Source organism: Vigna angularis, chromosome 11, assembly GCF_016808095.1.
Source record: "Vigna angularis cultivar LongXiaoDou No.4 chromosome 11, ASM1680809v1, whole genome shotgun sequence".
NCBI classification, from domain to species: domain Eukaryota; kingdom Viridiplantae; phylum Streptophyta; class Magnoliopsida; order Fabales; family Fabaceae; genus Vigna; species Vigna angularis.
The window spans coordinates 487,323-621,062 of NC_068980.1; the positions used below are offsets into that span (position 1 = coordinate 487,323).

A 133,740-nucleotide genomic window follows, 5' to 3' on the forward strand; every position below is an offset into this window, starting at 1 on the left:
CCTTCCCCAAATAATATTTTTCTGAACATATACACACTGTTTTTTTTCTTGGATATATAATTGAAGTATAAGGCAGTTTGATGTACTTTCATAGACTAGAAAAGCATAAATATAAAATGTAAAGAGACAGCCAATTCCAACTTTCTTCTTAAAGGGTTCCAATCTATCAAATGTTTTTTCTGTCCCAATTCACATGTGCATGATTCCACAGAGGAATATGACTTTCAAAACACCCTCCATTAAATTCTGAGTAATAGTATCATAATACATTTTTATATTTATTTGACACAGAGTATAAGATTAAAATATCATAAAAAAGTTTATGTTTTTTCAAGAAAGAAGAAAATAAAAAATAAGAAAAGATAATATCGAATGAATGTAAAAAATTTAGATGTATTAAAAAACATTTATTTAGATTTGTTGACATTGTCTTTTGAATATTAAAAATACATTAATAATGATATATTATAACTTTTTTTAATATATTTTAAAACATCAAAATTAATGTCAATAAGTATATTTTAAAAGAAGAAACAACATAAAAAAGTTCTCCCCCTTCTCTTTATAAAGTAGAATTGTTATTAGTTCATGCATAAAGAATCTTTTAGCTAGATTACGTGATAGAGTTGGATCTCTATGAAAAATATTAGGTAAGTTTTCATAATAATTAAAGGTAAAACTATTATAATTGTTTTCTTCTTTAGACAAGGCATAACTCAGACCACAGTGAGCATCTATCTCTCAAAGGGCTAATGATTTAATAATACTAAGAGCAAAATGTGAGGCCCCCATCCTCTTCTCTTTCCCTTTTCTTAGGGTTGGACCTCTTCCTCTCACAATTAGCCTCATTTTATTTATTGTCACAACAACCAAAACAAAGTTTTGGACACAAGCGACTGAATCAGTACATGTGATACATAGCAAGGAATTCTGAGTTTTGATGGATAAGTAATACCTTCTGTGAAATTACTTAACCATTCTGCTTGTGTTCATGTTGGCTTGGGATCAAATCCTTCACAATAAAAGGATAGTGACAAGAAAAGGGCTTCTTTCATGTCTTCCTCACACTAGAAAAAGTTGAGTACTAATTGTTCATTAAAAAGAAGTCTCAAGGTTTAGATTTCAGTCCTATTTAACACATAAAACATAAAGATACCTTGAGTTTTCACATGAGGTTGAAATATATGCAGAGCTTTTTATCTTCTCTAAACAGACTTAAGAGTTACATTGTAATTTTTTCTCTTCTTTTGATCAAATGCTTCACATGAAAGGATGTAAAATACTGATATTAAGGTCAAACTCTCTTACCTTGATATTTAATGAGTCAAACTTTATGAGTGTTGCTCCTGAACATAAGGACACTGACAACATCCAATTAACTTGACGAGTTGGTGGGTGAAGACTTCAGTTTTTTCAAACTTAACATTGACTCTAGGCACCTAATTTAATTTAAATCTTATATATATATATATATATATATGTGTGTGTGTGTATGTGCCAGGACAACTGATTGCAACGTATCGAACAAAAGTTCTCCCACCCAATTCCCACCGCTCATTAAGCCACAATTTTATCTTCATTCTTTAGATTCATTTCACTTTTTCTTTTAGAGAATTGAGGCGCAGTAGATCAAAACCATTCACATATTCCACCTAACATCTTAAATTTTAGACTTAGTAATTTGGTTTATATATCTAAGCTTTTTATTCGTTTTAGTGCATCCATGACCAAGTGGTTTAGAATCAATCCTGCAGGTTGCCCTGTTTATTAATGAATAGTTGAATTTCAGCACAAGATACATAGATGAAGTTTTATCCATATACTTCAGAAAGAGCATGTGCATGAGGGATTAGCATTCACTTTTTCTTGACTGAACAATTCAGAGCACCTTGTGATTCCAGTGCTGTTACTTTTAAAGCAACAAATGCTTTCTTTATCATTTTGTGCCTTGAAATTTGGGAATGAGAATTAGAATTTCTAAAACACTTTTTATCTAAATGTAGCCTTAACTCACCAGATTGTTAGTTTGCGATGAAGAAACATATCACAGTTTTTGAAGTTTGGAATTGTAATGTCTGTTACTAACGACATTTTGCCATTCTAAACTTGCACAAAATTGCGTTTCATGTACATTTGCTAAACTTTATTTGTTTTGTTTATTTCTCTTTATCTTTTATTTCTGCATAGATTTTCACTGGTGGTTTAGGAACTTTACTTTAAATTAATGACAATTGGGAAGATCTCACTAGGTTTTCAAGTATAAACTTGATCTCAAGTTGAATATAAACATAAAGAACAATACATAAAAAAGATGATCGATACATATTATCTTAAAATTTTGAGTTTGAAATAATCATTTAATTATGAAATCCTAACCAATATAGCCACCAGTTTTCCTTCCAGCTAAAACATCCATCAATGTAGTTTTTCCAGCACCACTTACACCCATCAAAGCTGTGAGTTATAACTTTTAAGTGACTTACTTGTGGCATATCAACATAGTGCAATATTTGATCAAATGTGATAGAATATGGTTCAAAAGGAAGAACCATTCCTCTATTCTTTCTGAGGCTACAACTCACAATAGAATTAGCTCTTCCAGAACTTTCTGCATGACAGTGAAAAAACTGTTCACTTAAGCACATATACTGAAATTGACAATAGTATGCATGCATTGAGTTTTCATGTTAATTCTTCTTCTCGAGTTCTGATTCTTTGGTTATTGTTGTCTGCAGCTTGTCAAATGCTGCAAAAATAATGTAGACGTGTGTTAATCAAGTTTTGCTTTGCTACAATAATCTTAAACCTTAAAATCTGCTCCCTCCAAAACACATGATATCACATCCTACTTAATTCATATAGAGAAATTAAATTAATTTAGAATACAAGAGCGTCTCTGTATGCAAAATTAACTCACATGTCATAACTCTGGGACTCCACGATTGTATGTTCCATATCAAGTTCCCCAAGAAATGAACGCTTTGAAGTGAATGTTGATAGATGCTGGGCAAGATTTATGTACCTCTGGGGAAGTTATTTAAGGAATATTATGAGCTGATGTCTTAATGAAATATCAAAATTACAACAAAAATGTCACAATAACCAAAATAAAGTTTTGGACACAAGCAACTGAAAAGGAGCGGATTCACTTTTGGTGCCACTCCAAAAGTCATCTTACCAATGGAGATATCTTATGTATATATAAACAATATGCATCTCTTATTTTATTTGATCGATATAGGACTTTGTTTGTACTCAACTTAGGCAAGGTCTGGTTAGGCAAGGGTTAGGCAGCAACAAGGGTTAGGCAAGTTCATGGCAACGTGGTTAGGCAGCAAAGCGACGAATTGTTCACTCACTGCTTTTTTTCCCTTTCTCATTCTGCAATCATGTCAACCAACCACTATATATACATGCCTTTCATCTCATCTCTTCTCACCATAAACAAATAATCATCATCTCTTGGTGAGATATGGACAATAACGAGGAAATCCTTTCAACACTAACTCCTGCTGCACCTCTTTTTGGAAGTTTCACCAATACCACCAATAGAACAAATAATGGTATCAAGAACTCCCTTCTCAATGGCAAGAAAGGTTGGTGCTGAGTTCATCCGGACTTTCATTCTTATGTTTGCTGCCACTGCCGCCGCCATTGTCAACCAGAAGACAAACGGCTCTGAGACCCTCATAGGCTGTGCTGCCACCACTGGTCTCGCCGTTATGATCGTCATCCTCGCCACTGGCCACATCTCCAGTGCTCATCTCAACCCTGCTGTCACCTTTTCCTTTGCTGCATTGAAGCACTTTTCCTGGAGGCATGTGCGTACAAACACTTATTTTAGTTATTTATTCTGTGGTAAAAAAACAGGTTCTTCTTAATTGATATATGTGTATCCATGTCTTCAGGAAGGTGCTTCAATTATCCATGTTAGACAAAAATATTACACTGTGTTTTCTGTACCACAATAACAAAAATTATTGTAATACATACATCATTCAAGCTTCACGTCCTCTTACAACTTTACTTACTTACAAACTGATATTCAAAGTAGCAGAAAACTCAGATATTGCTTAATAATCAAGCCTTTAATACCACATATATTCACGAAACATAATGTGTACAAATAAAATAGGATTTCTTCAATCAAATTAAAAAAAGAACGAATTAAAGGATGTGATATAAATAAATAGGGATTCCTTCAATTCAATTTACAAAGGAAAGAATTAAAGGGAAAACTTCTTGAAGCTGAAATCATGTTTATAACAACAACAATAATAACTCAAATTCCAAACGTTATCTTATTAAGTGAAGTTGGAAAAATGGATCAAATTGATTATCTTTGTAATACTCTTTAAATCTAAATTAGATCATTCTACCATGTGGAAAACACATTTATGCATATTAAAAGAAATGTTTCTCATTTTTCCAAAATATAAACATGTATGTATAAGCATGAATATGTCAGGATATGGGTATCAAAAAATATCTAAAAGGAGAACTGATTTGACGGAACAACCTATTCATTAATCGATTGAAAAACTTTCAAGCAAAATAGAGCAAGTGAGAAATGTAACTTACCTTGAATTCAGGGGAATTTTGTTTTTATTCTCACCTTTAATGTCAGTCCACAAAGTATACTAAAAGCTTGGTTTTAAGTTTTGACAAAGAAAGTGGATATCAAATTAAATTTTAGGCATAAATTATTGGCCTCAGATGAAAAATCTTCAAATTTTCATGGCGAACAAGAAAAAGCATAAATTATATACCCCAAACCATAACATTAAGCTTTCAAGTAGAAGAAGCTATAAAGTAATATGTTTCCAACAATAGTACTAAAGTAGCAGCTCCTACCTTAGACAATTACAACGATAGACTCTGATGTTTAAGGAATATTATAAGTTGATAGTCTCTGTGATATTTTAATGAAATATCAAAATTACAACGAAAATATCACAACAACCAAAACAAAGTTTTGGACACAAGCGAGTGAAAAGGAACAAGGGTTAGGCAAAAAGCAAGGGTTAGGCAAGGTCATGGTTAGGCAGCAAGCAAGGCAACGTGAGGTTAGGCAGAAAGCAAGGCTTTCCTTACTCATTCTGCAATAAAATCAATCAACCAGCATATATACATGATTCTCATCTCATCTCTTCTCAGCATCAAGTTCTTGTTACCATTATTGGTCTATTGGTGGCATTGGTGAAAACAAACCATTCTCATTGGTGGGGTAGGGACAACAACGAGGAAATCCCTTCAACACTTGCCACCCCAAACACTCCTGGTGCACCTCTTTATGGAGGTTTCACCAATGCACCAATAGGACTAACAATGGAAACAAGAACTCTCTTCTCAAGAGTGGTAGATGTTTCATTGAGACCTTCATTCTCATGTTGGCCACCACTGCCGCCGTCATTGTCAACCAGAAGACAAACGGCTCTAAGACTCTCATAGGCTCATGAGATTTAACAACCTTACAGTAGGATATAGTCATGCTTGAGTGTAGAATGCTATATCACCGACAAATTCAACTTCAAAGTTTTTCATTGTTATTGCACAGTGTGTTTAGAATAAACTTTTGCGATCATGGGTACATCTGTAGAATATGATGCACCTGTTTATTCATTTTAGATGTCTCAAAGGAGGAGGAGCAGGGGTGAGTTTATTTTTTCCATGTGCTGTGTTATTATTTTCTCTCATGTTTCTGAACCACTTCATATATATGCAAAGGAAGCTTAAATTCATACCAAGCAAGATAACTGCATTTGTCTTTTGTTCTGGATATGTATATGATTTTTAATGAAGTCTTCTTAACCATAAGTTTTGTATATTTTGTATTATTTAATTATTAAATCGTTTTTCTTCATTTTCTATAGAAAGGACACGTTAATTAAAAAGACATCTTCCTGGGCAAGAGGAACTTCAAGAGATTGTTCAAAGGAAGGTTTGAAGAGAATAATTTTACTACTGCTTTCAGTTTGATCATATATCTAAGGAAAATAACTTTGAAAATGCTTAGGATGGAAACTAATTGACAGGACACCAGGCCAACCGGTCAAATCAAGATGGTTTTACAAGTGCTATCTAACTTGGCATTGTTTCTTGTTTAGTTTAATTGATTGGAGTATGATATGTTAACAATTTTTTTTTTTAAAATAGGTTAAGTGTTACTAATTTATTAGTTTTGTTTAAATTTATTTTTAAAAAAATATTTGAAATAGATCAATTATGTTGTAAAAAAATTATTAAAAAAATATTTTTCTAAATTATTCGGATTAAATTGTGTGATTTTTTCACCTAAATAATACATATGACTAAAAATTTCTTAAAAATTGTTATTCCACAATATTTACACGTATGGTACTGTTTATTTTGTAGGCCAATAGTAAAACTATGCTATTTTTTTTTTCAAGAAATGTTTTCCTTTTTTTTAAATGAAAAAATAAATAAATAAAAATAGTAAAAAGCCAGCTCATAATTCAATTTTAAGGAATCAAATTCTATATCTTTAACTAGTTTCTTTTCAATCACACTTCCGAGGAACTAAATTCTAACATGAAAAAAAAATGTATTATTTATATAAATATTTGGCAGAATATGTTATTTAGGTGACTTTTGGATTCATGTGTGTCGTTTGAGTAAACAAAAATCGTATTCTGTCGGGGTCACAGTGATATAAAATATCATTATCATTTTATTTTTGTTTAGTGTTACAAATGTTCCTGGTAGTTTATTTGGATATGTTATTTTGTTTAAAGGAGTTTATATAAGACTATTAATCAAATTTAACGTTTATTTGTCTTTGGAAATTGATTTATTTTTTGTTCAATTAAACTACTCTTATATTGAATTTGATTTTTATAATTTTCACTCTGTGTAAATTTTATATAGCATCATATAATAAAATACTAAGTATTATAAATTATAATGTTAACTTTTTTAATTTCAATTAAATAAAAAATTAAAAATTAATTTAACAAATAGGTAGTGTGATAATTTACTATTTATATAAAAAGAAAATAAGTAATAGCAATAAAAAGAAAACTAAAAGTAATAAAAAATATGTATTAAAATATAAGAAATAGATGTGAAAGAAAATTAAATAATCTAGAACACAACTTAAGTTGATTGTAGCTTACATATTTGTTAAGTAATTAAATATCACACTACATATTTGTTAAATATCACACTTAAAAAATTATTTGAAAAATATTAGTTAAGTAAAAATAATTAGTCCTAAAATTTTTCAAATTATTTTACCTACATGAATTTTTTAGTCGTAAATTTTAGTGGGCCGTTTTACTGGACTTTAGTACTGCTTATTTTTCAAATAATTTACACAATGATTATTAATATCATACCTGTAAATTCTAAATAAAACAAAACAGTAAAACAACTTGATAATTTTTTTTCACCAATTAACTTTAATTATTGAGTTATTAATTTTTATTGAATATTTAAACATAAATTTATATATATTTACACAAACAATATATTAATAGGAATGTTTCCTTCTTTAATTAGTTTAATTTAAATTAAATTTTCAGAGTCAATCATTTTAAGCTCTCCTTACTCAAATTTGTCTTTTTTTATCTCATTTTTTCCTATGTTGTCCTTTTATATCAAATTTTCAAAGTGTAACCATCGCTTTGCTTGTTCTTCAAAGCTTTTATATAAAGTATTCACGAGAGAATTGTGAAGAAAAATAATAATAGGCAATAAAAGAAGGGAAGAAATAAAAGATTTTAGTGTTTTTTCTCATTTCTCTTTCCATCTCCGTAACAAGTATAAACATACATATTTCATTTTGTTTTCTCAAATTCACATTTTTTTCTCATCCATTTTAGATCAATTGATTTTTTCAAACAAAGTCTCTACAGAAGATAGTTCTGTTAACAATTAATAAAAGTTTAACTCTAAGAAATAGATATTCGTAAGGAAAATTATAACTCGTCTTTTGCAAATTGATTTTTTCATTTTTATTTAAGCTAAATATTGTTATATTTGTGAAATTGGTATCTCTAAATAGAAAAAATTTGTTGATTTTATACCTGAATTAATTTGTATATATACGAATCTAAGTTCAAATTGATATATAATTATAATTTTGGAGTGTTTTCGTCAATTTCTTTCTTCAACTTCTCACTCAAGTAAGAATATCGCTGAAGTAAAATTTTTATAAATTTTATTTTTAAATTTACTTTCATTCATCTCTCACTCAAATAAACAATAATTAATTCACTCTTAAATTCTTTTAAATTTATCTATTCACTCTCGTCCAAATCAATATTCTAAAAATGAACAAACACAAAACTTGTCCACAACAATTTATTGAGAAATTTAATTTGGTTTTTCTAAAAAGGATAAAAGAATTATATAAAATTTACCCAAAAACAAATTAATAAATATAATGTTTTTTTATCCAAATTACTTTGGTTGCATACAAATATTTAATTTCATCTAAAATTTTATTGTTTTAAATTACATTACGAATTTAAGTTTCTTTCTTTCCTCTTTTTATTTAATAACTTATTATCAAATATTTAAAATATATTCAATTAATTTTTCATATAATTTTTCATATAATTTTTCATATTATCAAATATTAAAAATATATTCACATGACACATACATAATTTATAGCAAATAAAATAAGAAACATTAACAAAAAAATTATTAAAAATTTAATAATTGTTTTTCATATGATCTAATAAAATAAAATATTAAACAGAATAACTAACATCAAATAAATTTATTAAAAGAAGATACTCCCACGCCATTGCTGGAAAATTGCCAAAATCGTCGTCACCATCAGGTTCGTTTTCCTATTTTGGATTAATCATTCTTCTTTTCTTATTATAACTGTTTAATCCAAAGAGCGAGTACAAAGGGGGCGCGTTTGGTTTGAATCATTATTCACATTTTTTAAGGAAATCAGAACAGAACACCATCCCCAAATATGAAGCATGATTATATAATAAAAATAGGTTAAAACATGGTATATTTATAAGTTGTATGAAGCTCTGTTCTTTGTCCTCTGTTGTTTAAGTGTTATGATTTTGTTGATGGACGGTTATCTCTGTGAAAATCATTGATTTATATGGATTATCTTTGATTATCTTCGTACCATCTCGTACATTTATGTTCATCTTTTGCACCTTCCTTTGTGAATCCGATCTGACAAGAATAGTCTGTGGTGTCTCAGATTATAAAAATTAGATGGATAGACCTAACCAAGAAGCCAATATGTATACTAAGGATTGGAGAAATGGACTGCCACAAGAGTTACGCCAAAGAATCATCAACCAGATGTAAGATTCAGTTTATTATTTTCTCACTGATATATATCATTTGTAATTTTTTGTTATTAAATTGCTTTTCTTCATTTTTTATAGAATGGACAAGTTAAAAAAACATATTCCTTTTCATGGTAAAAATGGATTGCATGAACTTCTTTTCATTGCTAAAAGGTTTGAAGAGAAGATTTTTACTAGTGCAACAAGTTGGGTATGTATTTGATTTTATATTTACAAATTTTTGTTTACAAACACATACAATACTAAAGCTTGATGGTTTGATTTCATATTTCCTTATTTCAGCCTGATTATCTATTGAAAATATCTTTGAAGATTCAGAGGATGGATACTAAATCCCAAGGCACCACCAGGACTAACCCACCAAATCAAGGTGGTTAACTTGAAATAGTTTCCAGTTCAGATTAAGTTAATTAGTACTCTATTGTGTGATTTTTTCACTGAAATACACATGGACGCAAAACTTCCTTAAGGAGCATAGTATTCTAAATATTTACACATGGTAGGTACAGTTGTTGGGTCATTTGTTTTTCGAGAACTCGAGTTACTTTTTAATTTTTTTTTCAAAAAAATATTCTTCCTTTTTTTAAATGAAAAAGTAAAAGGTAGAAGTTCAGTTCAGAATTGGATTTTTATTTTTTTCTATCCGCTTTTCAGAATTTAACAATATTTTATTCAAGAAATTTTTTGATTCATGTATGCTATTTAAGTTAAAAGATCTCTGTGTCATTATCATTTTATTTTTGTTTGGTGTTACATATGGATGTCAGAAGACTTTAGTGCTTACAATTAAAAAGCTTTTGCCTCCATTTGCAGTCACCAGCATTAAAGTTGAAGCTAAACAGTCAGAAATGCAACGTTTAATAGTGCCCATGCCATTGCCGAAAACATCCCTAAAGCGCCACCACCATCAGGTCCGTTTTCTAATGTTGGATTTATTGTCTCTTTCCTTTGAATCATTCTTTGAAAAAATTGGAGTTGTGTTGTTGTTGACCTTTTCAATTAATTACTATACCATCCATATTTTTATTGTTATAAAATTAATGTATTTGCATGCATAATAGGTTTAAACATGTTGGAGTGACATTATAAGTCGTATAAGCTTCTCCATTGAGGAAAAAAATATTTGATCTTATTTTCCTAATATTTTATACATTTATATTTATTTTTTGCATCTTCTTTGGGAATCCTATTTGACAATAATGCTATGGTGTTGGTGTTTCCGTTTATAAAAATTAGATGGATAACGATAATGGGAGACCTAATCAAGGTACTGAAGGCAATAGTAATTGGAGAGATGGACTGCATCCAGAGACACGCCAAATGAACATCAACACGATGTAAGATTCAGTTTTAATAATGTCTATCAGTTGTAATTTTTTACTTTTTTTTTTCTTCAATATGCAACGGCCAAGCTCCTCCGTATATATATTTTCTCCTCATAGAGCAGATGGATATTTAATGGAAAACTATAGTACTATTGAGTTCATATATGAAAGCTCTGTGAGCTGTTTTCACTGTACGTACGTTGTTGCTACCATTGCTGGTTATTGCACTGTAGTTGTTCCTGTTACCCATTATCCAAATTTTTGTATTTTCAATTTTTCATGGTTAACCACTGATACCTAGCATTAGCATGTGTACCGAACCTTGGTCTCTCTCGCTTGGTGATCCTGTCTGTCACTCACATCTCATCCCACTATTTTCTATCTTTTAATTCTATGCTTTACCTTCTCTCAGTGGTTGGATTGCTAAATAAACTTTTTAATCACCCTTTTATTTTTTAGAATTATTCTAAAATTATCTTTTTGACTTGTTATTAAATTTAATTCTATTATCAATTATTTCATTAATTTAAATGAATCATTTCTATCTTGTTACGAATTTTAATTTCTCTCTCTAGTTTTTTAAAAATCTATCACGGTGAATTTTCAATTGAAGTTTTTTAATGAGATGAGGTTGTTTTCTTTATCTGTTTGCTTTATGCATGTGTTATTTATAATAATTATTAGATCAAAACTTAGGATCTTATGATTCAAGTTACTGATTTTCTCTCTCTCTTGTTCCTAGATAGTATTTGCGACTTTAACAACGTTGGAGTAGGATATAGTCATACTTGGGTGTTGAACACTATATCACCCATAAATACAACTTCAAAGTTTTTCAATTATATTTTGTTATTGCACAACCTGTTAGAATAAACTTTTGCTATCATAGGTGTATCTGTAGAATATGAGGCACTTGTTTATTCATTTTAGATGTCTCAAAGGAGGAGCAGGGCTCAGTTTATTTTTTCCATGTTCTGTTATTATTTTTCATGTGCTATCATTATTCTCATTTGGTGTGTTTGGTTGGAGGTTTTCATCGTTTTCACAGAGGAACATGTTTGTCTTTGCATACTGATTTACGATTGTGTATTTTGCTCTTAAATGGCTTATACATATTTTCTCTTCACAGGGAATGTGTGGCAGATGGATATTTAGTGGAAAACTATAGTACTGTTAGAAGCACTTTTCTGTCATGTTTCTGATAGAGGTCATATATGCAAAGGAAGCTTAAATTCATATGAAGCAAGATAACTATTGGAGTTGAATTTATCCTTGCCTAAAAACTTGAAATCAATTCTTGAGAGGCTTGATCAATGATTCTAATCATAAGAATAAGAACAAGTGTAGGATCTAGAAGTCAGCACAAAGACAATATAAAATTCAATCTAGCCTAATAGAATAATAAGAACATAACTATGAATGAAAAAGGATTAGATTATAATTGAACCGAAAATTATAGAGCACAAAAATATGAACAGAAATTAAAAGATAAAAAGTGGAGAATACTTAGATGGTGGAAGAAGCAAGTCCCGCTATATGAATTTGAAGTTCTGCCGTCATCTTCAAGATAAGCATCAAGGAATAACAATCACTTGTGCTCCTAGAAATCAAGAAACTCATGGATGAGAATTACTCTTAGGACATGATTGAAACTTTAAATTTAGGCTCAGTTACAATCTAAACTACAATTACTATTTGAACATTGATATTACAAAGAAATTAGAGGACATGGATACTACGCTTTAGAAGTCTAGGAAGTATAAAATAAAGAAAACGAAGAACTATTTTAATGAGCAAAAGTATTTTCTCTTGTTATGTTCCTTGTAACTCTCCTTGGAACTATGTATTCTTGTTCTTTTTATTCATTTTTAATCATTCAATCATCATATTTATACGGAAAGACTATCAAAGCTATAAAACCAATCCCTGCTGCTTGAGATATCAGTTCCACTATATATGATATGTCTATGATTTCAATAAGCTTATAACATTTTAGGATTGTTTATTGACTTTGTGTTTTCTATAATTTGTATTATTTTGCTATTACATTGTTTTTCTTCATTTTCTATAGGGTTGACTCATTAGAGAAACATCTTCCTGATTCTGGTCAAGATGTATTGCCAGAACTTCATATGATTGCTCAAAGGTTTGAAAAGAAAATTTTTAATGCTGCAACAAGCTGGGTACGTATTTGATTTTAGATTTACAAATTTGTGATTATGTTTACAAACAAATACAATATGAAAGATTGATGGTTTAATGTGATATTCCCTTATTTCAGCCTGATTATCTACTGAAAATATATTTAAAGATGCATTCGATAGAGACTGGATGCCAGTGCACCAAGGCCAACGTACCAAATCAAGGTGGTTCTGGAAGTATCTAACTCGAAGTTGTTTCTAGATCAGATTATGTTATTAAGACTCTATTGTGTGATCTTTTCACCCAAATAATACACATAGATGCAAAAATTACTTAAGCAGCGTACTATTCTAAATATTTACACATATAATACAATTTTTGGCTCAGTCCGTAGTCAAGTTACTTTTTTAAAATATTTTCTTTTCCAAAATATTATTCCTCCTTTTTTTAAATGAAAAAGAAAAAAAGTAGAAGCCTAGTTCAAAATTTGATTTTTATATTTTTTCAATCACATGTCAGAATTCAGCTTTCAAGAAACTAAGAAAGAAGAAAATAAAAAAAAGTAAGGGTAACGTCAAATGAATATAAAATATCTACGTGTGTCAAAGAATCTTTACTCTTTTATTTTTGTTTGGTGTTACATATGTTACTGGATTTCAGAAGACTTGGTACTTATAATTATTTTGCCTCCATTTGCAGTCACCTACATTAAAGTTGAAGCTCAGCAGTCAGACACGCAAAGTGTAATAGTGCCCACGCCATCCCCAAAAATATCCCTAAAGCGCCATCAACATCAGGTTCCGTTTTCTAATGTTGGATTAATCATCTTTCTTTCCTTATTATAACGGTTTAATCGAAAGAGCGAGTGAAAAGAGGGTGTGTTTCCTTTGAATCATTCTTTGAAGGGAATCAGAACAAGACTCCATCGCCAAATGTGGTGAAAAACGAATTAAGATGAGGAAATACTCTATGTAATATTGGAATTTTGTTGTTATTGGCTTTTACAATTAATTACTATACCATCCATATTTGTATTCGTTATAAAATTAATGTTTTTGCATGCATTATAAGTTTAAAGATGTTGGATTGACATTATAAGTCGTATGAGCCTATCTTTTTGCATGCATTATAGGTTTAAACATGTTGGATTGATATTATAAGTCGTATAAGTCTATGTCCTTCGTCCATTGAGGAAACTTGATCTTATTTTCCTAATATTTCATACATTTATATTTTTCTTTTGCACCTTCTTTGGGAATCCGATTTGACAAGAATAGTTGGTGTTGGTGTTTAGATGGATAACGATAAGGGGAGACGTAATCAAGGTACTGAAGCCAATAGTCATTGGAGAGATGAACTGCACCCAGAGACACGACAAATATATGTCAACAAGATGTAAGATTCAGTTTTCTCTTATATTTTTTATACAGTTCATATATGGAAAGGAAGCTTAAATTTATATGAAGCAAGATAACTACGGGAGTTGAATCTATATATTCTTGCCTTAAAACTTGGAAACAATTCTTAAGAGGCTTGAATGAATGATTCTAATCATAAGAATAGGAGCAAGTGTAGGATCTAGAATTCAAGTTAGCAGAATCTAATCTTTAGGAAGAGCATAACTATGGACGGAAATCGATTAGAATATTATTGAACCGAAAATTATAGAGCATAAGAACATGAACACAAATTAAAAGATAAAAGTTGGAGAGTAGTTAGATGATGGAAGAAGCAAGGCCCGCCACTTGAATTTGAAGTTCCACTTTCATCTTCAAGATAAGCACTAAGGAATAATAACCACTTGGACTTCTAGAAATCAAGATAAAACTCATGAATGAGAATTACTCTCACAAGTGTTTGCTTCAAATTCTCTCAGTTTTTCATATATTTCAAAAGTCATTTACAAAGTAAGGGAACTACTATATTTAGCCACCCATGCTAGCCTTGGCCAAAAATACTGCAGAAAAATGAGAGAAAATTAAAAAAATTATTTTAAAACATCTAGATCTAGATCAATGGCCAAGATTATTCCCATACTTTTTATGTTTTTACACTTCCCATGCTTGTATAATTGTCTTGTTCCTTCTTCTCTTGGCCGAACTTGATGCTACTCTATACGCATGATTGAAAATTTAATTTAGACCCAGTTTCAATCTAAACTATGATTACTATTTGCACCATGATATTACAAAAAAAATAAAGGACATGGATACTAACGTTTTACAAGTCCAAGAAGTATAAAATAAAATAAAAAATGAAGAACTACTTTTATGATCGAAAGTATTATCTCTTCTTGTTATGCTCCTAGGAACTCTTTTTGGAATTATGTATTTTTGGTATTTTTCTTTATTTTTAGTCATTCAATCATCTGATTTGTACTTAGAGAGGAGAGTATCCAAATTATCAAAAACAATCCCCAGTCCATTTCTGATATCCATTATACTATATTTGTTTTTTGTTCTGCACATGTGTATGATTTCAACAAGGTCTTTTTTTACATTTTAACAAGCTTATAAACATTTCAGGATTGTCTATTGACCATAAGTTTTCTATCATTTGTATTATTTAGTTATTAAATCGCTTTTCTTCATTTTCTATAGAATGGAGATTTTAAAAAGACATCTTCCTCTTTTTGATCAAGAAAGATTCCATGAACTTCAGAAGATTGCTCAAAGGTTTGAAGAAAATATTTTTATTGCTGCAACAAGCCAGGTACGTATTTGATTATAGATTTATCAATTTGTGATTATGTTTACAATTATATTCCATTTGAAAGATTGATGGTTTAATGTGATATTCTCTTATTTCAGTCTGATTATCTAAAAAAAATATCTTTGAAGATGCTTACCAATGAGACTAAATCCCAGGGCAGCATGGCCAACGCATCATGGTTCTAGGAGTATCTAGTTTAGCTTAAGTTACTAAGACTGAATTGTGTGCTTTTTTCACTCAAATAATACACATGGACACAAATTGCTTAAACAATACTATTCCAAAATATTTACACATATGCTACTGTTTATTTTTTAAGTAGTAAAACTATGCTTATTTTTTGTAATTTTTATTTCAAGAAATGTTTTCCTCCTTTTTTTAAATGAAAACGAAAAAAAAAACAGTTCATAATTAAATTTTAAGGAACCAAATTCTGTTTTTCTTTTAGTAGTTTCTTTTTAATCACACTTAAGAATTCAATTTCAAAGGAACTAAATTTTAACATGAAAAAAGAAACTTGTATTCTTTATATAAATATTTGGCACAATATGTTTAGGTAATTTTAGATTCATATGTGTCATTAGGGAAAAAAGAAGTCGTATTCTGTCCTTACAGTGATGTAAAATATCGTTCTCATTTTATTTGTTTGGTGTTATAAATGCTGCTGGTAGATTATCTGGGTAAGTTATTTTATTTAAAGAGTTGATATAAGATTATTAATCAAATTCAATGTTTATTTGTCTTTTTGGAAATTGATTTATTTTCAAGTTAAATTACTCTTATATTGAATTTTATTTTTATGATTTTCACTTTTTTGTAATTTTTATATAGCACCATAAATTAAAATACCAATTACTTTAAATTATAATGTTAACTTTTTAGTTTCAATTAAATAATAAATTTAAAATTAATTTAACAAATATGTAAAATAGTGTGAAAATTTATTATCTCTATAAAAAGAAAATAAGTAATAGTAATAAAAAAGAGAACTAAAAGTAATAATATATATATATATATATATATATTAAAATATAAGATATAGTAGTCAAAGAAAATTAAATAATCAATAAGGCAACTCAAGTTGATTATAGCTTACAAGGTAGAAATAAACTACTTAAAGTATTCATTACAAAATATGATGGCTAAATTACTTTAGAAGCTACTACTTAGCTTATTAATTTTATCGAATGTTTTCTAAGTAGAGTTTAGTTTTGAGTAATAGTACAAGTAACTAAATTTATTTATTCAATTTATTTTTATATATTGAATTGAAATTACAATTTATTATTCAATTATTTAATTACAATTTCATAACATTAGTTGATTTAAATCTTTTCAGTTATATTATGTTTTCAATGTTCGTTTATACATTTACATTTTATCATGGATTTGTTAGTCGGTGTAAATTTTAGTGGCCTTTTCACTGGACTTTAGTACTGCATATTTCTCAAATAGTTTATACAATGATTATTTAATATCATACCCGTAAATTATAAATAAAACAAACAGGAAAACTTGATATAATTTGTTTCACCAATAAATTTTAATTATTGAATTATTAGTTTTTATCGAATATTTAAACTTTAATTTATATACATTTACACAAACAATATATTATTAGAAATATTTTCTTCTTTAATTAACTTAATTTAATTTAAATTTTCACACACGAATTCCATTTTGAACTCTCGTGAATTTATTTTTCCTTTACTTCATTCTTTAACATTCACTTTTTCTATATTGCCCTTTTATGTTAAAATTTTAAAGAGTACCTGTGATGCTGGTTTACCAATACTTTTATTTTATTTTTTATGCAAAACATTCACAAGATAATAGTAAAAGAAAAATAAAAATAAAATAATAAATATAAAAGGGGAGGAAAGATTAATGGTTTAATGTGTCTAAAATGCATGCGATGGAAACGAGATCTCAGAACAACATGCCTGATTATATATGGATAAGTTATTTTATTCAAAGTAGTTGTTATAAGATTATTAATCAAATTCAATGTTTATTTATCTTTGCAATTTTTTTATTTTTACATTTAAACTATATTGAATTTGATTTTTACAATTTTCACTTTGTGTAATTTTTATATAGCATCATATAATAAAATATTAATTAATTTAAATTATAATATATTTTTTAATATCAATTAAATACAATATTAAAATTTCACAAATATTAAAAGTAGTGTCATAATTTATTATTTCTATAAAAAGAAAATTAAAGATAATAAAATGATAAGTTAAAATATAAGAAATATGAGTGAAAAAAATTAAATAAATTACAAGTAAGCTCAAGTGGATTGTAACTTATAAGGTAAACATAAGCTTCTTTATTTATTAAATAATGATATGGTTTTTAAATTACGTTGTAAGCTGTTGTAAGCTATTAGTTTATTGATAGCATAGTCTGTTTTAGCAGTTTAATAGCATAGTCTGGAATTTTTACTTTTTCTCTAAAAAAAAGTTTATATGATTATATAATCTAAAAAATATTTCTAATTTTCAGATTACAGTTTAAAAATTTAAATCAGCAAGACATTAAAATTTTTCATATTTACAAGACACAAAAAGAAAGTACGGAGGTGATAGAGAAAATAGCCATTTTATAAAAGTCACATTTCACTAATTATAAGCTTTTATTTAACATGTTTCAATTAGTTTAGTATTTTAGTGATACAAAATTTTACACGATAGAAGAAAGAAATTAAAATATGTTGCATACGATGCTAGATCATTTGCTCCAATGAAAAAAAGCAGAGAAAAATAGCACTCGTACTATTAATTCCAGACAGTCCCCCAGAGGACTAGGTTACGATCCCCTCAATTGTCCCTCTTAGAAAACCAACACATACGCTTACATAGCTCCAATAAAACTTTCACCAAGGCAACGTTCAAAAAATAACTAGCCTAGTCCTAGAATGGATGTGACATCATCAATATAAACTCACCATCTAGCCTAGTCATAGAATGGATGTGACATCAATATAAACTCACCATCACAAACAAATATGCTCGACATGATAACCCGACAAAACTACACTCATTAATCAACCTAGCTTTTCCACAAACGGTTCAATCAAGCTTTGGCCATTGACTATTTTTGTTGTTGCAATAATCAAATCATATGTCATGCCCTCCTACAAAATAAACCACATTGAGAATTATAAGATAAGAAGCAGTCAAAAATATTTATTCATAATGCCCAGTCAATTGGATAAAGCAATCAAAAAGATTTATTCATAAGCCTATTTGTTCTTTCAACCTATTTGATATATTATTTTTTATCTTTATCTTTAATTTTTTAATTAGTTTGTTATTATTTTTTATTTGTATTTTGGACTTAGTTCATATTTCTTATATTATAAATAGAGAATCCTATGTGTGTATTTAATACAAGGGCGATTAATTTCAAATATAGTTTTTCACTATATTCAACATTGTATCTAGAGCATAAAGTTTTTTGTTCGTACCACCGTCACATCGCCGACGTTAATGTCGTTGTCTCCATTGCCGACCACCTTGATTGGACCTCTTTTGAGTTCTAGGTTTTGTAGTCTCTTGCTTGTTCATGGCTTCTAACCTGTCCATATATGCTAACTATGTCAGTGTGCATTTATCTATTGATAAGTTAAATGGTACTAATTATGCGACTTGGGCATCAGACGTTAAAGTTTGGCTTAAGAGTCAAGGTATCTTGATCATATTACTCAGAATGTGACAACTATTGATTCCACCCATTGGTTGAAAGTTGATGCTCAGTTATGCATTGTTCTCAAAGGTACCCTTCATTTCTCTTTAAAACAAATTTTTCGTTCCTATGAAACATGTTTTGAAATATGAGAACACGCTAAATTATTATACATCAATGATATTCAACGTCTTTATGGTGTTTGTTATGATCTTCTCAATGTTCTTGCTCCTCGGTGTCAGGACTCTATGACTGATTATATGGGTAAAATTCATGCTTTTTTTCATGAGTTTAATGAATTATTGTCTCCTGCTTCTACTCCTGCCAAAGAAATAGAGTAACGGTCAAAGTTCTTTATGCTGTTAGGATTGCACGGCCTTGCTGATGAGTATTCTCATGTTCGTGATCAAATTTTGGGTTCACCTGTTTTTTCCACTTTGACTTCTACTTGTTCCACTCTTTTATATGTACCTAGTAGACCCATTGTCAACACCCAATTTCGTTCGGGTGATTAAATAATATAGTTTTGATGAAATTTATTTTATTTTATGATTATTTTACTTTGTTATTTTGAGTTATTGTATTTGAGTCTATTTTATTATACTGTACTTTATTTCATTTATTTTATCTTAATCTTATTTCAAAAAGAAACAAAAAAATGGCAAAGTTCAACTTTCTCGGTCTGCTTTCTTTTTCCACGCTATCTCCCATTCTTGTGCAAATCTTCTCGTGCGCCATGCATGCTTCTATACTGCCTTTAGCTAGCACACAGCAGAGCAGAGTAGGGGCTGTTGCAGGAAGCAATCATTGAACAGGCCACGCTTTTGACTTTGGTTTCATCTGACCCGTGAATATGGTTAAGGGGGAGAGCCATTAACGCTGGGGGACTCTCACACGACTGTAGGAACGAAATTCTCCACCAAGCGGGAGGGAAAGCCCAGGAACATTTTCACAGAAACAAAAAAGGAAAAAATTGATCCCTCCCCGTTCACACAACATGACCCTCACCATCACCATCAACCAGAATCGACTCTCGTTAGCACTTTCATTGTCGTAGCTCGCAGGCACTTACGAAGCAAGGAAAAGGAGTCAGAAGAAAAGTGCTACAAGGGCTTCCAAGAAGGAAAAAACGTAGAAGCTAAGAGTAAGTCTTCACTCTTAAATTACTCATATGCTATGAATGTCTGGGTCATGGTCGTTGTCTGTCTATATTGGGTTGATATCGGTTTCCATCTGTTTTGATAATGCTTGGCATGGTTTGCTTGCTCATATTTGGACTAAATATGTAATTATAGTGGGATATATATTTCTGTTACTTCTGGCTTGCTTCTGTACCCTCCTTCATCCATTCCCAACAACCCAAACACGCCTCACGACCTTCAACAATCAAAGACCAATGCTCTCTTTGCAGAACCCAAACCTGCAAACTGATATCCTCATACACAACTCCATTATCATCGTCAACCGACTTGTAATACCGAAATCCCCAATGCCGTTTTCCTGCAAGAAAAAGAATTAATCCAAACACCCACCCTGAATCAATTACAGCAATGACAAACCCAGTCTGATAACGGAACTAGGTCCCCTTCCTCTGTTCACCTCAAGCCGCCAACGAAGGGGTTAACCCTCAAACATGGTCTTGGCACTGTATTCTCTGGTAACTAAACAATGGGACCCCTAGAGGTGGTAGGCGCAGTGGCAGTTTCAGGAGTGGCTGCGACGGTGACGGTTTTAGGGGTAGAGATGGATTTGGTCGTGGCGGTGGAGTACGTCAAGGCGGTGACCGGCAACGACCTCGGCGGCGACCTGCATCACTGGCACGACCTTGGCTCACGGCTTGCGGTGGTTGGCCTCACCGGGGGTGGCGTCGGCGTGGCGTGGAGAGGCGAGAGTTTCTCTCTCGCGCGCGAAGAAGCGGAGAAGAAAGGGAGAGCAGAAGCTTGGCGCGGCAACCGGTGGGGTCTGTGGCGGCGATCGGCCCACTGGTGGCGTCCTGGTTTAGCGGCTGGCGGCGACCGGTTTGGCGGAGGTGGTGGCGCGTGTGCACGAACAGGCGGAGGTCCACTTTTAGCTGCCTCGTTTGGAAGAGAGACTCTAGGTCTCTGTTTGGGTTCTGAGCTGCGTGTTTGAATGGGGTAAAGAGTGGGAGACCCCTAATGCTCCTCAGTGAGGGAAAGAACCCAAACCCTTGGGCCCACGTTCTTGGGCCAGATCCATTTTTTGAAACAAAAAAAAACTCTATCTTCCCTTTGCACGCACCCATCTCCCGTTCGCAATCCCACTTCCCATTCACACCCTTTTCCGTTTGGGCTTGGCCCAGTCCGTTATTCGAAATAAACCTGGTTTAGACATCCCTGTTCTCACTTCCACACCCCCTTTCAGTTTGGGTTTAGGCCCAGTTTATTTACAAAAGGAAAAATGATTTGGACACCCCATTTTTTCATTTAGGCACCTCCATAATTTTGTATTTTATTTATTTATTTACTTTTATTTAATTTGTTTTTGTTTCCTATTGTATCTTATTTAATTTGTTCTCTATTTTAAATATCTACCTTTTTAAAAAAAATATAATAATACATAAGAATAAAATATATATATATAAAATTACAAAAATATATTTTAAAGGTTAAGCACACGTGTGACCACTCGCGTCGTCGTTGTGCTTGAAACATTTTCTCTCGTCTTAAATAAAAATATATTTTGAAGGTTAAGCACGCTTGTGACCGCTCACATCGTCATTGTGCTAGAAACATTTTCTTCTTTCTTAAATAAAAATTACAAAAAATATTTTAAAGGTTAAGCACATGTGTGATCGCTCGCATGATCCTTGTGCTAGAAACCTTTTCTTCTTTCTTAAATAAAAATTACAAAAAATATTTTAAAGGTTAAGCAAATGTGTGATCGCTCGCATCGTCCTTGTGCTAGAAACCTTTTTAACTTTCTTAAATAAAAATTACAAAAAATATTTTAAAGGTTAAGCACATGATCGCTCACATCGTCCTTGTGTTAGAAACCTTTTCTTCTTTCTTAAATAAAAATTACAAAAAATTATTTTAAAGGTTAAGCACATGTGTGATCGCTCGCATCGTTCTTGTGCTAAAAACCTTTTCTCTTTTTCTTTATAAAAAATACCAAAAAATATTTTAAAGGTTAAGCGCATGTGTGATCGCTCGCATCGTCCTTATGCTAAAGACCTCTCCTCTTTCTTTTTATAAAAAAATACCAAAAATGAAAAAAAAACTTTCAAAAACTAAAAACATCCACATTTTCAAACAACAAACAATTTCTCAGCCAGAACTACGTGATCCTTGATTCTCCATCAAGAGTGGAGATACGTAAGAGCAAGGCTAGTCCTTGTCAGGTTCACTTGCCAAAAATCCAAAATCATTTCCAAACAAAATTCTAAAACAATTTCCTAAACGAAATTTTCAACACAGTTTCCAAAAGAACTACGTAATCCTGATTTCTCATTCTGAATGAGAATACGTAGGAGCAAGGTCAATCCTTGTCGGGTCCAAAAAACTAAAAAATATATTTTGTTTCTTTAGGGTTTTATTTTAGGGGATAGTTAAACATTTTCAAAACCACATCATATTCGCGTATTTAGTTAAAGGTACTGCCTTAAGGCAGACATTGTAGGGTGCTAATACGTTCCTTACACGTAACCGACTCCCGAACCTAGAATTTGGTTCTTGTAGACCATGCCTTATCATTTTATGGTTTTTTCGTAGTTTTCCAGAATAAACTATGGTGGCGACTCCAAATCTCTTTTCAAAAACCGCGTCTTTTTTTGGATTGTCGTCCCGTCGCGATTCCGATTGTGACACCCATCAATGATACATATGTTTCCTCTACGTTGGCATCTCAACGTCATGACCGCAATCACTCTCACAAACCAGGAAAATGAGAGATTTATATGGAGCAACCTCCAGGATTTGTTGCTCAGGAGGAGTCTTCTAGGTTGGTATGTCGTCTTCGCAAATTTTTATATGGCCTAAAACAATCTCTTAAGGTCTGGTTTGGAAACTTTAGTAATGTTGTTCAACAATTTGATATGACTCGGTGTGAGGCAGATGTTTAGGTAATTCTTTTCCATGACACTTCAGAATTCAATTTCCAAGGAACTAAATTCTAACATGAAAAAAGAAACTTGTATTATTTATATAATTATTTGGCACATGTTTAGGTAATTTTGGATTCATGTGTATCATTAGAGTAGAAAAAGTCGTATTTTCACGTGTCATAATAATGTAAAATATCATCATCATCATCTTCTTATTTTTGTTTGGTGTTATATATGTTGTTGGTAGATTAGTTGGGTAAGCTATTTTATTTAAAGGAGTTGATATAAGATTATCATCAAATTTAATGTTTATTTGTTTTTGGAAATTGAATTTTTTTTTCAATTTAAACTACTCTATTGAATTTTATTTTTATGATTTTCACTTTTTGTAATTTTTATAAAGCACCAGAAAATAAAATACTAATTATTTTAAATTATAACATCTCTCTTCATTCATATTGTACGCTAAAGGAAGACTATCCAAGTTATGAAAACAATTTCTACTACTTGCACTTGCACTCCTCTCGTATTCATTATACTATATTTCTTTTTTCTTCTAGATATGTGTATTTAAGGTCTTCTTAAATTTTAACATCGATTTTCTTCATTTTTCAGAGGGTGAACTCGTTAACCAGACATATTTTTGATATATCTAAATTTTTTATATTCATTTGATATTATCCTTGTTTACTTTTTTTTCTACTACTTGCACTTGCACTCCTCTCTTATTCACTATACTATATTTCTTTTTTCTTCTAGATATGTGTATTTAAGGTTTTCTTAAATTTTAACATCGATTTTCTTCATTTTTCAGAGGGTGAACTCGTTAACGAGACATATTTTTGATATATCTAAATTTTTTATATTCATTTGATATTATCCTTGTTTACTTTTTTTTTTCTTAAACAAATACAAAGGTTTACATTTTTATGACCATTTTATTCTTATGTTTTATGTTAAATGAATGTAAAAGTATGTTATGGTACCATTAGTCTTTCAAAAATTTGCTTAAAGGTTTGAAGAGAAGATTTTTAGTGCTGCAACAAATAGAGTTCATATTTGATTTTAGATTTACAAATTTGTAATTATATTTACAAACCCAAACAATATGAAAGGTTGATGGTTTAATGTGATATTCGCTCAATCTGATTATCTACTAAAAATATCTTCAAATATGTAAGTGATGGATATGGGAATCCGGACACTGAGACCAATCCGCCTGGTTATATAAATACATTATTTTATTCAAAGTAGTTGTTATTAGACTATTAATCAAATTTAATGTTTATTTATCTTTACAATTTTTTTTTCATTTAAACTATTATCTTAATCTCAATTTGATTTATCAATTTATTATTTGTTATTTGATTCAATTAAATATTAATTTCATTTTTAAAACTGAACAATTTCTGCATTCTTTAAACCAAATTTAACTTTTATACATTTTTATTAAAATTTATATTTTTATTAAATACGTTTGAGAATAATAAGTTAATTGAAATTTATATTTTATATTGTACTTCATTTAAAATTGTTTTAAAATTTTAAATTTATTTGTTTTGAATTGTTATAATTTCTTTTTTAAATTTTACATTTGAATTTATAAAATTATTATTTTTGAAATAACTCTCAAATTTGTAAAAAAAAATATTAAATTTTACATATTTTAAAAATATACAGATATTTGAAATATAAGTTGAAATAAAAAATAATAATATTAGAGTATAGTATAATAAAATATTAATATAAATAAAGTTCAATAAAAAATTTAAAATTTAAAAAATTAATATAAAAATATAAATTTAAATAAACCGTATTCTTAGAAAAAAATATTTAAGAAAATTTTCAATTTTATATAAATATGATATAATATTTCTATAAAAGTTACATTTAGTTTTAATATGAATAGAACGAAATTAATCAATTAAAAAAATAATAAATTTGAATTAAATTAAAATAATAAATATACGAATCAAATCTAAATTATGATAATAACATTTGATATATATAACGTGACAATAGCGGTGTACACAGTTAACTGAAACAACATTAGCTATGGAAATAGCTAATGTTATGGAAATAATGCTATTTTTTTGTCCTTTTCTTGTATATCACTCTGTTTTCTTGGAAAATGGTGCATCTAAGCATGTGTAATAGGATAAATGGGACAAGAGAAACGTGCAAATAATATCATAGGACTACTTACATGTTAAAGGTATATCAGTATAAATGAAACAATTGTCCAAAAGGAAAAAGAAACAAATGCAAATAATATCATCTTGTAATAGCTGATAGCAAGAGGAGATTGATTCCAATCTTCTATATATACCTCTCATGTCTTCTCAACACATACCATTAATTCTCAAACCTTGAGGTGGCAGGTGTTGAAGGAATGTTTTCGTTATTATACATATTTCACCTCACGATGAAAAGAGAATTAATGGTATGTGTTGAGAAGACATGAGAGGTATATATAGAAGATTGAAATCAATCTCCTCTTGCTATTAGCTATTACAAGATGATATTATTTGCATTTGTTTCTTTTCCCTTTTAGACAATTGTTTCATTTATACTGATATACCTTTAACATGTAAGTAATCCTATGATATTATTTGCACGTTTCTCTTGTCCCATTTCTCCTATTGCACATGCTTAGATGCACCATTTTCCAAGAAAACACGATGATATACAAGAAAATGACAAAAAAATAGCATTATTTTCATAACAAAATTTATTAAAAAATAGAAGTACAACTCATAAAATTTCTCATAGAAAAATATTAAATAAGTTCATATTTTTTATATCATTCCATTTTGTTCCTATTTTAAAATTTTTAATGCAATTAGAGCTGTGTTTTTTAGGTTGTAATATTTTTTATAAAAAAAATATCTCCTCTTAAGCTAGTGTTGTTTCCGGTAACTATGTACACCGCTATTTTTTTAATTGATTAATTTCGTTCTATTCATATTAAAAGTAAATGTAACTTTTATAGAAATATTATATCATACTTTTATAAAATTGAAAATTTTCTTAAATATTTTTTTCTAAGATTACGTTTATTTAAATTTATATTTTTAATATTAATTTTTAAAATTTTACATTTTTTATTGAACTTTATTTATATTGATATTTTATTATACTATACTCTAATATTATTATTTTTTATTTCAACTTATATTTCAAATATCTGTATATTTTTAAAATATATAAAATTTAATATTTTTTTTTACAAATTCGAGAGTTATTTCAAAAATAATAATTTTATAAATTCAAATGTAAAATTTAAAAAAGAAATTATAACAATTCAAAACAAATAAATTTAAAATTTTAAAACAATTTTAAATGAAGTACAATATAAAATATAAATTTCAATTAACTTATTATTCTCAAACGTATTTAATAAAAATATAAATTTTAATAAAAATGTATAAAAATTAAATTTGGTTTAAAGAATGGAGAAATTGTTCAGTTTTAAAAATGAAATTAATATTTAATTGAATCAAATAACAAATAATAAATTGATAAATCAAATTGAGATTAAGATAATAGTTTAAATGGAAAAAAAATTGTAAAGATAAATAAACATTAAATTTGATTAATAGTCTAATAACAACTACTTTGAATAAAATAATGTATCTATATAATCAGGCCGATTGGTCTCAGTGTCCGAATTCCCTTATCCATCACATACATATTTGAAGATATTTTTAGTATATAATTAGATTGAGGGAATATCATATTAAACCATCAACCTTTCATATTGTTTGGGTTTGTAAATATAATTACAAATTTGTAAATCTAAAATCAAATATGCACTTTGTTTGTTGCAGCACTAAAAATCTTCTCTTCAATCCTTTAAGCAAATTTTTGAAAGACTAACGCTATCATAACATACTTTTACATTCATTTAACATAAGAATAAAATAGTCATAAAAATGTAAACTTTTGTATTTTTTTAAGAAAAAAAAAGTAAATAAGGATAATATCAAATGAATATAAAAAATTTAGGTGTATCAAATAATCGTTTTTCTTTATGAAATTCTTACAATCCATCTAGATCATAATCAAAAATATGTTTCGTTAACGAGTTCACCCGGTAGAAAATGAAGGAAATCGATGTTAAAATTTAAGAAGACCTTAAATACACATATCTAGAAGAAAAAAGAAATATAGTAAGTGAATACTAGAGAAAAGGAGTGCAAGTGCAAGTAGTATAAATTGTTTGGGTGTTGCTTCCTCCACCACCACACCTTTCTCCCTCCACCCCCCTTTACTATTTTGCTCCTCAGTAAAATTTTATTTTTAGGATTATTATTTTTTAATTTTATCCACTCACAACCTATTTCGCTAATAACCTATTCTAGTCACGTACATGAGTAAAATACTTTTCTTTCATTTTAAGATTATATTTCTTCTTCTCTTTCTTTCGTTGTTGTGATATACTACAAGTTGCAAAGGTTGGTGGTGATGGAAAGAATTATCAAGCAGTCTCCCTCTCGTGGTGCAGTGTCGCTCTCGTGGTGCAGTGCGTGTCGTGCTTCCTCCAGGTACATATTCGAATAAACTTTGAAATAAAACCCTAAAATAAAAAACATAACCTTTAAATGGAGGTGACATCCTTCAACGGATGTCAACATCCGTTTAAGGAAAAACGGATGTCGACATCCATTTTACCTTAAACGGATGTTGACATCCGTTGAAGATGTCACCTCCGTTTAAAGGTTACGTTTTTTATTTTAGGGTTTGTTTTATTAGGAGACATACGTTGAAGGATGTCACCTCCTTTGATGTATACTTCCTCACGCTGGTTGATGCTCTGGACGCTCCTCGATGTTCCTCCACACCACGGCGGCAATGGAAGCTTTCAAACCAAAAAAAAAAATTGGAAAGAAAAAGGAAACGAAGTGCACGAGGTGGGGAGGTGAAACGGAAATGGGGAAAGAGAAAGAGAGTTCAGTGAGTGGGTGCGGAAAAAGTAAAATTAGGATTTCAAATTATTTAAAATAGGGTAAAAGTAAAAATCTTTTTAACTTAAGGATACAATTGTATCTACAGACAACGATAACCAAAGACAGCTTTAACACGTCTACATTATTCTTTTCCATCACACTTAAGAATTCAATTTCCAAGGAACTAAATTCTAACATGAAAAAAGAAACTTGTATTATTTATATAATTATTTGGCACATGTTTAGGTAATTTTGGATTCATATGTATCATTAGAGTAGAAAAAGTCGTATTTTCACGTGTCATAATAATGTAAAATATCATCATCATCATCTTATTTTTTTTTGGTGCTATATATGTTGTTGGTAGATTATTTGGGTAAGCTATTTTATTTAAAGGAGTTGATATAAGATTATCATCAAATTTAATGTTTATTTGTTTTTGGAAATTGATTTTTTTTTCAATTTAAACTACTCTATTGAATTTTATTTTTATGATTTTCACTTTTTGTAATTTTTATATAGCACCAGAAAATAAAATACTAATTATTTTAAATTATAACATCTCTCTTCATTCATATTGTACGCTAAAGGGAGACTATCCAAGTTATGAAAACAATTTCTACTACTTGCACCCCTTTTTTCTGGTATTCACTATACTATATTTCTTTTTTCTTCTAGATATGTGTATTTAAAGTTTTCTTAAATTTTAACATTAGTTTTCTTCATTTTCTATAGAGTGAACTCTGTTAACGAGACATATTTTTTATTATGATCGAGATGGATTGTAAGAATTTCATAAAGAAAAACAATTATTTGATACACTTAAATTTTTTATATTCATTTGATATTATCTTTATTTACTTTTTTCTTTCTTAAAAAAATATAAAAGTTTACACTTTTATGACCATTTTATTCTTATGTTTTGTGTTAAATGAATATAAAAGTATGTTATGGTATCATTACTCTTTCAAAAATTTGCTTAAAGGTTTAAAGAGAAGATTTTTAGTGCTGCAACAAACAGAGTGCATATTTGATTTTAGATTTACAAATTTGTGATTATATTTACAAATCCAAACAATATGAAAGGTTGATGGTTTAATGTGATATTCGCTCAATCTGATTATCTACTAAAAATATCTTCAAATATGTAAGTGATGGATATGGGAATCCGGACACTGAGACCAATCCGCCTGGTTATATAAATACATTATTTTATTCAAAGTAGTTGTTATTAGACTATTAATCAAATTTAATGTTTATTTATCTTTACAATTTTTTTTTTCATTTAAACTATTATCTTAATCTCAAATTGATTTATCAATTTATTATTTTTTATTTGATTCAATTAAATATTAATTTCATTTTTAAAACTGAACAATTTCTCCATTCTTTAAACCAAATTTAAGTTTTATACATTTTTATTAAAATTTATATTTTTATTAAATACGTTTGAGAATAATAAGTTAATTGAAATTTATATTTTATATTGTACTTCATTTAAAATTGTTTTAAAATTTAAATTTATTTGTTTTGAATTGTTATAATTTCTTTTTTAAATTTTACATTTGAATTTATAAAATTATTATTTTTGAAATAACTCTCGAATTTGTAAAAAAAAATATTAAATTTTACATATTTTAAAATATACAGATATTTGAAATATAAGTTGAAATAAAAAATAATAATATTAGAGTATAGTATAATAAAATATCAATACAAATAAAGTTCAATAAAAATGTAAAATTTTAAAAATTAATATAAAAAATATAAATTTAAATAAACGTAATCTTAAAAAAAATATTTAAGAAAATTTTCAATTTTATAAAAATATGATATAATATTTTTATAAAAGTTACATTTAGTTTTAATTTGAATAGAACGAAATTAATCAATTAAAAAAGTAATAAATTTGAATTAAATTAAAATAATAAATATACGAATCAAATCTAAATTATGATAATAACATTTGATATATATAACGTGACAATAGCGGTATACACAGTTACATGAAATAACACTAGCTTAAGATGAGATGTTTTTTTTTATAAAAAATATTACAAACTAAAAAATACAACTTTAATTGCATTAAAATTTTTAAAATAGGAACAAAATGGAATGATATAAAAAAGATGAACTTATTTAATATTTTTCTATGAGAAATTTTATGAGTTGTACTTCTATTTTTTAATAAATTTTGTTATGGAAATAATGCTATTTTTTTGTCCTTTTCTTGTATATCACTCTGTTTTCTTGGAAAATGGTGCATCTAAGCATGTGTAATAGGATAAATGGGACAAGAGAAACGTGCAAATAATATCATAGGACTACTTACATGTTAAAGGTATATCAGTATAAATGAAACAATTGTCCAAAAGGGAAAAGAAACAAATGCAAATAATACCATCTTGTAATAGTTGATAGCAAGAGGAGATTGATTCCAATCTTCTATATATACCTCTCATGTCTTCTCAACACATATCATTAATTCTCTTTTCATCGTGTGGAGAAATATGTATAATAACGAAAACATTCCTTCAACACCTGCCACCTCAAACACTTCTACTGCCACCTCAGGCACTTCTGGTGCACTTCTTTCTAGAAGTTTCACCAATGCCAACAATACAACAAATAATACTAATAAGAATTTCCTTCCCAAGTGTTGTAGATGCTTGACTTTGGATGATAGGACCATAGAAGATGGAGCCTTACCATCCGTCTCATGCTCTTTGTCATTGTCTCCTCTTGTGCCTTTGGCAAGAAAGGTCGGTGCTGAGTTCATCGGGACCTTCATTCTTATGTTCGCCGCCACTGTCGCCGCCATTGTCAACCAGAAGACAAACGGCTCTGAGACTCTCATAGGCTGTGCTGCCACCACTGGTCTTGTTGTTATGATCCTCATCTTTGCCACAGGCCACATCTCCGGTGCTCACTTCAATCCTGCTGTCACCCTTTCCTTTGCTGCATTGAAACACTTCCCCTAGAAACATGTGTGTACAAATTCTCATTTTAGTTAACTAATCTATGCTACCAAAAAAACAAGTTCTTCTTCATTGATATATATGATCATTAAACTGTAGGTGCCTATGTATATTGGTGCACAAATTTTGGGATCGATTTATGCCGCATTTGCTCTGAAATGGGTTTATCACCCTTTCATGAGTGGTGGAGTCACAGTTCCTTAAGGATGATACGTCTTTTGGAATTCATTTTTGCCTTTAATCTAATGTTCGTTGTCACTGCAGTAACCACCGACACCAGAGCTGTGAGTATATTTTTCTCCTCTCATTACATCCTTTACATGTGATTTATTTTATGTTCCATGTTTGATGATGTTTTATTGATGACTGAGGATCCGTTTTGTTTTAGAAGAAGAAATAAAAAGTACTTTATATATATATATATATATATATATATATATATATATATATATATATATATATATATATATATATATATATATATATATATATATATATATATATATATATATATATATATATATGGATTTCATTCATATGTGATATTTAAGTATATTTGCAGGTGGGAGAACTTGCAGGAATTGTGGTGGGAGGCATCGTGATGCTTAATATAATGATAGCAGGGTATGTCACCGTTATGTCTCTGCAAACTACCGTACCTTAAAAAAGAGCAACAAAAACTAATAAACAAAACAAATTTACTAAATTGATTGCTTGTATGTACGTGTTACTGTACAACATATATTTACAAAATTACAAAATTAAAATTAGTGCATGAACTTGTCATTCATGATATTTTTTTTCTAAGTTTTACTAATTGGACACATTAAATTGATTTTTTATAATATTAAAAACTAAATAAAAATGAGAATTTTAAGCAACTTAATAACTTGTTTTTGAACATTCCATCAACAAACTTGTGAAAACAAATAGTTCCTTTTTATATAATAAATTGAACCAATTATAAAATTCTAACAATTTAACCATCACACATAACTTTTATTAGAGAAAGATCGGGAGAGAAAAGGTAAGAGAAATTTAATACAAATTTTTTTCATTTGTTTTTGAAAAAGAGAGGGTTTTGGTCTTTTTAGAACTGTTTCAGTGCAAGATCATATTTCTTTTTAGTAAGTCTTCATGTTAAATAGGGTACAAGAACTCATTCAAGTTTTGATGAATTTCTTTTTTATTTAATAGTATAATTGAATTTAAGATTTAATTAATTGAAATTTTGTAAGTCATACAACGAATTATCTTAATGAAGTAGAATTTAAAATGTAATATATTTTTTGTTATGATTTTTATTTTACATTTCAAAAGTGATGTCTAAAAACTAATAGTTACTGGTCCATTTCTGAAATACAACTCTATCGTTAATGAGTTCCAAGCATGTTAGTAGTTTTCTAAAAACTATGTTTTTTTAATTTTTTTTAAAATTATAAAATAAATTGCAATACAAATCAGCTCACCTGTCTCTCATTTTGCTTTAATTTCGGTTATTTTTGAAGAAAGTTGAAGTAAGAATGATGCAAAATGAATTTTAGAAATATGTTTATTATTGTATTATGGCAATTTCAGCCACTTAAATCTTATGTTGAACGAGTCTCTTCTTTTTCATGTTTTAGAAACGAAAGTAATTTTTTATAATTATTTTCTGAAGAAGACATTCGGCCCTATTCTTATCTGTTAAAAACAAAGGTGTTTTCATTCCATTGCTTATTGTTAAGCACTTTTTTAATAAAAAATTCTTAACGGTCTCAAAAGCTACTTTTTACCAAATCACAAAAGGACCGCGATATTCTAACAACGTTTTCTTTAACACACTTTTTACAACGCCACGTGTCGTGCTTTCATTGGTTTGTTTTAAAAATAATATTTTATAAAAACCTTCAAAATGGAAGTCTGTAACCCTTCTTTTAACTGAAAATCCGAAAATACCCCTTTCTCTGTTTCATTGGAGACGAAGGTCCCTTCTCGTGAAGGTCCAAGGTCGCGTTTCGCAGAGAAACTTTTATGCGTGCCTTAGAGGACCAAGAATTTCTAATTGAAGAACTTAAAAGGAGGGTTGCAAGTTTGGAGGCACAATTGGCTGAAGAGAAGGCAAGAAGGCAAAACAAAGATGACGTTGGACAAAGTGTGCCTCGTACAGAACCATCCGTGAACACTGGTTTTGTATCCCCTACTGACATTGACGGAAATGAACAACCTTTGAAGACGTATGTTAGGGTTCGTTACAAGGAAAGAGGGACTCCATACACCGAAATCGTAGTGCTTAGAATAAAAAATGAGTGATATGTGTATTTAGTTGATTAATGGAAAGTAAATGATAATTGTAATCATTGTAAATAGATTAAGAAAACAAAATGTAATGTATCGGATTTAGTTCAATGATATAAAATTTGAGATTTTGTTTGAATTGGTCTCATATTTTATTTTTTCAATACCATTGTTATTATGAGTTGTGGGTTTGTGGATTTCAGAATGTGGTCAAGTTTAGTGTCTCCTAAGTTGCAGACTTGTTTGTAAGATGTTGGTGTTTGAGTGGTCATTCTGGGTAACATGGGTGACCAATGTCAAAACCAGTTCATTTGAATGACAATTTGAGTGGGGGGTGATGTGATGTGAGGCCAAGGAGTGTGGAGTGACCCCTCATCACTTGGAGGACCAAGCTGTGCAAGGGATGACTGAGGGTGTTGAATAAATGCTCTGGTAATCGTTTACAAGTTCCTGGTAAACGATTACCCGAGAGAAAATGAGATTTTGTACAGAAAGTCCAACTGAGGTAGTCAGTCAGGTTAACAGGGGTGACCATTGTCAAAAAAACTGGGTTTGAGGCACTTTTGCACTTGTCTGAGGCTGGTCTTGGTGTTTCAAGGGTAGGAGAGGGTGGTTAGTGATGTGATGATGTCCCAAGGAGGGTGGAGTAACCCCTCATCAGTTGGAGGAACAAGCTGTGCAAGGGATGACTAAGAGTGTTGAAAAAAGGCTGTGGTAATCGTTTACAACCTCCTCGTAAACAATTACCCGAGAGAAAATTGGATTTTGTACAAAAAGTCCAACAGAGGTAGTCAGTCAGGTAAACAGGGGTGACCATTGGAAAAAAAAGTGAGTTTTAGGCACTTTTGCACTTGTCTTAGGCTGGTTCTGGTGTTTCAAGGGTTGGAGAGGGTGATTGGTGATGTGATGTGAGGCCAAGGAGTGTGGAGTGACCCCTCATCAGTTGGAGGACCAAGCTGTGCAAGGGATGACTGAGAGTGTTGAAAAAAGGCTGTGGTAATCGTTTACAACCTCCTCGTAAACGATTACTCGAGAGAAAATTGGATTTTGTACAGAAAGTCCAACAGAGGTAGTCAGTCAGGTTAACATGGGTGACCATTGTCAAAAAAAGTGAGTTTTAAGCACTTTTGCACTTGTCTTAGGCTGGTCCTGGTGTTTTAGTGGTGGGAAGTGATGTTTTAGCACCCCATGATGGAGGGAAAAAACAATGTTTATGAGATGAGCAACTTGGGTGAGATAACATGCTGTCAACTTTGACCTTTACTGGCTATTTTACTGATAACTTTTCCCACCGACCTCCAAATGATGTGATTCTTTTTTTATTAGAAACTAGACTCAAAAATCTTTCCAATGACTACTAATTTGTAATTTTTGGACATCTGAGTTGGTACAGTTTATTGTTTCAAGTTAGCGTTTCATATATTTTTGCCAACTCTGACCTTTGCTTATTCTTTTGCTCATAACTTTCTCCATCGAACTCCAAATGAGTTGATTCTTGTTTAGTTGGAATCTATACTCAAAGACCTTTCAAATTATGCCTTAGAAATCAAGTTTACACCTTCTTTGACACTGTAATCGATTACAAGGACACTGTAAACGATTACCCGAGAGAAAATTGGATTTTGTACAGAAAGTCCAACAGAGGTAGTCAGTCAGGTTAACATGGGTGACCATTGTCAAAAAAAGTGAGTTTTAAGCACTTTTGAACTTTTCTTAGGCTAGTCCTGGTGTTTCAGTGGTGGGAAGTGATGTTTTGGCACCCCATGATGGAGGAAAAAAACAATGTTTATGAGGTGAGCAACTTGGGTGAGATAACATGCTATCAACTTTGACCTTTGCTGGCTATTTTACTGATAACTTTTCCCACCGACCTCCAAATGATGTGATTCTTTTTTTATTAGAAACTAGACTCAAAAATATTTCCAATGACTACTAATTTGTAATTTTTGGACATCTGAGTTGGTACAGTTTATTGTTTCAAGTTAGCGTTTCATATATTTTTGCCAACTCTGACCTTTGCTTGTTCTTTTGCTCATAACTTTCTCCACCGAACTCCAAATGAGTTGATTCTTGTTTTGTTGGAATCTATACTCAAAGACCTTTAAAATTATGCCTTAGAAATCAAGTTTACACCTTTTTTGACACTGTAATCGATTACAAGGACAATGTAAACGATTACCCGAGAGAAAATTGGATTTTGTACAGAAAGTCCAACAGAGGTAGTCAGTCAGGTTAACATGGGTGACCATTGTCAAAAAAAGTGAGTTTTAAGCACTTTTGAACTTTTCTTAGGCTGGTCCTGGTGTTTCAGTGGTGGGAAGTGATGTTTTGGCACCCCATGATGGAGGAAAAAAACAATGTTTATGAGGTGAGCAACTTGGGTGAGATAACATGCTGTCAACTTTGACCTTTGCTGGCTATTTTACTGATAACTTTTCCCACCGACCTCCAAATGATGTGATTATTTTTTTATTAGAAACTAGACTCAAAAATCTTTCCAATGACTACTAATTTTTAATTTTTGGACATCTGAGTTGGTACAGTTTATTGTTTCAAGTTAGCGTTTCATATATTTTTGCCAACTCTGACCTTTGCTTGTTCTTTTGCTCATAACTTTCTCCACCGAACTCCAAATGAGTTGATTCTTGTTTTGTTGGAATCTATACTCAAAGACCTTTCAAATTATGCCTTAGAAATCAAGTTTACACCACAGCTAACTACTTCAGTTCAACTTTCTGTACAAAACAGTGATTTCTCTCGTGTAATCGTTTACCAGGCCACTGTAAACGATTACAACAGTGTTTTAGTTTTACAGACAACTGCAATGTCATTAAGTGGTATTGGTTAGTGGTATTGGTGTTTTACTCACAACTGCAATGGTATTAAGTGTATCATAAATTGAACATTACATAATAAATGTCGAGAATTGAGGAACCAGTTTTAAAGTAAACAACTTCATTAAATTAAAGACTTGAAATTATCAAAGTAGGAACTGTGGTACATAGTTCTTTATAATGCAGAAAATAAAGCCTAAACAACCAATTTTAAGTCTGAGGATTGTTTTCAGAAGCACTTTGGAAGTGTTGCAGTTGTTGTTCAATGTTCCCAACGCGCGATTGCAACGCATCAAACCTTGTAGTGATGACCATGTCCATGTTTCCAAATCTTGTTTCAAGGGCAAGATGGAGGACAGAGCGACACACAAGATGGAAGGGTTTCCCTGTGGACGACAGACCCACACAAAAGATGGAAGGGTTCAACGCCCGTATTAGGGTAAAGATGGACCACACAGCCACAGAGAATATCGAACAGTTGAACGCACGTATTGAAGACGGAGGAGAGAACAACAGCGAAGATGGAAGCTTCGAAGATGGACGACAGAGCGAGAGAGAGACACGAGATGGAAGGGTTGAACGCACGTCTTTCCCACCCTAAACCGCCAAACCCAAAACTTAAAATTTTAGTCTGAAAATCCCAAAATACCCCTCGCCCCGTATTTCTCAGTTTTATTTTCAAATTATTTAGCCAATGCAGAACCGACACGTGGCGTTGTGAAATCGGTGTCAAAATTTCGTTGTCCAAATAACATTTTCCATCACAAAAACAAAGTAGAGTAGTTTAAAAACAGTGGAATTTGTTTAAATATACTTAACTTTGAATTGCAGACCAATATCAGGAGCCTCAATGAATGCAGTAAGAACATTAGGTCCTGCAATAGCCGCAAAGAACTACAAAGCAATATGGATTTATTTCCGTATTTGGAGCTTTAGCCGGTGCATGTACCTACACTGTAGTGAAACTGCCCAAACAAGATGATGCCAAAGAAAAAACTTCAATCAGTTTCAGAAAGTGACTTAAGAAGGCTTAATGTATTTTGGCAATTCATCTTTAAGTAAATAAAATCTTGAAGATGTGTTCAATTTTATGGTAAAAAACATAGGAGAAGAATGTTTAAAAATATATGTTTTATGTATCTAAATGGAAAAGGTTGTTTCTGGAGAGAGGTTAGAGATTTCATATGAAAAAGTTACACAGTTTGATCAATGTAACTAGGTCCACCTAATGGCAACAGAAACAAAAAAAAAAATGAGCAATTAACATAATCCTTCGCCGTTTCTTTCAGTTTCTTCGTTGTCTCCTCCTTTTCACGATGAACTACATCTTCTCGACGACCAAACTCTTCGTGATTCTTTATAGCCTCATGAGCCAACGTCTTCAATCGGTTGAATGAAACCTGAAATTCTGACTTCGTATTTTCCACGGCAATGCGCGCTTGACGCTCTTGATCGAGCTCTGCAAGAACCTCTTGAAACTTCCCGATAGAAACATAATCTAAGCTTCCCACATGCTCTGATAGGCTTTCCGGACTCTCCACTTGCTTGTCCAAGCATTCAGATTTCTCAACCGAGCTCTCTACACTATCTTCCGAGGTTTCTATGTCCCTTTTTGGGCTATCTAAGATCTCCACACTTTCTGCCAAACTCTTCAGCGAACTCTCCACCGAGCTCTCCGCTGAGCCATCCACCTCTCTACGTGGTCTTCCGAACTCTCCACCACGTTCTTTGCATGCTCCTCCGAGCTAAGCGAGCGCCATACACCTTTCTGGGCTTTCCGGTCTCATTGACTTGGTGGAGGTGTATAGTGCAGGTAGTGAAGGTGGTGGAGGTGGTGTTGGATCTGTGATGGTGCAGCTTCTGAAGGTGGTGGAGGTGCACCTGTGCGTGGAAGAGTTTATCGCTTCATGAAGAGAACAAGAATATAAATGTGTTCGATTAAAAAATAAGAAAAAACAAGTCGCAACATGTTTAATGTTTTTGTTTTACTTTTCATTAAATTTTAAATTTTGATATTTTAAATTTAAAATAATTTACCATGAGATACTTCAATAATTATATATATATATATATTTCTAAAATAATTTTGATATTTTAAATTCACATTGTCCACAAAATTGTTGAATATCCAAATTTAAGTATGTCGCAACTGTAACGCGAGACGGCGAAAATTTTAAAATAATAAATAAAACTTTGAAAATTATTTGAAATATCACTTTAGTTTATTATTTCATAAAATAAGACATGGTCTTCAAAAAAAGATTTTGAGTTCGGAAGTTGGTTTCGTAAAGGTATTAACACCCTACTGTGTCTGATCGAAAACAATACTTTAATTAAATGTATAAAATTAATGAGGTTTTCAAAATGATTATTTTATCTGAAAATAACCATGCAAGCTAATACAATAAAAAAAATATTTATTATTTTTAGGAAGCTGTAACATCCCAAAAATACAGTCTAAAACTATATAATAGAATAATCACATTAAATAATATTACAGATCAGTCTTACATTAAAGTAAAACGTAAAGTTGTGGTCGAACGGCCTTACGAAGAAGGACAAGAAATTTAAAACCGAACGACATAAGCAAATCCCGACCGAACGGTTTACAAAAGCCCAAACCGAACGATCATACAAAAACAAAGGGAAAAGGTGATCGAGCGATCACCTCACTATCAGACTATACTACTGATTCTACTTCTACTAAGTTATCTTCCTCCAGCGCCTCTTCCAGTAGCTCATCTCCTTCTGCTCACATCCACATGGATGATCATTGCAACAGAAGGACAACCGAACGTACAAAACAGACAAGACAGGAAACACAGGGTAAACTTATGTAATTTAATTCATGTATAAACATATATTTCACACAATCAACCAAACAAGATAATTCATCATTCGTTCATGCAAAGCCTAATACTAGACTGATTGTCCGGACTGTATGAAATCTGTGTAGCTACGATGTTTGTGCACCCGGGTGATGTAGTAACTGGGATACCCTCAACAGCTGTCACCCGAGGTTAGTTCTATTTGTCCAAATTAACCATAAGGACTAGGACCTCCTGTCGTTCCCACACATGACTTACCCTCCTCTACGTGAGGACGAGTAATCACGGAACATCAGGATGAACCGCCAGCTTAACATACCCACATTCATACTTTACAAATTCCAATATACATTCATGAGCTATTCCTCCCCGGAACGCTCGTCCATAATCCAAAACATTTCATTCATATCATATTATCTTCATCTTTCATTATTAATCATCTCACTTAAACTCTTTGTACCAAAGATCCCTAAGGATACCAAATACCGAACGTTCAATCCTAACTCAGAACGAGACCGAACACTTGGAGCGAGACCGAGAGGTCTCCAATTCCAGAACAGATTAAGACCGAGAGGGTTACTATCGGGTTGAGAAAGAAATCGAGTACAATCATGTATCACCAGAATGAATATAACGAATGATACTTATAAAGTGAGTCAATTAAATGAACTGACTCTTGAGAGCTCAAACCGAACACAGAAAAGACCAGGCCAAGTACTAAGCTCTAGGCCGGAACCAATGGATACAGACACTTCAAGACATTCAAAGAATAATACTTAAAAGAATTCACATGAAGAAACCGAACGCTTATAAATACTTAGCTTATTTGAGTTTAGCAATCAAGAAACCGAATGTCAGTCAATGACCGAGCATGGTAGAGAGATCTCTATTGAAGTTGGACGAACGCTATTTTCATCAAGATAGATTATAGAAAAGATAATGAGCGTTTGGTGTAAGACCGAGCACTACTCAGTACGAGCTCTTGGTGTAAGACCGAGCACTACTAAACTTATAGTAGAAGGCTTGATAAATATAATAAGATAACATTTTGAGTAGTGTTTAAGAACAAACGAAAATATACAAATACATATAGATATACTTGAGTTTATAACCGAATACCAAGAAACAATTACGCTTGGCCGAACGCTCATGCACAGTATTACCAAACGAAGATGCTCGTCCTCAACTAGAATTCTTCCCAAATGAAAGAATCCAATTCCAACCAACTTCACTAGAAAAACCGAACGGTCAAGGACCGTTCAGTGACGAACGTACACTTTCATAGGGAAATTTCATACTAGAATTATTTATCTCAACTCATTTCTCAACATTTATCTTCATAATTTCATACATTCATATTATAGTAAATTTCCATACTTCATACAATCAAAACATAGCAACCATCATATTTCATATTAATTCAGTCAATTCAACGAACGTACATGCAATACAAGCAACATACAATTAAATTATATAAGCTTCCCTTACCTCTGAGCGTGATCGAACGTTCCCAGAGGCAGAAATACGGTTCGCCCTACTACAAGTCCTTCTACCCTCAATGCTCAACAATTCTCCAAAACTAAACCAAACAAAAGACCAAAAATGACTCAGAACGAGATGAACTCATGCAACCAGAATATTGGTTTACATGTGCCAGAAAACAAACGGCTAAAGAAGAAGAAAAACTTACCAGTTCAGAACCCGAAAACGATTGATTCAAACTGAAGCTCTTGACGCCGGAAGTGCTTCTGCGGTGCTTGAGTAACTAAATATTCTAAGCACTTCCAAATTTGAAACCGTAAGAATAATTTCCGATAGCAAGAATTTTGATATAGTTTCAACAGTGTGAAAAACAAATTAAAAGCGAAAGAAAGTAAGAATGAAAATAAGGGAGATGTGGATACTTGAGTGGGATGAGGTGCATGCTAATCAATTGGTTTATTGTGAAGAGAGGCAGATCATTGCTTAGTCGAAGGAGGATCATGTTCTTTCAGCCGCCGGTGGTCTCCATTTTGTACATTAGCGTCATTTGCCACTCTCTTTCTAATATTTTGTGAAAGATGAAGTTGGGTGGAAGATGGAAGGAAGAGAGAGAGGGAGAAATGGTGAGAAACACTTGAAAAAAAAATAGTATGTCAGTCTACCGTTAGTCACGTCAGCTAAATTTTAACGATGTTAGTTTTAGAAGACTAAAACCAAAGTTTCGAAAAGAATGAGAACCAAATTGTACCTTATTTTGAAAGAAGAACTAAAACCAGAAACGACCAATAGTTTAGGAACTAAAAACATATTTAACCCTTAAATTACATTGTAAGCTATAAGTTTATTGATAGCATAGTCTGTTTTAGCATTTTAATAGCATAGTCTGAAATTTTTACTTTTTTTCTAAATAAAAAGTTTATCTGATTATATAATCTAAAAAATATTTTTAATTTTCATATTACAGTTTAAAATTTTAAATCAACACGACATTAAAAAAAATTCGTATTTATAAGACACAAAAAGAAAGTACGGAGGTGATAGAGAAAACAACCATTTTATAAAAGTCACGTGTCACTGATTATAAGCTTCTCCGTAACATGTTTCAATAGTATGTTAGTGATGCAAAATTTCACACGATATAAGAAAGAAATTAAAATTAGTATATGTTTGTTCACATATGAAAAACTATGATACTAAGAGAACAATTTACAAAATATATATTTCACATCTAAAACTAATTGTTCAATCATTATTATTGTACAAACATTTGCATATGATGCACAAACCTTCCATCGTCAAGGGGGCTCCGCTTACTTGTATAATCAAATCCAAAGTCATATTTAGAGTTATGTTTAGCAAAACACAAATCTGATACAACATTTCATACGGATTGAACCAAAATAATTATTACCCACCTTAGATCATTCTCTGCTATCACAAACAATATTTTACTATAAGCGACGAAATAAACATCATAGGACTACTTACTTGTTAACGGTATATTAGTACATATATAGTAAATGAAATAATTGTCCAAAAGATAAACAAACAAATGCAAATAATATCATCTTGTAACTAGAGTGAAGATGATGGCAAGAGGAGTTTGATCCCACTCATGTTCCGCCAGGTGAAGACAATACCCATGAAGGAGGGTGAGAACACTTCAATGATTTTACCTCTATACAATTTTAAGCTCCCATGCCAATAATACAATAGATCATAAAATCCGAATACGGCAAGGACTAATTAATAAGTATTCAAGAAAGGAAACGACCCATGAGTTAATATATTCAACTAAAATCAAGAATAACAGTGCTAATACAAGTGGGTAAATATGTTGTGCGTGCGATGCTAGATTATTTGCCCCATTGAAAAAAAGCAGAGAAAAATAGCGCTCGTACTATTAATTCCAGACAGTCCCCCAGAGGACTAGGTTACGATCCCCTCAACTGTCCCTCTTAGAAAACTAACACATACACTTACATAGTTCCAATAAAACTTTCACCAAGGCAACGTCCAAAAACGAACTAGCTTAGTCCTAGAATGGATGTGACATCATTAATATAAACTCACCATCTAGCCTAGTCATAGAATGGATGTGACATCAATATAAACTCACCATCGCAAACAAATATGCTCGACATGATAACCTGACAAAACTACACTCATTAATCAACCTAGCTTTTCCACAAACGGTTCAATCAAGCTTTGGCCATTGACTATTTTTGTTGTTGCAATAATCAAATCATATGCCATGCCCTCCTACAAAATAAACCACATTGAGAATTATAAGATAAGAAGCAGTCAAAAAGATTTATTCATAATGCCCAGTCAATTGGATAAAGCAATCAAAAAGATTTATTCATAAGCCTATTTGTTCTTTCAGCCACTATATTTATCTTTTCTCTGGTTCTGTTCATTGTATCCCAGTTCATTATATCCTTACTCTTTTCAATTAAGAACTCTGATGTTCCAAGTCCATGTAGTGTTTCAGACATGAAACTTTTTGGCATGAGTATGTATCATACAGAGCTGTGTCAATAGTTCATTAGCGAGACCATGAAGTCTGCAAATGTGTTTGGAAAACAAAGTTTAGGAATTAATTTGGTTATTCTGTGTTGGGTAAGTTATAAAATAGGAAACGAATTTCAAATTCTTAAATTGTGGTGGGTATTTACAAATCCACTCAACTTTGCTTGGATTTGATTTTTTTTTTTTAATTACTTCAGCCTCCCATTTTGATCCTTGTTTGATTACACTTTGTGTCTAGATCATGTTATCACAGGTATGGTCAAGAAGAAAGTTATCCTGATATTTCACCACCATTCCCCAGTGCTCACTGAAGATAGAAGATAAGAGAGCACCAGACACAGATTTTCATAATTAAAGGACCCCGCTGGGGCAAACCCACCCACCCACTCACCCAAAAAAAAAAAGAATATGCTCAGCCACACAAATTTATGAAGCAACGAAATCTGCCTACCCGAAATACTATGTACCATAACCATATTAAAAAAAAATTATAAGAGAAGTTATTGGTTAACCTAGCGTCTAGGCGACATTGAGAAATAGGCAACAGTTATGACACACACCTGAGTGCTGAAAAATCGGAGTGCAGAGATCTCTGCAAAGGTAACACCCCCAACAAAGACAACAAGCACCAGGGCACGCCTTCCATCTGGTACCCTGAAAGAAACGAATTTACGGAAAAGAATTACAAGATTTCTTCCATAAGCATTGAATTTCCTGGCATTTATTACATTTTTCTAATACCATATTACTCGAGATGAAGAGATGCAGAATTTTAAAAACTGACACTAAGTAAAACATACTTGGCCAAGCTGGTTGAAACCCCTGATAAAGTGTCAAATGATGGACTATTTGAAAATCCGCCCTGTACAATAAAATATAACGACTAAGAAAGGTGAAGGGGATAATATGTGACTTTGATTCAAGCAGTTATAAATAACATAGAACCATTACATGAGAAAAAACACTCAGTCAGAGTTCACAGGTACTAACCCTCTTCGTTTCCAAATGTGGTCCAGGCAGTAGCTTCAAAATTTCTTCAACAGGACGCCTAAAAGATCAATAACATTCAGTTGGTCGACTATTAAGCTTAGTTCACTACCCAAACATAGAAAAAATTAATGCAAGCAATAGATTTATTCACGCTAAAGAAAAGGTATTACATGCATAAATAACAAAAGGGAAAATGTGAAGGTTTAAGAAACTGTAATTGGGTAGTTGTTTAATACCGAACAACCTTCAATTTTATCATAGCATATGGACTGTTTAGAGAGGAGTTTCAATGTTAGATATGAAGGGACATTGGCATGCCTTATCACATGACTCGATCTTTGTTTCTAGGGGTTTCTTTTGTATTTTATTGTGAGAATGTCTTTCTCTATCATACTGTCCATCTTTCAATCTGAATTCTCTTTCTTTAAACCATGTTGGGAGAGGATTACTCACACTGGGTGAGCTCAAGTTAACAAATTTCAACATAACTAAGACACACCATAAAATATCCTGCTTTCCGCAGCATGGATTGAAATATGATTGTTGACAAAACTATACAATAAAACTAACATCTCAATTAAACATGGTGTTTAACATTTTAAACTAGACTTTATGGTCAGCACAATCTCATTTCTCACAGCACAACATTTAACAAAAGCCAACTAGGATCTAGAGATGCATGAGATGAAATTTATAGTTCAATGAGTTGAACTTCGTTATAAATTTATATACAATTGCGTTTGAAGGTAACAATGAAACGAGAAAGTTGATTTTCATACTAAACAAGAACAAGAGAGACAGTCACTATTAGAGATTCAGGTTTACCATCCAGACCGAATGGCATGCTGGACCAGTCGAATGCTGAGTGGTGCATATCCAGAGAAGACGTAAGCAATATCATTAGGGCTGTCCTAGTAGGAAATCATTTTTAAGAGTAAGCAGGGAAACAGGACTATATAGATAATTGTACAACAGTTGCTCATCAAATATCAATAATAATATTAATAGAACCCGATGAGATTTGAAATGCATACGTGAAGACAAATTAAAAGAATACAATACGCTAGAAGTGTCATTAACTGACACGGCAAAATGAATTGATTTTGAACAATAGAAGAGCTAGCATGGTTAAAAATAGCTGGGAAAAATATTGCTTCAAGACTGCAACACTAAATTAACCTTAAATTCGATTGGGTAGATATTAAAGAATTGGGATGCTTAGTTCAACATTTGTTATCACTTCACAATGGAAATATGTATGCTGTATTTTATTTCTGTCGCACACACCTATCACCATGTTTACACAGATTATCCAAAATGTGACCATGAACTTAAAATAAAATTTAAAATATATCAAATGTCTAATGGTCACATCATTTAGAAGAAATTACTTGGCCGTATCGGTGTCTTCAACCACAAGCTGCAAAGCACGTTTTATAGTGAGCCAATTGCTTTTTGACTCCTACAAGAATCACAGGCACAATTTAATTATTAAATGACCAATACATAACCCATTTAAACTTGCAAAACTAAACACCTAGAGTATTATACCTGCTTTTTAAATAAACCAGCTTTCTCTAAATTGTTTAGCATTGCTACGTGCTCAAATCCATAGCTATGAAGTAGTTCTCTCCTATGATTTGGAAGTTACAAATATACATTAAAACTAAGTACTTCAAAAAATAAAATATGCTAGTATATTGTACAAAAAGCAACAGGGAATAACATTATGGGTTAGGGATTCCCATTAATCTACAAACGTAACAAAATGAAGAAAAAAAAATAGGACAAGGTATCAATGAAGCATGCAAGCTTGCCTGAAGTAGTCAAAGTGCTTCTTTGGCAACCCAGAATTAGTAATAGAAAATAGGATTAGAAGGCGTAAGACTCTTGTCAAAGGCTCTTGCTTATGGATCAGTTCTTCAATGTAATCAAAGCATCTGCATAGGTGATGACCAAAGTTTCATATTACAAAAACATTTAGTTATGTGCATGCATCTGTGAACTGTAATGCCTCAATAGCAATCAATTTCAGGCACTGACCCAGCTAACAATATCAAACAATTAGTTTTGGCAAATCAAGTCTATTCTAAGTTTATTCTATGTAATTTAAAATTCATTTGTTAAGAAGTGGACTTTAAGCCTAACTCAACCCCACAAAACCGGATTATAAGGTGAGGTTTGCATCCACTTATATACTATAAATTGGCCTTATCTCTAGTCGATGTGGAACTTCTAACACACTCCCCTCACGTTAAGGTATATACATGCTCGAGATGTATATACCTTGAGCATGAGACTAGACATTAATGAATGATCCGATAGCGAGTGGAACAATATGTTCACACAAATCTCTTTAGGATAGGTTCTAACCTGGCTCTGGTAGCAACTTGAGATTGAAACTGTAAAATATTTCTAAAGGGCTTAATTGATCCCTCTCACTTTCATTTGTTTATAATAAAGTTTTGATACAAACGTACATGCTAGATTAAGGGTCTGCCCTAGACACCTAGGTGCAGACCTAGATACTACTTTAGATACTAGACTAGCATACTAGCCTTGAGTAGGCTTAATGATGATACATAGGGCAATTATTCTAACATCATCCTTGAACTACAACTATAAGCACTACTTCATTTATCTCAGATGCTGTAAATTAAACAAACTCAAACAAGATGACCAGCAAATAAAGCCGAATTATCTATTACAACCTAAACTATAATGCACATATAGCCAATTTTAAGTCTTTATGCGTAGTTCTATTAACACTCAGTTATTAGTCAAAGATACTTGATGCACTATATTCTTGTTTACAAGGAAAACAAAGTACCCCAAGGTCATGTCTTCGATGGTAGACGTCCCAAATTGCATCTCAGTTTTTATTCTCATGATTAATGCCAGTCCACAAAGTATATTAAAAGCTTGGTTTTAAGTTTTGACAAAGAGAGTTGATATCGAATTAAATTTTAGGCATAAATTGTTGGCCTTAGCTGAAAAGTCCTCAAATGTTCATGGCGAACAAGAAAATCATAAAATATATACCCCAAACCATAACATGAAGCTTTCAAGTAGAAGAAGCTATAAAGTAATATGTTCCAAACAATGGCACTAAAGTACCAGTTCCTACCATAGACAATTAAATATGGTTAAAAAGATATTCATTAAAAAGATCACATGAAATTTATAATTTACAAAATTCCCGTATGAAAATTTGGCACTAGCAAGTAAAAAACAAGTGGCACTGGCCAGAACAAGTTAGCCCATCCTACTTAATTCATATAGAGAGGGATATTATATTAATTTAAAATACAAGAGCATCAAGTATATAAAACTCTCTGTAAGCAAAATTAACTCACATGTCATAACTCTGGGACTCCACAATTGTATGTTCCATATCAAGTTGCCCAAGAAATGAAGGCTTTGAAGTGAATGTTGATAGATGCTGGGCAAGATTTATGTGTCTCTGGGGATGTTATTTAAGGAATTCTATGAGTTGATAGTCACTGTGATGTCTTAATGAAATATCAAAATTACAACGAAAATGTTCTTACAGTCATCTCAGGCAATGAGTTCAGCTTTTTCACGAAGTCTTTCAACTCAGAAACTGTTTGTGTCTGGACATCATGGAAAATAATATATATTAGAAAGTTTTTACAAATCCATTTTAATTTTCTAAAAGTAATAAAAGCTTAATTTAAATGCATTTGGAATAGTTTGAGTAAACACAACTTATCAAGCAATAAATATTTTTTCCATTTTTAAATATTGCATCCTACAAACAAACATCAAACTGTGGTACCTCTGAAGATAAAGTATGGCAGAAAAATTATTTGAATATTTCAATTTATTATATTTTGGAAACAACACGACTTCAATTGATTCACTGATATTACTCACATAAAAGAGGTTTTCAATTACTTTCGTAAAATTGACAGCAAAATCAATGTCCTATAAGGCCATATACTTACAGTAGTTGTCATTTCTGTGTAGTCTTGCTTCATGGAAGTAGCTTTTTGACGTAAAATCTGCAATACTGCAGACAGCAACTAAGAAAATAGAACTACACACAAGAGAGCCAAAGATTTTTTGTTTAATGTTTCTCTCCTTGCTCCTCTGTGTGTGAGAGAAAGAGAGAGCCAGAGATTATTTAGTTATAACTATGCTAGAAGTGGTAAAAATGAATCAACCTGGACAACAACTTCAAAGTTTAGATCCCGTATCTCCTTAAAAAGCTTGTCACTAACAAAATCCATACAAATAAACATCATTTCAATAAATTACTTCGAGCAAATGGAAAATGAACAATAAAATAATAATTGCAAAGAAACAGAATATGAATGTCTGAATTATGGCTTAAAGAGGATTTGGAGCAAAATGTCATCCAGAAACATATATTTCTTTTTGCTACACCACAACAACAAAAAATATTGTAATATAGGCATCATTCAAGGTTCACGTCCTCTTACAACTTTAATTACATACAAATTGATATTCAAGGTAGCAGAAAACTCAGATATTGCTTAATAAAAAACCAATCAAGCCTTTAGTACCACATATTCACTAAACATAATGAATGTGATACAAATAAAAAAGGATTTCTTCAGTCAAATTAAAAAAGGAACGAATTAAAGGATGAGATATAAACAAATAGGGATTCCTTCAATTAAATTTACAAAGCAAAGAATAAAAGGGAAAACATCTTAAAGCTGAGATCATGTTTATAACAACAATAATAATAACCCAAATTCAAAACATTATCTCATTAAGTGAAGTTGGAAAAATGGATCAATTGTTTTGCCATTGATTATCTTTGTAATACTCTTTAATCTAAATAAGATCATTCTGCCAGGAGGAAGGCACACTTATGCATATTAAGAAAAAAATTGTTTCTCATTCCTCCACACTATAAACATGTATGATCGACTTCAATTAATGGTGCAGAGCAGCATGAATCATGTCAGGATATAGGTATAAAAAAATATCTACATGGAGAATTGATTTTCCGGAGCAGCCTATTCATTAACAGATTGAAAAAGTTTCTAGCAAAATAGAGCAAGTGAAAATGTAACTTACCTTGAATTCAGGGGAACTTTGGTTTTTTTCCCTTCTTGTTGAAGACCCATAATAGATGCATCAAGCTCTACAGAGCCATTGCTAATGTGCAGAAACTACAATTATATAAATTCAGCAAAATAGCCATCGTCACTTCAAACATATTTATAGTATCAGTAATAATATTTACACAAGATATTTATAGCCATGATGTTTGTATATAATTCTAAAGCTCCTTGACAAAATCACCAAAACATGCAATGGAAAAACTTCCACATTGTAATTTGCAACATCACAAAATTTGTTTGGGGATAATCTCAAAAGAAAAGCCCAATCAAATAACACAGCTAAATCTTTTATGCAATAAATATTCATTCTTCAAAGTGTATATTGATTATGCATTAACTTGCCTCATCAAGTAGTCCCTCATATGTTAATTGGGAACACAAAGGAGTAACCATGTCCACCTGCACTCAAACCATACCCAAATTCAATGACCACCATTCATGCGGACGCTACTCTTTCAAACAACTGAAATGGTAGGACCTCAAAAAGAATGTAAGTTAATGCGAATATACAAAACTAAGCATGGACAAAGAACTGGTAATAAATTGTTTAATTTCAAAAAATTTCAATCTCTTATGTACAAAAATCTTTCATCAACATTTATTTTATTAAGTAATGAAGGATAAATGTATTGGACGTGAAATGCACTCTTTAAGAATTAACAAACAAATTCATAGACAACACAGTACAAGGGCACCAAGCATAACGTCCCCAAAGACACTACCAATCATGGACAACAGAGATGAGATGGAAAACAGGTTGTACCTCTCTATCTAGAAGGATTAGTGTATTTATCTCTGGCACAACAATCTGTGTAAACAAAGGGAAGACAAACAAAGGATTATATGGTGTATTTTAATTATTTAATTGAATACGATATAAGTATAGCTTTTGATTGTTTTTCAGCTATACTAACTTGAAGAGAAAGAGAAAGACAGCGCAGAGATAAATTACATCAGATAAGTTAACTGGTTCCTCGGCTTGCATTCGGTTTAGGATGTCTGCAACACACACAGATGCTTTTCCTTTTGCCCTCACATTTGGTATCACTCCAAAAGAAAACTACAAAAAATTAAATGAAATAGTTATAAGTACATACACAAAATGATTGAGATCATGTTAGATTTGATGTTAATGATGATGATGGTATTTCATAAAGTTACAACTGTATGGGACTACTCCCTAGTTGTTTGATGCTAATTGTTCATGTCTAAAGAAAAATTCAAGTGTGTGAGTTCAAAAGTACAACCTCAAGTTTGTGAATAGCTTTAGCAATGTGCCAAAGCGATCCTGTATCACCATCAACTTGGCATTCCTACCACCGAGAGAAGGCAAACAAGAATAAATAATTAGTCAAACCAAATACAGAAGTAAGTAAATTTGATAAATTACAACACTAAAAGAAACTCTATAAATAAGTCACAAGGAGCAGAAGTATTAATATTCAGCTTACTTTGTAAGAAAGATCAAGTTCAAATGATAACACATCTTCATCCATCGGTACAATATACAAGGGATATTCCCCAATTGAAACCACGTGATGTAATTTCTCTTCCTCAAGAACCTAAGCAAGAAAAATATTCATTTATGCCTGGCGGAGATTTTATGTTTAAAATAGAGAGACATCCTGCCCAACTACGAAAATTATTTGTTTCCAATGAAAGCTTACTTTCTCACAAACAACAGTGCGACGGGGGACAAAATAAACATGATATTCTCTTTGCAATCCTTTCGATATATCATTATGAATATTAGAACATATGAATTTCATCAACTTGGGCTGAGCATGCACTAGGTAAACTACTTTGCTGCAGTCAGTCTGAATTGGATCACCAGAAAGATGTCGCAATTCAACTCCATGCTCCTGTTTGTAATTCAGTGTGAACACTCAATATCAACAAAATATTAAAACAAGCAAACAACAGTCTATTCACAAAAAGAACTATGAATTTTTGTGCGTAAATGTTGTTAAGTAACCGTTATAGCGGCACTGTAACTCTCTAACATGGCATCTTTTGACTCCTCCACCATTGGAGGGAAGCCCCTTATGGCGGTGCCATAGGCCACGATGGCATGTTTATATGGCGGAAATTTAGCCTGGCACCATTGATAATTTCGGTGTGTATATACAGAGAAATTAATTTTTTTTGTTAACGGTCAATTAAAAACTAACTAGCATATTAAAATGTTCGAAATATATATGAATTAGTATATATGACAGATTATTCATGAATTGATGTCCCAATACATAAAACCCAGCAAGTTACTAAGGGCAAGAAAAGTGCCTTGAGAATGGATGTCTGTATAATAAGCGAGAGAGAGTCCCCGAGCTTCGGATCAATGACCAAACACTTCTTTCCTCGAACCTGCAAGAACACGAGAAAAGAAATCACACGCTTGCGAACTCAATGTTCAGTGCCGTTACAGTAAAAGCGATCAAATCAAAATAAACGAAACAGGCAATTGTCGAACATCAAATCTTAATTCCAAATCATATAACTGAACAACTTCAATTTTCTACGAAAAGAAACGGAGAAATTCAAGAGCAAGAATTACATTCTTGAGGATATTGAGGAGTTCTTTTTGGGACTGTTCCCTGAACGCAACGATAAAAATAATGGTTAAAATAAGTTAAAGTTGAAATTGTGAATATTGTGACCGTGAAAAATGAATGGGATGATGAGTAAGTGGGGATTTGACCTAATGGATGTGAGATTGATAGGAGCATTATCTAGGTTTGGAATCTGAGCCATCGAGAAAGCTCCGCTGTCCTATCCAACACCACTGCACAATTTCCGTCTTCGCAGAAAGTTCGATCAGAGACGAATCACAGTTGCAAGTTTCTTGGCTGAAGAATAAATAAATAGGATTGAAGAAAACAATAATATAAATGTGTTTGATTAAAAAAAAGTACACAACATGTTTAATGTTTCTGTTTTACTTTTCATCAAATTTTAAATTTTGATATTTTAAATTTACAGTAATTTACAGTGAGATAATATAATATATATATATATATATATAGTTGGCACATCTCAGCAGCAATGTGTTTTAGTAGACAAAAATATCTTATATATTTTGGATTCTAAATTTTAAACTCAATGATATTTGAATAATTTTCATTATCAAAACAAAACAATAAACCCATAAATTTTTATTCATCCTCTCATTCATCTCAATCTTTTCTATTTCATCTTTCTCACTCGTAGGTAGTCCCAACTAAACAAAATCAGAAACACTCTCCTTGTTAAACAATTTTTTACATAATGAGTTTTCTTTGGCTTATCTAATTTTTACAAGCATAATAACAATAACATAGGAAAGAATTGGTAATTGGCCGGGAAAAAAATTAGAAACACTTGTGATTAAACAATTCCTTACAAAAAATGATTTTGTAATGGATTTTCATTTTATAATTTTGTCTTATCTAATTTTTACAAACATAATGACATCCAAAGGAATTGGTAATTGGCCTGGAAAAAAAATTAAAAACACTCGCTTTTAAACAATTTCTTATAAAAAATGATTTTATAATGAGTTTTCATTTTATAATTTTTGTCTTATTTAATTTTATATAATTTTCACCAGCATAATGACATTCAAAGGAATTGGTAATTGGCCTTAAGAGTTTTTTTTGGAGATGATGATTCAAGCTATGCAGATATGAAATTAGAGAGGTTAGTGAAGATGATGAAATTGAAGAGATCTTGAATGAACCTTTGTCTGAAGGAAAATATGTCAATGACTCAACTCTCTACAAAAACAAATTGTTTAACGACAGAGTGTTTATGAGTTTTTCACTTGAAGCTACAGTATGGATGACAGACAAAATGTTAGAGTAAGAGAATAAAAAGAGAAAGGGTTGAGAGAAATGAGGGAGGTAAGTAAAGGTTTGAGGAGTTTCTTGTTTTTTTTAGTCTGAAAATAAAATTATTCAAATACCTATTTTTATCTATCAATATTCGGTACACATAGCTATACAAACTAAAAAAAGAACTTACATAACTTAACAAACCCCATATATATATATATATATATATATATATATATATATATATATATATATATATATATATATATATATATATATATATATATATATATATATATATATATATATATATATATATTAGCATATCTTAATATTGATGGGAAGAATTTTGATTCAAATTTTTATAACAAGGTTTATGACGGGGATTACTTGAAATTATTTTTTGTATCAAAAATAATTTTAATATAGATTTAGTTAATTAAGTGTTTATTTGAGTAAAAAGATTTAATACGAGTAAATGAATTTGAAAATTTTTGAAAATAAAGTGTGAATTGTTTTTTGGAAAAAAAAATAAATAATTAAGATAAATTTGAAAATAAAATTTGTGAGAATTTATAAAAATTTGTGATGGATTAAAAAATATTTTAATAGATAAAAAATTAAAAATTACCAAATTACCTTTAATGATAATATTAAAAATTATATTTGTGAACAATATAAAAAATGTTTATTATTATTATTGCTATTAATATTATTTTATTGTTATTATTAATTATTATAATCCTTTCAAACAAACCGATTATTATTGTTAACTAATTAAAATGTGGTATTTAACAATGAGTTTCACTTACCATGAAACCAAACACATTGCAAGTTGTACCATCACGCCAATTCCTACAAGCTTCAAAAACTTTGAAATCGGTTCCGTGCATAACATAACCGATTTCATACATAACAACCATACACAAACAATTAAAAAAGGCCTTAGTCAACTTCAAATTTATTCATGAGAAATCAATAAAATGTGATTATGACTTTAAAGTGTGAATACAATTTTTATGACTAAACACTGTAGTTAGAAGTCCAATAACTACACTTTTTATATAATTTTGTATTGTTGTATTGGTTTATGTAAATAGGTATAAATAGGAAAAATAAAATTAGAGAAATTATTTAAATGTTAAGCGTATGATTAGTTTTTTACTTAAACAACAAAAATATGTTTATGATGGTTGGTTAAAATCAAAATACGTGAAGGAAGGGGAACGTTTAGTAGGTTGATAAATATTGATATACACCAAATATAAATAACAAAATATATTTTGTATATTTTTCTCTTGAAACAAAATTGAATGTGAATTTTGTTTGAAAACGATTTAAGATATTCAAAGACATGTTTGATATTTTTGAAGGAGAATAATATTAATAAAGTTAATCCCATCAAACTTTAGCATACATAAGACGTATATATTTACGCCATGTGTATTTTTCTACCCATCAACCTTTATTAATTTATAGGTTTAATCATTCACTAAGTCTCTATTTTCGCATGAAATCTCAATTTGGTCCCTTTCTTTCTGGAAATATCAATTTGGTCCCAAATTTATGAAAATTGTAACAATTGGATCCTTTCCGTTAAATTGTCTCCAACGGCGTTAGTGTTTGTCTGATGTGGCACGCTGTTAACTGACGTGGCTTACTGAAGTCACTTAGACGTGGATAATTCAATTTTGGACGAACCCAAAAGCAGAGCAATAAACCCTAAGCCTTGCCATCTTCATTGCCAACATTAATGATAGCAGAGATAAAAGATGAAGGGAGACGATGTCGCCGACACCTACTCCATTTGCAAGCAAAGTACAGGTATGGGAAAGGCACCCTCCATGGCCTTCTTATTCCTTTTCCCATTCCTACCTAATGGCTAGAAAAACCAGGCATTTAGTGAAAGAGCAAGTGTTGCAGAAAAGTGGGTGTGTCACTGTGCACAAGTATGACCAATCTGAAAAAGCTTGGAATTTGAATGTTTATTGTTGCTGCCAAACTGTCACTGTTCACTCTGTCTTCTCCTCACTTATTGCACTTAAATTTGCCTTTTGCCATGTATGTGTTTATCAGTTTATCTTCCAAATAATAATAAAAGTTGGCAAACTTTTTCAATGGGACCCAAGACACCATTGATATGATTTCATTCAGGAAATGCCCGATCTCATCCTTTAACACCGCTTCGTCATGTCAATTACCTCTTCTATTGTACCTTTCAATTCTTGGAACAAAGCAAGGTTTTCGTTCTCTATTTTACTTTATGCATTAAGTGGATCTTACCATTTCTTTCATCTCATAACAGCAACTCTTGTTTCACAATTTGCAACTTTAAAAGTTATTAAACAAGAGTTTGTAAATAATATAACCAAATCTTCGTATTTTATTAGAATTAATTCGCTTAAGTACGCAAAAACGTATGATCCAAAGTAAATTTAAACGCCTAAACTTGCTAAAACATTTACACCTCTACTTCTCAGAGGAGTGGTCAAGCATCTCAGTCAAACTCAGGCCAATCTCTCTTACATAAATCATATTCAGGGACATACACCAGAAACAATATATGAAAATCAAATAATCTCAATCGCGTGGTCGCCACTGTGGAGCTTGCCGCCGGCGTTGCCTAGGGCCAATGGCGCTTCCTAGAGCCGGTGGTGTTGCTCCCCTCTTCTTTTTCTGTGAGATATGTCTTCCCTCCGACTTGGGGGATGCCGTTGTGCCTTCCACCTTGGAACAAGCCACCACCAGAGGTTCTGTCAACGTCTCCGTTGGTGCCTCTAGTCGCCACCCATGGCCACCACCGGGCTTGCAAATGGAGTAGGTGTCGGCGACATCGTCTCCCTTCATCTCTTATCTCTGCTATCATTAATGTTGGCAATGAAGATGGCAAGGCTTAGGGTTTATTGCTCTACTTTTGGGTTCGTCCAAAATTGAATTATCCACGTCTAAGTGACTTCAGTAAGCCACGTCAGTTAACAGCGTGCCACATCAGACAAACACTAACGTCGTTGGAGACAATTTAACGGAAAGGATCCAATTGTTACAATTTTCATAAATTTGGGACCCAATTGATATTTCCAGAAAGAAAGGGACCAAATTGAGATTCCATGCGAAAATAGGGACTTAGTGATAAACCTAATTTATAATGGTTACTTCCTTAGTAATATTTTTCATTATAGTTTTCAACGTCATTCGTTATTATTGAAACCTAACAAAGTCTCGTCAACTCGTCATAATTGATAATTTAATAAGGATGAATTGGTATTTTTAGTCATCTACCTTTATTTTTTAGTTAACTCTAATGAATTAAATCTTTTTAAAATAAAAAATATTAAAAAAATTATTTATTTTATTGCATTATATAAAAGAATACGATCCAATAAAAAAAATTCAACATGCAAAATTAATAATTATTTTAATCTGTTTAATTTAAAATACTAAATAATATATTAAAAGTTAATAAAATATTTGCATTATTAAATATATATTAAAAAGATAATTTTAAGAAATCATAAAAAAAGAAAATTTGTTGGTAACCCTCTCAGTCTGGGAAGTCAAAATTAGTCCAGGCATTTCTTCTTATACTTTCTAATTTTAGGATGCAACGATTTCTTTCAATTAAAAATGATTAAATATATTTTTAATTTTTTAATTTTTTAAAATTCGAAATTAGTCTATTTAAAGTTTTAAACTAATTTAATTTTTTATAATTAAAATAATTTAATTATTTTAATCAAATTTTGTTAAATTTATATAATATATTGAATATATTTTTAATTTAACATTAGAGTGAGAATATATCGATAAAAACTACTCATGTATTATTTTTTTAAAATTAAAATATTAAATTAAGTCAAAATTTTGAAAAATAACTATTTTAAATTTTCACTTAGTTAAAGAAAAAAGAAGACATATTCAATCTTATTTTAAATTATATATTTTAGAATATAAATTCATAATATAATAATTTGTAATAAAAAATTGTATTCTAACAGTTTATATTTTAAATTATGTAATTCAAAATACATTATTTATTTTGTATTTCAGAACGTATAATTTAAAATACAGTTTATGCGGATTTATAATTATTATAATTTTAAAATATAAAAATATTATTTAATATCTTATATTATAAGATGTGACATGTTTTTTAAATTTACCATTCAAAAGGGTTATGGATTACACATTCCAAAAATGGTTGAATTCCATAATATAACCCTGTAGTAAAAATTCTTTACAAAAAACTTAAAAATTTTAAATTTATGAAAATAGATGTTAAATATCTAAATTAGATTTGTACATATCATTTTCAATACTCAATCATTACTCCCACCTACATAAAAAAATAACCTAGAAATTCATAATTCATAACTTTGCTTATCCACATAAATCAAAAATATTATCTTTGTTCATATTTGTTTTGTTTTATTTTTATCGCGTTTAGACTTAACCGTGATTTTTTTTTCTTTGGTTATTCCTTCTTTTTATACGTGGAATCAAATTATGATCATGCTGATTACGTTAAGAGTATGAAAGGAGGTGAAGAAAAACATCTTTTTGATTATTTGTATATAAAAAGGATTCATCAAATAATTTATAAATAACATGTTAAGTCACAAATATAAGCAAATTTTTAAGTATTCACTTTCTATCAATTATTATAACAACTAATTTTAGATGCTTTATGTAAGAGATATCAATCCTAACAGAGACACAAATAAATATTTATAATATAAAATTATTTTATAATAAAAGTATACAAATTATTAAATAGACTAATAAATTTACAAGGAGTCCGTATTATATTTTATATATAATAAATATAGAAAAGTTTGAAAACTTTATAAATAATAATAATATTTTGAAATGGTTTTTCCCTAGCTCACCAGTTACAGTCGAAGCTCACCAGTTACGCAATCTGTAACACTGCTCCTACGCCCGAATCGTACGAAAATCGCCACCACCATCAGGTCGGTTTTCTAATATTGGATTTGTTTTTTCTCATCTTTGAAAGATTATTGGCACCAGTCATGGATAGCTCTTTAATGAAGAGAAAAGAGGGGCGTTTCGTTTGAATCAGTACTCGATCTTTGAGAGAGGAGAACATGACAGGCATAAATTTATAAATGGACGAGGATATTTTATGTAAAATTAGAATTTTGTTATTCGTTTTTACAATTAATTAGCAGACAATTAGAAAATTAATGTTTTTGTGTGCATCTTATAAACCTAGGTTTTTACAACTTTGTTGTTTAATCGTTTTGTTGACTATACCTTTATCGGTGGATGTTTTATTTATATGGGTTATATGTTGAATTATCTTGATAATATTTCATACATTTATATTATCTTTTGGAATTTATTTGACAAGAATAGTTCGTTTTTTCTTTTTTTAGTTAATCAAAATTTGATGGATAACAATAATTGGAGACCTAATCACAGCAATGAAGCTAATATGGATACCAGTAGTTGGAGAGGTGGGTTGCAGCAAGAATCACGCCAAAGAATTGTCAACAAAATGTAAGATTCAGTCTTATGGTCTCAATGATTTTTATTTGGTTCATAATTCCATAGATTGACAACATTTCCGCGAGTACCGTGGTGATCATAGCACCATTCAAAAAGTTATGAAACTTGTGCTCAAATGTCTGACTTTCAGGTTAATAAAACAATTAAATGGGTTCATTTTTTCTTGGAAAATGAAAATTTAATAAAATATTGCTTCTATGGTTTTTAATGTCATAATTAAAGTGTAGGGATGAGGTTTAGCATGTCTGCACATGCTCATTGATGATGAGGTTTAGCTGAATAAAGTCATTAACAAGAACATGACTATGTATAGAAATGGATTGGAACAGGGTTGAACTAACAATTATAGAGCATAAGGACATGAAAACAAATTAATGGAGAAAAGATGGAGGAGGATAATACATAGATGGTGTAAGAAACGGGTCTGCTACTTGCTACTTTAATTTGAAGTTTCATCTTCATCTTCATGATAAACAAGGAAGAGTAGTCACTTGGACTACTAGAAATCAAGAAAAAACTCATGGATGAGAACTACTCTCACATGTGCTTTAAACTCTCAATTTTTCATATATTTCAGAAGTTATCTTCGAAGGAAAGACATTGCTATACTAGCCTTGGCGGAGAATATTACAGAAAAAAGAGAATGAAATTCGAAAATTTAAATTTAAATCTGCTGCCATTCCTGATATCTATTCGACTATAATTGTTTTTTGTTTTGAACATGTGTATGATTTCAATAAGGTCTTTTTTACATTTTAACGAGCTTATAACAATTTAGGATTGTCTATTGACCATAAGTTTTCTATAATTTGTATTATTTAGTTATTAAATTGCTTTTCTTCATTTTTAATAGAATGGACACGTTAAAAAGACATATTCCTGTTTCTGGTCAAGAGGGATTGCATGAACTTCAGAAGATTGCTCAAAGGTTTGAAGAGAAGATGTTTACTGCTGCAACAAGCCAGGTACATATTTGATTATAGATTTATCAATTTGTGATTATGTTTACAATAACATTCTATTTGAAAGTTTGTGATTATGTTTACAATAACATTCTATTTGAAAGATTGATGGTTAAATGTGATATTCCCTTATTTCAGTCTGATTATCTACGAAAAATATCTTTGAAGATGCTTACCATGGAGACTAAATCCCAGGGCAGCATGGCCAATGCTCCAAATCAAGGTGGTCCACGTAACAAACCTCCCGATCCAGATCAGCTTTTAAAATTTTTCCATTGATATTAACATTTTAAAATTTATCTCTAAAAACATTGCAATGTCTGTGTCTATATTCGTTGTTGACTTGCAATTTTGGTTTCCTTTGCCATTCCCGATAGGTTTTAGTATCTAAAGAAAAATTTATTTTTAATTGTTTGGTTTGAATTTGAACACCAAATACATGTTAAAGAGGACTTAACTATTCAAATAGGACCAGTACGAGTCTTAGATGTGCAAACTAAGACGTTGCGAGGGAAGGACATTCGCACAGTGAAGGTGCTATGGGATGAAACTACTCAGAAAATGACTTGGGAACTAGAGGAGGTTATGAAGAAGGAGTATCCTTGTCTTTTTGGTAAGTAGAGCAATTTTCGATGATGAAAATTCTTTTGAGGAGGGGTGAATGTAAGACCCAGGAAATATGTGGTAATTAGGGAAATATGTGGTAATTAGGGAAATATGTGGTAATTAGGGAAATATGTGGTAATTAGGGTGAATGTTGTAGAATTGACTATCTTTTGTTTCTACTTTTATTATTATAAAGAAAACCCATAGGCTAGCCTTAACCCATAGGGCTTTTAGGGATATCTGGTCCGGTAGGTTTTTTTAATGAGAATTTTTTTGGCCCTGTGGGCTTTTTTAGCCCCAACTCACATGGGTTAGGGCCAAATCTTATAAAATGGGCCGCTTTGACAGCTCTAGCTCCAGGTGATGCTATGTTGATAGTAGTGTTATTATAATGATTATAGTTGATAGTAGTGTTATTATAATGATTATAGTAAGTAGTTAACTTAACCGTTAATGAATTGATAAACCAAGGGTCTATGTGTGAGATGTTAGTGATGATATCAAAGTTCAAGGGTCAAGAATCGAGGATTGAAGATCAATATAAAAAAATGAGTAATTCATTATGATTAAGTTATGTTAGAGGATTAAAAATCCTGTTTGTTGGGATGGGGTGGTTTATGGTTGATATATGCAATGCGTTTATATCTTATTATTATTGTGATTGTTTTATCGGTAGCTTATCTCACATGTGTTTGTGTGTTGTGAATAAAATTATGGGCGATGATCGTATAATGTGTTATATGTGAACAGATGATGTTGCAGATGGTGCTGAGGCAGGGTAGATTCGAGACGGGGGACAAACTTAAGATTTTTATTTAAAGTCATTGCATTTGAATTTTAAAACAATGTATTTGAAGTTATTTTATTTTGTTTGGTTATTTCCATTAGATAAGGGTTTTTGGAACAATCATGTTTTGAATAAATTATATTATATATTTAAGTTTTTAAATTTTCACAATGATAAAATTTTGAAAGTTATCGGTTTTTGAATAATATGAGGCATTACATGAATAACTCAATTGTTATTTTTTTAAAATTGGGAGATTAAATTAAACTAAAGTTTTAACGATTTTCAATATTTACTTAAAGAAAAAAAATTTTAACTTTATTTTAAATTATATATTTTAGAATATAAATTTATAAATTTATAATATAATAATTTGTAATAAAAATTTGTATTATAAAAATTTATTTTTTAAATTATGTAATTCAAAATACAATATAATTTTAAAAACAATTTATGCGGATTTGTAATTATTATAATTCTAGAATATAAAAATATTATTTAATATTTTATATTATAAGATTTGAAATGTTTTTTAAATTTACCATACAGAAGGCTTATGGATTACCCATTCCAAAATGGTTGAATTCTATAATATAAACCTGTACTAAAAATTCTTTAAAAAAACTTGAAAATTTTGAATTTATGAAATTAAATATTAAATATCTAAATTGGATTTGTCAATAGAGATATCATTTTCAATATTCAATCATTAGACATAGAAATAATCTAGAAATTCATAACTATTTTGCTTATGTATATAAATCAAACATATTATCTTTGTTTTACCGTTGAAAGTCATATTTGTTTTATTTTATTTTTATTGTGTTTAGACTTAACCGTGATTTTTGTCTTTGATTATTCCTTCTTTTTATATGTGAAATTAAATTATGATCATACTAATTACATTAAAGAGTAGATATAAAAGTAGGTGAAGAAAACATCTTTTTAATCACTTGTATACAAAAGGGTGGAATAAAAAAGGTAAAACATATGAGAAATAAGAATATGTCCTCCGTAATAATTTTTATGATTCAATAACTTTTCCAATGATTTAATAAAAATACACAGCTGAGAAAATTTTTATTTTTACTATTTTAAATTTTATTGAAAATAAATAAATTTCCTCGACTTCCCAATTGTAAAATGCAATATTTACAAAATTTAACAATTTATATATTTTGGTGTAATAAAATAATAACACACAGGGAAAATAAGTTAACTTTATATTAACAAAAATATAACATCTCATTTCGAAATAATACAATATCTATAATTATATATTTATATATAAAGAAGATTCGTGTTTTTTTCTAACATTTTTTTCTAATTTTATTTTTAAGTAATCATGATTTTAAATTTAAATAATTATATTTTTATTTTTATCTTTCAAAAATCGTTAATCTAAATTTAATTATTTTATAAATTATTTAAAGTTTAAAATGGTAAATATTTTACTATTCTATCATTTTAATATTTATTTTTTTAAAATTCAAATAAATATCTATAATATAAAATTATTTATAATAAAAAATATACAAATATTTTATAGACTAATAAATTTACAATAAAAATAAAGTAGTTCGTATTATATTTTATATATCATAAATATAGAAAAGTTAGAAAACTTTATAAATAATAATAATAATATTTTGAAGCTCACCAGTCATACACGCAATCTGTAACACTGCTCCTACGCCCGAATCGCACGAAAATCGCCACTACCATCAGGTCGGTTTTCTAATATTGGATTTCTTTTTTCTTTTTTTTCTCATCTTTGAAAGATTATTGGCTCCCGTCATGGATAGCTCTTTAATCCAAAGAGCGAATATAAAAGAGGGGCGTTTGGTTTGAATCAGTACTCGATCTTTGATAGACGAGAACATGATAGGCATAAATTTATAAATGGACAAAATTGAGGATATTTTATGTAAAATTGGAATTTTGTTAGTCGCTTTTACAATTAATTACCAGACAATTAGAAAATTAATGTTTTTGTGTGCATCTTATAAACCTAAGTTTTTATAACATTTTGCTTTGTTGTTTAACCGTTTTGTTGACTATACCATTTATTGGTGGATGTTTTATTTATATGGGTTATGTTGAATTATCTTCATAATATTTCATACATTTATATTATCTTTGGAAATTTAATTTGACAAGAATAGTCCGTTTTTCTTTTTTTAGTTTATCAAAATTAGATGGATAACAATAATTGGAGACCTAATCAAGGCACTGAAGCCAATATGGATACTAGTGACTGGAGAGGTGGCTTGCAGCAAGAGTCCCGCCAAAGAATTGTCAACAAAATGTAAGATTCAGTCTTATGGTTTCACTGATTTTTATTTGGTTCATAATTCCATAGATTGAGAATATTTCCGCGAGTACTCTGGTCTCTTTGAATGTATATGAAAGAGCATAGCACCGTAATTGTAATTCTATGATTCAAAGAATTATGAAACTTGTGCTCAAATGTGACTGTCAAGTTAACAAAATAATTAAATGTGTTTATTTTTCTTGAAAAATGAAAATTTAATAAAATATTGCTTCTATGGTTTTTAATGTCATAATTAAAGTGTAGGGATGAGGTTTAGCATGTCTGCACATGCTCATTGATGATGAGGTTTAGCCGAATAAAGTCATTAACAAGATAACTATGGATAGAAATGGATTGAAATAGGGTTGAACTAACAATTATAGAGCATAAGGACATGAAAACAAATTAATGGAGAAAAGATGGAGGAGGATAATAGTTAGATGGTGTAAGAAACGGGTCTGCTACTTAATACTTGAATTTGAAGTTTCATCTTCATCTTCATGATAAACAACAAGGAAGAGTAGTCACTTGGATTACTAGAAATCAAGATAAAACTCATGGATGAGAACTACTCTCACAAGTGCTTCAAACTCTTAATTTTTCATATATTTCAGAAGTTATTTTCGAAGGAAAGACATTGCTATACTAGCCTTGGCGGAGAATATTACAGAAAAAAAGAGAATGAAATTCGAAAATTTAAATTTAAATATGCTGCTTGCACTCCATTCCTGATATCTATTCCACTATAATTGTTTTTTGTTTTGAACATGTGTATGATTTCAATAAGGTCTTTTTTACATTTTAACGAGCTTATAACATTTTAGGATTGCCTATTGACCATAAGTTTTCTATAATTTGTATTATTTAGTTATTAAATTGCTTTTCTTCATTTTCTATAGAATGGACACGTTAAAAAGACATCTTCCTGTTTCTGGTCAAGAGGGATTGCATGAACTTCAGAAGATTGCTCAAAGGTTTGAAGAGAAGATTTTTACTGCTGCAACAAGCCAGGTACGTATTTGATTATAGATTTATCAATTTGTGTTTATGTTTACAATAACATTCCATTTGAAAGATTGATGGTTTAATGTGATATTCCCTTATTTCAGTCTGATTATCTACGAAAAATATCTTTGAAGATGCTTACCATGGAGACTAAATCCCAGGGCAGCATGGCCAATGCTCCAAATCAAGGTGGTCCAAGTAATAAACCTCCCGATCCAGGTCTGCTTTTAAAATTTTTCCATTGATATTAACATTTTAAAATTTATCTCTAAAAACATTGCAATGTCTATGTCTATATCCGTGGTTGACTTGCAATTTTGGTTTCCTTTGCCATTTCCGCTTTTTTTCCAGGTTTTAGTATCTAAAGAGAATTTATTTTTAATTGTTTGGTTTGAATTTGAACACCAAATACATTTATGTTTTTTTTTTTTTTAGATTGTATGTTGATTTGGGTTTAAGTGATTGATTGCCAAAAGATAAAGGATGCAAGTGTTGTATCCTACATTAGGAATCTTTTGCTAAACTTGAGTTTAAGTCTTCCACCAAAAAGAGCACATTGAAATTACAAATCTAGGTGTTGGATGAGTAACCATTTGACTAAAATTGAAACGGCAAGGAATGTGGGCCTAGACACTCATAGTAAGCCCAAGGTTTTGAGGTTGTGTGAAAGGAGAAAAAAGGGTGTGAAGAGTAGTGTTGTGGTGGCAAAAGATGTAACCGAATCAATTAAGGAATGAGAGGGATAGGGAAAATATAAGGTAGTAAAATAAGAGGTAGTGGGGAGAGAAAAAACTTCGGTTAGGAGTGGGAATGTTGTTTCCTTGAAGGAGCTTGCTCTGTGGCAGTAGGATTGTTAACCCTACTGTGTTTCTGATACACTTTTGAGTAATAATATTGGCTTTATTTCATCCATTTTTGTTGTAGGAACCCTAACAAAAATCAATCTAATTGTGAATGGAAAATACAAATTACCCACAAAGGAAAAAAGTGATGAAATGCTTAATTTTTGAAAGTTCAAAAAGCTTGAACCACATTGTTAACTCTTTATTCCCTCTGAAGGCCAGCTTGTATCCATTATTACAGGTAGTATTGTTTGTTCATACATTTGCTTTCTTTTATTTGGACCGTTCTTGCTTGCTTACTAGCTTTTTTGTAACTTCAACTCCTTGTTAGGTTGCAAAATTCCAATTGTGTGCTGTTAACAATTCATTCGGATCCTGATGTTATATCTTAAGTTTTTTGTGGGTTTCTCTGTCTTAACGAATCACTGTTTATTTAATAGGGCTTGTAATTCCACCTCAAGTTCACAATCCTGGGCAGCAACATTCTATTTCTATGCCCAATCAATCCCAGGCACGCCAACAGCTTATGCAAAATAATATTGCATCTCAATCATCGGGTTTAACCCAGACTCCTATCCAAAATGTTGGTCAGAATAATCCTAACATGCAGAATATACCTGGACAGAATTCAGTGGGGAACACCATTAGCCAGAATTCCAACATGCAAAATATGTTTGCTGGTTCCCAGAGACAAATTCAAGCAAGGCAGCAGGTTGTTCCCCAACAACAGCAGCAATCACAAAATTCACAGCAATTTCTATATCAACAACAAATTCAACATCAGCTTATAAGGCACAAGTTCCACCACCAGCAGCAGCAGCAGCAGCAGCAGCAGCAGCAGCAGAATCTTCTACAACCAAATCAACTGCAATCTTCTCAGCAACCTGTCATTCAAACATCATCTGTTATGCAGCAGGCTCCCATGATGCAGACATCTCTACCTAGCATTCAGCACAATCAACAATCTAATAATGTTCAACAATCAACACAGTCTGTGCTTCAGCAACACTCCCAAGTTATCAGGCAACAACAACCACAACAAACTTCAATCATTCATCAGCAACAAACACCAATGACTCAACAGTCAATATTACCTCCACAACAGCAACAACAACAACAGCTTATGGGCGCACAGGGAAATGCCTCAAACATGCAGCATACCCAAATACTTGGGACACAAAGTAATGTTAGTGATTTGCAGCAACCACAGAGGTTACTTGCACAACAGAACAATCTCTCCAACCTGCAACAGCAACAGCAACAATTGATAAATCAGCAAAACAACCTATCAAATATGCATCAACAGTTGGGTAATAATGTCCCTGGGTTACAGCCACAGCAAGTCTTAGGACCTCAATCTGGCAACTCAGGTATGCAAACAAGCCAGCACTCTGCACACGTGCTACAACAATCACAGGTTCAAATTCAACCACAATCTCAACAAAATGCATCAAATTTGTTACCATCTCAAGTGCAGCAGTCACAGACACAGCCTCCACAACAGCAATTGATGCCACAGATTCAATCTCAGCCTGCACAATTGCAACAACAGTTGGGTTTGCAACAGCAACCAAATTCCTTGCAACGAGATATGCAACAAAGGCTTCAAGCCTCAGGTCCCTTACTTCAGCAATCAACTGTTCTTGATCAGCAGAAGCAGTTATATCAATCACAAAGACCCCTTCCAGAAACTTCATCAAGTATGTGAATTTGCAACTATGCATTTTTCTTTGTGTGCTTTACCTTCTGTCAATTGGTGGCTTCTTGGTGATCAAACTCGTGAGCTTACCTACTACCGTGGGTCATTTAGGAGGTAGACAAATTGTGCGATCACATCATGGAATAAAAGATCCCCATCTTATATAAAATTGTATTTCAAACATCTATATAACATAAATAGGTTGGATAACTTTGAAATCTCTACTGACATTAAAACACTAAAAACATTTATTTTTCAATACATTAAAGTCTTATTCTAAATACAATACAGATGTAATTCTGCAAGGTCTAAGCCCTGTCTGCCCAGCAAAAGAATGGCCTAAGCCCTCTAATAGAGCCAAGGCCACTAGTTAAATATGGAAATTGAAACATTAAAACACTAAAAACATTTATTTTTCAGTGAACTGCTCCACAAAATGTAATATTACAAAAGCAGAGAAAGGAGTGTACATCAAAATATGATAGAACAGGTATAGTAATCTAAAGCATACTCTAGCAAAGTGCAGACTGAACTGATGACAATAAGCTTTTCTATATTTCTTTTATTTTTCTTTCAACACATAATAGGACTTGAAAACCTTCTTCCTTGACCATTGTACGGAGGGTTACCTCTGATGTGACATTTGTTTCTTCACTTTTAAAAAGAGTGTTCCCCTTGCGTTTGTTCTTTCATCTTTCCAGTCCACTTTTAGCTTTACTTAAGTTGCTATGTTTTTTTTTTCTGTTAATTTCACCATAATTTTTCTTTCTTTTTTCTTCATTATTTTGTTCTTTTTTGCTCCTAGATTGATAGTAGTTGGGTGTGTAAATTTGACTTATTATTTGTCATGAATATATTTAACATCTTTAATGTGTTATAAATTATTTAGTTTGTATTATAATATTAAAATAAGCAGCCATCCAGTTCCTGCTATATCCTTTTCAGAACTGTTTGTTATATGCCACTGTGCAAATTTGGTAGCTATGAGAACAGGCATGCCTGTGATTTAGTTTTAAGGTGGTAGCACTGTTCTGTCCTTGCCCTAGACGGCTAGACCTTATAGGGATAATTTAGCAGATATTGTTTGTAGACATTGTGTTTTGCAGGTATGAGAGAGTTTTGCAATATGTCATTTGATTTTGGGTATTATCTGGGTTTGGGTTTGATTTTGTCAGCAGTTAAGATGCAAAACCAAGGGCAGGATTACTAGGATTGCTTGATCCCTGTAATTTGACATGCTCGAGTACCGTCCCTACATGATCTCAGTAGGATTAGTTTTCTTCTAAATCAGGATACCCCATCTTACAAGCATGTAGAAGTCAAATCGTATACGAATCTACATGTAGGAGTTCTATTTGGACTGCCTTGGATAATTCTTGCATTTTTTGTCAAAAGATTGCATAGAAAATGAAAATTGTAAAAGAAATACAGGAATTCAATGTATTTTTTTTTCATCTGATTTCTGTAAAAGAAATATTGGGACTATTGCTTCAAATTTACCATTTCTGGTTTGTTTGTCTTTCCTCCATGACTTATTTGCCTTGTCTACAGAAATTCTTTTGTGATGTTTGTGTTATGAATAACTCGTCCATATAAGTTAAGCATCAAACTTTCTGGAGAGCAACAACATAGGATATCACATATAATCTATCTTATGTGTATGATAGAATAATGTTCACTAACATATTTTGCAATTACCTCATTAATTTTCAAAAACAACAAATTTCTGCATTTTTTCAGCCCTAGCTCACATGTGTTTGAAATATCTTTTGAAGCTTCTCTGGATTCAACAGCACAGACTGGCCAGTCAAGTGGGGGTGATTGGCAAGAAGAAGTTTATCAAAAGGTAATATCCTATTTTCTAATCATCTTTTAAGACCGTTGAAATAAAAGAGAAAGAGGCATAAGATGAATCTCTAATGTGTATTGTATATTTATAAACAGGAAAATACAAAGAGATGGACCTAAGCTAGATACATCTAACAACATTAATAACAAAAATATAATAAACTGAATGGGAAATATCTAACACTCTCCCTCAAGGTGGTACATATAAATCATATTTACCATACTTGTTATAAATATAATCAACTCTAGGTTCGCCTAGTGATTTAGTAAAACCATATGCTAGTTGATCACTAGAATTAACAAACTCAGTCTCAATTTCTCCAGAGTATAATATTTTCTTGAAGAAAATCACATTCAATCTCAATATGTTTGGTTCTTTCATAAAAGTCGGGATTTGAAAAATAACTTGATTGTCACATAGGTGTCAATAAGTGTCATTTGAGTGACCTTTCCAAAATGCAATTCTTTAAGTAACTGTTTAAGCCAAATAAGCTCACAAGTAGTTGAGGCCATATTTCTATATCTTGTTTCCGCACTAGAACTTGCTACAACATTGTTTCTTTCTCTTCCAAGAGATCAAATTATCACCAATGAAGACATCATATCCGGAAGTGGATCTCCTATCAGAAGGAGAGACTACCCAATCAACATCTGAATAACATACAAGTCTACTGTGATTATTGTGTCCATATAACAATCCTTTTCCAAGAAAACCTTTAATGTACTTCAATATACAAATGACAACATTCCAATGATATGGATATGGAAAATTAAAAAATTGACTCGTCATACTGACCGCAAAAGAAATGTCAGGATGAGTAGTTATAAGATAGTTCAATTTTCCAACTAGTCTTTTATACTTGTAAGGTGTGGTTTGCACCCACTTGTATATTATAAATTTGTCTTATCTCTAGTTGATGTGAGATAATAGAGAGGATTTATCTAAGAGTGCTACTTGTGCAAGAGCAATAAAGGTTGATGAAGCAACACAAAAAAAACAATCAAATTAAAAGCAAGGAAAGAACAACCATCCACCTTGTCAACATTGTGGCATAAAAGGTCATCCACTTTTCAGACGTTGCAAGAGACCTGATGCAAGCAGCAATTGTAACCAAATGGGGCATGAAGCTATAATTTGGCACAACAATAATTTCCTTGGTGAGGGAGCTCAAATTGCTAATCAAGAGGAGGAGAACCAACTGTTTGTAGCCACTTGTTTCTTGAGCAGTGACTTAAGTGAAAGTTGGTTGATTGAGACTAATCAATGTCACCATTGTTAGAATTGGAAATGCTTAGTTTATCTCAGTCAAAGGCAAGGGGACAGTTGCAATCACAAGTTGTGCAAGCACATGGCTTATTTTTTATGTTCTTTTCATTCCTGCAAGTGTATTTCGCGTAACTGCATATGAATTTATATTTTTATTACAGCTTGCTAAAATTCATACTAATTTGACACTTTTGCTTGAGGAACAAGTCTGTCAGATACTGATAGTTCTATTTAGTAATTTGCTACTTTGTTTTTCTCTTTCGGGCATTATAAATATAAAAGTTGCTGATCAATAAAATATTATATTTCTTGCTGAGCTCAAAATATTCCCAAGTATTTATTTCCCCTTCTTCCCTACCTTATATTTCTGCCATAATTCCAACTTCTCTTAGAGCTTGTTTAGGTAAACTATTCCACAAACACTTCTAAAAGAAAAAATGAGAAGAAAAAATGAAATAAGTTCAAATCAATTTATGCATAAATTAATTTGTAGAAGTTCTTGTTAATTTATTTAGATTATGAAGTTTATTCCATTGTTATTTTTTATTTTCATCTCCTAGAATTTTTTCGAAAAAACTTACCCAAACAGACCCTTGAATCCATACTGTTTAATTTTTATGTGGATGATACCAACCTTTACATTTACTATCTTTTTATCCTACTCATTGTTATTGTTAATATGATTTTGTGCTGTTATGAATGGTATTTCTTAGGTGAGATTTTAAAGTTTTCAATTTGATACTCAAAGTCACTAGGTCAGGTGCATGCATGCAAGGTTCACAACTCAATTTTTTTGCGTGAAAGTGAAAGTTGAAATTATGATGCACTATAAAATGGGAAAATATTTTTTACCCTTCCTTAAGGCAATAGTGTTACAAATCTTCCTGCAGAGGAGATTTCAAGGTTTATAATGCATTGATGATTTGCTTCTGTTGATTTTAAACGGCAGATTAAATCAATGAAAGAAAGTTACTTGCCAGAGTTGAATGAAATGTACCAAAAGATTGCTTCTAAACTTCAACAGGTATGTTCAGTCAGGCAAATTTTTAATATCAGCTATGGACAAGGAAGCCTCTTCCATTGTTATTATTATTATTATTGTTGTTGTTGTTGTTACTATTATTATTGTTGTTGTTATTATTATTATTATTCTAGCAAACTCTAAAAGGAGAAGTCCTTGTTTTTATTTTTACTCAAATTAGTGTCACTGTTTAATCTTGTATCTTTTCTTTGTTTATCAGCAGGATTCTCTTCCACAACAACCAAAGTCAGAGCAGCTTGATAAGCTGAAGGTGTTTAAAATGATGCTGGAACGAATTATAACATTCCTTCAGGTTTCCAAGAGTAATATCTCACCTAGTTTCAAGGAGAAATTGGGTTCATATGAGAAGCAGATTATTAATTTTATAAATACAAATAGACCTAAGAAGAACATACCTGGACAGCTTCCCCCACCACATATGCATTCCATGTCACAGTCACAATCCCAAGTTACACAAGTGCAGTCTCATGAAAATCAAATTAATTCTCAGTTGCAAACATCAAATATGCAAGGCTCTGTAGCAACAATGCAGCAGAATAATATGCCAAACATGCAGCACAATTCTCTGTCTGGTGTATCTACAGCACAACAGAGTAAGATGAATTCAATGCAACCAAATTCCAATTTAGATTCAGGACCAGGAAATGCTGTAAACTCCCTACAACAGGTTCCTGTTAGCTCACTCCAACAAAACCCTGTTAGTGCTTCTCAACAAACTAATGTTAACTCCTTATCCTCACAATCCGGGGTTAATGTAATCCAGTCAAATCTTAACCCCCTTCAGCAAGGTTCCAGTATGCTTCAACACCAGCAACTAAAACAACAGGAGCAACAGATGTTACATAATCAACAAATTAAGCAACAATATCAGCGGCAATTGATTCAGAGGAAGCAACAACAGATCATGCAACAGCAACAACAACAACAACAGCAATTACACCAAACAGCAAAGCAACAACTGCCTGCACAATTGCCGACTCATCAATTACAACAACTTCACCAAATGAATGATGCAAATGACATTAAGATGAGGCAAGGAATTGGAGTTAAGCCAGGCGTCTTTCAGTCACATCTTACTTCTAGTCAACGCTCATCTTATCCCCACCAACAGATGAAAGGGAGTCCTTTTCCTGTTTCTTCTCCTCAGCTCCTTCAGGCCACATCTCCTCAGATTCCACAACACTCATCTCCTCAGGTTGACCAACAAAACCACCTTCCATCTCTCACAAAAGTTGCTACTCCTCTGCAATCAGCTAACTCACCTTTTGTAGTACCCACTCCCTCACCTCCCTTGGCTCCATCTCCTATGCCAGGGGATTCTGAAAAGCCCATTTCTGGTATTTCATTGATATCAAATGCTGTAAATATTGGATATCAGCAATCAGGTGGTGCAACAGCACCAGCTCAATCCCTTGCCATTGGAACACCTGGAATATCAGCCTCTCCTTTACTTGCAGAGTTCACTGGTCCTGATGGTGCTCTTGGTAATGCTTTTGTATCCACATCTGGAAAGTCGACTGTTACTGAACAGCCCATTGAGCGTCTAATTAAAGCGGTTAGTGTAGTTTATCTTAAGCTGGCCTGATCTGTGACTGTGGTCTTTAAGTTCTTTACGAATTTGACAATACATAAAGGTTTCCATAATTTTTCAACTTAAAAATTTCTGTCCAATAATCATATGATTCCAGGTGAAATCAATGTCATCAAAAACATTATGTTCTGCTGTTAGTGACATTGGTTCAGTTGTAAGCATGAACGATAGGATAGCAGGATCAGCACCAGGTAATGGATCCAGAGCTGCTGTGGGTGAAGATTTGGTTGCTATGACTAATTGTCGCCTTCAGGCAAGAAATTTTATCGCACAAGATGGTGCCAATGGAACTAGGAGGATGAAGCGCTACACTTATGCAACACCCTTGAATGTTGTATCTTCTGCTGGTAGCATGAATGATAGTATCAAGCAGTTAACTGCTTCTGAGGTCTCTGATTTGGATTCAACTGCAACATCTAGATTCAAGATGCCAAGGGTTGAGGTACTATTGTTTTTAGTCGTTACGTTTTATTTAATGTTGAAGAACATGAACTGAGAAAAGAACGGAAAAAATTTAAACTGAACAGGATATTTTTATTAACTTATTGCTCGCTTGAATCTTATGTACAGCAGGTATATATAGACAAAGATGTCTAAGAAGCTGTTATAATCTGACAGCTGTACAAATACAATGAAAGAAACCTACAGCTGTACAAGTTTGACTAATAATACAAGTTGACCATAGTTGACTTAGTATATACAGTAACAGCCCCCCTCAAACTCAAGGAGAAGACTTTTCAAAAGCAAAAGTCTTCACATTTAGTTTGCTGCAAAGAAACACCAACCAAGTTGTGGACAATGGCTTGGTCAAAAGATCAGCCCACTGATCCAGAGTAGGAATATGACAAATTGAGAGCTGCTTTGCCAAACGTTTAACTTTACAAAAAACACATCAATCTCCATATGTTTGGTCCGATTGTGAAAAACGGCATTATGAGCAATTGCCACTGCACTTTGATTATCACAAAGAAGAACTGGAGTAAGGAAAGAAACTTGCAACTCTGTTAGCAATTTGGAAATCCAGGACAATTCTGCAGCTGTTTGAGCTAGACTTCTGTATTCAGCTTCAGTACTAGAATGTGCAACAACTTGTTTTCTGGACCACCAAGAAATCAGAGTAGGATTAAGCAAAATGGCTGCCCCTAAAGTAGATCTGCGATCATCTACATCTGATGCCCAGTCAGCGTCACAATAGGCTTTTAAGCTTAAAGACCAGTTAGGTGATGCAGGTTGAAAATGCAAGCCATGAAATATTGTACCCTTAAGATATCTCAATATATGTTTCACAACTATCCAATGAGAGTCAAGAGGTTTGGCCATGAACTAACATACTTTCTTCACTGCATAACTAATCTCTGGTCTATTAAGAGTGGTATACTGAAGAGTACCCACAACTCAACGGTGGAGGACCAGAGAAAAAATCAGCTCCATGTTTAGACAACTTGCAATTAGTCACCATAGGTGAAGAAATAGAATGTGTTTCTGTCATGTGTCTTATGAAGTAAGTCTTGGATGTACTTGGTTTGAGTCATTAGATAGAATTGTCAGGTCAGTATTTAACTTCAGCACCGAGAAAATAATCAAGCTGGCCCAATTGTGAGAGAAAGTAGCATTAAATTTGAAAGTAATACCATGAATGAGTTCAGCAGAGCTAACAGTTATGATAATATCATCCACATAAACCAGAAAATAAACAACCTGCAACTGTTTTCTGTAAACAAACAGAGATGAATATCAAGTGCTGTTGACAAATCCAATTTGTTGAAGATTAGTTTGCTACCTATGAAACCACTAACGAGGTGCTTGTTTTAGCCCATAGAAGGTGTTAGATGTTAAGATGTGTGTTTCTGTTAATTGGGCTTAGTCTATTCTGTATTAAGGGCATTGGCCCATATCTTACAATATAAATAAACTACCCTATGTGTAGTCTAAACACACAAGGGATATTTTCTCCCAATCTTCTTTATTTCTCATATGGTATCAGAGCTATGGTTAGAGCCTATCCTAGCATTATTGGTTGTTTGTTGGGCATATTGTTCCACCCATTATCGGGCCGCTATTGGACCACCCATTAATGTCTAATCTCACGCTCGAGATGTATATACCTCGGCGTGAGGAGGGTGTGTTGGAAGTCCCACATCGACTAGAGATAAGGCCAAATTAAAGTATATAAGTGGGTGCAGACCTCACCTTACAAGCCGGTTTTGTGAGGATGAGTTAGGCCTCAAGTCCACTTCTAATATGGTATCAGAGCACAGGAATAGTTCCAGTCAACTCCACGGTCTCCGGCACCCATCACTGCTACTGTTGTCGCAGTCGCCGCCGCTGCCGTCGTCACCGCCGTCGTCGCCACCGCCGCCGTCGCCGTCGCCGGAGTTCCAGAATCGACTGGCGACCACACCATCGGAAGCGTATCGGCCGGGCGACCACCGTCGTACGAAGATCGCGGCGATCGGACCTCTCACGCGCCTCCACGCGCCGCCGCAAGAGTCGCCGCTGCCGCCGCGCGTGCCGGCGCGTCGCCGGAGCTTTCCACCGCCGATCAGCACCGCCGTGATCGCCTCCTCGCCCTCTTTCTGGATCTGTGGTCGTTGCGTCAATCGGAGTACTTTGAATTTTTAGGGTTTCTCCCTCTCCATGGCGTCTTCCTCGTCTACAAACACCTCTATTGGTGGCTCATCTTCTGATCCCTCAATATATACTAATTATGTGAATGTACACTTGTCCATTGACAAGTTAGATGGCACAAATTATGCAACCTGGGCGTCCGACATCAAACTTTGGTTGAAGAGTCAGGGGTACTTAGATCATCTTACTCAAAATGTGACTACTGCTCTCATAGATGACACTTCCCGCTGGATGAAAATTGATGCTCAGTTATGCATTGTTATAAAGTCCACCATTCACTCCTCACTGAAACAAATGTTTCGATCCTATGAGACATGTTCAGAAGTATGGGCACAAGCGAAGTTGTTATACACAAATGACACTCAGCGTCTTTATGGTGTTTGTCAGGACCTATTAACTGTTATTGGTCCGCGCAATCCTGGTCCCATGGCAGAATATTTGGGTAAAATTCATGCCCTTCTTCATGACTTTAATGATATATTACCTCCTGCTTCCACTCCTGCTGAAGAATTGGAACAACGATCAAAGTTCTTCATGTTGTTGGCATTATACGGACTCTCTGATGATGTTTCTCATGTCCGTGATCAGATTTTGGGTTCTCCTGTCATACCCAACTTTACTTCTACTTGTTCTGCTCTTTTGCGTATACCGAGTAAACCCGTCACTGAGACATCCCCTCGTACTGATGATTCCTCTGTTATGGTTGCTCAACGTGATGATCGAAGTCGGTCTCGCAAGCCAAGTAAAGGACGTCCAAAATGTGACCATTGTGGCAAGTTAGGCCACAAGATTGATAGATGTTATGCTCTCCATGGACGTCCTCCTCGACCTGTAGCAATGGCAAATTCTGATCCACCTCCCCGATCACCGTCTGCAGACCATCCTACTTCATCTAATATCGTAGACAAACCTGCAATCTTTAACGAATTTCTCAGATGGTATGAGAATCATCAGCACTCTGGTTCCACTACATCTGCATCTGTTGCACGTACAGGTACACCTTTTGTTGGTCTAACTCACTCCCTTGGACCTTGGTCCTTGACTCAGGCGCCACCGATCATATCACTGGTAACAAGTCCTTGTTTTCTTCCTTGTCATGTCCGGCTAATTTACCCTCGGTAACAATGGCTGATGGGTCTAGAGTCTCATCTCATGGTATTGGTACTGTTAATATTTTTCCATCCATATCCATTGATCATGTACTCTATGTCCCTGGGTCTCCCTTCAACTTATTGTCCATTAGTCGTTTAACTCGTACTCTTAATTGTGTTATTTCCTTTACTAAAGATTCTGTTTGGTTGCAGGACCGGAGTTCAAAACACATGATTGGCACAGGATGTGAGTCTCATGGCCTTTATCATCTCCGCCCTTCTCCACATGTTGGCGTAGTCATGGAGTCACCATCCCTTTTTCATGCTCAGTTCGGTCATCCTAGTCTTGTCAAACTACAACAACTTGTCCCGAGGTTGTCCACATTATCATGTTTGTCGTGTGAGTCTTGTCAGTTAGGGAAGCATACTCGTAGTTCCTTTCCTCGTAGTGTCTCACAACGGGCGTCGTCCCCCTTTTCATTGGTTCATTCTGACATTTGGGGACCTAGTCGTGTTAAGTCCATTTTAGGTTTTCAGTATTTTGTTACCTTTGTTGATGACTATTCCAGATGTACTTGGTTGTTTTTAATGAAGAATCGTTCTGAGTTGTTTTCTATTTTTCAATCTTTTTTCAATGAAATAAAAACACAGTTTGGGGTGTCTATTCGAAATTTACGTAGTGATAATGGCCGTGAATACCTTTCTCAACCGTTTAAACAGTTTATGGCTTCTCATGGCATTCTTCACCAAACCTCATGTGCTTATACCCCTCAACAAAATGGGGTGGCTGAGCGCAAGAATAGACACCTTATTGAAACAACTCGTACACTTCTGATTCATGGTCAAGTACCCTCACGTTTTTGGGGTGATGCAGTTCTCACAGCATGTTATCTTATCAACCGCATGCCATCTTCCGTCCTAGATAACAAAATCCCTCATTCTATCTTATTTCCTCAAGACCCTCTGCATCCATTACCTCTTCGAGTTTTTGGGTCTACATGTTTTGTTCATGATTTTAGTCCTGGTCTTGATAAGTTATCTCCTAGGTCTCACAAATGTGTCTTCTTAGGATTTCCACGGTCACAAAAGGGCTATAAGTGTTTTTCCCCTTCCCTCAATCGTCATTTTATCTCTGCTGATGTCACTTTTGATGAGTCTTCTTTTTACTTTTCACATCTATTTTCTAGTTCTGTACCTCTCCATGTTACTGTTGATATTCCTCTTATCTGTGATCCTCCTGGTGATGCTCCACCCATTTTGTCTTCTCCTTCTTTAGACTCTCATTCACCACAGGATCATCCTTCACCTCCACCCCTTCAGGTTTATAGTCGCCGTAATTGTCCCCCTCATGACTCACTTCCGGTGCCGCCTCATGTGTCTCCTCCGGCTCCAGCAACTGAGTCTGACTTGCCTATTGCCCTCCGTAAAGGTATACGCTCTACCCGTAACCCTTCCCCCCATTATACTGTTCTTAATTACCACAGATTATCTCCATCTTTTTATACTTGTCTCTCATCCATTTGTTCTGTGTCAATTCCCAAATCTGTGGGTGATGCCTTAACTCATCCTGGTTGGCGTCAAGCTATGATGGATGAATTAAGTGCTTTACAGGAAAGTGGAACTTGGGAGCTTGTCCAATTACCATCTGGAAAGTCTGTTGTTGGTTGCAGGTGGGTGTATGCTATCAAGGTTGGTCCTGATGGCACAATTGATCGTCTGAAAGCTCGACTGGTTGCCAAAGGCTACACACAGATTTTTGGTTTGGATTATGGTGATACTTTTTCTCCAGTGGCAAAAATTACCTCTGTTCGCCTTTTCATTGCCATGGCCGCTCTTCGACAATGGCCTCTTTACCAACTTGATGTCAAAAATGCTTTTCTCAATGGTGATTTGCAGGAAGAAATTTATATGGAGCAACCGCCTGGCTTTGTTGCTCAGGGGGAGTCATCTGGATTGGTATGTCGTCTTCGCAAATCCTTATATGGCCTAAAACAGTCTCCTCGGGCCTAGTTTGGTAAATTCAGTTGTGTTGTTCAACAATTTGGTATGTCTCGCAGTGAAGCGGATCATTCAGTGTTCTATCGCCACTCGAGTGCTGGATGTATCTATTTAATAGTGTATGTCGATGATATTGTTCTCACAGGAAGCGACTATCTTGGCATTGGCATCTCTCAGATGAAACAACACCTTTGTCATCATTTTCAAACCAAAGATCTTGGCAAACTCCGGTACTTTTTGGGTATTGAAGTAGCACAATCCAATGATGGTATTGTCATATTTCAGAGGAAGTATGCGTTAGACATCTTGGAGGAAATAGGGTTAATGAATTGTAAATCTGTTGAGACACCTATGGACCCTAACATCAAACTCCTACCAAATCAAGGGGAGCCTTTCTCAGATCCTGAACGGTACAGAAGAGTAGTTGGTAAATTAAACTATCTTACTGTTATGCGTCCTACATTTCCTTCGCAGTTAGTGTGGTGAGTCAATTTCTAAACTCCCCATGTGAAGACCATTGGGATGCAGTTGTTCGTATACTGAAGTATATTAAAAGATCACCTGGAAAAGGTTTGCTATATGGCCCTAACAACGATACAAAGATCGTTTGCTATTCAGATGCTGATTGGGCTGGTTCCCCTTCTGATAGGAGGTCTACTTCTGGATATTGTGTCTCTATTGGTAGCAACTTGATATCTTGGAAAAGTAAGAAGCAAAGTGTTGTGGCAAGGTCGAGTGTAGAAGCAGAATATAGAGCTATGGCATCAGCTACTTGCGAGCTTGTGTGGCTTAAACAATTGTTTAGTGAATTGAAATTTGGAGATGTCACTCAAATAGCTCTAACCCTGTTTCCTATATGTGATAATCAAGCTGCTCTCCATATTAGCTCTAACCCTGTCTTCCATGAGAGAACCAAACACATTGAAGTTGATTGTCATTTCATTCGAGAAAAAATCATATCCGGAGATATCAAGACTGAGTTTGTTAACTCAAGCAACCAGTTGGCAGACATATTCACTAAGTCCTTACGAGGACCTAGAATTGATTATCTTTGTAACAAACTTGGAACATATGATTTATATGCTCCAGCTTGAGGGGGAGTGTTAGATGTTAAGATGTGTGTTTCTGTTAATTGGGCTTAGTCTATTCTGTATTAAGGGCATTGGCCCATATCTTACAATATAAATAAACTACCCTATGTGTAGTCTAAACACACAAGGGATATTTTCTCCCAATCTTCTTTATGTCTCATAGAAGGCTTTATTCTACTTACAAACAAAAGTCTTGTCACTGACTTCAAAACTAGGCCGTTGAGTCATGTAAATTGTTTCTTCAAGAAAGTCATTTAGAAAGGCATTGTTCACATGTAGTTGAAACAATTTTCAACCATAGGATACAACAAGAGTCAAAACAATTCAAATTGTTACAGGTTTCACCATTGGAGAAAAAGTCTCATGAAAATCAAACCCACGTATTTGATGAACTTAAGATTGAAACTGTAAAATAATTCTAGAGGGCTTAATTGATCCCTCTCACAATCTTCTATTTATATGAATAAATTGATACACAAGTACATGATAAATAGGGTAACCCTAGACACAATATAATCATGATAAATAGGGTAATCCTAGACACAATATAATCATGATAAATAGGGTAACCCTTGACACACTATAATGATGATAAAATAGGATAAATATCCTAACACTCCCCCTCAAGCTGGAGCATACAAATTGTATGTACCAAGCTTGGAACAAATAAACTCAATCCGAGGACCCCTTAATGACTTGGTCAATACATCTGCGAGTTGATCGTTTGACCCAATAAACTCAGTACATATTTCTTTGGTCAACAACTTTTCACGAACAAAATGACAATCAATTTATATATGTTTAGTCCTCTCGTGAAACACTGGATTTGATGCAATGTGGAGAGCAGCTTGATTGTCGCAATACATCTTCATAGTATGGATGTCACAAAATTTAACCTCTTGAAGGAATTGTTTCACCCATATAAGTTCACATGTTAGTGATGTCATTGCCCTATACTCGGCTTTCGCGGTTGATCGAGTTACTACATTCTGTTTCTTACTTTTCCATGAAATAATGTTTCCTCCCAGAAAAACACAATATCCTGTAGTAGACCGTCTATCAATAGGTGAATCTGCCCAATCTGCATCACAATACCCAGAGACCTGAATGCTTCCTTTATCTTCATATAACAATCCTTGCCCGGGAGCCTTCTTTACATACCTTAGAATGCGAATGAGAGCATTCCAATGGTCAACACATGGAGCTTGCATGAACTGACTAACCACTCCAACTGCAAAGGATAGATCTGGCCTTGTAATAGTGAGATAAATTAGTTTTCCAACCAGCCTCCTATACCTCTCTGGATCGGAGAATAATTCACCTTCTTCTGTCCTTAATTTCTGGTTTGGGTCCATGGGACTGTTTACCGGTCTACAATCAATCATGCCTGTTTCTTGTAATGTATCAAGAGCATACTTCCTTTGGGAGATTACAACTCCATCTTTTGATTGCGCTACTTCAATGCCTAAGAAGTATTTGAGACTTCCAAGATCCTTGGTTTGAAAATGTCTACACAAGTACTCTTTTAGTTGAGATATTCCAACAGCATCATTTCCTGTAATGACAATATCATCAACATATATTGTTAGATGTTAAGGATTTATTTTCTGTTAGTTGGGCTTAGCCCATTCTGTATTAAGGGCATTGGCCCTTATGTTTCACTATAAATAAAACTACCCTTAGTGTATTCAAAACACAAGGGGATATTTTCTCCTAATCCTCTCCATTTCTCACATGGTATCTAGAGCATAGGATTAGGTCCAGCCAACTCTAGTTTCCGGCACAACTCATCGCCGCCGCCGCTGTGGCCGCCGCTGTGGCCGCCGCCGCCGGAGTTCCAGAATTGACCGACGACCACATCATCGGCATCGTCTCGCCCGGGCGACCACCATGGTACAAATATCGCAGCCAACGGACCAGTCACGCGCCTCCACGCGCCGCCGCCAGAATCGCCGGAGCCGCCGCTTCCCACCGCGCGTGACGGCGCGTCGCCGGAGAGTTCCGTCGCCGATCTGGACCGCCGTGATCGCCTCCTCGTCCTCTTTCTGGATCTGTGATCGTTGCGTCAATCGGAGCACTTTGGATTTTTAGGGTTTCTCCTTCTCCATGGCATCTTCCTCTTCTACGAACACTTATGTTGGTGGCTCTTCTTCTGATCCTTCAATATACACCAATTATGTGAATGTACACTTGTCTATTGACAAGTTAGATGGCACAAATCATGCAACATGGGCGTCTGACATCAAACTTTGGTTGAAGAGTCAGGGGTACTTAGATCACCTTACTCAAGATGTGACTACTGCTACAACGGATGACACTTCCCGCTGGATGAAAATTGATGCTCAGCTATGCATTGTCATAAAATCCACCATTCACTCCTCGTTGAAACAAATGTTTCGATCATATGAAACATGTTCAGAAGTTTGGGCACAGGCGAAGTTGTTGTACACAAATGACACTCAACGCCTGTATGGTGTTTGTCAGGACCTATTAACTGTTATTGGTCCACGCAATCATGGTCCCATGGCCGAATATTTGGGTAAAATTCATGCCCTTCTTCATGATTTTAATGATATATTACCTCCTGCTCCCACTCCTGCTGAAGAACTGGAACAACGATCAAAGTTCTTCATGTTGTTGGCTTTATACGGACTCTCTGATGATATCTCTCATGTCCGGGATCAGATTTTGGGTTCTCCTGTCATACCCAACTTTACTTCTACTTGTTCAGCTCTTCTGCGTATACCGAGCAAACCAGTCACTGAGACATCTCCTCATATTGATGACTCCTCAGTTATGGCTATCCAACGTAATGATCGAAGTCGGCCTCGCAGGCAAAATAAAGGACGTGTTACAAAATGTGACCACTGTGGCAAGTTAGGCCACAAAATTGATCAATGTTATGCACTTCATGGACGACCTCCTCGACCTGTAGCAATGGCCAATTCTGAACCATCTGGAGACCCTCCTACTTCATCTAATACCGTAGAAAAACCTGCAATCTTTAACGAATTTCTCAGATGGTATGAGGATCGTCAGCACTCTAGTTCCACTACATCTGCATCTGTTGCACGTACAGGTACACCTTTTGTTGGTCTGACTCACTTTCACTCCCTCGGATCTTGGGTCCTTGACTCAGGCGCCACCGATCATATCACTGGTAACAAGTCCTTATTTTCTTCTTTGTCATGTCCGGATAACTTACCCTCGGTAACAATGGCTGATGGGTCTAGAGTCTCATCTCATGGTGTTGGTACTGTTGATATTTTTCCGTCCATATCCATTGATCATGTACTTTATGTTCCCGGGTCTCCTTTCAACTTATTGTCCATAAGTCGTCTAACTCGTACTCTTAATTGTGTTATCTCATTTACTAAAGATTCTGTTTGGTTGCAGGACCGGAGTTCGAAACACATGATTGGCACAGGATGTGAGTCTCATGGCCTATACCATCTCCGCCCTTCTCCACATGTTGGCGTAATCATGGAGTCACCATCCCTTCTTCATGCTCAGTTAGGTCATCCTAGTCTTGCCAAACTACAACAACTTGTCCCGAGATTGTCACAATTATCAAGTTTGTCGTGCGAGTCTTGTCAGTTAGGAAAGCATACTCGTAGTTCCTTTCCTCGTAGTGTCTCACAACGGGCATCGTCCCCTTTTTCATTGGTTCATTCTGACATTTGGGGACCTAGTCGTGTTAAGTCCAATTTAGGTTTTCAGTATTTTGTTACTTTTATTGATGACTACTCAAGATGTACTTGGTTGTTTTTAATGAAGAATCGTTCTGAGTTGTTTCCTATTTTCCAATTATTTTTCAATGAAATAAAAACACAGTTTGGGGTTTCTATTCGAACTCTACGTAGTGATAATGGTCGTGAATATCTTTCTCAATCGTTTACACATTTTATGGCTTCTCATGGCATTCTTCACCAAACCTCATGTGCTTATACCCCTCAACAAAATGGGGTGGCTGAGCGCAAGAATAGATACCTTATTGAGACAACTCGTACTCTTCTAATTCATGGTCAAGTACCCTCACGTTTTTGGGGTGACGCCGTTCTCACGGCATGTTATCTTATAAACCGCATGCCATCTTCCGTCTTAGATAACAAAATCCCTCATTCTATCTTGTTTCCTCAAGATCCTCTACATCCTTTACCTCTTAGAGTTTTTGGGTCTACTTGTTTTGTTCATGATTTTAGTCCTGGTCTTGATAAGTTATCTCCTAGGTCTCACAAATGTGTCTTCTTAGGATTTCCACGGTCACAAAAGGGCTATAAGTGTTTTTCCCCTTCCCTCAATCGTCATTTTATCTCTGCTGATGTTACTTTTGATGAATCTTCTTTCTACTTTTCACATCTATCTTCGAGTTTTGAACCTCCACCTGTTACTGTTGATATTCCTATTTTCTGTGATTCTCCTAGTGATGCTCCACCCATTTTGTCTCCTCCTTCTTTGGACTCTCATTCACCACAGGATCGTCCTTCACCACCACCCCTTCAGGTGTATAGTCGTCGCAATCGTCTCCCTCATGACTCACTTCCAGTGCCGGTTCCTGTGTCTCCTCCGGCTCCAGCAAATGAGTCTGACCTGCCCATTGCCCTTCGTAAAGGTATACGCTCTACCCGTAACACTTCTCCCCATTATACTGTTCTTAGTTACCACAGATTGTCACCATCTTTTTATACATGTCTCTCATCCATTTCTTCTGTGTCCATTCCCCACTCTGTGGGTGACGCCTTAACTCATCCTGGCTGGCGTCAAGCTATGCTGGATGAATTAAGTGCTTTACAGAAAAGTGGAACTTGGGAGCTTGTCCAATTACCATCTGGAAAGTCTGTTGTTGGTTGCAGGTGGGTGTATGCTATCAAGGTTGGTCCTGATGGCACTATTGATCGTCTCAAAGCTCGCTTGGTTGCCAAAGGCTACACACAGATTTTTGGTTTGGATTATGGTGATACCTTTTCTCCAGTGGCAAAAATGACCTCTGTTCGCCTATTCATTGCCATGGCCGCTCTTCGCCAATGGCCTCTTCACCAACTTGATGTCAAAAATGCTTTCCTTAATGGTGATTTGCATGAAGAAATTTATATGGAGCAACCGCCTGGCTTTGTTGCTCAGGGGGAGTCATCTGGATTGGTATGTCGTCTTCGCAAATCCTTATATGGCCTAAAACAATCTCCTCGGGCCTGGTTTGGTAAATTTAGCTGTGTTGTTCAACAATTTGGTATGTCTCGCAGTGAAGCGGATCATTCAGTGTTCTATCGCCACTCAAATGCTGGATGTATCTACTTAATAGTGTATGTCGATGATATTGTTCTCACAGGAAGTGACTATCTTTGCATCTCTAAGATGAAACAACACCTTTGCCATCATTTTCAAACCAAAGATCTTGGCAAACTCCGGTATTTTTTGGGTATTGAAGTAGCACAATCCAACACCGGTATTGTCATATCTCAGAGGAAGTATGCGTTAGACATCTTGGAGGAAACAGGGTTAATGAACTCTAAATCTGTTGAGACACCTATGGATCCTAACATCAAACTCCTACCAAATCAGGGGGAGCCTTTCTCAGATCCTGAACGGTACAGAAGACTAGTTGGCAAATTAAACTATCTTACTGTTACACGTCCTGACATTTCCTTCGCAGTTAGCGTTGTGAGTCAATTCCTAAACTCCCCATGTGAAGACCATTGGGATGCGGTTGTTCGCATACTGAAGTATATTAAAGGATCACCTGGAAAAGGTTTGCTATATGGTCCTAACAACGATACAAAAATCGTTTGTTATTCAGATGCTGACTGGGCTGGTTCCCCGTCTGATAGGAGATCTACTTCTGGATATTGTGTCTCTGTTGGTGGCAACCTAATATCATGGAAAAGTAAGAAGCAAAGTGTTGTGGCAAGGTCCAGCGCAGAAGCAGAATATAGAGCTATGGCATCAGCTACTTGCGAGCTTGTGTGGCTTAAACAATTACTCAGTGAATTGAAATTTGGAGATGTCACTCAAATGACACTTATATGTGATAATCAAGCTGCTCTCCATATCAGCTCTAACCCTGTCTTTCATGAGAGAACCAAGCACATTGAAGTTGATTGTCACTTTATTCGAGAAAAGATCATATCCGGAGACATCAAGACTGAGTTTGTTAACTCAAGCAACCAGTTGGCAGACATATTCACTAAGTCCTTACGAGGACCTAGAATTGATTATCTTTGTAACAAGCTTGGAACATATGATTTATATACTCCAGCTTGAGGGGGAGTGTTAGATGTTAAGGATTTATTTTCTGTTAGTTGGGCTTAGCCCATTCTGTATTAAGGGCATTGGCCCTTATGTTTCACTATAAATAAAACTACCCTTAGTGTATTCAAAACACAAGGGGATATTTTCTCCTAATCCTCTCCATTTCTCACATATACTATTAAGTAAACACATTTCCCGAGAGAAGAATGACAATAAAAAACTGAATGGTCTGCTTCACTGCGTTTTAGCCCAAATTTTTGAACAATGGAGCTAAACTTTCCAAACCAAGCACGTGGGGATTGCTTGAGGCCATATAGAGATCGATGCAATTTGCATACCATACCAGACTCCCCCTGAGCAACAAACCCAGGAGGTTGCTCCATATAAACTTCTTCCTCAAGATCACCATGTAGGAAGGCATTCTTAATATCCAATTGATGAAGTGGCCAGTGACAAATGGCTGCCATGGCAAAGAAGAGACCAATAGTAGTCATCTTGGCTACAGGAGAGAAAGTGTCACAATAATCAAGACCATAAACCTGAGTGTAACCTTTTGCAACAAGCCGAGCTTTGAGCCGATCAATTTCACCATCAGGGCCAACTTTAACTGCATACACCCATCGACAACCAACCGCCTTTTTTCCTGGGGGAAGGGGCACCAGCTCCCAAGTATTACTGTGGTCAAGAGCCTGCATTTCTGCAATCATAGCTTGTCGCCATCCAGGATGATCAAGTGCTTCTTTCACATTCTTGGGTATAACAACAGAGGACACTGAGGATAAAAGAGAAAAATAGGAGGGCGACAATCGATGATAGCTTAGAAAATTATAAATGGGATGAGGGTTTCGAGTGGAACGAGTACCTTTTCTGAGGGCAATAGGCCATGCTGAATCATTTGCATCAGGAGGCGTGGGAGGAGGTGACGAGGGAGAAGAATCTGAAGTAGGAGATTCACCATTGTCTTGGGGAGGTGGACTATCCATTGGGGCCCTGTGTGGGATGATCTCAGTATGTGGAGAAACAGGTGTAGAAGGATTGTGATCAAGACTTGGAATGACAGAGACAGTGGAGCTATTTGACTCAGCCATTGGAATAGGAAGGACCTGCTGGAGGATAGAAACATCCTGAACAGATGGAGAGAAGTAAGGAGTCTGTTCAAAGAATGTGACATTGGCAGACATGTAATACTTCTTAGTTTCAGGAGAGTAACACCGATATCCTTTTTGAAGTCGAGAATAGCCTAAGAAGACACATTTGAGAGCGCGAGCGGAGAGTTTGTCTAGACCTGGAGACATGTCATGAACAAAACATACACAGCCAAACACTCGGGGAGATGTATGAAAGAGAGGATCATTAGGAAACAAAATGGAGAAAGGGGCTTTATTATCAAGAGAGGAGGAGGGCATCCTATTAATAAGATAACATGCAGTTAAGATGGCATCCCCCAGTGATGGACATGAATATGGGCACCAAGCAAAAGGGTACGAGCAGTTTCAACCAAGTGTCTATTTTTTCGTTCTGCTATACCATTTTGCTGTGGTGTATGAGGACAAGTAGACTGATGTAAGATACCATGGAAACTCAAGATGGCAGAAAAGGAGGATGAGAAATACTCTTTCGCATTATCACTTCTTAATATTTTGATTACTTGACCAAATTGATTCTTGATTTCATTCAAAAAGGATGTAAAGATAGTTAACAATTCAGAACGATTTTTCATAAGATAAACCCAAGTACATCTTGAATATTCATCAATAAAGGTAACAAAATATCTAAAACCAAAGGAGGAGATACGGCTAGGTCCCCATATATCAGAATGGATGATGGAAAAACTAGAATTACATATTGATTGAGACCTTTTAGAAAAGGAAGATCTAACATGTTTTCCTAATTGACATGACTCACATTCTAAGGTTTGGAGACCACTAAGTTCAGGACACATCTTTTTTAATTTGGACAAATGAGGATGGCCAAGTTGATCATGTAGCACTTTAGGATTAGGAGCAGCAACACAGGACACCCTTGGACGAGATCCAAAATGGTATAATCCGCCAGCTTCATATCCTTCTCCAACCTGTCTCCCCGAACCACGCTCCTGTATAACAAAAGATTTATGATCAAAGGTTATTGAACAATTTAACATTTTAGTCAACTAGCTTAAGGAAATTAAATTAAAAGGACAATTAGGGACAAAAAGGACTGAGTTGAGATTGAGGGAAGGAGACAAAGAAACATGACCGACTCCTTTGGAAGAAGTTTTAGATCCATTTGCAAGGGTTATGAAATGAGATTTTTCTCGAAAGGAAATAGATGAGAACAAAGAGGTATTACCAGAAATGTGATCAGAAGCACCTGAGTCAATTACCCATGAATTTTGACCTTCCATAGATTGAGAAATGCAGGCTGTTGATGTATTGGGAGATTGAGATGGTTGTGCCAAGCGGTTAGACTTTAACCTTAAATACTCTTGATATTCATCCTCAGAAAACATAGAAGTGGAAGTTTTAGTCTTCGAAATATTGGCGGTTTTGGAAGGGAAATCATGTAAGGAGTAGCAATTCTCTTGAGTATGACTCATCCCTTTACAATATGTGCATTGAGGACGTCCCCGACCTCCTCGTCCTCCTCCTCTAGTGCCACGTCCTCCTCTTCCTCGTGTGGCAACCATGACAGATGGTTCCACTCGTTCATGCGCTTCTTGAGTTTGAGGTACCGGGACACGCAGAAGGCGAGTGGTCAATGTTTCCATAGAGGGGACCTCATGACTAGTTAGAAGTTGATCTCTGAGATGATCAAAATCGGGATGTAGGGCACGAAGGATCAACACCATGTAAAATTTGTCTAGTTTCTTTTTGATATCCTCTAATGGATCTACTTCCAAAAACATTCTAAGTTCTTCGACAGCAGATTGGGCTTCAGCCATGAAGGACACCATATCATGGTCTGCCATTTTAAGAGATGCAAGCTTGTTCGTAGTGTCATAGAGACGTTGAATATCGTTGGCATAAATGCTTTAGGCTTTCTTCCAAAAGGAGTGACAAGTTTTGAAAGCCCTCAAAGATACAAGAAGTTTGGGTTCCACTGATTGCCATAACAGGGCACACAACTGAAAATCTGCTTGTTTCCACTGATCAGCTTTTTCAGTAGGCACATGACTTCCATCTCGCTCAAGGTGGTCATAATGCCCTTGGCCAAGGAACCACATTTCAACGGCAGCAGACCATGATAGATAATTTTTTCCATTTAGCTTCTCGGAGGTAATTGATGGACTTCCAGAGAAGGAAAGAGTATTGTCAGACGCCATTTCTGAAGAAGACGAATAGTACTAGCGAGGAACAAGAAAACCCTAAGGGTTTAGACGAAGGAAACTGTGACAATGATGGACGACGGTGGCCGGCAACGGCGGGCGGTGGCCGGCGGCGGGCAGCGGCAGATGGTGGCGGGCGACGAAGAACTGTGGCGCCGGACAGATATATATTACGAGACAGAAACCAGAGCAGGATCGACCCGATACCAACTTAAGATTGAAACTGTAAAATAATTCTAGAAGGCTTAATTGATCCCTCTCACAATCTTCTATTTATATGAATAAATTGATACACAAGTACATGATAAATAGGGTAACCCTAGACACAATATAATCATGTTAAATAGGGTAATCCTAGACACAATATAATCATGATAAATAGGGTAACCCTTGACACACTATAATGATGATAAAATAGGATAAATATCCCTAACAGATGAAATCCTTTTGTCACTAGTCGTGCTTTACATTTATTGATTGAGCCATCAACATTTTCTTTGACTTGGAAGACCCATTTGCACCCAACAACTTGTCTATGAGAGGTAATGGAACTAAATCCCAAGTATTTTGCTTCATGAGAGCATCACATTCTTGCTGCATTGCAGCTAACCAGTTAGCATCTTTAATAGCTTGCTTAATAATGGTAGGTTCTGAATGAGGGAGAAGCAGTGAAGGATGAACTTTGTGAGTAACAATTCCAGATTTGGATCATGCCTGCATAAGATGAATATTAGCAGGAGTTGGGACAATCACGTATTGACTCAGTGGGTGCAATATTAGACAGTCTCAGAAGAAGATGACTGTTCTGAGGAACTGACAGGCATACCAGCAGAGGAAGTGATAGGGGACACTCGAGGTGGTGTAAGAGTAGGAGTTAAAGTAAAATACTGGTTGAGATCTTTAACAATGTCGGGAGTATGAGGAAAAAGGAAAGAATAAGGAAATTCTTCTTCATTAAACCAAACATCCTTAGAAATACAAAACTTTGCCACTAGAGGATAGACACTTGTAGCCTTTATGTATTTGAGAATGGCCCAAGAAAATGCATTCCTCTGATCTGAAACCAGGCTTATGAGAGTGATAAGGTTTTAAAAGAGGAAAATAGGCACATCCAAAAAATTTCAGAAAACAAATCTGGATAGGGGACACTCGAGGTGGTGTAAAAGTAGGAGTTAAAGTAAAATACTGGTTGAGATCTTTAACAATGTTAGGAGTATGAGGAAAAAGGCTAGAATAAGGAAAACCAAACATCCGTAGAAATATAAACTTTGCCACTAGAGATAGACAGTTGTGGCCTTTTTGTATTTGAGAATAGCCCAAGAAAGTACATTCCTCTGATCTGAAATCAAGCTTATGACAGTGATAAGGTTTTAAAAGAGGAAAACAGGCACATCCAAAAATTTTCAGAAAAGCAAAATTCGGGTCCTTATTGAAGAGAATTGAGTAAGGAATAGCAAAATTCAAAAAAGATGTGGGAAGCTTGTTAATTAGATAAACAACTGTACTAAAAGCATAATCCCAAATTTTAGAGGAAGAGAAGCTTTATGCAGCAGAGTAAGACCCAAATCAACAATGTGCCTATGTTTTCTTTCAAATAAGTCTGTGATTGATACCGTAAGTGGCCAAAAGATTTGTGAAAGGTCTGTACTCTCCACCCCAACAGACTGTATATTTTTTATTTTTAAACCAAGTTGCAACTCAATCATTTGTTTAAAACTGAAAAACATACAATGTGTCACCCTTAGATTTTAAAGGAAAAATCCAAGTGTATCTATATATAGAACAAGCATCAATAAACAAAACATAATATTTGCACCCTGCATAAGAGGTAAAGTGAGTAGGACCCAGAGATCCGTAAACAACAGTTCTAATGGTGAGTGAACAAATTTTGATGAGTGAGAAGGCAAGTGATGTAATTTGCCAACACAACAAGATGAACAAAAGTAGGAATCATTTTTACTAGGTAACGAAAGTTTGCAATGTTTCATTACAAGTTGCATAACATGATTATTAGGATGTCCAAGTCTGTTGTGCTACATATGAACAATTTACAGAATACACATTATTTAGACTGGACTTATAACTGAAACACTTGGACGAAGACTGTTGAAAAACTAAGGATAAAGGTGGAGATTATTGAATGAGTAGAGTCCATCATCACGAACAACACCTTGAAGAACTCTATTGGTCCCCTGAGATTTAACAAACATTGGTTAGGATGAAACTTAAAGAAAACAGAACTATCTTTGGCAAACTGACTAACACTGAGAAATTTTTTAGTAATTGAGGGGACATGTAACAAAATTGTGTAAGTTTAGAATGACGTGTGAATCGTAAGGTGAGGTAAACAAAGATAAACAAACACCACAAATTCGCAAACCTGCACCGTTGCCTATAAATATCTGGTCAGGACCATCAAACTGCTGAAAGTGCTTTATGTTTTGAGATTCAGCAGTGACATGGAAAATGGCTCCAGAATCATGTATCCATGATGTATTAGTGTTTCCTGGAGAAGTAGACTTTGTGAGCATTGCACTAGGCTAAGAACCCACAGCGATTGAAAGAAGTGCTTAGTGAAAATGCACCGTAGAAAGATCCTATTTATGTGTAACTCTTAACAGGTCAATTGTTGACTTGGACAGTTCTGGATTCATCGTATAATGACTTAGATTTTGCTGATCTGCTTTAGATTTTTACAGTTCTGGATTTTTACATTTGAGCATTAGATGATTTTTAGGTTATGTTTTAAAATTATTCTGAAGTTAAGGTTGTGAAAAATAGGAAATCACTTTATTATTCATGGATTTACTTTAAACATGCAGCCTTTGATTGTTGATAAAGAATTTATGTGACTTTTATTGCAGGCTAATCATTCCCTTTTGGAAGAAATTAGGGAGGTTAATCAGCGACTTATTGACACAGTAGTAGACATAAGCAATGAAGAAGTTGATCCAACAGCAGCAGCAGCTGCTGCTGAAGGGACAGAAGGGACCATTGTCAAGTGTTCTTACAATGCTGTGGCTCTCAGTCCGAGCTTAAAATCCCAGTACGCTTCAGTGCAGATGGTGGGCTTTAAAACATTTAAACCATGTACATATTAAGTAATTGTTGTCTTTGTTATAGAAATTTCAACTTTGACCTTATTTGTGTTTTACTGCCTTGCAGTCACCAATTCAACCCTTGCGCTTGCTTGTTCCCACGAATTATCCTAATTGTTCCCCCATTCTCCTCGACAAGTTTCCCGTTGAATCTGGGTGAGAGAATGAGCATTTAGCATCTCTTATGAGTCTTATTTTCTTTTTAACAAAATCTTTACTTTACCCAATCATGAATTATCACGACAAATATGTTCTATTTGCATTTATTAACAAAAAGAAGAAATGTATTGTTCATATACAAAACATCTTTCGTTGATTATGACTTTTTTCTCATTCATGAAGCACGGGTTTGATGTATTGTATCAGACTGAGTAGTTTATGTTAAATGTACCTAGAGTTCTTGCGTTTAATAGAAATGATTTTGAATATTTCTTTCAGTAAGGAGAATGAAGATCTTTCTGTGAAAGCAAAGTCAAGGTTTAGCATATCCTTACGAAGTCTATCACAACCTATGTCCCTTGGGGAGATAGCAAGGACTTGGGATGTTTGTGCTCGCACTGTTATTTCTGAGCATGCACAGCAAAGCGGTGGTGGGAGTTTCAGTTCCAAGTACGGGACTTGGGAGAATTGCTTGACCACATGACGATCCTTCCCATTCCATGCAAACATCTCAAAACTTGTTCTTATCGTTGGATGTGTTTTTGGGTTGAGGTAAAAGCAATATATCGAATTCGTGTTGTTGTAGTGAAATTATTTAGCGCATAGTTGTGTATTAAATGCATCCATTTCCTTGTTTATTTACATCCCAATGTAGTGAATTTGTGTGTATTGAATCAAAATGCCTTTACCTAGGCTTAGTTCTTACTAGCATATTTTCTGAACAAGTTATGCCCGTAAGTTCTGCTCGAAAAAGAACTCTTCCCGAGTTTCATGTTTGTGCTTTTATGTTTGGAAATCTAATAATTTTAATGTGTAACTATAGCAATCTGTTAAATTACATTTACATTTTTTTTGTTTATTTTAAACAAACTTCGTATGTATATTTGTTAACTCAAACATGTTTTCTTTTTCCTTTTTGAGAAAGTTAGCACGTTACATTATGAATTTACTTTAAGAAATTTGTTGTTCTATTTATTAAATAACATGTAGAGCATTTTCTAACTTTTTTCAGTGACATGTTTTATTATTACATTAATAATATTTATTTGTCATTTCTTAATAACTAACTTATTCTCTATATTTTTGTGCCTTGATATATAATCTTTCACCTATTATTTCTCTTTTTTTCTTTTGCTAATAGGTCTAGGTAAAACCCCTATAACCACACTTCTACAAGAGTAATCTGAAAATTGAGAAATGGCATAAGCAAACATATCCTTAATTTACCAGTCTCATCCAATAGCTGAAAGAAGTGATCCCTCAAACCCAAACCAGAATTCCCAAATCTAATGGTTTCAAAACAAGCAAACTTCACAATTCGCATTAAAAGAGAAAAAAATCATAACTCAGGAAAATTTCTTCTTGCACCACCATATTTTCTTTATGCACACAATTTTTTAAAAATATCCAATTTGCCATTTCTGTTTTATTAATCATCATCCAACTTTCATAATTGTCCTCTATCCGTGTTCTTATTTGTATTCTATCGCTTTGAATATTGAATATGACAATATATTATTAAACGTGGAAGTTTTGTAGACTTAAAGCTAGCTTTCTGGAATACAGAATTTTCATTCTTCTTTAAAGATTTTGAAAATTGAGGTGACATTGATTTTTGAATTATTTTCTTAATTTACAACTGTAATCATAATAGATTGAGCTTTGAAGAACTTTTACGAACAACCAAATTTAGTTCATAAGGAGTAAGAATGGCAAATGTCATGAACTCAATATTTAATGAAAAAGGAGTATTTATACTTAAAAGAATATCCTGGGAGACCATGCAGAAAATACATTCACTACTATTAAAAATTAACTAAAAAAGTAAAGATAAAACTGCCCATTCCTTCATTTTCATTTTCACACAAAATGTTTCTTGTAGTTATGCAACTCCAGAAAGAACAAAATAAAATATGTAGTTACTTATATGGATATCAGAAAAGGATGCTGAGAAAAATGAGTAGTTGCTTATTTAGAAAAATTAATGATAAACTAACTTAAAAAGTATGGTGATAGAGCTCAACATTATAGAAAAATCCATATAACATTCATTAATAAAAAAAATCCTACTTTAATTGTTTCCCAAGTCTCATTTAACATTCGCTCAATTTCCAAAGCCAACAAAGAGAGGAAAGTTTACGATTATCCGAGTCAAGTGGAGAAAAAAAGATTCATCACTGTGTTAAACCGTTTAAAAAAATTATATATTTATATATGAATAAAATTTGAGCAGCCGAAGACAAGATATCCTAGTAAGTTACATGAAGATTGGATGGGATTACAACAGAGAAGTTAGGATAAACCAATCTAAATAAATAACCAGAAAAAGTTTAAACTCGAGAACTTCTGCTCTGCAGCATTAGACTTAAAGAAAATTCACATATTTTGGCAATTACAAGGTTTAGGTTTCGGTTCAGGGTTGGTCCATTGTTCTGGCATGTGTGTTCACAAAGGCCAGACAACACAACGGATAGAGAGAATAGTTGGATCAACTAATTCAGAGTGTCCTGCATTAACATAAGTACATACCTAGTTCTTGAAATGGCCAGCAAGCCAAGTATGTAAAAGAAACTTGTCTTTGGCTGACATGGATCATCTCTGAGCTTCATCCGAAGAAGCTCCAACTGAAGTAGCTGCCATATTGCTCGTTGACCCATTCTCATTGGGTGGAGGCACACCCCATTTGCCTTCAGACTCAAGGGGCTCAAAGACATAAACTCCACCATCTGACAATCCTACAGCAAACTGATTTGGTTCTTGAGGATGTGCAGCAATAACAAGTGGTTGTACATTAGAACTGCAGAGCATATAAACCAACAAGGCCTTAGTATTCAACTAGTACTACAGAAAAGATTGTCAGTTAATATAAAATAGGCAAATTTCAAATTTAGAATAATCTTCATAAAGAATCAATGAATTATATGTAATGTTGATTAGATTAGATTCACTTTAGAGTGACTCCCTTTTCCCATCTTTATAGAGTAAGCAATAAAGTAAAACATACTGGTATTTTCCTTTAAGATAGTTTATAATAAGCATGAAATGATATTTGCATATCGGTAATGTCCCAGTGTATAGTTCAAATTAAAATTCATTTGGTCTGGAAGTTTGACGAACTTATATTTCCAAAGGATATAGATAGCAAGGAAATGTAAAATGTTCACAACTTGAATGAGGTTTTGACTTTAAAAACAGATTAACTAGATGAAACAATAATAAAAATTGAAGAACTTCTTGGAATTTCCAATTACTTCAAACCCAGTTGCTTTAAAAGAAAATGAAAAATATCCCAAATTCAGTTTCAAAAAAAAATTTACCCCAAAAGTTAATGTTTCGTAAGATGTCAAAAGAAAAAACTCAGGAAAATGAAAGCCATTAATAACGTGTGACAAGTATCATATTAAGTGTTATAGACGTCTATCAAACAAAGCATTACCTGACACTGGCCGAAAGATAAGCAGAAGGATTGATTCGACAACGTAATCTAAGGTTTGAAGCACTAAATACACAGACTGTTGCATCTAAAAAGCTGGCATATATGAGCTGGCTATCACATGAGAAAGTTGCATGTGATACTGGGGCCGCTGATTCTCGTGGGAACCACTACAGTTCACGTTTCATACATTAGACTAGAATAAAATTAATTATTTATAGTTAACAGAAAACTGAATTTAATGAACTAACCTGCTTTAAACATTCTAGTTTTGTTGCTTCATAAATGGCAAGCTGAGTTTCATGTACAACCAAGAAGCGGATCTGATCCTGATTAAACTGTACACGGGTATCTGCCTGAGCTGGTGGAGTCCTCCCGGCAGGAAGTTGCAAGAATCTAGATTTCTGTTTTTCCCATCCATCAGTATTCCACACACAAAGCTGCACAATAGACAACAGCATGCTCAAAGGTGGTCCATAATTGATGACAAAGTCGTTAAAAGACAATAAACTAAGACTTTTAATTCAATTTAATCATACAAAACATAGAATTCAGAGAAAGATCTACAGGGGACAACTATTACCTGAGCATCTGCCCCAGATGAAACTAGAACATTCAATACATGAGAAAAAGCAAGACCAGTTATTCTTTTAGTGTGACCTTTGAGTTTACTTTTAACCTGCAAAGAAAAAAGAAAAGCATTAACACCTTATTACTCGGTTTAAAAGACTTAGCGGGAAATGTTTATGGGCAGCAAGTACCTCATCCACACGGACATTATATATTTGAATGGAAGAATCATCCATGCCTATAGCAATAATATTATTATCCTGAGGATGGAAAGCAAGAAAAGTTGCTGCAGGTGGTGGAGGCATGAATGTTGTCATTGTCTGTACTCAACCAAGAACATTGAAATTGGTTAGTTGTAAACCAAATACAGTCCTGAAGAATGACTATGGATAAATAATTCACCTTAAAAGTCATCATATTGAACAGAGAAATCTTCCCTCCTGATGCTGACATTACATAAGAATCATTTTTTGACAGAGCAAAGCAGGGAACGGCATCCTCAGTATTGCTATCAGTAATGTCATTAGTCATCAGGATGCCACTAGAAGGTTGCCACAACTGTGGCTGCACATTGGCAGTGGCCTACAAGAATAAATATTATCAGAATAAAATTCCTATTCCCAATTATATGACTAGAGAAGATTGACGTCTGAAGAGTAATTTGCACATTCCCACACCTTGCCAGTTGAATTACGATCACTTCGCTGCCATTTCCAGAGCAGATGAATGGCATTTGAAGCTAATGCTAGAATAGCATTACCTGAATTAGTATATATCAACCTTGATATCTGTAAGAACAAAGATGAAGATTAAATCAGAACAACGTCAGTTTTAGAGGGGGTATCAGCTTACAAGAAGGAAATTTGAAGGTGGGTTGGAGGAAGTTTTGTTGGAAGTCCCACATCGACTGAAATAAGGTTAATTTAAAGTATATAAGTGTAAACTTTACCTTACAAGTCGGTTTTATGGGTTAAGTTATCTAGAACTTAAAGTTTTTTTTTTAAGTCAATATTTGAATTTTGAATTCATTGAGAGGATTCTTTGGTTCTTGTCATAGAACCTTGATTCTTATAAAAGATTGAGATTTTTTGTGATGAATCTTCATTGACTCATCAATCTGTTAGATTGTGGCATCTCCCACTCTACCTTATTTCTACGTACTTCTCTGATTTTTTTTGTTTATGCTACGGGAGGAATCAAATTCTAGATCTCATATCATCTAGGCAGCGATCAATTGCGCTGAAGTCGCCTCTTTCTCTTTTTCATGATTTGTGCTTGTTTTGTTGATTGGAGAACCCTGTTTTTGTTTTAGGGCTTTTCTCTGTACATGACTTCTTCTGCTGCTTCGTCTGATAGTGTAGGCCTAATTCAATCTTCTTCTCTTGGACCTTGGGTTCTTAACTTAGGTGCCACAAATCACATTACTTGTAACAAATTTGTTTTCTTTTTTATCCTCTTTGATAATTTACCTACGTTTACAATGCCTAATGGGTCTAGGGTCTTATCTCGTGGTGTTAGTATTGTTAATCTTTTTTCATCTTTAACCATTGATAATGTTCTTTATGTTCTTGGGTCTCCCTTTAACATATTATCCATTAGTCGTCTAACTAGTTCTCTTGATTGTGTTGTATCTTTTACCAAAAATTTTGCTTGTTTACAGTACCAGAGTTCAAGACAGATAATTGGCACTGGATGTGAGTCTCATGACCTTTACCATCTCTTCTTCATGCTCAGTTAGGTCATCCCAGTCTTGCCAAATTGCAGCAACTTGTTCCTAGTTTGTCCAATTTATCTAATTTGTTGTGTGAATCATGTCAATTAAGGAAACATAGTCGTAGTTCCTTTCCTCATAGTGTCTCACAACATGTTGCATCACCTTTGCATTAGTTCACTCTAACATTTGAGGACCATCGTGTCAAGTGTAATTTAGGTTTTCAGTATTTTGTTACTTTTATTGATAATTCTTCCATATGCACTTGGTTGCTTTTAATGAGAAATCGTTCTTTATTTTCTATATTTCAATCCTTTTATAATGAAATTAAAACCTGGTTTGGGATTTCTATTTGAACTTTGCAAAGCAATAATGGTCGTGAATACCTTTCCCATTCTTTTAAACATTTTACGACTTCTCATGGCATTCTTCATCAAACTTCATGTGCTTATATACCTCAACAAAATGGGGTGGCAGAGCACAAGAATAGACATCTTGTTAAAACAACTCGCACACTCTTAATTCATGGTGTGGTTCGTCAACATTTTTGGAGTGATGTTATTCTTACTTCATGTTATGAATTGCATGTCATCTTCAATTTTAAATAACAAAATTGCTCATTCTATTTTATTTCCTCGTTATGCACCTTTACATCCACTTACCTATTAAACTTTTTGGGTCTACAAGTTTTGTTCATAATTTTAGTTCCTGGTCTTCATAAGTTATCTCCTAGATCACACAAATGAGAATTTTTAGGATTTACTCAATCGCAAAAAAGATAAGTGTTTCTCTCCTTCTCATATTGCTATTTTATTTCCGCATTTGTCACCTTCAATGAGTCTTCTTTTTATTTTAAGGGTCCTTCTTCTAATGTGTCTTCGTCTACTACAATTAATATTCATGTTGTATATGATCCTCCAATTGTGCCTAGTCCACCATCAGATTCTCCTCTTCCAGCTCCATTTTAGGTTTATAGTCGAAGACATCTCTCCCCAAAACCCCCAAGTGACTCACTTCAAGTGTCAACTATTTTGTCTCCTCCGACTCTGACAATTATTTTGTCTAACCTTCTAATTGTTCTTCATAAAGGTATATGTTCTAATCGTAATCCCTCCACACTATATTGTTTTGAGTTACCATAGACTATCTTCACCTTTTTATACATGTCTTTCGTCTATTTCTTTTCTGTCCATTCCTAAATCTGTCAGGGATGCCTTAGCCCATCTTGGTTGGCGTCAAGCCATGCTAGATGAACTATGTGCTCTTCAGAATAGTGGAACTTGGGAGCTCGTCCCATTCCCGTATGAGAATCTATTGTTGGTTGCAGGTGGATTTTTGCTAAAGTTGGTCTCGATGGTACTATTGTTTGCCTTAAAACTCGACTTGTAGCCAAAGGCTACACAAATTTTTGGATTGGATTATGGAGATAATTTTTCTCCCGTTGCAAAGATGGCTTCTATTCATTTATTTATGCCCATGACTGCTCTTCAACAATGGCTTCTTTATCAACTCAATGTCAAAAATGTTTTTCTCAATGGAGATTTATAGGAAGAAATTGATATGGAACAACCTCTCAAATTCGTTGCTCAAGGGAAATATTCTGGATTTGTATGTCGTCTTCGCAAATCTTTATATCGTCTAAAATTGTCTCTTAGGGTCTGGTTTGACAAATTTAGCAGTGTGATTCCACAATTTAGTATCAAAGTCTATCTTAACCATATTTGTTGTTTGTTGAACATATTGTTCCACCTGGGGATGGCAAAAATACTCATGCCCGCAATTATCCACATATAAAATCTGCGATAGATAATTGGTACCCGCTAGTGTTTACATACTTGCGGGTAGCGAGCATTTTAACATCCGCTTATAAACGGGCAAGTATTATACTACCTATACCTCTGGTACCCGCTACCTATACCCTTGGTATCCGCTACCCGCTACCCGCAAAAAATAAAAATAAAAATTTAATTTGTATTTTATTAAGTTAATTTAATTAAAATTAAAATTAATTTCTATTTTATTAAGTTAATTTAATTAAAATTAAAATTAATTTCTATTTTATCAGGTTAAATTTAATTAAAATTAAATTTTAATTTATATTTAATTTAATTTATATTATACTTTATATTATACTTTATATATTTATTAGTAGTTTTGTTTAAATTTTATTTTAAAAATTTATAAAATATTTTTTTAAACATTCGCGTGTATCCGTGAGTTTTAAAATACTCACAGATATATTTTAAACGAATATCCACACAGGTAGTGGGCAGATATCTGGTGGATTTTTTTGTGGGTCAGGTAACAAGTAGACACTATCCGTGCTCGATCCGACCCGTTATCATCCCTAGTTTCACCCACTATCGGGCCACGATGGGGTGTGTTGAAAGTCTCACTTTACAAGCTGGTTTTGTGGGATAGAGTTAGGCTTAAAGTCCACTTCTTAATAGGTCTAATAGCAAAAGTTTTACTATAGAAAGGACCAGAAGACCAATATAAGGATGTTACTGTGAGGAGAGAATTTAGTAAACGTGGCATAGAACATTTATTGTGAGATGGGGGAGTTAGCCATGTTTTAATTTGGTTTATGTGCTGTAGTGTAAGGAAGTAGAAGTGTCTAGTGCATTGAGTGCTGCCTCTGGATGAGTTTATTTCATAAATAGTGTACTGCTAGAATTCGATAAAATTTCATTATTCAGAGGTGGTGTTCAATAGTCACAATTGCCCAGTTGTTCTCTCATTTTGATTGGGGCCAGCAAGAAAGGGAGGAAAATGCAGGAACCATTAGAATAGAAAGAGACTGCTAGTATGAAGATGAAAGGCAGAGCGATTAGGCAATCACAGGTAGTAAAGGGAGGATTGTGCCACACCGAAGAGAAGGCTACTTAAATACCACACTGCACACATGCTACTGCTACTCCTACTACCCACCATAGGTCTCATGCCTGCTTATCCTACTTACACACCACACAGATCACACAGATCAGATATGACTACTTACACAGCTACTGCTATTCCTAACACACAAGCACAACTATTACTACTGCTACTCCTGCTCCTACTGCACAAAAACAGATGCTACTACTCCTACACACACCATGTGCTACCTGGCTTTGACATGAATACATTGATCACAAAGTACAGTGCTGATAGAAGAGCTACTAGTCCACAGAAACAAGATGTGAAAGATATATGAAAAAGGAAACACAGATACATAATTCGTATACCCTGCTCCTTTTGTTGTCAAGTTAAAACCATGTTCATTGAAAAAGATAAATTTCAATGTAATTAAAATGCTATGAAAATTGGAAAGGATACTGGATATGATCAATCATCTGAAGACCTTTTAAGGAAAAATACAGAAGTAAATACACACCTTGTTCACTCTAACATTCTCGGGTAGCTTCAAGGATCTACATTGAGATGGTTCACTGATTTCAGTGAGCTTCCATATCTTTGATTTATCATTGGATTCTTCACTAATTCTAGGTTTAACATCACCCAAGTTTCGAGCATCCCCATTCTGATAAGTTGAAATTTACAGTGTGTTAATGATAAAAAAACAATAGTAATGAAAATGAATATACATTATAAAAATTGCAGTGAGATCCTTAATCGGCTTTCCCATCAGGATAGGAGTGGGATAAGAAGCAACAGAAACAATTCATAAAAAAACAGTGGCATTTAAGTAAATAAGATCCCACTGATACAAAGACAAGATAACCAGACCATTGCAGTAATAGCTACAACAGATGAGGCCCTCTCTGCAAGTGCAGCACTGGTTGCTGCAGCAGCGGCAGCAGCTGAAATTGGATTTATTGCAGGCTGCCACATATATCATGTCAGACTAGGTTTAACTAACAAGAGAAAAGGAAAGTATAACATCTATATAATTCTACCTTTGTCATGGCTTCTGACGTTCTAGATGTATCGTACAAAGAATTTTCTAATGTACGTAACACACGAATACCATCTGCATTGGCTAAGATTTTGATTCCATTGTCATTTGCAGAAACAGCTAAAAGAGCTCCATCCTTATTAAAACGGATTCGTGGGCTTGCCTAGAATTAATATAACATAATAGTTAGCAACTATTGTCTCTACATAATGACTATCCGAATTGTAATAAAATAATGAACTTACAGGGAGACCCCCATCAGCATCAACAGTTGTCAAAAGCTGGATATTGTCCATGTCCCAGAATTTAATGGAGAAATCATCACCTGCAGCCAAATATCGATTTTTGGTTGTATCAAATTGTACAACACCCAAAGATCGTTTCCGAAATCCTTGATAAGTCCTTTTCACAGCTCCTTCACTTTCATTCCACTCAACAATAGAGGATTCCCCCTCCTTACTCGTCCCACATGAAAAAAGTCTAAAATACATTCAAGCCAAGAAAATGTTTCAGCAAAAATAGATCAAAATGGATAGTATAATCCAACAATACAATAAGATTCAGATTTAGAATATAAATAGCCATGGTTAGTATACAAACCTTGTACCATCAGCACTGTAGGCCATGGTTGTACACCAACGACCAGGAGCTTCATAATCAACACGAGATCCCAAATTATCATACAACCATGCTTTTATCTTTCCATCTAATGCCGTGGAAAAGATGAACTATAGCATATAGAGTTTCAATAAGAAAACAAATCAGTACCCTTGTCAAAGGATTTTCTATGGGACACTCTACCAATACAGCTAAAGGAATCATATAGCAACAAACTCAACCAGCATTTTCCCATGGGGTATCAAAGTCAGCATGTACCTGAATGTTTTCTTTATAATGTGGACAGACAGAATAAACTGGAGCCTCATGACCTTCAAAGGTATACTGTTTTGCTCCAGAAGCAGCATCCCAAACCTTAAGTTGAATAACTTAGTTAGACACATGTTATCTTCACATCATAAAACTAAGCTCAAAATTTGACAGACCTACCTTAATGGTCTTATCGTCACCACAGGTAATGACACATAACTGCTTATTCGGGTGTGAAAATGCTAAATCATTAACTCCACCGACATGAGCATCAATCTAGTTAAGTTCAAGTAAACAATTACACAAAAGAGTCAATAAAACCTAAATTAAGCAAAAAGAACTCTTCATTGTACAAGTGTTTGCATGTGCATATACCTCCAAATGCTGTCGGACTTCATCCCCACCGTGGTAAGAGTATATCTGAACAATGTGCCTTGAGTAAGCAACTCCTGCTCAACAGAAAAAATCATAAATGAGAGATTCCTTTAGTTGACTTCTGACAGTATACATTACTCACATCTACACAAAAATCATGAAGAATTAAAAAGCTTTTACCAAATAAAGCCCCATCAGGACTCCAAATCACACGGTTGACAGAAACACCTGGATCTTTGACAAGAGCAGCCTGAATTGATTATCATTAGTTTTGGTTTCAATCATTGCAAACTCAACAATTCTGAGGGTTTGGTAATCAACAAATAAGGTGAGAAAGGACAACCTGAAAGGGCATTGAACAAGCACTAAGATCCCACACTTTAAAGTTCCTCATGAGCAACCGCTCCCTAGAGCCCACTTCCCACAAAGCAATGTCCCCCACATTCGTGCCAACTAGCACATTGCATCAAGAAAACAAAATTCAGTCCATTTCCAGCATGAATAGTGAATACATGTAACTAAGAATCACGTAAATACTAACAAAAGGCCTTAAAAGAGTAGCAGACCAAGGAGCAGTGTCTGTTGAACTGGATGAAAATCCATGCTCATAGGAGACGAGCCTTGGTTCAGAGTTCGCATGACAGTCTTTGGCAAGTCGTCAGGTGCATTAAAAGCCTGACCATGACCATGACCAGGGAATGTAGCTGACAGAACATTGACTGGCAGGTTTACCTGCACAAAATAAACACATATTCATAGCAGAAATGTAAAAGTTAATAGCTTGCATTGCTGAATTACAAGACTATATAGGATGTTTCAATAAATGAAACCAGATTACCTCATCTGATATTCCCATTGGTCTTGTTCTCTTAGAAACATGATCTGAATCACCAGACGGATAATCAACAGAAGGATTAGTTGGAGGGGTCCTAGGGTGCTTCAAAGCAGCTTAAAAGGCAATAAAACATCAGAGGTCAAAGATTATAAACCAAACAGCATCCTAAGTTCAACTAGTCATTAAGAGTTAGAGAACGAAAGAAAGCAAAAGAATATAATACCCGGGATTGATGGTGCACCAAGACCTATAGCTCCACCGGAGACTGCAGGATGTGCCACAGTTGTTGGATTTGACATCCAACCAGCCAGGGGTGTTGGCACCGGTGCTGGAGTAGGTTGAAAAGGCTGTACATGCGACAGAGTCCAGCACCATAATAAGAACCAAAACATAATAACATATCATACAACTCCTATGAAACCAAATCAGTTCAGTAGCCCACCCCATGTGCACCAAGTGGAGGAAATCCTCCAGCCTTCGGTAATGATCCTAGTAGTGGATTGCTAGCAGGGGATGGAGCCCGTGCACCATTAGGTTGTCCACATGAGTGATCCACGAAAAGTGTTTTTATATCAGGATTTGGCCGGGGGTTCTTACAAAGTTGATGCTGCCAATTCAAGCTGAAATTTAATTTTGAAACAGGAAAATAAAAAGAAAAGGAAAAATCTCAGTTATCCCATCATATAAGATTATCTTGTCAGCTTTAAATAGTATTTACAGTACAAAAGCAAATGCAGTAGCCCATCTACATGCAGAAGCTCCCCTGCATGCAAATTATCTAACAAAAAGAAGCTTTGAAATAGGAACTTAACAGTCAAGTATTACGGATATAATTAAAACATTTTACGAACAAAATTATAATGCTGCCACGTATCCCATCACTGGTGAAAAATGCAAAGGGTTTCAATGGTCAGAATATTGAATAAGCATAGCATGAACATATGTACGCTAAATAAAACAGAAATGTAAATATGGAAAACGGCAGAAGACCTCCTTCAATTGCAACTTTTATGTAGACAATCTCAGGCCTACAGTATATACCAGTAAGTTATTACATGCAGAGCATAAAGTACAGTTTTATGTTTATTGAAATTATTTTAGACCTTCAAATTAATTACCTTTGATTGATGAGAGTCCGTAACCTTGAGTTTTTAAGGTTTGGAAATTGCAATTTATCGCGAAACAAAGGATTAGCCTCAATCAACTTTTTGAGCTCAACCAACATGATTGCCCTTGCAGACTTCGTATCACCATACTTGGACAACTGCTCGTTTTCCCTATAACAACGGAAATCACTTTCTGTCTCTTACAGAAGTTTTAAACCAATCTACGAATTATATCCATACCTAAAATTCTCCAATGTCAAAAGCTGTGTGATTTCCTTAAACAGTTCTTCATTAAATGTGGCAAAGACTTTCAAATCCTTCACTAATATTTCTACAGCCTTGGACCGATCATGCCTACAAAATATAAGTTAAAACAACTGAAGTTCAATACTTATAAAAGAATATTAAGTCTCAACAGAATACATATGTAAACTTGTCGAGAGCTTACTTATCTAATGCCTCCAGGTACTTCTGCTTCCTTATCTCAAAAAATATCTTCATTGAATACCTATTGTCATCTACTTTGGTGAAACCAGAGAGGTACCTCTCAACCTCATCCCAATTACCATTGTGCACTTCATCTTCAAAATATTTCATGTTAAAGAAAAACCCAGACTCCTGCTCCAGTCTAATATTTAAAAATAATAATAATTGGTCAAATAATTAATGTGATAAAAACTAATCAACACATTAGAGATAACCAATAATAATGATAATAATAATAATAATAATAATAATAACACCAACAAAATTTAAATGGAAGAAGCCCCACTTGTGAACAGTTTCTTTGAACTTTTCCTCATCCAGAAACTGAAGGATTAAGAACACCAACTCCCTGCTGAGAGATGACATCGTAACTGCCTCGCCTTCGATTAGACAAGTACCAAAGTGAGCAACTATAAACTAGATCTGCGGATAAAAAAGTCATTTAAAAAAAAGAGCAGTTAGAGAAATTGCACGCCGACCAGTTACGAGAAAACCACACGAAAAATGCAGACAAGAAAATCAAGACCGGGAGTGAATCATTTGACTAGCCCCAAGAAAACATTTAGGAAAGAAGAGCTTCTATGTCCGAAAAATCAACCAAAACAGAGCGGGGAAAGAAGGTTTTAGGGGAAAAACGAAAGGGCAAAAGAAATTGAGTGTATCCCATACGATCAAAGCTAGAGAACGAAAGCGGCTTTAATCCCATAAGGGAATCCAAGATGCAAGAGAAAAAATCATAAAGTGTTTTATAAAAGGAAAGAAAAGAAAGAAAAGTCGAAATTAAAATACACATAAAAGCTACAGACTTTAAAACAGCAGATTCCGAAACTTGAAAGAGAGAGAAAGGGTTTCGAGAAGCTCTCACCTTCAAAGCTCCGAGTCACATGGGAAGCAAGGTCCCCGAATATAGAACGCACCACCACACCACACCAAGAGAGAAACCCAAAAGACCAGACCTTTCTCTCTCTCTCTTCTCTTCTTTTCCACTTTCTCTCTCTTGCAAGAAATGTCCTAATATACTCTCACTCACTCTCTATCTCTAATTACTAATCTCTCTATATATATATATATATAAAGGACACATGAACTTGCTGAAATAGGTTATTTTATATAGGACGCGACAGGGAAGGGAGACGATAAGTCGTTCTGCTTATTATTACAAGTTATCATAATTCTAGATAAGCTATAAGAGAGCGACACTGACTTATATTTCAAGTTCAGTTGGATGTGGGTCCCACTAAGCCGGCTTCCTTTTGTCTAAATAATCGGCTTGGAATCTGGAGCTGACAGCTGTCGTTCGGCTTGTAGTAAAAGTTGGAGACGGGTAATAATTTCCTACATCTACACCTAGAGTTTTATGTCGAATATGAACCGTATATAAGATTTTCACTGGACAGAAAAGGTCATTTGAGAGATCGTAGGGTGAGAGAACATAGCGAAAATGTTTGGGCGAAGGAGCGAATAATTTCCGGAAAGCCAATTTTACTGGGTTCAGATACCCCGAGTAACGACAAAGTTTCTCGGACGAGTCTCGAAAGTGTTTGGACTCAGTTTTTGGGAAATATTACGGTTTCTGCCATGGAGGGATGGCACTTATTGTATCACGTGATACGGCGATATAGTTCATGATTGCGATACGATATTATGAGATGAGATGATACTATACGAGAGTTAATAAAGTAAGTGAAGTGAATTAAATGTGTGGTGAGAGCGTGTGTAGGTTATTGTCCCTGTCAGATGTGTACGTTCACCTCTTTCCCCAAACCAACCATAAAATGCGCTAATTACTCTTCATTTTATAGTTATCTTTTTGTTTCTTTAATAAAAATTAAAATTTAAAACTAGCTAAAAATAGAAAATATTAAGTAATATTATTCAACTATAAATACAAAATTTAAAAAAAAAACACATTTTTAACCAAAATGAGAATCTGTATTAGAAATCTTATCTTAAGGTTATTGATATTTACATTGACATAATATTATTAAAATTAATTATCATATTTAAAACATTAATCATTTTAAGATTTATAATTGCATTACGATTTTAATTCTAAAAGAAATTTAAAAATGTTAAAAAATAATATTTAAATCATCTATAATTTTGATGTATAAATAATGTAAAAATATTAGACTTACTAAAACAAATACTTAACAATAATAAATACATTTGTCTTATAGTTATAATATATTTTAAAAATTTTAAAAGTACCGAACGCATTTAATATTGAACTGCCAATACAAATTAACTATTTTTCTTAATTATAATACACTAATTGATTTTTTAGGGTTAAATATATTTTTAATTCCTAAACTATTAAGCGAATTTGTTCTTAGTCCCTCGTTCAAACTAAGGTACACTTTGATCCTTCTCTTTAAGGAAACTATAATTTTTCGTCCTTAAAAACTAATTTTTCGTCCTCACAACTCATGGCGTTAAAAATCAAGTGAGGTGACTAATGGTGATGTGTCACGTCAATTCTTCTTTTCTTCTCCTTAAGAGAAACACCTTCCTCCACTCTCTATTTTCTTCTTCTTTCTTTTCACTGCTCACAGTTAATTCCTCAACCCTAATAACTGTTTTCCTCGCTCTTCTCTCTCCCGATTTCTAACATTCCTCCGCCTTTCACTCCTTCCGGCCACCGCCATGGCAATCGTTTCGCGAACTACCACCACTTACTCCTACAGGCACTTATCCCGACGAAACTTCAATAAGGAAACCACAGCCTTTGCTGCTAACACTTTCTCATGCTCTGCCTGGGTTTCTGCTAAGAAGCCTTCTCCGACACCGAGGATTGTCACACGTGGGGGAAGAGTGATTGTTGCTGCTAGCCCTCCCACTAAAGATGTCGTGGTTGTCACATACCCACTCACCAAGAAGTATATTGTGGATTATCTTGCCTCAGGTTGCAAGCCCAGGGAAAAATGGAGTTGTCCTTTTCTTGTTTTGTCATTCGGTTTTTCTTTAACACGTGTTTTGCTACATGAATGTTTTGTTTTGATGTGTTTCTTTCTCTTTTCTTGTTTGGTTTAAGAGTATTAATCATGCTCCTTTTTATATCACTTATTTTTTTTACTTTCCACTTGGTCCACACATTAAAGCTAACAACCAAGAACTAATTTGTGTTTAGCCGCCCCATCATTATTCTAACATGCACAAATTCAACACTTCGGTAATGGATTCTGGGTGTACCAGGTCTACCTTTTGTCTAACCGCTGGTTCAAGAGACTGTGTTTTTTTGTCACCTTGAAGCTGTTGTAGTAGAATTGAGATGATTATTAATTAATCTCCTTTGTTGACTTGGTTTATGGTTCTAATGTGGTAAGTCTTGTTTTTTGGTCTTGGTTTCATTTTCTATTTTCGCAACAATGTGACTATTGCTGGTCCCCCGAGTTTTATTGTGGATAGAATACGGGTAACAAAGTAGAAAATGTAAGTATATCTGACCGTAATTGCAACTGTAACATAAAGGTTTTTGCGGTCATGCCAACGACAATTCTGCGACGGTTGTGGTTGCGATTTCAGCGGGGAACAAGGCGGAAGGGAACGATGGTGGGGCAACGAAGAAGTGTGGTGCTTTTCGGGAATGCGGCTATAGCGTTCGATTTGGAGGATTTTGCTCAAGGCTTCGACGGAGGTTTTGGGGAAAGGGACTTTCGGGATGACGTATAAGGCGGTGCTTGAGGCAAGGCCGGTGGTGGCGGTGAATTGAAGGATGCGACGATTTCTGAGAAGGATTTTAAGGAGAAGATTGATGGAGAGTGAGGGAGAAAAAATGGGAAAAATTGATTTGGTGTAAAAAGAAATGACATGGCACACCACTGTTAGCCACCTCAGCTGATTTTTAACGCCGTTGATTTTGAAGAACGAAAAATTATAATTTCCTTAAGAAAAATTATCAAAGTGTACCTGAAAGAGAAACTAAAAACAAATTCGCTTAATAATTTAGAAACTAAAAACATATTTAATCCATTTTTTTTATATTTACATGATTAGTTAACTACTGTCTTTGACTCAACAATTAATGTTTGCGATTGTGTTTATGAATAGTAATTAATGCATTGTTTTAGTACACCGGAATTAATGGGAAACAAACAAATGAATCTATAAACACTGGAATGTGTTTTTAACAGCAAAAAGCATCCCAAAAAGGAATAATGTGTTGTATTTTTCATATTACTTATTTGTGAACAAAATATTACTATTATATATTAATTACCAAATCTAGATTACGAGTTTGAAATTCAATGGAAAAATCACATACTTTATCAATTCAGCAATTGCGTGTATATTTAACTTGTGTTTTTAATAGGCCAACTTCCTAGTCAAAGAACAAATCTAGCTGGCATTGTCAACAGATTGGGCTGTTTTTTAATAATAATTATATATCTTCTAACAGTCTTTTTATTTTATGATCATAATATTAAATTATAAAACAAACTCATTTTATGAAAATAAAATTATATTTAGTATTGACCTTTTTTCAACCCCCAACTTTTTAAATATTATATTCATTCAATTTTGAGATTTTATAATAATATCATGAATTAGGAGAATTAATATTACTGATGGAATCTATTGAAGTGGCGAAAACACACAAAAACATACTAGCAAACAAGTGGCATGCGTTCATATGCTACATGATAATGCAATAAGTTGATCCTAACCAATGATAACATTTTATTCTCATTAGCTGCCACGTTCACATATTCCCATGTTCATGAATATGCACGTATGCTTGACACTCACAAAAAAAATATTGGAACTTCCCTTTTATTGAAAATGTAAGAAAGAGTGATAGAAGATAGGACATGAAAAGTGTTATATATTTTTATCATTACACTTAATAGTTTCGTTTAAAATTAAGTTCAAATATAATTTAAATATTTTTTTCCTTTTATTATCTTAGATAAGACAAAACTTTTAAATTATAATATTAATAAATAAACATTTGATTTTGAAATCGAGATATAAAATATTATTTTGTTATTTTCAATGAAAATCTTAAAACATTATTATGTTTGACTTTAATTTAAATTCCAAAACAATAAATAACAATAATTAAATATTTTATAAAATTAAAGATTATAAATAAATTATTTTAATAAAATTTTAAATCATGATATTTGCATTGTATGACCGGACAACCGTACCACTAAAGAGGATGATGGTCACGTATTTCGAATTTAGACAAGATACATGAAGATCATCTGTTTGGACAAGGTTAGAGGGCAAATGGACAGTTCCAACAACAAAGTACTCCTTAAAAGACACTGCAAATTAGTGTATAATTAGTCGAGACTGGACCGCGGTTAGAGTTTCACTAATCTTAGACTCATCTCAAAAACTATAAATAGAGGTCAAGGTAAGAGCTAGATGATCACATTTATTGTAAAATTAAGACTTTAGTCTTAATCAGACTGGATTAATTACTGACTTAAACATTGAAGTAAATTTGACAAATACTCCCGATCGGTTTGGAGCGTTGATGGAGGGGGACTTGGACTAAGGACGAATATAATTACTCGTGCAACCAAAAAGTGAAAGTGTGAATATGTGTTATGAGAAGTTACTCGACCTCACACCTGAAACAATATATATTAATTTTGATATAAATTGAATTCATATTTTATTAATTTTATATCTCTTAAAAAAAATCTTTTGAAAATACCTATGAAAGAAGTAGTGTTCGAGAAAAATATATGGGATGGTCCCTCTTAAATCGTCGAGAAGAAGAATGGCGAAAATAATTACCACAGAAGCCGTGCTACACATTTTGAATTGCCTCCCCCACCTTTCTTACTTCCTACCAAATAAAGCAACACATAATAAGTGCTTTTATCCGTTCCCTGTATTTATTGTCATCGCAAAACTATTTTCAAATTTTTACATTTATTTAATATTACCTTTTTTATTTTCTTTTTAAAGTATAAAAAATTACTTTTTATGATTATTTTATTTATATATTGTGTGTGTTATTTCACCATTGTTTTTTATAAAGAAAAAAAATGAAGAACATGATAGAAAAGAAAAAGCAAAGATTCCAAGAGAGATTAGAAGAGAAGAGTGTGGAAGTGAGGTAGAGTCCACAAAGCACTAACTAAGGTCAACATTTCTAGCCAGCACACACTATACTTTTCAACCAATATATTTAACTCAAAAAGACACACACCACTTACATTCGTTAAACAATAAATAAAATTAATATTTAACTATACTTACGTTAAAGTTGTTTGTGTTAGGAATTCAATGTGATTGATAAGCTTGGCACTAGATTAAAAATAAATAAAAATACTTATAAACTAATTGTTATAAGATTTTATATTGAAAATGATAATTTAGTATTTTGTATGAACTTGTTTAAAACTCGTTAAAAATCTTATAATTAATAGATTTATAAGTAATGTTTGCATAATATTATAATTAAGTTAAACAAGTTCATACAAGATACTAATATTATGCAAACATTACTTATAAATCTATTATAATATCATGCAAACATTACTTATAAATTTGTTTAAAATTCACTTAAAAATATTTTTTATATAGTCTTATTCAGTGTTTTTGCTTTTCTTTTTTTCAAAAAATCACTACGGTTTTTATATATATATATATATATATATTTGATGACGTGAAAAGCCAATGAATATATGAGAAGAGAAAAAAAAGGAGCCGCATTGAGGAATGACACCATGAAGGTACATACAAATAAAGGGATCGTGCAACATGGCTGAGGTGGGTCCCACACATGCTCTCTCTGTCTCAAGCGCTGAAAGAAGGAAACAACAACAAGAAAAAACCTTCTTCTCTCTCCTCTTCCGTGCCCTCAATAAATACCGTTTGCGCTTTCAGCGCGTGTTCTCCACTACTTCCTTTTCTCTTGTAATGGAATTGGTGAAACTGAAAACACCCACCAGATAATTTGGTCAGAGAGTGTTGACTTCTCCCGTCATTAAAAAATATAATCAAATAATTAAGCGGTAAACCTTTTTGTAAATTCTGTTCTAATTCTCACCATTGAAATAAATGATAACATAAAACAAGTTGACGAAAAGTGAGAATATAATAATATAAAAATTATTTGTCTGCTTTGTCAAATTTATTGATATCCGTGATAAGCTATCGAATTATCAATTTAGTCATTATACCATTAATTTAAAATTCACAATGATAATTTATATATATATGAAACGTTTACTTCATAATAACTCACGCTTATTCGACTAAAATAATCAAAATTTGTAACAGAATTATAAATATAAAGACAAAAATGTTTAAACAATTTGTCTAAATAGTATGAAGATAACGTGAGAAATAAGAGAATATAGAAAATGTCGTATTCCTAAATTTGAAATGCAAATTGAAATTCTATATTTTTAATTAAAAGAATTAATTGAATATTTTGAATTTTATTTTCTTAAAATTTATTATCTAAAGAATAACACATGCTATGTTTTCTTTATAACTTTATCATTTTTTTATATTTTTAATGCAATCCTGTAATCAATTTGTTCACTTATTTATTTATTTATTTTTCACTATGAAACATATCCTTTTAAGCCCTCTGCAGTGTGCACCGACAATTATGAAACATGTTCGCTTCCTAATGGCCATTTCAAACCAATTCCTATTAATTTTCTTATAAGATACATACACAAAACCATTAACCTTTAATGGAATTGGAGAGAGTGGTGTTGACCAGTCAACCATATCAGACTCCACTCCACCACCATTTTAATTCCACGTGTCCAATTATTGCTTAAACTGAATATAATAGGACAAATTTTATGGGTTAAATATCCCATCTTAAAATTAAAAATTATGGTCTAAAATCCAATTTGATGCAAATGTAAAAGATAAAGATAAAATACAATTTAAAATGGATAGTATGATAATTGAGTTATCAGAAAAATGGGTGGTTTTATCGACATAAAATTTCAAAAGAATTGAACTATAAATATTTAATGTTAAGGATGATTTCCTTAAAAGTAAACAAGAGTATTATTAATTGAACTATAAATAGACTAATGATAATTTAAAACTCATTCTAAAATTTATAAATACACATAATTTAATAAGTTGGTCATATTTATTATGCATTTATTATTAATAATGTGGAATTTTTACTTATAATAATATATTTTTCTAAGCTATTTTTAATTTAACCGAAGTATAATAAATATGAAATAAAGAAAAAATTTTAACCTATGCTTAGAATTTTGAAGACTGTATCAAGATAAAATCGATCCCATAAAAAATAAATAAAGAAGATAACTAGAATTTTATAATTAGGATAAAGAACAAAAGTTGTAAATTAGCTATTTTTTAAAAGTATTCAAAATATTGTAATGAGTATTAAGTTTTAAACTTTTATTTCCACCGTGATAAAATGTAAAAAATATAATCGATAAAATATTTATTTTGTTACGATGGAAAGGAGTCGTCCATTGATGTTATTGTCAGCATCCTTGAAGTTGAAAAAACTGGTGATTAAAAGGAGCGGCAGATAGATCTTAATAGATCTTATATCTATCAATCATTTTCCATGTACCTATAAAACCTATTGTAGAATGAAGTCACGATAAATGATTTTGACTAATGAGGAAAATATATAATTTTCTTTTTTTATCACAACCCACACTATCCCATCCCTTCACTGGGTTTCTCCTTTTCCAAAAGCTTTTTACCCTATCTCTAAATCTGGTAATATATTTTACATATTTTGGAGAAAAAATAATCGAAATTAACTATATTAATTTTTTAAAATTTATCAAACAGTATTTTAAATTGATATTTAAACTAAAATTTGTTAATACGATATGAATAACTATCAAATTATATTAAATTTTGAAATACAATCATTTAAATTTTGCGTATAAGTTTAACATAATAATAGTAATATTATTATTATAATTTTCTCTTTTTTTCCATGTCAATGACTTTTTTTATAGAACGCGCGAGTATGTGCGTGTTTTTCGCAGTTTTTTTCTTTCTCTATCAGAAATAAGAGACCTAGTTGTCTATTATTTAGTGAGATGAGACATAAAAATATGAAACTAGTATATTTCAGTCACATCTAAGAATGATTTAATTGGACAAAAGAAAATTCTTAAAATTATTTATTAAGATAATTATAAGACTAACATTCGTTTTTCTTATATGTTATATGAAAATAATTTATTTAATAACTAGAACATGATTTATATGGCGAGATCTATAGATTTGAAGAGGATTCAACATGGTTTGTAATGGAATGAATGAGATATTGACTTGAGTGGTCCTTTGAAATGCTTTAATTTGAATATTTGCATTTGCGTGTTGAATATAATACTATGTATTGCCAAAATGATGGTCCCTACTAGCTGTTGGAAACTAACTATAATTATTTGTTTATATAATAGAAACAAATAGAAAAGAATATTGGTGAATCTATTTAAAGTTAGGTATAGTACTTATTATTGGTAGAATTAAAATATTTTTTTTTCTGAACTTTTACATAAAATTATAATTTATCTTTGAAATTTTAAAATATTTTGTTCTCCAATTTTTTTAAAATATATATATATATATATATATATATATATATATATATATATAATTTAATTACGTTAAATGCCAAATTTTTAAATTAATATTGAAACAATAATATATCAACAATGTAAACGAATGTTAGCATGAAAATAGTTTGAGATGTTAAAATTTTTTATCGTAATTAGATTAAAAAAAAATATTAATTATTTTTAAAATTTAAAAATCAAATTTTCATATATGAAGAAATTTATTTGATATCAAAGTTCATAACCTAAAAATATATTAAACTTTTATAGGATATTTGCATAAGAAAAGGTAAAGTGAATGAAGATGTGGAAGATATTTGGTAACTGGGCATAGCGGAGTGCAACATAACCATAGATTAATAGCAAAACTGACACTGAAACTCAAAATGCATGAGGCTGTGATAGAGGTTTTACATCCTTCACACATGTGGATAAGGTGCAATCAACACCACTCCACTCGCACATGCGAAAACAACCCGTTCACGTCAGCGTCAGCTTTAACAAAAGGAGAAAATTGTTACACGATTCTCACATGAGCTCCCCAATGTCTGAGTTCTCCACCATATATAATATACACGTGGGAGTTACAATACAATTTTTCAATTTAGCCTAACAAAACAAGTCTCATGTCTTCATCAATTTTACTCCACCACTAAGTAGAAAGGAAGATAGATGAACTAAGAACAAGTGAGTTACCTCACCAGCATCTGGTTCATCTCTGTTGAATACTAGAATATTAGTATTAACAGTTAGAAAAATGTTTTGTAACACCGCTTGCGATAATTGACTTTTAAAAATATTTTAGTCATTAAAAAAATAATTTTTGTATTTATAAAGAAAGAGAAAGTTAAGGTGATTTGGTTAAAAATTGTCCCAGCAAGTGCTTCTGTAATAACACAATTCTTGGATTACCATTCTTGGATCTCCCAAAATTCTTAATATACATATACATAACACCATTCTTGGATCACACACACACACACATTATTTGGTTACGTTCAGATGTCTTGGTATAGAGATGTTCTCAATTGTTAATTAAAACTTTAGACCTAAACGCAGAAAACAAGGATATAAGCTCCATACTTCCGGGAATGAAACATATCCAGTAAAAACAAAACACCCTCATCAATGTCCCTTATCCATAAAAACAAAACATACTTCCTGTGATTCCCCATAATCAAATTGCTACTACTACATAAAAAATGACACGATCAAGCCTTTAACCCTAAATTATCTGCAGCAAACAAAAAAAGTCCAACCATATCAAGCGATTGAAACCTAATCCTGTGGACAAGGTCAATACTCGAAAGCCATCAATACTAAATACCAAAATCTTGATACATCAACATCTTAATTTGTAAATATGAAAATGACACGGTGAAGAGTGTGTACAGGTAATTTGGTGTATTGCTTACGAAACATAGACTCAGCATGCCCACGGTTCAAGTCCTTAACGGACAGGGGCCATCCCACCACAGTTGTTTAACGCTTCAATCAGATGACGCTCGCTGCTCTAAAGCTCAAGGATCTACTGTCCCATGTTAGGGGGTGGCGGAGGAAGACGGACACCCTGATTCTGCATTGGTTGGGTAGGAAAACCTTGTGGAGGAGGCATTGATGGAGGTCTAGTACCCATGTTGAAACCCGATGTCCCACTTGCAATAGGGGGTGGGGGTGGGACAGATGGCATTCCACCAGAAGGTGCAGGTCTAGGACCGTTAGCTGCAGCCATAGGAGGGGGAGGTGGCATGGATCCTGGCATTGGAGGTGGAGGAGCTCTAGGAGGATTTGCCATAGGTGCACCAGGAGGTAGCCCTTGTGGGGGAGGAGGAGGTGGGGGTAGTGGAGCTTGAGGTGGTGGGGGCAAAGGCCTTGGTGGAACACCAGATGTCGCTGTGCCATTGGCTGCAGAGGGAGGCTGTGGTTTGTTTGCCTCCGGTGGCTTGGTTTTAAAATACAATTGCAACTACAGACAATTATCAATTGAAGTCATCAGTGGCAGATGTGGGAAATTAAAAATCACTAATGCACACCGCATATATAAAAAACATCAAGAAAAGAAAGCAAAAAAGAAGACAGGAAATTCCCAACCTAGTTCTGCTGCTGCTGAATGCTTGAATAATTAGATTGTATTGATAGTTAAAGGGGCAAACAATTAAAATGACTTGGATTCTCTTGAATCAGCCTTGTGTGTGGATGTCTAGGGGCAAAGTGCAGGTTTACGTAGCTTAATTTAACGTTAGAAACAGGTTTTAATCAAAAGTTTTTAAAAAGAGCCACTGAAAACTACTTTTTTTTTTTAATTCTTCATAGCAAACATTTGTCAAATAAGCTGCAAGCCAATCCAAATGTAGCACCACACCTTTTTTTTTTTTTGCATCAAATGCATGTTCTGGTATCGAAGCACACTGATTCACGGCCTGTACATGTCTACAACTAATCATCTTTCGTAGGGTTTCACTGTCCCTTTCTTGTAAAGTTAAAAGCTACCTTAAGTTAATCCCCAGTTAAACTTTTAAAAAAAAGTTTTTTCTTTGTTTTTTGCATGGATCACAAAACACAAAGGCACTTGCATAGATCAAGTTTACCATCACAGACAGACAAGAGGAGCACATGAACTAACCGTGAACATCTTTGAGTCCGGATCCCAGTGCGAGAAAAACTTTGGAGTAGACTTATCAATCTCCGTGCTGGGCACCTGAAAATGTAGCTTAATTGAGCATAAAGCAAATTTCTACAACTACAAAAGGAAAAAAACACAGCCAAAATCAAACTATAGAGGAAGACCAAAACAAATACACAAACAAATGTACGAAAATACCTTGAATGCAATTATTTCATACGGTTCAGCGGCAAACAGAAGGTACTGATATCTTTTATCAAAGGGTTGCACCCTCTGTAAGAGAAAAACGGAAATACTAAAACACCAGCATATTTATTGACAACAATCTGAGAGAAAGCATTGAACAAAATCACCAGGATTGACCTGTTCGTAGGAGGACATAAATCGGTGCCTCGGCTTGGCAAGGTCTTCAATCTCGGGATACTCAATCTGCGTCATCACAGAATTAAAAACACGCACAATATAAAGAGTGAATTATGCATAATATTATCAATTTATCAGACAATGTTAAAAAAAAGAGTGAATTATGCATCGATATAAAAAAAGAACCTGGAACAGTAGAGATCTTTGCTTGGTCTCAGGATCATACTGCTTGGTCACACGGTACCCAGGGCGTCCAATCTTAACTGCGAAAAAGGCACGCGAAATGTTTGTTTAATTTAGCAAACGGTGAAAAGGGGTAAAAGAGGGAAAAATAAACAAGAGGCACCTGTTTTGCGAAGGGTGACTTTGCGCTTGTGGGGTTGGGGCTGGGCAGGGGCGTCCTTGGCCTCGCGAGCAGCACGTTTGGCCAAGTTGGTCTGGTGGCGCTTGCCCTGAGTGTGGGCCAAGTAGTTGCCCTCGTTGTTGTGGAGAGTGAGACAGAGTTTGCACTCGTAGCTCCCAAGGTGGTTCCGCATGAAATACGGGTCCTTCGCTAGGTCTATCGTCTCCAGAGCCAGTCGCCGGAGACGCTCTCGCCGGTCGATGGCTTCGTTCTGCGCCGACGCCGCGCCTCCGCTCCCGGGCTTCGATCCCCATTCTCGATCCATCTCCAACACCACTTCACTTACCAATGATATTGATAATTACCGCCACACATTTTATTTGAGATCTTGTTATTATGTTCCCTCCCTTTTGGGCTCTTGGGCCCTTGGGCCATTCTTACACACCTAGCCCATTATTCATTTCAGTTTGGTGTTTCACCGTACACCTTCGAGTTTCATCCTACACCTCCAAATTTTTTTATATTATATATTAATAATCAATTTAATGTAACATTTATATATATATATATATATATATATATATATATATATATATATATATATATATATATATTCAATAAAAAAAATGTTTGTGTCAAAGAGAAACACAATACATTGAAATCCATTGGTATAAAAAAAAAAACACAATGCATGTTTGTATCAAAGTCAAATTAAGCAATTAAAGAATGTTGAGTTAGAATAGGTTTTATACATAGACAACAACCATGGTGCCTCTATTAAAGATTAACACAATTTTGAATTTATCTTTTTTTGGAAGTTATAAATTTTTAATAGAATGTCACAATAGACCCTTATAGAGCTTATATAGTATTACTTTTTTTTTCAAATCAATTGTGAAATTCATTATTTTTTTTGTCAAAAATCAAATTAGAATTCAGTGGCATTAGTGATTAAGAAGAATACAATTTTTTATATTATTTATTTGCGTATAAAGTAAAAATAATAGTATACGAGAGTTCTTTATTATACCTTGTAATATATAATGAAATATATTATCTTTATACAAAAATTAAACATTAAAATTAAGTTTATAATATATTATTTTAGCACTCCAAAAATCATTCGTAAAAGTTTACAGATGGATATAAAAAACTTATTGTAAATAAAATGGTATAACATAATATTTGTAATAATTAATACATAATAAATAAATGGTATAACACAACACGTAACTTTATGTGGATTTAGAAAATCAAGATATTTGTTGCAGTATAATATACGAGCCTTGTACTTTATATACAAACTTTGGATTTGGGGAAAATTCTGAATTTGTCTATTGGAATTGGTCAAAGTTCTGAATCTGTCAAGTGTTTTGAAATATTCAGGATTTTTTTATTATAAAATATTAATAAATTATATGAATATTTGAATAAACAGAAAAAAATATATATTTAAGTGGATATCAGTTTTCGTTACTCAAAGTATAAACTAAAAAACGTTAGATTATCGATTTAGTTTATTTATTAATATTAAGAATAAAATTATACAAGTATAAAGATTAGTTTAGTGGAGCACATACAGAAAAGAAAAAAAGCTGGGAGAAAGTGAAGGAGTGGTGGCGGAAAGAAAGAGGATTGTTTGGGAAGCAAAAGAATAGCCGCACCTTCCGTTTTGACACGTTATTCGGTAGAAGGTGGTGACGGAGAATTGGAGGGAATATCCATTGACCCAGAGATCTAGTTTCATTCTTCCTGCTCAACCACGACCAAAGATCTGTGAGTTTTTTTGTTTTTGTTTTTCTCTCTGGTCAGATCTGTAGAGTCTTCTTTCTCGACGCCATTATTATTCTTTTTCATCTCCGGAAGGGTGGAATCATGTCTAACAGAAATGAATATTCTTCTTTACCCGTTAGCTCCTATTTAGAATTGCAGCGTCAGAACGAGTCCTCAAAATCTGTTGGCATTCCTTCTTATGACGAATCCGAAGTGTATTTGGGATCCAAAATCGAAGACGAGGATGAAGATTTCGAAACGGACATCGATAATTACCCCCTTGTTATTGTGGGGTCCAATAAAGGCTCTGGGATACCTGGGGCTGTTTTCAATTTAACAACCACGGTTATTGGGGCAGGGATCATGGCTCTCCCTGCCACTATGAAAGTTCTAGGATTGGTTTTGGGGATTATTTTGATAATTCTTATGGGAATTTTGTCTGAAATTAGCGTGGAATTGTTGGTGAGGTTTTCTGTTTTGTGTAAGGCATCGTCCTATGGGGAGGTTGTTCAGCATGCAATGGGAAAGCCTGTGAGGATTTTGTCTGAAATCTGCATTATTTTGAACAATGCCGGTGTTTTGGTGGTTTACTTGATAATCATGGGGGATGTTATGTCTGGTTCCTCTCACCATATGGGGGTTTTTGATCAGTTAATGGGGAATGGGGCGTGGGATCAAAGGAAGATTGTGGTTTTAGTCGTCATGGTGGTTTTCCTTGCTCCCCTTTGTTCACTTGACAAGATTGATTCATTGAGCTTGACCTCGGCTGCCTCCGTGGCTCTTGCTGTTTTGTTTGTCGTTGTTGCTTTTACGGTTGCTTTCATCAAGCTCGTGGAAGGACGGATTGATTCTCCCAGATTGGCTCCTGATCTTAGCTCCAAAACTGCAATTTTGGATTTTCTTGTTGCGATACCCATCATGACCAATGCATTTGTTTGCCAGTTTAATGTGCCGCCAATATATAATGAGCTTGAACAACGGTCTCCTCGAAAGATGAACACGGTTGGGAGGTACACCACTGTTTTGTGCATCGTAGTTTATGCTTCCACTTCCATATCAGGTTACCTGCTCTTTGGGAAAGACACAGAGGCTGATGTACTGACTAATTTTGATAAGGATCTTGGAATTCGGTATAGCTCGGTCTTGAACTATATTGTCCGGATTGGCTACATTCTTCATTTGATACTTGTTTTCCCTGTTATTCATTTTTCATTGCGCCAAACAGTGGACGCATTATTGTTTGAGGGATCACCTCCTCTTTCAGAAAGTAAGAAGAGATCTTTGGGGTTGACTGCGGTTCTGTTGGTCCTCATATATATTGGGTCTACTATGATTCCAAACATCTGGACAGCTTTTAAGTTCACTGGGGCAACCACGGCTGTTTCATTGGGTTTTATATTTCCTTCTCTTATTTCATTGAGACTAAGACATCTGGGAGATCTAAGCTACGGGGAATGGGTTTTGTCATGGTTGATGTTGGTATTAGCTGTGACTGTTAGCATAGTAGGAGTTGTTAGCAATGTTTATAGCCTTGAGAGTAAGTCTTAGCCACACAATTTGGTTTCTTCTTTACAGGAATCATGTGGTAATTTAAAGTAAACATTTCTTCGTTGGCTCTGCTGCAATGTGATTCAAACTGCAGAAGATGGGGTGCGCAGGATTGTTTTGTAATATGGGAAAACTATTTTTGCTCCGGCTATGATATATAGGGTATGAGATGCACATAAACCTTCAACGCGTCCTCCAATTTTGAAGACTGATGACCAATTGGTTCAGGACCAGAGGACTGTGGCTTATCAGTTTGCCGCAGTATGTATACAGTTCTGATCTTTATGGCAGTATTATCTTTTTTCTTCATTGATTTTACACAAGGTTGATGTTGTAACATTTTGTAGCAGGTTCTGCAATTGCTTATCTGGCACATTCCACGTTTTATTTTCATTTTCTGGTAGACAATTTCTGTTTTAGTTGCTTTCAAAGCATGTGTAGGCTTGTTATAAAATGCTTTTAGGATCAAGTAAGGAATACCTTGCATACACCACACTATAAATGAGACACACGCTGCAACCCCTCATTGCATAACAATCATGCACAACTGGATAACATTATATCTGTATCACATTCAAAGTAGAATGCAGACAACTTGTTAAACATAAGCCTGAATTTGAGCACAAATTATCTCCCAAATGAAATTGCCCTAGTTTTTCTTCGGCATGAAAACAGGTGAGCTACATGCTCCTTTTCTAGTGAATCTTGTATTGCTGCAGCTTTGTTTGTTTTCTTTTCATTTTCTTTCTTCTCCCCATTCTTGTTTAGACTTGGGTAGTAGAGCTGGAATACCAACATTCACTGGTTTGGTTTCTCCCTGGAGTGGTAGACTGAACCATCTATCTCAGCAAACATATTATTTCGTCATAATAATAACACAGATTGATCCTTATGTGATCCATCAAACGTAGCTTCGGCCTCATAAACCGGAAATATCAGTTTCTGATGACTAATAAATTCCATTTTAGTATCTACTTGTTATAAATATTATATTGTGCTAATTTCATACATAAACACGAGTGATGATTTTATTTTCGGATGAATAAAGTACAGTCTCATGGTAAAAATGATATCACTTTAGTGGCAAAAACAAGATATCAATATTTTAATCGACCGATAGTGTATTTAATAATGTCAGGAAGCTGACTAATTTATTTAAATAATTCATTGATCAATATAAAAAATACTTGATAGATGTTTACTTCACCCATATAAATATATTTGACATGTTTAAAGTGAATGTAACGGTTTTTCAATTAATGATTGCATAATTTTTCTTATTTGTTAGGGAACTTTTTAATAAAAAAAATCAATGTACAACGTAACTTAAATTAAGAAATAAAAAAATTAAAATTAAAAAATGGTTAATACTTCTTACACAAATTTTAAAATATAAATAAAAAGTTATAAAAAATTAATTATTTAAAATTATAATTGTTTCGGGTATGGGTCTTGAATCTAATCAAAACACTTCACTTCACACTTTTCTATTTGTTTTATCACGTCGCTTTCAAAGTTTCAGTTATAATGTTCTTAAGTTCTCGACACTCCTTCAAGCTAGGGTGTACCTATAAAAGATACTCTGACGCTCAAGTTAGTAATACAAATGTTCGGGTAGCACAGTAAATTCTTAAATTCTCAATAAATATAATCACTTATCTTCTTACCTTACACTTGTATTTATAATTTTCTATATATGCTTATAACTAGTATAGGCTTAATTGTAGCCCAATAAACGAAGTATACTTTACCTATAATCTCTTATTACTAGTGATACTTAGTGCTTAAATGATCATGATCGCCCGATTGTTCTGTTAATCTGGGTTTTACTCTTTTATGGACCGCTTGATCAATAGTTGACCAAGCGGTCATACAGTACACATGTCTCCAAGTCCGAGCCAGAGGTATCTAGCATTGAGTTTGATTGATGGTGTCTTTGATGTGGTTTTTCATCTGCATTGGACGTTGGCCTGGTCGATCCGCTCGAGCTATATTAGTCGGGTATTTCAAAAGATGGTTGTAGGAGTGACTGTTGGCGGGGAAAAATGTGTGTCACTTCATGTTTTGTGCCTAGAAGTGACAGAGACGCACAATCTAGATCGTTGGATGAAATTGGATCTAAGGGTGGATGGCTCGTGACAATTGAGGACGATTTGCCTATAAATATGGGTGGTCCTCTCCCGTCATTTTCATCATTTTCTTTAATTCTCTTTGTCTATCGAAAGGTCTTTTTACATTTCAAGTAATAAAAATGTCATTTGTTTCGTTATCTTTGTTTGAGAAGTAATCTAGAACAGCTGCGTGAGAGGTTTGCTGGCGATGACCCACGATTTTCGACAACGAGCTCTGTGTCCTCCTCGATTTTTGAGACAACCGAGCAGGATAATGGCTTGACAAATGACACAACTAGTGTAGATACTTATAAGGTCATACATGTGTGTGATGTCGGTTTATACTACAATGGGCTGAAGATCAATGCCGGGAACGAGGGGGCCGAATGTCAAGGTGCCTTGCCCGTGATCAAGGGTTATGGTTGGGCTTCCCATGAGGTGGGTGAGTATGTCACTTGCTTCCGCATGGGAAGAGACCTGGCGAGCTAGGCCGATCAGGTCTACCTTGTGCGAAACGCGGAGGAAGCCGTATTGATCAAGGTGATGGTGTGTAAGGGGAACGAGCGAGTTTATCATGGGAAGGAAAACAATATTGAAGACTTTTTCTTCATGTATATTTTCCCTTTCGATCAAATGTTCGTTCGGGTTCCCTTCACCAACTTCCAAGCAAACGTGTTAAGGGAGTTGAATTTGGCTCCTACGCATGATATTGAATGAGTTTTATACAACCTAGGGTATGGTCATTGTTAAAATTGATAAAAAGGATGGGATAATTATCCTTGTTTAGGCTAAACATTATACATAAGAGAATAAACATTTATGTATACCATGAAAGCACGTAGAGGTTGGTCAAGGCTGTTAGGTGAAGCAGGCTGTGACATGGGTAGTCATGGCAGTAAGTCTAGGCTAGGAGGCTTTGAAGTAACAGTGGTAAGAGGGATAATGTAGGGTATGATTATTGAGTCAGTAGGGTTGGGTAATTATTTTGAATTGAGAGTGTTTTTGTCTAGTAGTTTTAAGGGTTTATTAGTAATTTTGTTTGAGTCTTATTTTATTAGATTGAGTCTAGTAATATTTATTTTGATTTTGATAGAGATAAAATAGAGGTGAGTAGTTTTGATTTTTCATTTATTTAGGTTTAGTATTATTTTATTTTATTGATATAAGATAAAGATATACTAAGCAATTTTGATTTTCTATTTACACATATTTAAAGGGTTTCAAGGTAGAATAAAAATTACCAAAACCCTATTTACACCTATTTAAAGGGTGTCATAGTGTGTCACTTTATTTTTCTACATAGTAGTATTAGATTTATTGACTTGGAACATCCTAAAATGGAACCTTAAAAAAAAAACACAACAATATCGCTTTTTTGTAGGGAGGGACAACACACAATTGTAGGGAGGTACACACATATAGAGGCCTCTTACTACTCACAGATTTGATTTTGGTACCACTCCAAAATGCCTCTTACTAATGGAAGTATCTTATGTGCATATAAACACATATTCATCTCTTATTTTATCCGATGTGAGACTTTGTTTGTACTCAATATTTTTCTCATCATATAACATCAATTTTTTTCTCTAAAACCTTCGTAGTAAAGATCTCTAATTTAAATTTTATCTCTACAATGGTAGTTTCTCTGATCTAAAACATCACACCCTCAAGAACTCCTAACTAAATAAGAAGATGTGTTCAAAAGTGAAACAAAATGAACAAAAATAAAATCTTCCAAATATTGTTATACATATAAACAAATGTAAATTGTGTTTGAAAGGTAAACCATTTAAAATTTAATTGCCTTTTTCCTTCTAAATTTAGTATAAAATATTATTATATGTTATATTTAATTATCGTATCTAATTAAGCTATGGGTATCCGAGGTCTACATTCTAATTAAAACAATTAATTAAATCATTAAATCTTAAAGGCTTAAATGTTTACTTCGTCCCGAAGGTGAATTTCTATTTAGTACTCGGTTTTAAAAATGAAGACATTGAGTCCTTATGTTATGAAAAGTATATGAATAAAGAAAAAGCTGAACAAGAGAGAGAAAAAGTTGGATAATATAAGAGAGAAGAGAAAAAGTACAACCACATTAGCATGGACTTAATGCTGTTGCTGTCAACTTAACGGATATGACCTTATTTATACATTTTTTATAACATAGAGACTCAATGTCTCCAATTTTAAAACCGGGTACTAAACAGAAATTCACCTCTTAATATGAGGACGAAGTAAGCATTTAAGTCAATCTTAAATAAATTTTGTATAATGCAGTAATTAATTTATCATGTTTTATAAAATATTTTTATATACTATATTAAGTTTGCTATGGTGATTTCATAATATCTTAGAATAAATTATAATCATAATGTTTTCAACTTTTTTACAATCAATTTGATTTCTTTATTTTTTTAAAATAAGCTGATCTCTTTAAGCTTTTAAAATAGTTTAAAATGGGCTTTTGTCGATTGATGATTAACCAAGTTTTTTCCAGAAGTTTTTTCAAACACTTGATCAAATAATTAAAAAAATAAAATGAATAAAATATGAAAAGTATATATATATATATATATATATATATATATATATATATATATATATATATATATATATATATATATATATATATATATATATATATATATATATATATATGAGGAATAAGAAACAATACATCGATATACCTTCATTTCTTCTATTTTCAATCTTAAAATTATTTGTTATAATTAGCTTCACATATATTTGCACTTTTAAATATTTCCTTGGCAATCTATAAATTTTTAAATATATTAATGGATTATCATTTTATATATTGTAAAATTTATAAATATTTACTCTTCATAAAGCGTATCTTTTTTATAATATTGATGTACATTCTTATATTGTCAACCAATAAAAGATCATAAAAATTGTAACATTTCAATTAATTCATAGTTGATTTAATTAGTGAAATAACAAATTAAGAGTGATAATTCCTTGCAAAAATTTGGTTGTGGACTTGAATAGAAAAAGAAATCTACCCCATAAATGTAACAATTTTTCATATCATTAATGAATTAATTCGTAATTTTATATAATAGTTGTATCTTTTTAGAAGGAAAATAGGGAGACATTTATACTGAACACATTCTCCAACAAAAATTTAATAGTCTGTGTTTTTTGCAGAAACATCCTTCTCTCTCCTCTTTACCCTAAAACTTATTTATTCACGTCTAAGTACAACCTAGTTTCCATAATTATAAAATGATAGGATAATGCATATTTATATTTATTTAACTTACATTAAAAAAATAAAACAATTATAAAAAAAGTAAACTTTTATAAATTTAAAAAATATAAAAAATAAAAATTAATAAAAGATAATATCAAATAAATATAAAAAATTTGTGTGGTAGATAACATATTTTTCGGATCTGTGGAATGCTTTGCTTTCAGAATTGTAAACAGTAATTTTTGTGACAATGAAGAACATACATGATTTTCTTCCTTTGAACAACATTCATTTTGTCTCCCTGTTTCAATACTCATATGCGTGATAAAAGTACCAAAACTCAATCCAAGAATTAATTCAAATACTACTTTTGCTCTGTTGCTCGTGGTCACTTCAACGTCTCCTCTCTCTTCTTTCTTCCGATCGATTTTGCATTAAGTATTAACATCATATCATACAGCTATGCATTAGTTTTTAATCTGCATGATATCATACATTTTTGTTATTCAATAGTTTTCGTTGATTTGTATATTAATTTTACATTTGAAAATGTGATGAATTTGATTTCTTTTTGTGTTGTTGGAATTCTGATTTATTGTTTAACTAATTTTTTTTTCTTGTCTTCATAACGAGCTCCATTGTTTTTTGTTTGTGTTATTAATATCTCTTTCGTAATGATTTCTTATTGATCGAACATCACAAAAATTGAAAGTAAATCGCGTGTGTGAAATTATTCATTTTCATTTCTTTTTATTTTTTCATTTCTTTTTAGTGTTTCAGTATGGTCCATGTGTCCTGTTTCGAGTCAAATTTGTTGATAAAAGAAGTCAAAGCCAACAGAGAGAAACCTTAGGCGTATATATGATTGTATATTGGTGTTATGTTTTCCAGCTTCTGGTTTTCTATGCCCTTTCATGCTTAAGAGTTTTTTAATCAGTATGACTCATTACAGTGTGATGCAGATATGGAAAGCTTAAAAACACCTTTGGAAGGTGTTAAAAAAGACCTTCAAGGAAGAGCGGAGTTCTATAAAGATGATTGGACAAGTGGTCTTTATGCAGGAACTGCGTAAGTTTCTTATATATCATATCTTCATTAAACAGACTTTTGACTTTCAAAGAATAGTACTATTTATTGAACATTCTCTTTTTGTTGACAGAATATTGGCCCCAACTACCTATATTTTCTTTGCTTCTGCTCTTCCAGTCATTGCCTTTGGCGAGCAGCTAAGTAGAGACACAGGTTTTTTTTTTTTTTTATCTTCTTCTCCTGTCCTGTTTGTCTTAACATGCATGTGTAACCCAAAGATGGTAACACACTTCGTTTATAGAAGGATTAATTTGTCAAATACTTTTGTTAGGATTAGTAATCTCCGTCAACTTGCTTTTCAAAAAAAAATGTTTTAGTATAAGAAAATCAAAATTGTAATTCTCTAAACGGTTCCTCTAAAGAATGAATCTATGTTAATAAATCTCATGATATTATATACAAATGCTCTTGATTTTATTTTGAAGTATTTTAGCAAGGTACATCTTAGTTTATATGAAAGTTAAAATGACAACTTCTTAAAGTGAGTGTGTTTCATACAATAGCACAAGTTTTTTGAACCCCTCACACATTTTACAAGAGTGAGCATGAGAAGAAATGGTTTTAAGTTAAATGTATGAATGAAAAATGAGAAATTAGTTCTTTTGTCTCACTCAATACTCTCTTTATAAGTGAAAAACTTGATAGAGAAATTAAACAAGTTGTTGTTTGTACATAGATGGAAGCTTGAGCACTGTAGAAACGCTGGCTTCTACAGCTATTTGTGGAATCATACAATCAATTTTGGGTGGCCAGACTCTCTTAATCGTAGGAGTTGCTGAACCCACTGTCATTATGTACACCTATTTGTACAACTTTGCCAAAGATAAGGATTTATTGGGACGAGAACTCTTTTTAGCTTGGGCAGGATGGTAAGGAAAACATTTTCTATATGATCCAACTTCGTTGTGAAATCAATGTCTAATTGATATAATTAACATCCCAGGGTTTGTGTATGGACTGCTCTCTTGTTGTTTCTTCTAGCAATATTCAATGCTGGAAATATCATCAATAGATTTACAAGGATCGCGGGTGAGCTTTTTGGCATGTTGATCACAGTCTTGTTCATTCAAGAGGCTATAAAGGTCAGTTTGTGGTATATTAGTCTAGGTATCAAATATCAAATTAAACATGAATTGGCATAAGACATGGGAAAAGTACTTTGACACAAGCTTTTGCAAGTTCAGGGAATTGTAAGTGAGTTTAATGTTCCTAAAGAGGGAAACCCAACATTGGAAAAGTACCATTTTAATTGGCTGTATGCAAATGGATTGATGGGCATTATATTCACCTTTGGCCTTCTCTATACATCTTTAAAGAGCAGAAGAGCAAGGTCATGGTTATATGCCACAGGTTTGTTAAGTGAATTTCAAGTTATTTGAACTACATTATGGTTGGAGTGGGGAATCTGACATAGTTTGTTTATTGAACAGGATGGTTTAGAAGTTTTGTTGCAGACTATGGGGTACCTTTCATGGTGGTGGTGTGGACAGCACTATCATTCACAGTACCGAGTAAAGTGCCTTTTGGAGTTCCCAGAAGGCTCACCTCTCCTCTTGTTTGGGAGTCTACAACTTTATATCATTGGACAGTAATTAAAGTAATTCGTAATGCATATAGTCAAAACAGTTCTTACTTTAGTAGTTTTGGTCATTACTTATATAGCATCTTCTGCAGGATATGGGGAAGGTTTCCCCGTCATATATTTTTGCTGCTTTTATTCCCGCAATAATGATTGCGGGACTTTACTTCTTTGACCATAGTGTTGCTTCCCAGATGGCACAACAGAAGGAATTCAATCTCAAGAAACCTTCTGCATACCATTATGACATATTGTTGCTAGGACTAACGGTATATCTCTCTTGTACTTGATTGTTTAATGGTCATTTATAGTAGTGATCCGACGGGAATTGATGATTTTCTTTGGATAAAAATATCTAGACCTTGCTTTGTGGATTGATTGGCTTACCTCCTTCAAATGGAGTTCTTCCTCAATCTCCTATGCACACCAAGAGTCTGGCTGCTCTCAAGAAACAGGTGAATAGGATAAGTGAGTGTTAGTAAATATCATAATTGAAATTGATATTTATATGGTGATTTTTTTTTCAATGGCAGATGATCCGAAAAAAGATGGTTAAAAGTGCCAAGGAAAGCATAGATCTTAAAGCTAGCAATTCTGAAATTTATGGAAAGATGCAAGCAGTATTTATAGAAATGGATAAGTGTCCAGATGTAAACATATAAGTCGTTAATCCTCTTGCCCTTGTCCAATTATGACAATTGATACATAGCTAAGTTTTCTTTTGATCGTGAATTTGATTGCTTGCAGAAACATTTAGTGGACAAAGAACTAGAGGATTTGAAAGAGGTTGTCTTAAACGGGGAAGATAAAGGACATGACAAAAAGAGTAAGTTTGATCCTGAAAAACACATTGATGCATATTTGCCTATAAGAGTAAAGGAGCAGAGAGTGAGCAATCTCTTACAATCAATCTTTGTTGGAGCATCAGTCTTTGGCATGCCTGTCATAAAAAAGATACCAACTTCAGTTCTGTGGGGATATTTTGCGTACATGGCCATTGATAGTCTTCCAGGAAATCAATTTTGGGAAAGGATCTTACTCCTTTTTGTAACACCCAGTAGGTGGCACAAGTAAGTAGAAGTTACTATTCTTTCAACAATTTTACTAAAGCATGAAACTTCCACTGTCAATATTTACTATTTCTAACACCAACCTTTATATAATCTTCGCAGGTTGTTGGAGGGGGATCATGCTTCCTATGTCGAGTCAGTACCTTACAGATACATAGTATTGTTCACAGTCTTCCAATGTGTGTATTTCTTGGTTTGCTTTGGAGTGACATGGATTCCCATAGCTGGAATACTGTTCCCCTTGCCTTTCTTTGTACTGATCACATTGAGGCAGCATATACTCCCCAAGCTGTTCAAGCCTCAACATCTTAGGGAACTGGATGCAGCTGAATACGAAGAAATAATTGCTGCTCCAGGACAAGCTTTCAATAGGTCTTTCAGGGTACGATGCCATACTTTATATGTTATCACCATTTCGTCTTAATTCTTCTTTAAATTGCTCTCCGGTGTGGGATACGAAAGAGCTTGTTTGCTTTTTTAACAGGAGGTAGAATCACCCAGAGTTGGATCAGTGGAAATAGAGGATGCTGAAATATTAGATGAGTTAACTACAAATAGAGGGGAGTGGAAGATTAGAAATGTCAGCTCCATTGAGGAAAGAAATCGCCAGGTGACAGCAATTCCACTGTTACTGATGTTTGTTTAGCCTTTTTTGTGCTTTCTCTCACTTGAATGTTTTTGTGTTTTTTTGAATGTTGAGGATTTACAGATGTCCCCTGATGAAACCGGATCTCCAGACCCAACTTGTTAGGGACGAAAGGCGATGAATTGAATCCTACATGATAAGTGTGCAATCCCTGCATGCAGAAGGGATCTGACATTTATGCACATCTCCTCTACAAGAAAAACAGACTGTGATACCAATGTATTACCCATGTATTGATTAAAATCAAGTTTTAGAACATAGAAAGTTTTAGAATCTTAAAATTTTCAAACTCATATTAACAATTTTGGGTATATATATATATATATATATATATATATATATATATAAACATTAAATATGTTAAAATTATTATATTTTATTAGTCAATTTTGTAAAGTGATTTAATAATGTAAATATGACTAATAGTATATGTATTTGATATTTTCTTGTTTTCTTTTCATTTCCATTAAAGGAAAAATTACAGAAAGGCTAATCTTTCGTGCAGGCTTCCTTCTCTTTTGATATGCACTTCAACCAAAAAAACTGCTTAGGATAAAAATATATTTTCATTGAAAGTACTCCGAAATCACCGCGATTGAGACAAGATTTGAAAATGACGCATTCCTACAAATCACTACTTTCACTGGCTTTCAAATACATCAAAATAAACAAAAATTTACTTGCGCAACCGCTTGCGACAATTTTCGTAAATAATTATTCACTTGTAAACAAACTCAGTATAAATAAATTTACTCGATCATTTCTAATAAAATTTAATTAAATAAAATTAGTTTAATTACAACTTTTTCAGTTTCAATTAATTTTTTTTAATATCATACATTCTTGTATCAGTCTTATATTATTTATTAAAATAGTTTAAAGTAAGTTCAAAATTAAGTGAAATAATACGTGTATATAAATATGTTATATTTTTTTTATATTGTTTTGGACGTGGAGTTGAAGATCACAATTAAAACATTCATTCACACTTTTTTCCAAATATCAAAGATATTTTGATGTTTAAATTAATATTATGATTATTGAATTAACATAATAAAATTTTAAATTTATTATAAATGCAAGAACGTAACTCATTACCTCATAATCATATTTATAAGTTTCAGATAAAATTTTAATCATGACTTAATATATAGTAAATATACTTTATCTAAAAACTTTAAGTGAAACTTAATATTTTTAAGTGTTTACTACTAGTCGATCATTTTTCAATGCAAACCTTAATGTACTAGTTTTAGATCACTCGGTCGGACCACAGTACACTTATAAATATTATTCTGTTAATTTCATACATAAACACGAGTGATGATTTTATTTTCAGATGAATAAAGTACAGTCTTATGGTAAAAAGGACATCACTTTAGTGGCAAAAACAAGATATCAATATTTTAGTCGACCAATAGGGTATTTTATAACGTCAGTTAGCTGACTAATTTATTTAAATAATTCATTGATCAATATAAAAAACACTTGATAGATGTTTACTTCACCCATATAAATATATTTGATATGTTTAAAGTAAATGTAATTGTTTTTTAATTAATTATTTTTCTTATTTTTTAGGGAACTTTTTAATAAAAAAATCGATGTAAAACGTAAACTAAATTAAGAAATAAAAAATTAAAATTAAAAAAATGGTTAATACTTCTTACACAAATTTAAAAATATAAATAAAAAGTTATAAAAATTTAATTATTTAAAATTATAATAATTATATATTTAAAAACCCAAATTTCATCTGTATAATTGTATTTTTTTTATATTATTTTACATTTATCAACTAGTCTACAAAAAATATTAATTATTTGAACAAACTTTATAATATTATTATTAAATTTTACTTCAAAATTGATATTTATTACTTTAATTTATTTCTTGAGACCCAAGAAGGAAGTAACTTATGAGTTCGGACTTGAAGAGTGATGAAAACAAAAAGTCGTAGAATTCACATATTTTTTTAAACCAGTGGTGATGATAAGTTGATATCATTAAAGATAAAATAATATCCATATTATAATCTAAAATAATAATATTTTGATTATATGTATTTTTTTTTTAAATTTCTAATATATAGTAGTGTTGTTCATATTTTTTAAATATTATAATATTATATTAACAGGTGATCATATATATATATATATATATATGTATATATATATATATATATATATATATATATATATATAATTTATTATTAAGGATAACCAGAAGTTTTCTTTTCTTTCTCGTGACAGTGAACCTAAAAAGAAAAATTAGGTTCTTCTTTTTTCGCATCCTAACCAGAAGCTTCGAGTTTCTTTTCCATCTACACTATCGCGGACCACCTAGCCTTGGGGAAAACATCTATGGCGCGGC

At 33.3% G+C, this 133,740-nt stretch overlaps 8 protein-coding genes and 1 pseudogene across 19 annotated transcripts; 6 read left to right on the forward strand and 3 right to left on the reverse strand.

Annotated features, from left to right (window-relative positions):
* Positions 1–8,766: 8,766 nt before the first annotated feature.
* LOC108333751 (mediator of RNA polymerase II transcription subunit 15a) lies at positions 8,767–15,774 on the forward strand. 3 transcript variants are annotated; one of them, XM_017569227.2, is made up of 12 exons: positions 8,767–8,812; positions 9,203–9,308; positions 9,393–9,504; positions 9,597–9,684; positions 10,128–10,225; positions 10,551–10,651; positions 12,711–12,822; positions 12,921–13,005; positions 13,481–13,578; positions 14,076–14,176; positions 15,382–15,493; positions 15,592–15,774. In XM_017569227.2, the coding sequence occupies exons 2-12, from the start codon at positions 9,217–9,219 to the stop codon at positions 15,676–15,678; spliced, it is 1,086 nt and encodes a 361-aa protein (XP_017424716.1). In that variant the 5' UTR covers positions 8,767–8,812; positions 9,203–9,216; the 3' UTR covers positions 15,679–15,774. The 3 variants fall into 3 exon arrangements, with proteins under 3 accessions (XP_017424716.1, XP_052726903.1, XP_052726902.1); XM_052870942.1 differs by lacking the exons at positions 8,767–8,812; positions 9,393–9,504 and having other exon boundaries at positions 9,207–9,308; XM_052870943.1 differs by lacking the exons at positions 8,767–8,812; positions 9,393–9,504; positions 9,597–9,684 and having other exon boundaries at positions 9,016–9,308.
* A 14,937-nt stretch (positions 15,775–30,711) lies between these two features.
* On the forward strand, positions 30,712–37,309 carry LOC108332984 (aquaporin NIP6-1-like; annotated as a pseudogene).
* A 5,068-nt stretch (positions 37,310–42,377) lies between these two features.
* Positions 42,378–52,098, reverse strand: LOC108334423 (vacuolar protein-sorting-associated protein 33 homolog). 3 transcript variants are annotated; one of them, XM_017570261.2, is made up of 22 exons: positions 51,941–52,098; positions 51,797–51,836; positions 51,526–51,606; positions 50,910–51,104; positions 50,694–50,804; positions 50,490–50,555; positions 50,195–50,302; positions 50,006–50,050; positions 49,585–49,641; positions 49,196–49,290; positions 48,310–48,361; positions 48,091–48,147; positions 47,674–47,736; positions 47,479–47,585; positions 45,940–46,062; positions 45,674–45,755; positions 45,514–45,584; positions 44,948–45,028; positions 44,123–44,180; positions 43,933–43,994; positions 43,693–43,786; positions 42,378–42,862 (listed from the first exon to the last, which is right to left on the reverse strand). In XM_017570261.2, the coding sequence occupies exons 1-22, from the start codon at positions 51,991–51,993 to the stop codon at positions 42,773–42,775; spliced, it is 1,791 nt and encodes a 596-aa protein (XP_017425750.1). In that variant the 5' UTR covers positions 51,994–52,098; the 3' UTR covers positions 42,378–42,772. The 3 variants fall into 3 exon arrangements, 2 of the variants coding, with proteins under 2 accessions (XP_017425750.1, XP_052726912.1); XM_052870952.1 differs by lacking the exon at positions 51,797–51,836 and having other exon boundaries at positions 51,941–52,090; XR_008246155.1 differs by lacking the exon at positions 42,378–42,862 and having other exon boundaries at positions 43,709–43,786; positions 44,948–45,033.
* A 5,784-nt stretch (positions 52,099–57,882) lies between these two features.
* On the forward strand, positions 57,883–61,103 carry LOC108333448 (mediator of RNA polymerase II transcription subunit 15a). 3 transcript variants are annotated; one of them, XM_017568891.2, is made up of 6 exons: positions 57,883–58,021; positions 58,448–58,571; positions 59,434–59,545; positions 59,681–59,765; positions 60,012–60,155; positions 60,899–61,103. In XM_017568891.2, exons 2-6 carry the CDS (start codon positions 58,462–58,464, stop codon positions 60,928–60,930), a joined length of 483 nt encoding a protein of 160 aa, XP_017424380.1. In that variant the 5' UTR covers positions 57,883–58,021; positions 58,448–58,461; the 3' UTR covers positions 60,931–61,103. The 3 variants fall into 3 exon arrangements, with proteins under 3 accessions (XP_017424380.1, XP_017424381.1, XP_017424382.1); XM_017568892.2 differs by having other exon boundaries at positions 60,018–60,155; XM_017568893.2 differs by lacking the exon at positions 60,012–60,155.
* Positions 61,104–62,581: 1,478 nt separating this feature from the next.
* Positions 62,582–92,914, forward strand: LOC108333863 (mediator of RNA polymerase II transcription subunit 15a). 2 transcript variants are annotated; one of them, XM_017569323.2, is made up of 12 exons: positions 62,582–62,663; positions 63,120–63,243; positions 64,149–64,260; positions 64,359–64,473; positions 65,537–66,796; positions 68,571–68,641; positions 70,860–70,934; positions 71,152–72,507; positions 72,641–72,985; positions 91,769–91,969; positions 92,070–92,158; positions 92,441–92,914. In XM_017569323.2, the coding sequence occupies exons 2-12, from the start codon at positions 63,134–63,136 to the stop codon at positions 92,643–92,645; spliced, it is 3,939 nt and encodes a 1,312-aa protein (XP_017424812.1). In that variant the 5' UTR covers positions 62,582–62,663; positions 63,120–63,133; the 3' UTR covers positions 92,646–92,914. The 2 variants fall into 2 exon arrangements, with proteins under 2 accessions (XP_017424812.1, XP_017424814.1); XM_017569325.2 differs by having other exon boundaries at positions 71,155–72,507.
* Positions 92,915–94,351: 1,437 nt separating this feature from the next.
* On the reverse strand, positions 94,352–106,486 carry LOC108333913 (topless-related protein 1). Of its 4 annotated transcripts, none has more exons than XM_017569418.2 (26): positions 106,308–106,486; positions 105,729–105,865; positions 105,405–105,584; positions 105,197–105,310; positions 104,969–105,127; positions 104,293–104,470; positions 104,074–104,197; positions 103,854–103,897; positions 103,582–103,747; positions 103,359–103,468; positions 103,196–103,265; positions 103,016–103,089; positions 102,821–102,916; positions 102,650–102,745; positions 102,374–102,501; positions 102,019–102,253; positions 101,775–101,936; positions 101,605–101,700; positions 101,252–101,398; positions 96,842–96,952; positions 96,567–96,746; positions 96,356–96,484; positions 96,178–96,273; positions 95,846–96,034; positions 95,598–95,764; positions 94,352–94,958 (listed from the first exon to the last, which is right to left on the reverse strand). In XM_017569418.2, the coding sequence occupies exons 2-26, from the start codon at positions 105,806–105,808 to the stop codon at positions 94,754–94,756; spliced, it is 3,336 nt and encodes a 1,111-aa protein (XP_017424907.1). In that variant the 5' UTR covers positions 105,809–105,865; positions 106,308–106,486; the 3' UTR covers positions 94,352–94,753. The 4 variants fall into 4 exon arrangements, with proteins under 4 accessions (XP_017424907.1, XP_017424904.1, XP_017424905.1 ...); XM_017569415.2 differs by having other exon boundaries at positions 103,854–103,963; XM_017569416.2 differs by lacking the exon at positions 106,308–106,486 and adding an exon at positions 105,969–106,134 and having other exon boundaries at positions 103,854–103,963.
* A 9,813-nt stretch (positions 106,487–116,299) lies between these two features.
* On the reverse strand, positions 116,300–118,705 carry LOC108332286 (uncharacterized). The gene is made up of 6 exons (XM_017567455.2): positions 118,332–118,705; positions 118,172–118,248; positions 117,986–118,051; positions 117,821–117,895; positions 117,623–117,697; positions 116,300–116,965 (listed from the first exon to the last, which is right to left on the reverse strand). Exons 1-6 carry the CDS (start codon positions 118,651–118,653, stop codon positions 116,528–116,530), a joined length of 1,053 nt encoding a protein of 350 aa, XP_017422944.1. The 5' UTR covers positions 118,654–118,705; the 3' UTR covers positions 116,300–116,527.
* Positions 118,706–119,846: 1,141 nt separating this feature from the next.
* On the forward strand, positions 119,847–122,029 carry LOC108332336 (amino acid transporter AVT6E). 2 transcript variants are annotated; one of them, XM_052870588.1, is made up of 2 exons: positions 119,889–120,104; positions 120,242–122,029. In XM_052870588.1, the coding sequence occupies exon 2, from the start codon at positions 120,465–120,467 to the stop codon at positions 121,647–121,649; it is 1,185 nt and encodes a 394-aa protein (XP_052726548.1). In that variant the 5' UTR covers positions 119,889–120,104; positions 120,242–120,464; the 3' UTR covers positions 121,650–122,029. The 2 variants fall into 2 exon arrangements, with proteins under 2 accessions (XP_017423038.1, XP_052726548.1); XM_017567549.2 differs by having other exon boundaries at positions 119,847–122,029.
* A 6,113-nt stretch (positions 122,030–128,142) lies between these two features.
* Positions 128,143–131,589, forward strand: LOC108333182 (boron transporter 4). The gene is made up of 12 exons (XM_017568546.2): positions 128,143–128,225; positions 128,749–128,941; positions 129,016–129,154; positions 129,257–129,422; positions 129,503–129,669; positions 129,747–129,920; positions 130,011–130,106; positions 130,185–130,301; positions 130,399–130,721; positions 130,824–131,103; positions 131,206–131,331; positions 131,431–131,589. The coding sequence occupies exons 2-12, from the start codon at positions 128,865–128,867 to the stop codon at positions 131,470–131,472; spliced, it is 1,707 nt and encodes a 568-aa protein (XP_017424035.2). The 5' UTR covers positions 128,143–128,225; positions 128,749–128,864; the 3' UTR covers positions 131,473–131,589.
* Positions 131,590–133,740: the final 2,151 nt, after the last annotated feature.

Excerpts from the sequence above, each read along its gene's own strand:
- LOC108333182 (XM_017568546.2), top strand. The coding sequence starts at position 128,865 with ATGTACACCTATTTGTACAACTTTGCCAAAGATAAGGATTTATTGGGA. Across the intron at positions 129,423-129,502 it reads GTCATGGTTATATGCCACAG|GATGGTTTAGAAGTTTTGTT; the intron begins GTTTGTTAAGTG and ends TTTATTGAACAG. Across the intron at positions 131,332-131,430 it reads TTGAGGAAAGAAATCGCCAG|ATGTCCCCTGATGAAACCGG; the intron begins GTGACAGCAATT and ends GAGGATTTACAG.
- LOC108334423 (XM_017570261.2), bottom strand. The coding sequence starts at position 51,993 with ATGGCTCAGATTCCAAACCTAGATAATGCTCCTATCAATCTCACATCC. Across the intron at positions 51,105-51,525 it reads TACAGACATCCATTCTCAAG|GAGCATGGAGTTGAATTGCG; the intron begins GCACTTTTCTTG and ends AATTACAAACAG. Across the intron at positions 45,756-45,939 it reads AAGCACTTTGACTACTTCAG|GAGAGAACTACTTCATAGCT; the intron begins GCAAGCTTGCAT and ends TCCAAATCATAG.
- LOC108333913 (XM_017569415.2), bottom strand. The coding sequence starts at position 105,808 with ATGTCATCTCTCAGCAGGGAGTTGGTGTTCTTAATCCTTCAGTTTCTG. Across the intron at positions 104,198-104,292 it reads CTCCACTTGGTGCACATGGG|CCTTTTCAACCTACTCCAGC; the intron begins GTGGGCTACTGA and ends TCGCATGTACAG. Across the intron at positions 96,274-96,355 it reads ATAATGTCCGTGTGGATGAG|GTTAAAAGTAAACTCAAAGG; the intron begins GTACTTGCTGCC and ends TTTTCTTTGCAG.
- LOC108333751 (XM_017569227.2), top strand. The coding sequence starts at position 9,217 with ATGGATAGACCTAACCAAGAAGCCAATATGTATACTAAGGATTGGAGA. Across the intron at positions 10,226-10,550 it reads TAAAGCGCCACCACCATCAG|ATGGATAACGATAATGGGAG; the intron begins GTCCGTTTTCTA and ends TATAAAAATTAG. Across the intron at positions 15,494-15,591 it reads TTATTGCTGCAACAAGCCAG|TCTGATTATCTAAAAAAAAT; the intron begins GTACGTATTTGA and ends CTCTTATTTCAG.
- LOC108333863 (XM_017569323.2), top strand. The coding sequence starts at position 63,134 with ATGGATAACAATAATTGGAGACCTAATCAAGGCACTGAAGCCAATATG. Across the intron at positions 68,642-70,859 it reads AAGAAGAAGTTTATCAAAAG|ATTAAATCAATGAAAGAAAG; the intron begins GTAATATCCTAT and ends TTTAAACGGCAG. Across the intron at positions 91,970-92,069 it reads AGTACGCTTCAGTGCAGATG|TCACCAATTCAACCCTTGCG; the intron begins GTGGGCTTTAAA and ends ACTGCCTTGCAG.
- LOC108332286 (XM_017567455.2), bottom strand. The coding sequence starts at position 118,653 with ATGGATCGAGAATGGGGATCGAAGCCCGGGAGCGGAGGCGCGGCGTCG. Across the intron at positions 117,896-117,985 it reads TTATGTCCTCCTACGAACAG|AGGGTGCAACCCTTTGATAA; the intron begins GTCAATCCTGGT and ends TTTCTCTTACAG. Across the intron at positions 117,698-117,820 it reads ATGAAATAATTGCATTCAAG|GTGCCCAGCACGGAGATTGA; the intron begins GTATTTTCGTAC and ends CTACATTTTCAG.
- LOC108332336 (XM_017567549.2), top strand. The coding sequence starts at position 120,204 with ATGTCTAACAGAAATGAATATTCTTCTTTACCCGTTAGCTCCTATTTA.
- LOC108333448 (XM_017568891.2), top strand. The coding sequence starts at position 58,462 with ATGGATAACAATAATTGGAGACCTAATCACAGCAATGAAGCTAATATG. Across the intron at positions 58,572-59,433 it reads CAAAGAATTGTCAACAAAAT|AATGGACACGTTAAAAAGAC; the intron begins GTAAGATTCAGT and ends CATTTTTAATAG. Across the intron at positions 60,156-60,898 it reads GGAGTATCCTTGTCTTTTTG|ATGATGTTGCAGATGGTGCT; the intron begins GTAAGTAGAGCA and ends ATATGTGAACAG.